The sequence below is a fragment of the Neoarius graeffei genome, chromosome 17, assembly GCF_027579695.1.
Source record: "Neoarius graeffei isolate fNeoGra1 chromosome 17, fNeoGra1.pri, whole genome shotgun sequence".
NCBI classification, from domain to species: Eukaryota; Metazoa; Chordata; class Actinopteri; order Siluriformes; family Ariidae; genus Neoarius; species Neoarius graeffei.
The window spans coordinates 6692364-6836542 of record NC_083585.1 but is presented as its reverse complement, the minus strand read 5'-3'; the positions used below and the strand labels follow the sequence as shown (position 1 = coordinate 6836542).

Below are 144179 nucleotides of genomic sequence, written 5' to 3'. Positions count from 1 at the left end.
CCCCCCCCCCCCCCCCCGGCTGGCAAACAACGGTTGTCCTCGTTTCCATCAAAGTGTAACACGATGCAGAGAGGAAGACTTTTAGCCAGAGTCAGGTCGCACCAGCTACACATACATACATACATACATACATACAGTCCAAGACTCAACCATACGTCTGCTGATTTGTTCCTCTAAATAGTGGCACAAAAGAACATAGACGCAGAAGAGTAACACCATCACATGCAAGTAATGCCAGTGTTTTGACTGCTGTTGTTGAAAATACAACCCTAATTCCAAAAATAGTTTGGGACACTGTAAACTGTAAATAAAAACAGAAGCCTAGACAAATCATGGATGACCTATATTTCATGGATACCCTATATTTCATTGAAAATTGTACAAAGACAACATATCAAATCAAATATTGAACCTGAGATTTTATTGTTTTTTGAATAAATATATGCTCATTTTGAATTTGGTGTCAGCAAAGTTGGGAGAGGGGCAACAAAAGACTGAAAAAGTTGTGTAATGCTCAAATTATTTGGTTAATTGGCAACAGGTCAGTCACATGATTGGGTATAAAAAATGAAAGACTGCATGGACAAACAGTGCAACAATGTAAGAATAACATTCCTCAATGTAAAATTGCAAAGAATTTGGGATCACATCATCTATGGTATATAATATCATTAAAAGATTGAGAGAATCTGCAGAAATCTCTGTATACAAGAGAAAAATCTGAAAACTGATATTGGATGCCTGTGATTTTCAGGCCTTCAGGTGACACTGCATTAAAAGCAGACATGTGTCTGTCATGGAAATCACCATATGGGCTCAGGAACACTTAAAAAAAAATCCATCCACTATCCATAGCCACTTATCCCGTGCAGGGTCGCGGGCAAGCTGGAGCCTATCCCAGCTGACTATGGACAAGAGGTGGGGTACACCCTGGACAAGTCACCAGATCATCACAAGGCTGACACATAGAGACAAACAACCATTCACACTTACAGTCAATTTAGAGCCACCAATTAGCCTAACCTGCACGTCTTTGGACTGTGGGGGAAACCAGAGCACCTGGAGGAAACCCAGGCAGACATGGGGAGAAAATGCAAACTCAGAGAGGCACCTGTCAGCCACTGGGCTCAAACCCAGACTCTTCTTGCTGTGAAATGACAGTGCTAACTACTACACCACAGTGCTGCCGTTTAAAAAAAAAAAAACACTGTCTGTAAAAACGGTTCATTACTGCATCCACAAATGCAAGTTAAAACAATCTATAAATAATATCCAGAAACACTTTTGTAGTAATCCCCCGATGTGGGTGGAGCACAGAAGCACGGCAGGCGAGAGTTCATGTTTACACACTCACTTTTATTGAGCTTTTCAGCTTTCTTTCTTTCTTTCTTTCACTCGCCCACACACACATTCATTCACACAAGTGCTGTGGTCCGGGCCGCCTTCTCTCCTCTCCCCCTCCCTTTATACTCCATCCCTGCAACAAACAAACACACACACACACACACACACACACACACACACACACACAAATTGACATCAGGTGTAATGACCTAGCGACTTACCTTCCCTGACTCCGCCCTCCATTCACAGACTGCTGCTTGGCCATGCCCCCGCTGCCACATACCCCCACCGCCCGACTCAGGCCAGGGAGCCGTCCGGCCTGCAGCTGACTCCCCCCCCCCCCCGATGGGACAGGAAGTCCGCCACCACCATCTGCGCCCCCGGCCTGTGGATCACCTCGAACTTGAATGGCTGGAGAGCGAGATACCAACGGGTGATCCGCGCATTGGCATCCTTCATGCGGTGGAGCCACTGGAGGGGCGCGTGGTCCGAACAGAGAGTGAAAGGGCGCCCCAGCAGGTAGTATCGGAGGGCAAGGACTGCCCACTTGATGGCAAGACACTCTTTTTCAATTGTGCTGTACTTGCTCTCGTGCATCAACAGCTTTCAGCTGATGTACAGCACTGGGCGCTCCTCACCCTCCACCTCCTGGGACAAAACGGCCCCCAGCCCTCTGTCCGATGCATCAGTCTGCAAAATAAAGGGGAGAGAGAAGTCAGGGGAGTGTAAAAGTGGCCCCCCACACAGTGCAGCTTTTACCTCCGAGAAGGCCTGTTGGCATTGCTCCGTCCACTGGACCGGATCTGGAGCCCCCTTTTTAGTGAGGTCAGTTAGCGGGCTGGTGACGTCCGAATAGTTAGGTATAAACCTATGATAATAGCCAGCCAGCCCCAAGAACCGCCTCACCCCCTTTTTGGTCTTGGGTCTCGGGCAGGCCGCAATCGTTGCAGTCTTGTTAATTTGGGGACGCACCTGCCCATGACCCCAGATACCGTACTTCCACCCGCCCAATCGCACACTTCTTCGGGTTAGCTGTGAGGCCCGCTCGCCTCAGCGACTTTAGAACAGCCCTCAGGTGTTCCAAGTGCTGCGGCTAATCATGACTGTAGATGATTATGTCATCTAGATAGGCGGCTGTGTAGGCAGCATGAGGGCGGAGGACCCTGTCCATAAGCCGCTGGAACGTAGCGGGCGCCCCAAACAACCCAAAGGGGAGCGTGACAAATTGGTGTAATCCAAACGGTGTGGAAAAGGCCATTTTCTCTCAGGATAGAGGAGTCAAGGGGATCTGCCAATATCCCTTGGTTAGATCCAGTGTCGAATAAAAGCGAGCAGCGCCTAACCGATCAAGCAACTCATCAATGCGAGGCATTGGGTACGCATCAAATTTAGACACCGCGTTGACCTTTCTATAGTCCACACAGAACCGGACCGACCCATCGGTCTTGGGAACCAGGACCACTGGGCTGCTCCAGTCGCTGTGGGACTCCTCGATTATGCCCATTTCGAGCATGGCCTTGAGTTCATCCTGAACCACCTTTTTCTTGTGTTCGGGCAAGCGGTAAGGGCGGCTACGCACTACCACCCCCAGGGGCGTTTCGATGTGGTGTTCTATGAGGTGGGTACGGCCCGGAAGGGGCGAGAACACGTCGGAAAATTCCTTCTGCAACCTGGCTACCTCCGTGAGTTGGGTCGGCGAGAGGTGGTCTCCACAAGGGACCGGAGTGGCCTGCGATGTTATCCTTTTTACCTCCGGCCCCAGCTCCGCCTTCTCTGGGACTACCGACACCAACGCCACGGGGACCCCCTCATTCCAGCATTTTAAAAGGTTGAGGTGGTAGACTTGCAGTGCCCCGCCCCTATCTGTTCGCTTTACCTTATAGTCGACGTCCCCGACTCGCCGTGTGACCTCAAAGGGCCCTTGCCACTTGGCGACTAATTTAGAACTCGACGTGGGCAATAATACGAGTACTTTTTCTCCCGGCATGAATTCTCTAAGGCACGTGCCCCTGTCATACGGTTGGCTTTGACGTTCTTGTGCCTGTCGTAAATTCTCCTGGGTTAATTGCGTGAGGGTGTGGAGTTTTGCGCGCAGGTCAAGAATGTACTGGATTTCATTTTTACTCTGTGAAGGTCCCTCCTCCCAATTTTCCCGCAGCACATTCAGAATGCCACGCGGCTTACACCCATATAATAATTCGAAGGGAGAGAACCCTGTGGAGGCTTGTGGGACCTCTCGTACTGCGAACAACAGGGGTTCGAGCCATTTATCCCAATTACACGCATCTTCACTAATGAATTTCCAGATTATGTTTTTGAGTGTCTGGTTGAATCGCTCTACTAATCCATCCGTTTGTGGGTGATCTACACTGGTGCGGATGGACTTAATCCCCAGTAACCCATACAGCTCGCGCAGTGTGCGTGACATAAACGAGGTGCCTTGGTCTGTCAGGATTTCTTTCGGAATCCCGACCCGGGAGATAATGCGGAAGAGCGCTTCCGCAATACTGTGTGCTGAGATATTGCGGAGAGGCACGGCCTCCGGATATCACATTGCATAGTCCACCAGAACTAAAATAAAGCGATATCCCCGTGTTGACCGATCTAATGGCCCGACGAGATCCATCCCAATTCGCTCAAACGGGGTCTTGATTAGAGGAAGAGGGTGCAATGGCGCTTTTGGAGTTGCCGCGGGATTTACTAATTGGCATTCATGGCACGCCGCACACCACCGACGGACATCCCTGTGAATCCCAGGCCAATAGAACCGGGCCATTATTCGGGCTAATGTTTTGTCTTGCCCCAAGTGTCCCGCCATGGGATTAAAGTGAGCCGCATGGAATACGAGTTCTCTACGGCTTTTTGGGATTAACAACTGGGTTACTCGTTCCTTGGTTTGAGTGTCCTGCGTCACTCGGTACAATCTATCTTTAATAATGGTAAAATAGGGGAAGGTTGGTGCCGCGCTTGGCTGAAGAGTTTGACCATCAATTACTCTCACTTGGTCAAACGCATGCCGCAGAGTCTCGTCTCACAACTGCTCTAACAGGAAATCCCCAAGAGAGTCCCCGAGAGAGGGAGGAGGAGCGGGCTGCTCCTCACTCTGTCGCGGTGTTGATGCGGACAGCTCTGCGACAGCTTCTCCAGCCAATGCCACACCAAGATCTTCCCGTGACCTACTAGGGCAGGACCCACTGCGTGTTAAATACTCCATTAATTCTTTAAATCCCAGCCAATCAGTACCCAAGATCAACGAGTGGGTAAGACGAGGATTAACCGCCACCTTCATCTTATGCGTTTGGCCCCGGAATAGAATGTGGACAGACACTAGAGGGTAATGGTGAACATCCCTGTGCACACACAACACCTTCACCGCTTGTGCTCCCCCCAATGCCTCACCTTGCACCAGGCGTTGGTGAATTGAGGTCTGATTACAACCGGAATCCACCAAAGCGTGATATGTATCCCCTTGAATACTCAACGGTACGCGATACGCTCCGGCCCGATCGGGGGCAGTTTCTGGCATGTCAGGGATCCGGATGACAGCCCCCACCTCCCTTGCAGGGCCCTGATTCGGGAGATGCTCCGATTCCCCGCCGCGCCAGCACACCGGCCCAGGCTTTCCGTCTGCATTGGTGTTATGGGTGTCACTCACCTGAGGGGGAGACAACACAGACACAGAAGAGGGAGAGGGGAGGACACTGCGGGTGCGACGGGCCGGCTGGGGAGGGGCCAGCCGCCGCCTTTGTGGCAGGGGAACAGGGTGGGGAGGGGGACCAGAGACAGGAGAGAGAGAGGGAGAGAGGGGGAAGAGAAGCGAAGGGAGGCACCTCGTCTGCCTGCCGTCAGAGCCACCTCCAGATGGTCCTCCGCCAGCTCGATGGCTCGTTCCAGCGACACCGGGCGGTGACACTGGACCCATTCCGCCGTTCCTTCCGGAAGTTGAGAGATAAACTGCTCCAGTGCCACCAGATCTATGATCTCCTTGGCGTTGCGGTCTTCCGCCCTCAGCCACCGCCGGCAGGCGTCCCGGAGTTGCAGGCCAAATGCAAATGGCCGGCCGACCCCCTCCAGTGTCAGCGTCCGGAAGCGCTGACGGTGTTGCTCCGGGGAGCGGCCGAGCCGCTACAGGATGGCTTTGCTCAGGTCCGCATAAACCAGCTGGCTGTCAGCAGGGAGCTGCTGCACTGCGAGCTGCGCCTCGCCAGACAGGAGCGGGAGGAGGCGCGCCGCACGCTGCTCCAGCGGCCACCCCCACGCCTCAGCTGTTTGCTCAAAGAGAGCGAGGAACACTTCCGGATCGTCCTGCGGTCCCATCTTCGTGAGGGTGGTGGCAGTGGCAGCCGGCGGCCCTGCTGACGTGAGTCGGTGCCGGAACACCTGGCGATCTTCCTGCTGGGCCAGCATCAAGGCTTCAAAGCGCTGCTGCTGCTCCTTCCGGAGGGTGATCAGCTCTTGATGCTGGTTCCGCTGGGCGGTAGCGAGGGCAAGGATGAGCTCTTTGAACGGGGAGGACTCCATGGGGCGTTTTCCTTCTGTGCGCCCGTCCCGGGTTTCAGCACCACTGTAGTAATCTCCGATGTGGGTGGAGCACAGAAGCACAGCAGGCGAGAGTTCATGTTTACACACTCACTTTTATTGTGCTTTTCAGCTTTCTTTCTTTCTTTCTTTCACTCGCCCACACACACACTCATTCACACAAGTGCTGTGGTCCAGGCCGCCTTCTCTCTTCTCCCCCTCCCTTTATACTCCATCCCTGCAACAAACACACACACACAAATTGACATCAGGTGTAATGACCTAGCCACTTACCTTCCCTGACTCCGCCCTCCATTCACAGACTGCTGCTTGGCCATGCCCCCACTGCCACAACTTTCTAAAGACCTTGTGTGGTGTAGTGGTTAGCACTGTTGCCTCATAGCAAGAAGGTTCTGGGTTTAAGCCCACCAGCTGATTGGGATCTTTCTATGTGGAGTTTGTATGTTCTCCCAGTGTCTGTGTGGGTTTCTTCCAGATGCTCTGGTTTCCTCCACAGTTCAAAGACATGCAGTTAGGTTAACATGGGGTGGCCTTGGGCTGAAGTGCCCAAGTGCCCTTGAGCAAGGCCCTTAACCCCCAACTGCTCCCTGGGTGCTGTAGCATGGCTGCCCACTGCTTTGTGTGTGTTTGCTGCTTCAGATGGGTTAAATGCAGAGAGGAATTTCATTGTGCTTAATTGTCTCTCATCTCATCTCATTATCTGTAGCCGCTTTATCCTTCTACAGGGTCGCAGGCAAGCTGGAGCCTATCCCAGCTGACTACGGGCGAAAGGCGGGGTACACCCTGGACAAGTCGCCAGGTCATCACAGGGCTGACACATAGACACAGACAACCATTCACACTCACATTCACACCTACGGTCAATTTAGAGTCACCAGTCAACCTAACCTGCATATCTTTGGACTGTGGGGGAAACCGGAGCACCCGGAGGAAACCCACGCGGACACGGGGAGAACATGCAAACTCCGCACAGAAAGGCCCTCGCCGGCCCCGGGGCTCGAACCCAGGACCTTCTTGCTGTGAGGCGACAGTGCTAACCACTACACCACCGTGCCGCCTGTGCTTAATTGTATGTGTGATAAATTAATTTCTTCTTCTTCTCTGGGCCCAAGCTCTTTTAGGATGCACTGAGGTAAAGTGGAAAATTGTCCCGAGGTCTGAAGAATCAAAAGTAGAAATTCTTTTTAGAAATCATGGACACCACATCCTCCAGGCTAAAGAGGAGATGGACCATCTGACTTGTTATCAGTGCACAGTTCAAAAGCCCACATCTGTGATGGTAGCAGGGTGCATTAGTGCACATAATGTGGGTAGCTTGTACATCTGGGGAGGCACCATTATTGCTGAATGATATATACACAGTCACTTCAAAGTGTAGCAGAGGTCCTCAACACTGCCTGTGATGACCAGGGACTCACCATCAGTAGATTAAAAATGGAAGTGATACACTGCCAATGTGATGACCCCCCTCCTATCACCACAGATAATCACAAACTTACTCGGGCACACAGCTTCACATACCTTGGTGGAGAACTTTCTGAAGATGCCTCTCTCAATGCCAAAATCAAAAGACGACTTACCAGGGGAGCAGCTGCTTTCCACTCACTAACCACCAGATGTTGGAACCATAAAGGCCTTTTGCTTGCCGCAAAAGTCACAGTATACAAAGCTCTGGTCCTACCATGCTTACTCTATGGTAGTGAAACGTAATGCACACTCGCACATCATGTGCACCTACTAGAAATGTTCCATCAAAGATCACTAAGACAAATCCTTAAGATCAAGTGGTGGCACAAGGTGACCAACACTGAAGTGCTGAGAAGGGCTAGCTTCACAACCATAGAGACCATGATCCACAGCAATTGCTTAAGGTGGCTCGGTCACGTTTGTAGGATGCCAGACTACCGACTGCCAAAGCAGCTCCTCTTCAGTGAATTAGCTCATGGAAATAGACCGTGTGGCTGACTAAAGAAAAGGTGGAAGGACTGTATTAAGGAGGACATCAAGATCTTTGACTTGGAGAATGAGTGGCATAACCTAACGGCCAACCATCCCACTTGGAGGCACCACATAGCCAATGGCAAGCTTCTGTGCAAGCAGAGACTTCAATGGTGAGCCAAGGATCGGCGCACCCGACAACACCAAAGGGTCCCCCATCATTACTATTGACGGAGACCATAAGAAGATATACACATTTTAGAGCAATATGCTGACATCCAGACAAAATCTTTTTCAGGGAAGGCCTTCCCTCTTTCAGCAAGACTATAACAAACCACTTTCTGCACATATTAAAAATGCATGCCTCTGTAGTAAAAGAGTCCAGGTGCTAAACTGGCTTGCCTGCAGTCCAGACCCGTCTCCCATTTAAAACATTTGGCACATTATGAAGTGCAAAATACAATAAAGGGGACCCTGAACTGCTGAGCAACTGAAATTTTATATCAGGCAAGAATAGGACAACATTCATCTTTCAAAACTACAGCAATTGGTCTCCTCAGTTCCCAAATGTTTACAGAGTGGTGTTAAAAGTAGAGGTGATGAAACACAGTGGTAAACATGCCCCAGTCCCAACTTTTTTGAAATGTGTTGCTGACATCAAATTCAAAATGAGTATACATTTTTCACACAACAATAACATTTTTCAGTTTGAACATTTGACATGTTGTCTTTGTACTATTTTCAATGAAATATAGGGTTTCCAAGATTTGCAAATCGTCATATTCTGTCTTTTATTTATGTTTTACACAGTGTTCCAAATTTATGGAACTGGGCTTGTATTTAGCTGACAACTGATCAGGGGTGGGTTTCCTGATAACATTGCCCTTTAGAGCTAAAGAGCAAGTTGAGAGACCCTCTTAAGCAATGAACATTGTCTCTGTATGTGGTTTTTCCCGAACTCACTCGTAAGAAGGAGTCTAAAGAGCAACATGATGAAGAGCTTCTTTGCGATGCATGTCCCCGATATAGGCATTCGTAGTTGCTAAAGGCAATTGTACTGTCGTTGCTGAAGGCATTAATAGTTGCTAAATATGGTCGATGTGGTGTATCTGAACATAAACATCGGAACATAAACAGTATATGAAGGGTTAATGGTTGACGCAGGTTACGTTATCAGTTTAGAATAGACCAATGAGATTGCGTGTGTGGGTCATGTGATGGGGGGGGGTCCTACAGGTTTGTGTTCAGTTCAATAAAGTGCTTGCAATGTCTGGACACAGATTGTTCCACGTTCTTTTAATTCTTCATAAATAGAAGCTACGACATGGTGTCAGAAGTACTGTGTTTATGACAAAAAGGAAAAGGCACAAGAAAAGATGGTCCACGGCAACAGAGACAGAGGTAGAGACATTGGTGGATGTTGTTATGTCCCAACCGGAGGAAAACGTTAACGTGCAGCAAAGGGGAGTGAGCATGACGGCTAGCACACCCACTGCAACATTCAACATTCAGCCACCTGAACCCTTCGATTTCAGCAAGCAGCTCGAATGGACAAAATGGATCCGGAGGTTCGAGAGGTTTCGCCAAGCGAGCAACTTGACTACGAACTCGGAGGAGAATCAGGTTAACACTAATATATTGTATGGGGGACGAAGCCGATGATGTATTGAGAGGGTTAAAGCTGAGTGACGCTGACGTGAAAAAGTATGACAAAGTAAAAGACGGATTCCGTGATTTCTTTATTGTGAAAAAGAACATTGTCTTCGAACGTGCATGCTTCAATATGCGGAAACAAGAAGCTAACGAGACTGTCGATGCATTCGTCACTGCCCTACATGCTTTAGCAGAGCATTGTAAATACAGAGACTTACATGATGAACTCATAAGAGATAGGATCGTAGTGGGGCTTGCAGACACCAAACTTCCGAACGCATGCAGATGGAGAAAAATTTGACTTTGCAAAAAGCCATAGATATGGCAAGACAGTCTGAGGAAATAAAAAAAACATCAGAGTGCACTTAGGAGTGAAGCCAGCAGTGTGATGCAGATGGAGGCTAGCTCCATAGACAGACTGATAAAGAAAGGACAGAAAAATGATAAGCAGAGATACACGAACCAGAAAAACAGTGGTGCAAGGCCGCGCCAGCACATGCAAAGCAAAGACAAAGGCATGCACAGCGCCCAGTGCTACAAATGTGGAGGGCCTTCTCACCCCAAAGCGGAGTGTCCCGCAAACGATGCAAAATGTCAGGGCTGTGGAAAAAAAGGCCATTATCAGCGTGTTTGTTGGAACAAGGCTGTAGTAGCATGCATCAAGGAAGAAGAGGAGAAAAGTTTCTTCCTGGGCTCTGTGTCATGTGAGAACACTATGTGGACAGCTGATGTGCAGATTAAAGGGAAAGTGCTTAAATTTAAACTTGACACTGGCGCAGACGTAACCGCCATTTCTGAAAGTGACGTGAAAGACTTGTTCGCTGGGGCACAAATGCCTGTTCTCCACAAGCCAGAGAAACCCTTGCTGGGTCCAGGAAAGATTCAGTTAGAGGTAGAAGGCTTTGCTAAAATGCAGCTTACTTACAAATCCAAGCAGACTGAGGAGAAAGTCTATGTGGTCAAAAACCTGAGCACACCTTTGCTCAGGCTACCAGCCATTACTGCCCTGGGCCTACTCATTTGAGTCGACAGCATCACAATGGACTCTTTAAAGGCAGCCTACCCAAAACTGTGCAAGGGCCTAGGTGACATCCAACGACCAAACCACATCAAGCTCAAGCCAAACACTGTGCCATTCTCTTTAAAAACACCACGGAGAATTCCCCTGCCTCTGATGGGAAAGGTGAAAGAGGAGCTCCAACGGATGGAAGAGATGGGGGTCATCAGGTGTGTCAAAGAGCCTACGGAGTGGTGCACTGGCATTGTTGTCATACCAAAGAAGAACAGCCAGCGACTACGTCTGTGTGTGGACTTCACTGGCTTGAACCAGTATGTGTGTCGCGAAAAGTATGTTCTGCCATCAGTTGACCAGAGTCTAGGAATGCTAGCTGGAGCCAGAGTATTCAGTAAACTAGATGCAAACATGGGATTCTGGCAGATTCCTTTAGCTGAGGAGTCAGCTAAATATACTACATTCATAACACTCTTCGGACGGTTCCACTTCCAGCGTCTTCCGTTTGGAATCAACTCTGCACCTGAACACTTCCAGTGTGTCATGGCAGAGGTCATAGACGGACTGGACGGTGTGGTCTGCCACATCGATGACCTGCTGGTGTGGGGAAAAGACCAAGAGCAGCACGACTCTCGTCTCCATGCCCTGCTGCAAAAGCTTGAGCAAGCAGGGGTGACCTTGAACATGGACAAGTGTGAGCTCTCCAGGAGTGAGGTGGTCTTCCTCAGGCACGTCATCACTGCGTCAGGCATCAGACCCGATCCAGAGAAGACAAAGGCCATCAGGGACATGAAAGAGCCTACAAACGTGAGCGAGTTAAGGAGCTTCCTGGGGATGGTAAACCAGGTGGGAAAATTCATACCCCAGCTGGCCAAGAAAGACAAAGCTCTTCGCGACCTTCTTTCAAAGAAGAACTGTTGGCTGTGGGGTGCTGACCAGGCGGCGGCATTCAAAGTGCTGAAAGAAGCACTATCTTCTCCACCGGTCCTGGCCATGTATGATGCGAGCAGGGACACAAAAGTATCGGTAGATGCTTCATCTTATGGACTGGGAGGTGTGCTCCTCCAGAGATGGGACAGCGAATGGAGGCCGCTCACTCTGACCCACTGAGCAGTGCTACGTGCAAGTCGAAAAGGAGGCCCTGGGTTTAACCTGGGCATGTGAACGCTTCCGGGACTTCTTGTTAGGTAAGCACTTCTGCCTAGAGACTGACCATAAGCCACTCCTTTCCCTACTAGGCGCACAAGCACTCGACCTGTTGCCACCAAGGATACAGCGCTTTCGAATGAGACTCATGCGCTACTCCTATGACATCGTGCATGTTCCTGGAAAGTCACTCTGGACTGCCGACATGTTATCACGTTCACCCATACAAGCGCAAATGACTGCAAATGACACAGAACTGATGGAGAGCACCAACATTTACGTGGACTGCATTGTCAACAACTTACCTGTCAGTCCCATGTTCATGGACACACTCAAAGCACAGCTGGAGGCTGACAGTGTATGCTCTCGTGTCATGAAAATGTGTGCAGATGGATGGCCAGAGCACGCAAAGCAGGAACCACTGTTGAAACACTTTTGGCCTGAGCGGGCTACACTCACAGTGCAAGATGGACTTTTGCTGAAAGACACACGTCTAGTCATTCCAGCAACAATGCGGAACGACGTGCTGGACAGACTGCATGAGGGCCATCAAGGCATCGTTAAGTGCAAAGCACGTGCCCGTCAATCTGTGTGGTGGCCTGGACTTGGACAGCAGATCACTGAGATGGTGCTGAGATGCAGAACGTGTCTGCAAGAGCGCCGCAACCACAGTGAGCCACTCTTGCCATCAGACTGCCCCGAGCGCCCATGGCAAAAGCTGGGGGCCGACCTCTTTGAACTGGGGGGGAAAGCATACTTACTTGTCGTCGATTACCTCTCCAGGTACGTCGAAATTGCTCTGTTAACACACACAAAGTGCAATGACGTAATCAACCATCTGAAGTCAATGTTTGCAAGGCACGGCATCCCGGAGTGCTTAATGTCTGACAACGGCCCTCAATTCTCTGGGCAAGCGTTCGCTTCCTTCACCACAGCTTATGGATTCAAACACCTTACCAGTAGCCCCAAATTCCCGCAAAGCAACGGCGAGGCTGAGCGAGCCATTCAAACCATTAAGAATCTTCTGAAAAGGCGACTGACCTGTACATGGCTCTTCTTGCATACAGGGCCACACCTCTTCAAAATGGATACAGCCCGGCCCAGTTACTCATGGGTCGACGTCTCCGCACCACGGTGCCGACTCATCCCTCTGAGCTACGCCCTGCACTGCCCGACCACAGCATGCTGGTCCAGAAAGAAAGGGAGAAGAGGATGTCAGATGCTGCAAACTACAACAGGCGACACGGTGCAAAACCACTCAGTTGTGTTTACCTCAGGTCAGGATGTGTGGATAACTGACAGCAAAACATCAGGGACAGTGATCCAGAATCACACATCACTGAGATCTTACCTTGTGGATGCGCTACATGGGGTGGTAAGACGCAACCGCCTGCATCTGATACCACTCCAGTCTCCATCACAGGATGAGGCTGGACAGCAGCTACAGGAGCCACTGCCGGTCCTAGAGCAGGGTCGCACACCACCTGCTTTGGGGTCTCCTGTTCCTGCTCCAGAGATTTCCACTCCCAGAACCAGGTCCAGGAGAGCCATCAAACAACCCACTAGACTGGACTTATGAGTGGGTGAAAAAAAGAGAAAAAAAAGATTTTGTCAAATGTTCATGCTGAAATGAAAATGTTGCTTCGAAATGTAACAGTTTTACAGAAGAGATATATAAATACAGAAAAGTTTAAGTTTGAAAATATGATTTAAGAAGTCAAGAAATAGAAACAGTAATAGAAGAATAAGGAGAATCAGTTTATTAGGCATTTGTGTTTAACCCTGTTTTCCTTTCACAGGTTTGAGTGGACTTTTCAGAAAATGTTACACTTGTTCTTAAAAAAAAAGGGGAGATGTGGTGTATCTGAACATAAACATCGGAACATAAACAGTATATGAAGGGTTAATGGTTGACGCAGGTTATGTTATCAGTTTAGAATAGACCAATGAGATTGCGTGTGTGGGTCATGTGATGGGGGGGTCCTACAGGTTTGTGTTCAGTTCAATAAAGTGCTTGCAATGTCTGGACACAGATTGTTCCACACTCTTTTAATTCTTCATAAATAGAAGATATGACAGTCGATAAGGTCACATGGCATTCGTTTTTAACCAAAATCTAAAGAAATATAAAGTGTTTAAAATAAGATAATATAAAAAGTATTACTGTGAGTGAGAATGGTTGTGTGTCTATGTGTCAGCCCTCAGTAACCTGGCAACTTGTCCAGGGTGTACCCTGCCTCTCGCCTATAGTCAGCTGGGATAGGCTCCAGCTTGCCTGTGACCCTGTAGAACAGGATAAGTGGCTACAGATAATGGATGGATAGTATCATCTGGAAGCATTACATATATAATGTGGTAATTAATTAATTAAACTATTTTACATTTTTGGTCAATATTTTTATTCCAAGCGTGTTTTTAATTAAATGAACAAACATTCACATGAAAGAATGAGCAAATAATAAGCTAAATAATTAAGTAAATGTTTTCTTCGTGATTGCTCATTTCGCTGTTACCCCCTGATCATGCAGTCAGGATTATTTCAACTGTTATCCACAATGCTAAGTGGGCAGTGTTCTCCCTTATAAGTGCGCATGCGTGTGCGAGAGAGAGGTTTTGTTCTGCGTGTAGTGTGTACCTAAGGATGTTGTATTGATGTCCTTATATATAAATTGACCTCCTTATCTATCTATCTATCTGGAGGTCAATTAAACCTCCTTCGGTACACACTACACACAGATCAAAATGTCTCTCTCTCTCTTTCACGCATACACAATGTTAGAGGTGAAGAAATGTCTCATTTACGACACTAAATTAGATAAATCACTCGCCTAATGGCGTTAAATTTGATAAAAATATGGTGATATCAATGTGGCATTCCAGTATCCATATGTAATTCCAAAACATATTGAAATATGTTCATAATGTTTTGTATATATTTATTTAACAATTAACTGGATGTACTTGCACCAGAAAGTGAAGAAAAATAATTTAACACGGGCAGCATATTCGACACCTGTTTCCCCCGCTGACTGTGAGCATCCCTCCGCAGCGCATACGCAGTCTGTGTATTTTGCTGTGAGCAAGTCGCTCTTTGTTTTGAACGGGTGGTCCGGGTCTGTCGTAAATTTCGAACAAATTAAAGGACTACTTGGGCTAGGATGCTGTTCGGGAAAACCACGTTAGCTTGACGATGGATCTTACAAGGTAATTTAAGACTCTCTTGGCCTTAAGAAGCTTTCGGGAAACCCACCCCAGTGTTGCAGAAAATGTGATGATGCATCACTGATCCATCTGTGTATTTAGGCTGCAGGTCAACAGAGATAAAACAAACAGTGATGATCAACTTTGTGCTGAATTGTATCCATTTCTACTTTTTGCCCTGATACTCTATGATTTTCAACATGACCTGCAAAACTTTATTCCAGCATACTCGTTTGTTCCATCATGTATAGTTCATACGAGCCCTGTCTAAAATAGAAGGCCGTGCATTTATCTCTGTGTCAGCAACATGAGTTGTAATTACCACTGGGTTCATTCTCAACTCTCTGGGTCCTTGGCTATGTCGTGTCAGCTGTATTAGCTACTAATGGTTGTGCTTCGTTTTCAGGAAAACGCTTACTACAGGTCGGCGTATGCCCCAGCGACTTACAAAACCAGGTGATGGGTGGTTGATATCATGGCATCAGATGGAGAAACACTGATAGGTGCTGTTAGGGGGTGACACTTCACTATTCTTGACATATTTTGGTGTTCCGAGTGCAGGCACGCCCTTTCGCACTCTTCCCACCTCACTGAAACTCTGTGACACCCCACTAGCCTCACCTACTCACTGCTCTCTTTCTCCTTCTCCTCCTTTGATGGCTTGTCTTCATCCTCCTCTGTTTCTCCTGGCAGTGGTGCGTGCTGACAGTGTGAAGCGTGTATCCACGTGGCTCTCTCCCCAACTTTAAGAGCTGTTTGCATTGTCAGCAGCACCTGATACAGTCCCAACCACTGTGGCCGTCTCCAGCTTTTCCTTCTCAGGTCTTTCACAACAATCCAATCGCCAGGCTTCAAATCATGTAGAGGTCTGGATGGTGGGACTGGAAGTGCCTCTTTCATCTGCTTGTGCGTGATGGAGAGAACAGAGAAAAGATCCATACAATAACACAACATTTCATGCACACACAACACAGTGAGGGCTTGTGGTTTAGGCCCTGAACCCACACCAGTATTGGGCAGCCTGCCAAACAGAATTTAAAAGGGGCTGAGATTGTTTTTTGCTCTTATGCACGTTCTCATGTGAAACAGCACAATAGGGAGGGCCTTTACCCAATTGAGGCCCATATCTTCACAACATTTGGCCAATTTGTTCTTCAATGTGCCATTCTCTCTCTACTGCACCAGCACTTGCTGGGTGATGGGCACAATGGTGTCTTGGGTCAAAGCCCATCACCTCACTTGCTTGTTTCAGTGCCTGATTAACAAACAAAGTACCGTTATCACTGCTAATTTTCTTTGGAACCCCCCCAATGTGGAATAATTTCAGTCAGCATGGCCTTTGCTACTGCACCTGCATCTTGTTTGGAGATTGGAAACATCTCTACCCACTTAGAGAACATGTCAACAATCACTAGGCAGTACTTTTTTTCCCTCAGCAGGTGAGAGCTCAATGAAAACCATTTGCAAATGATCAAACAGCATGTCTGGTGTTGGCTGCACCTTTCCCTACACTACCGTTCAAAAGTTTGGGGTCACCCAGACAATTTTGTGTTTTCCATGAAAAGTCACACTTTTATTTACCACCATAAGTTGTAAAATGAATAGAAAATATAGTCAAGACATTTTTCTGGCCATTTTGAGCATTTAATCGACCCCACAAATGTGATGCTCCAGAAACTCAATCTGCTCAAAGGAAGGTCAGTTTTATAGCTTCTCTAAAGAGAGAAACTGTTTTCAGCTGTGCTAACATGATTGTACAAGGGTTTTCTAATCATCCATTAGCCTTCTGAGGCAATGAGCAAACACATTGTACCATTAGAACACTGGAGTGATAGTTGCTGGAAATGGGCCTCTATACACCTATGTAGATATTGCACCAAAAACCAGACATTTGCAGCTAGAATAGTCATTTACCACATTAGCAATGTATAGAGTGTATTTCTGATTAGTTTAAAGTGATCTTCATTGAAAAGAACAGTGCTTTTCTTTCAAAAATAAGGAAATTTCAAAGTGACCCCAAACTTTTGAATGGTAGTGTATATTGTGTGCTATGCAAATAGGGCATTTTTCATAAAACTTTTGGGAGAAAATTGAAAACCACTTTGTGAACCAATACTTAGCTATATAGCTTATCATTCCCCCTTTTGATACATGGTCCCACCCATGTATCAATTTAGCAAACATGGGGAAATAACAACTAGGAAGGCAGGGCATTCCCACATGACCTGGCTTGGTATGAGGACCATACCACACCCCGTCACGTTTGATGCAACCGGCTTTTTTTTTTCCAGTGTGCTATCTCCTGTGGTGTGGCTGGTGACTGAAACTGCTCCAGCATAGCAAACCTGGAAAGAGGATTCTGAAACACAGTTAGGGTTAATGCAAGCGCAAATGGAGAACCCTTGGAAGCAGCTGCTTTGGCAGCTGTGTCAGTAGCAGCATTACCTATGGAGATAGGATCAGTAAAATTGATGTGGGCATCACACTTACAAATGGAAACCTGCTTAGGAAGCAAAATGGCATCTAACAGTTCTTTGATGAGTGTGTGATGTGCTATAGGTTTTCCTGTAGATGTTAGAAACCCACGATGTTTCCACAATGTACCAAAATCATGTAGTACTCCAAAAGCATACCTACTGTCTGTGTATATATTCACTGTCTTACCTTCAGCGAATTTACAGGCCTCTGTGAGTGCCACTAGTTCAACAGAAACAGCATATGGAACTAATAACGTCAGCTCTGAATATCCCACTATGTCTCGTGAGGCTACCACGGCCTTTTCAGTGGAGGCAACAGCTCTGAGACATAGCAGCAGTCCCGCTGTGACAGGGTCAAGTTTAGCAGAATATTATGCAACTGGTCGTAAATTACCTCCATGTTGTTGTAGTAACACTGACGTCACACATCATGATTTCTCATCAACCATCTTGATGAAAGGACAAGTAGGGTCTGGAATGCCCAGTGTGGGCATTGAACTAACTTAAGCTCAACAAACGCATCTTCCGTTTCAGCGGTCCATGTCACCTTATCATGAGGTTGTAGGCCTTTGCCATGTATCAGTGAACTGGGATGTATGGATGCTGTCAGTCCCCCACTCGCTTGCTCATTTGAGTTTTTGACAGTGTAGTGGCTGCTACTTTATGTCCCGGGGCTCCCTCATGCCTGTGTTGCAGACACAAGCAACATAAGGTGTAGAGCTTAGTGTGCATATTGAGGTAGTATAAGAAAGGAAATAAATAAATGTAAACTTTGTGTGTGTGAGAGACCCTGTAAATATTGTAAAGGCAATAGTGTATTATTGTCCACTGTGCAAAGATTGCAGTGTGAGAATCAGTCCAAGTTGTGGAGTCTGATGACATGTGGGAAGAAACTGTTGCAGAGTCTGGCTGTGAAGGCCCAAATGCTTTGGTACTGTTTTCCAGATGGCAGGAGGGTAAAGAGATTGCATGAGGGGTGTGTGGGGTCGGCCATGATGCTGGTGGCTTTCCAAATGCAGCATGTAGTGTAAGTGTCCATGATAGAGGGAAGAGAGACTCCAATGATCTTCTCAGCTGTCCTCACAATCCGTTATAGGGTCTTGCGATCTGAGATGGTGCAATTCCCAAACCAGACAATGATGCAACTGCTCAGAATGCTCTCAATAGTCCCTCTGTAGAATATTGTGAGAATGGGAGATGGGTTTTCCTCAGCCTCCATAGGAAGTAAAGGTGCTGCTGGGTTTTCTTGACTATGGAGCTGGTGTTGAGGGACCAGGTGAGGTTTTCCACCAGATGAAGACTGAGGAATTTGGTGCTCTTGACATTCTCCATGAGTGAGCCATCAATGTACAGTGGACAGTGGTCACTCCATGTTCTTCTGAAGTCAACAACCATCTCTTTTCTTTTGCCCACATTCAGAGACAGGTTGTTGACTCCACACCAGTCCAATAGCCATTGCAACTCCTCTCTGTATGCTGACTCATTGTTATGATGTGGTTCAAGCTGTGAGTTGCTGCACAGTCGTGAGTCAGCAGAATGAACAGCAGTGGACTGAACACACAGCCCTGGGGGGCACCAGTGCTTAGTATGGTGGTGCTGGAAGCACCATTCAAACACACACTTTCCCAACAGGCAAGCACAGACAAAACTAACAACATTCATCAAACCAGCAGCACCCACAACTGTTACACTAGAACGCATACACAACACCACACAATGGATGACACAGAACATGCAGATCCTTCACCAACACTACACAACACAACTTACCCACCTTTAACAAAACCACAAACCTCCCTACAACCACACAGCCTTCCAGATTGCCAGTGGCTGGGCCAGAAAAACATATGGAAATAAATTCACCAACTCCACTCTCCTCACAGTACATCAGTCCCTCTCCTCCCTGAACCCCAATTCAAACACAACATAAACCACTATAGACACTACAAACATCACAGACCCAAACCATTTTGCCCCCCTTTGCAACCCACAATAGAAGTAACTTTCCTAGAACATAGCCAGATACATCCTCAGATACTCACACAATAAACACCAACCAACAACATACATACAACACTATCTATACACCATACTACCACACACCACTCACCTGATCCAACACATGCACCACACATAGCACACACACCTATGGCTAACATGCAGGCTCTGCAGACAGAACATAAACCAATCAAACACACATTTGCACAACACCAGATACACACACCAGACAACAGGTCTACCTCCCCAGTAATTCCATACAATCCTCCTGGGCCCCATACATCCACCTTCTCCATTTCACTTCTACCTCCAAGAACACCCAGAACACACCAAGCACAGATACACTATACACACAACAGTTAACCAAACCCCAACAGCTGTTCACACAAAGAAACTCCCTCATGCACACACATCCATAATCACCTGGTTGTACATACCATTGACACTATTCTCCCATACTCACAGGTTCCACCAGAGGAGATGGCCACAAAACCCCCACAGCTAGAAAGTGCACTGATGAAACAGCATGATAGCAAAATCAATAAACTTATTAATTCTGCATCTGAGCTCTTTTCTTCAACCACTGTGGAGGCATCCCCTGAGCCATCTCCATCAACCCCCCACCCCTCACAACCTACTATGCCACAGCCTACACCTAGCCCTTCCCATGCACCCACCCAGCCAGCACACTTTCAACCCACATCAAACCCCAAAGAAAAATTAAAACATTGGTCCTTTGTAGCAGAAAGTCCTGTACTCTTTCTAGGGGTGTTAGGGTTTTGCTGGGAATCAAACCCCGATCGCTGGTATAGTGATCCAGCAAACCCCCACTAGGCCACCGGGGGAATGACTCAAGTGCAGAGGCATGAGGCGAAAGTAGAGTATCAAAAAACAGTTTACAATATATACACTAGATACAATCCAGGGCAAAAAAAACCCCAAAAAGTAGAATCCAAAGGTTCAAAGTCCAAAAAATGAGAAAAGAAGAGGCAAAATGCAAAACGCTCAGAAGATCCAAAAAGGTAGTACAAAGTCCAAAGAAAAGAAAAGGCAAAATGCAAAAATGCTCAGAAGATCCAAAAGGGTAAAACAAATCCAAAGAAAACAAAATACCAAAAAATACAAGAGCATAAGCAAGGTACATGGGACAGAGGAAACAAACCATAGGTAGCACAAAGACTCCGTGACTAGGGACCAAACTGAGGGAGTATATATACACAAAACTAAATGGGAAACAGGTGACACTAATGAGGACAAACAGGCAATCAACACAAACACAAAACACAGGAACAGTGGCAGCCTCTAGAGGCCAAAACAAACAAGACAAGATAAGGAAATAACAGCGGCCTCTAGAGGCCAAAAACAGTCCCAGTCCTAACAGGACCCCCCCCCCAAGAAGCATCTCCTGACGTTCCCAGGGCGATCCGGATGGGCCAAATGGAAGTCCCAACAAAGTTCCTTATCTAATACATCCCAAGCGGGGATCCAGCAGCGCTCCTCAGGGCCATAGCCCTCCCAGTCCACTAAATATTGGATCCCACCGCGGACCCGGCGGGAGTCAAGCAGGCGGCGCACAGTGAACACAGTCTGACCCTGGAGGATGCGGGGGGCGGGGGATTCCTAGGGGCAGGGGCATACGTGGACGACAGTACGGGCCGCAACAGGGAAACATGGAATGTGGGGTTGATCCTTTGCGTCCGTGGTAACTGGAGCCGGTAGGAGACAGAGTTCACCCTGCGCACAACTTTGAAGGGATCAACGTAGCGAGGAGCAAGCTTGTGATTCTCCACCCACAGCGGAAGGTCCTTGGTGGACAGCCAAACCCACTGCCCAGGGCGGAAAATGTGGGCAGGCCTTCTATGGTGGTTGGCCTGAGTCTGGTTTGACCTGGAAGTCTGGATGAGGGTTCTCCTGACCTTGCTCCAGGTCTTGCGACACCGTCTCACATATTGGTTGACCGAGGGCACCACAGCGTCCTCCTCCTGGTCTGGAAACAGAGGTGGCTGGAACCCGAATTGGCACTGGAACGGCGACAGCTTGGTGGCCGATGACTGCAGGGTGTTGTGGGCGTACTCTGCCCATGGCAGCCAGGTGCTCCATGATGTCAGGTTATCCATCACCAGGCCTTGCAGGGTGGTTTCCAGGTCCTGGTTGAGCCTCTCTGTCTGGCCATTGGACTGGGGGTGGAACCCAGAGGAGAGGCTGGCAGTGGCCCCGAGGAGCTTGCAGAAGCCGTGCCACACTCTGGAAGAGAACTGGGGCCCCCGGTCTGAGACAATGTCCTGTGGAAGACCAAAAACTCGGAAGACATAATTAAAAATAAGTTTGGCTGTTTCCAGAGCAGAAGGGAGTTTGCACAGTGGTATGAAGCGGCAGGCCTTCGAGAATCTGTTGACAATGACCAATATGACAGTGTTACCTTGTGAGTCAGGAAGACCCGTGATGAAGTCAACTGCCACATGGGACCAGGGATGCCGGGGAATGGGCAGGGGATGCAGGAGGCCCTGGGGACGCTGTCGTGGGTTCTTGGTTCTGGTGCAAACATCACAGGACAGGACGAATGACCTCACTTCCTTATCCATGCTCGGTCACCAGAAGCGTCTTTTCAAGAAGTCCAGGGTCCTCCGAGCTCCCGGGTGGGCGGTGAGAGGGGACGAGTGACCCCACTGGGGAACCTTGGCCCGGGCTTGATGTGGGACGTACAAGAGGCCTGGTGGCCCCGTCCCAGGACCGGGGTCCTGGCGTTGAGCCCGTTGGACGATCTCCTCGACACCCCAGCGGACAGGGGCCACAATCCGGGACACAGGGATGATAGGCCCAACTTCATTCTCCCTGTTGGTGGCAGAGAACAGCCTGGAAAGCATGTCAGGCTTAGTGTTCTTAGAGTCAGGGCGGTACGATAGGGTGAAGTTAAAACGACTGAAAAACAGGGCCCACTTAGCCTGTCGTGGGTTCAGTCTCTTGGCTTGCTGAAGGTACTCCAGGTTCTTGTGGTCCATCCACACCAGGAATGGATGTTGCGCTCCCTGCAGCCAGTGCCTCCACTCCTCAAGGGCCAGTTTGACCGCTAGCAGTTCTCGGTCCCCCACATCATACTGGGACTCCGCAGGGCTCAGGCGGTGGGAGAAGTATGCGCAGGGGTGCAACTTCCCCTCCGAGCGTTGAGAGAGAACCGCTCCGACACCACTGTCCAAGGCATCCACCTCAACGATGAATGGTTGAGAAGTGTCCGGGAGGACCAGAATGGGTGCCATGCAGAAGCGGTGCTTGAGGTCTTTAAACGCCTTTTCCGCCTGAGGAGACTAGACATAAGATCCACCAGTCCTTTTGGTGAGATCTGACATGGGTGCTGCTACAGAACTGAAGTTCCTGACGAACTTGCAGTAAAAATTAGCGAATCCTAAGAACTGCTGCACCTCCTTGATGGACTTGGGAGTGGGCCAGTCCCGGATGGCCAGGGCCTTGGCTGGGTCCATTTGGAGTTGTCCTGTCCATACAATAAATCCCAGGAAGGAGACCTTGGGGACATGAAACTCGCATTTCTGGGCCTTCGCAAACAGATTGTTCTGTAGCAGCCTCTGGAGAACCTGACAGACATGGTGGCGGTGCTCCTGCAAGGTCTTCGAAAATATTAAGATGTCATTGAGGTAGACGAAAACGTGCTGATTGATCATGTCCCTCAAGATGTCGTTGATGAGGGCCTGAAAAACAGCTGGTGCATTGGTGAGTCCGAAGGGCATCACCTGGTACTCATAGTGCCCTGACAGGGTGTTAAAGGCGGTCTTCCACTCATCTCCCTGTCGGATACGGATGAGGTGGTATGCATTCCGTAAGTCCAACTTGGTGAAGACGGTGGCGCCTTGGAGCAGGTCGAATGCTGTGGACATCAGTGGAAGGGGATAGCAGTTGCACACAGTGATCTTGTTCAGGCCCTTGTAGTCAATACATGGTCGGAGCCCCCCATCCTTCTTGCCGACAAAGAAGAAGCTGGCACCAGCAGGTGAGGTGGAGGGTCGAATGAACCCAGAGACCAGGGCGTCCTTGAGGTATTCCTCCATGGCCTTGCATTCTGGCTGAGAGAGGGAGAACAGTCTGCCCTGAGGAGGGGTAGTCCCAGGGAGCAAGTCGATGGCACAGTCGTAGGCATGGTGCGGAGGAAGAACAGCGGCCCTGCTTTTGCTAAATACTTCTTTCAAATCCCAGTATTCTGTGGGAACTTGAGATATCTCGGTGAGATCAGGAGGCTCGACAGGAGACACAGGAGAGCTAGACAGCAGACAAGAGGTATGGCATGCAGGACCCCATTCCACAACCTGGCTTGTTACCCAGTCTATACGAGGGTTGTGGTGGGTAAGCCAAGGAAGGCCTAGAATCACCGGGAACTCTGGTGAATGAATCAGATGCAGGGATATTTCTTCTTTGTGAGCTTGAGACTGGAGAAAGACTGGAGAAGTAACTTGGGTGACTCTTCCGTCACCTAAAGCTTGGCCATCGAGGGCAGACACAGACAGTGGGATTTCAAGAGGAGCAGTAGGGACATTGATACTTTGGGCGAAGTGGATATCCATAAAGTTTCCTGCCACCCCAGAGTCTAACAAAGCCTGACAAGAGTGGACGGACTCACCCCAGGAGATGGAGACCAGGATGTAGACTCCTTGGCCAGGGAGTTCGGGAGAGAGGGTAGGCCCCGTCACAACCCTCCCTCGGCTGGACGGGGCGGTCCTTTTCCCGAGAGCTCGGGACATGATGCTCAGAAATGGCCAGGCTTGCCACAGTAGATGCAGCACTTGTCCCTCCTTCTGCGCTCCCTTTCAGCTGCGGAGAGACGAGTACGGCCAACTTGCATGGGCTCTGGACAGTCACTGGAGGAGGTAGACGGGCTCCAGGTTGAGGTAGTGAGGCCGGGGAAGCTCTGGACTTGGCGGCACTCTCTAATCCTGTTGTCAAGATGAATAGCATGTGAGATCAGGGTTTCGAGGTCACTTGGGCATCCAATAGAGGCCAGGCCGTCTTTGATGGGGTCAGACAAACCATGGAGAAAGGCTGAAACCAGGGCAGCCTCGTTCCATCCGCTGACTGCTGCGAGCGTCCGGAATGCGATGGGGTAGTTTGCGACGCTTCCTCCTTGCCGGATGGACATGAGCTTTCTGGCTGCGTCTGTACTGATGTCCGCCTGATCAAAGACACGAAGTATCTCTTCTGTAAACAGCTTGAAATCAGAGCACTCGGGTCCCTGTCTCTACCAGATGGTCGTGGCCCGAGCTCGTGCCTTACCAGCTAACAAGGTTATCACAAAGGCGATCTTGTGGCGATCCGTAGTGTAGGTGGTAGGCTGGAGCTCAAAGGTGAGTTGGCACTGGGTAAGGAACTCCCGGCACTCACCGTCATACCTCTGTGGTGCAGGAAGGCTGGGTTTGTGAGGTGAAGGAGGCAGCGTGGCGGAAGGCACTGAAGCAGGAGCCGGATCACGATGAGGAGATGCGGGCAGAGGAGTCAGCTGTGCCAGGGTTTTCCCAATTTGCTGAAGCAGTACCTCGTGGCGAGCAAGGGCCTCACGTTGGCTTGCAAGTGTTCGTCCATGAGTGTCCATGGTAGCTCTGAAGTGTGTTAAAGAAGCCATAATTCCCTGAAGGTTAGCCGGGTAGACCGTTGAAGACGCCTCTGCTGAGTCGGTCATGACAGAGTCTTTCTGTTAGGGTTTTGCTGGGAATCGAACCCAGATCGCTGGTGTAGTGATCCAGCAAACCCCCACTAGGCCACCAGGGGGAATGACTCAAGTGCAGAGGCGTGAGGCGAAAGTAGAGTATCAAAAAACAGTTTATTTACAATATATACACTATATACAATCCAGGGCAAAAAAAACCCCAAAAAGTAGAATCCAAAGGTTCAAAGTCCAAAAAATGAGAAAAGAAGAGGCAAAATGCAAAACGCTCAGAAGATCCAAAAAGGTAGTATAAAGTCCAAAGAAAAGAAAAGGCAAAATGCAAAATGCTCAGAAGATCCAAAAGGGTAAAACAAATCCAAAGAAAACAAAATACCAAAAAATACAAGAGCATAAGCAAGGTACACGGGACAGAGGAAACAAACCTAGGTAGCACAAAGACTCTGTGACTAGGGACCAAACTGAGGGAGTATATATACACAAAACTAAATGGGAAACAGGTGACACTAATGAGGACAAACAGGCAATCAACACAAACACAAAACACAGGAACAGTGGCAGCCTCTAGAGGCCAAAACAAACAAGACAAATAAGGAAATAACAGCGGCCTCTAGAGGCCAAAAACAGTCCCAGTCCTAACAAGGGGATTCAATTTTAAACAGGATCCCCCCATTTCCCAACCTTAGAATCCAAACTGACAGCTACCCTGGTGCTACCGTTTACCGTTTCCTCAAATTACTGGAACAAACCGCCCCTCTCCCCAAGTGGAGTCAGTGGTCTTGTTGGTGGGGATTAACAATCTAATGACTCCAAAAACACAAGCACAAAACAGTTTTCAATCCTCTATAAACAGGCTTCCACAACATTCCTCAATGCTATCATACATATCCCACTGAGTAACTTTTCACCCATTCTTACACCAGTACAGAAACAACCTTACCCAGACGAATGCATACATTAGCAGACATTTCCCCCGTTTACCCACTTTTCCACCAGAAACATTTTACACCATATATGACAAAATACTTTGGACATCCACTACTGCACATACCATCTTTACACACTGGTGCAATTACCTAAGATTCTGCAAGTTGGCCTAGTGGTTAGTGTGTCCGCCTCTCGAGTGAGAGCTCGTGAGTTCTACTTGCGGTTGGGTCATACCAAAGACCATCATAAATATGGTACCTACTGCTGTCTGGCAAGGCATGCTGCAATACAGATGTGAGTGGGGAGTCAAACTCTTGTGGTTATCAGAGGACCAGCCCCCCAGCAATGGTAATAGGTGAGAGGCCGAAGGCTACAGAAACGGAGATTGGTGCTGCCTAATGCACCATATGGTGTGGGAAGGACTTTAGACTAGCAATTACCTAAATTTAACCTAGTCCCCACTATACCCCTGGATACCCCCAATCCACTTCCCCTCTGTACCCACCCTCCTCCCACAAGACAGCTTAATCATGACCCTTTCCCAAACGTCCCTCTTGGAGAAGGGGTTGACATTCATTCCACACACTTCACATATCCACCGGGGGGACCTGCAAAGGGACATCCACAATTACCATTGCAGACTTACCGTAAATTAATCAATTACTTCTCATCAGATAACTCCCATACCCCACCCCATTCACTTTCCCCTCTATCTGGGAACCAACCCAATCCCAGATAGATGGGAAACTCAGTGACCTATCCAACAGGACATGCACACACTTGTCCATTTCCTTGCCCCCCCCATAACCTTTCAATTTCTGAACAACAGGCCATCAACCAACTTCAACAAAACAAAAATATTCATAAAACCAGCAGATAAAGGCTCAAAAATCATAATTATGGACACCCATCACTATCTACAAGAAGCTAACAGCAGTGTTGGAGTACTCGAGATCGGTCTTGAGACCACTTTTTGAAGGTCTCGGTCTCGTCTCGGAATCGACTGCATTTTTACTCGGTCTTGTCTCGGTCTCGGACAAAGCGGACTCGGGATTTTATTTCAAGACTGGTCAAGACCACAACTGTGGGGATATCAATAAATCGCCTGTGCATTTTTGGATTTACTTGTTAATATCATTGCTGTGATTTTGCGTAAATCGTATTGCTTCAAGTACAACCAGTAACTTGACTCATTTATCATTTGAAATTGTTGTCACCATTAACGGCTGTCACCCCTCCCGCCCCCTTTCACATGCCCCCCCCCCCAAACGTGCATGTGAGTGACAGGAGAAAAGGCCGTGTGAAGATGTCAGCCAACTCGTCTGTAATAAAATTTGGTTACCTGAACCACAAAGAGTTTTTGTGCACAATTACAACCAAAAGAAAACACAGCGCAACATGTAAATTTTGTAAAGCAACGCTAACGGAGACGGCTGGGACCACATCCAACTTTTACCGGCACTTGGAGAGGAAGCATAAAGAAAGGTAAGCTAAGTGTAAATGAGATTTAGTGAATACTAGCTAAACACTTTTGCTAACCATGTGTATACAGTATGTTTCAGGACACCGGTTTCATTAGCTTGCCGGTTATTTACCCCCTAGCTAGGTGCGCAAGCATATTAGCACATTACCTCACTGCATCAAATAACTTAATGTTACAATGGATGTAACATTAAGTTAGCTAATGTAGTGTTAACTTTGTGTGAGAGTGAGGGGTCAGGACATGTGTCTTATTCCTACATTGTGTTTTTTCATGTGATAAAAATGATGAGACAGGTGATGTAAAGCTATGTAGCTAATGTGTATATAGTTATGTTACATCAACATCAACTCTGATGTAAACGATACACGCCCCGCTCCCTCTCCTGGGTGAGAGAGCAGGAGTCAGCAGTCTCCAGAGTGGAGACAGAGTAACATTAATGCTCCACTTCTATGAAGTTACACATTAAATATGCTTTGCCTGGCTATAAGCATACACCACATACTTAGAGTGCTAATTTGGGGGTTAAATACACAAACAAATATGTAACTTTATGTAGTCAAACACTAGAGCTTGTGTGTGTAAGTGAGTAAGTCTGGCTCGCTCAATCACTCAGATTTTCTCACACTGTGTGTTAGATGGGTGTTTAGAAAAATACACATCTGTCCCTTTTATCTCTTTTCCATGGATGTTTATTCACATTAAAAGTGATTGTTATTTCAGTGTTATGGTAAGAAAATTGACTGGTTTGGCCATATTGTACCATGTTAATCATATCGTTGTGTAACTATTTGAAAGCTTTGAAAGCTAACTATTTGAACAGATGAATCTTTTAACCACAATGTGTACTTCTTGGCTACCATGCTGGATCCACAGTTTGGCCTAAACTGGGTGGATCTGGATGTCACAAATGGAGGAAATGCAACATCAGTGAAGAAGATCAGAGATCAGCTGAAGAGGACACTGACAGGTTAGTATTATCCAGGGAAAGACATAGTAAAAAAAAGTCCTTACATAGTCAAAGTTGAATTATGGTTTTAATCCTGTCATTGTGTATTTGTTTGTGTTTTTCAGACACTTTGTTGTCAGAGGTGGAGAACATGATCGACAGTGAAGGAGATGCAACTGACTCTGGGGCCATGAATGTGGATTCATCCAGTGATTCGCCACCAGTCAAATGCCCACGCCTTCTGTCCCGCTACAAGGCTCACAAGAAGTGCAACTCAGCCCAGGATTCAAGTGTTATAACACAGATAAGCGAATACTTCGATGCCATCAATGACTCTGACACTGATAATGCACTCATCTTCTGGGCCAAAAACCATGACCGATTCCCACAACTCCACAAGTTGGCACTGAAGGTGCTGTCAGTCCCTGCCTCCTCAGCACCAGTGAAGAGGGTTTTTAGTAGAGGGGGCATCATAATGAGACCCCATCGTGCACGTTTAGGTCACAGAATGTTGCAGTCTCTGATATTTCTAAAATGCAACCAAACTCTACTTTAAAGTCCACATTTTTGTGGTCTTTCACAATGTCCATGTCATGTGTTTATCGTTCGTGGTGCGCATGGACTTAAATGTTTCAGCACTGCAGTTTGTTCTGGTTTGGCATATGATGTCATCATTTTTGAAACTGCTTGCACAAAAAAACTGTACTGTATTAGATGGATGGTAAATCATTCAGTACAGTGTTAAATAAAGATGGTTAAGTTGATTTCAGCTCCTTAGTGTTTGTATTTGTTTGCTTATAGAAAACAAAGGAAAATTCTCACACATGAAATTCATCTCTGCAGTGCCTTTTGATTATTTTATCAAGACATTTCATTATACAGACATATAGGGCAACAAAAGAGGTGAATGAACAGGAATCTTCATTTGTTTTCTGTGGGTGTTTTTATGGGAATGTGGATTACTTACAGGTCTATTTGAGGGGTGCCTATGGTTTGCATGTTCCACATTTTATCATACTGTAAGTGTGTCATGCAGTGTGGGACACTGGTCTGGTCTTGGTCTTGACTCGGTCTTGCCCTGCCTCGGTCTTGTCTCGGTCTCGACCCCTCAAAGTCTTGGTCTTGATACACTGTGGTCTTGGTCTTGGTCTCGGTTTAGGTGGTCTTGACTACAACAATGGCTAACAGACAGATGGCTAACAGCTATCCATCCATCCATTATCTGTAGCCACTTATCCTGTCCTACAGGGTCGCAAGCAAGCTGGAGCCTATCCCAGCTGACTATGGGTGAGAGGCAGGGTAAACCCTGGACAAGTCACCAGGTCATCGCAGGGCTAACACATAGACACCCATTCACACCTACGGTCAATTTAGAGCCACCAATTAGCCTAACCTGCATACCTTTGGACTGTGGGGGAAACCAGAGCACCTGGAGGAAACCCACAGGGACAGCATGCAAACTCCACACAGAAAGGCCCTCGCCGGCCGCAAACCCAGGACCTTCTTGCTGTGAGGTGACAGTGCTAACCACTACACCACCGTGCCACCCCTAACAGACAGCCATTCAATCAGAAATAATATCAACCCATCTCTCATTCCACAAAATTTGTAGTACAATATCAAATCCATCAATTAATCACTTCCCTTCACCAGCAACACCATCAATTCACAGGGAATATTCATGTAGTGGCACCAGTCAAAACAGCCAGAGGTTCAGGGGCCACCTTAAGCCCCTGAAAGTTTACAGGTTCTGCATGCTCGGAGATGCATTCTAGTGCATTTCCTGGGACTTGCAGGCCTCCCTGAAAGTCACTCCTTTTTTGGTAATATTAATGAGATTTTTTTTTTTTTGCTAAAAGTTGCTGTGATTGTTTTTGATTGAAGTCTTATTGTAATTAATATTCAACTATATTCATGACATATTTATGAATATCGTTGAATATATTCATAAATATGTCATGAATAAGCTGAAGGAGAACAGCATGAGGGAGGTCTGGGAAGGTGTGAAAACCATCACAGGCCACAATACAAAGACCAGAGTCGTTTAGGGGACAGTGGAGAGGGTGAATGAGTTGAATGACTTCTTCAATTGGTTCAACCAGCCCACGTCCCCCCACCCTCTCCCTCACTGCAGCCATCTCTCCTTCTTCCCTCAACCACACCTCCCCCCAGTCATCACAGCAGCCCCCTCCTCCCCCTCATCCCCCACCTCAACACAGACTCCTCCATGCATTACTGCAGACCAGGTCAGAGGTCAACTGAGGAAGCTTCACCCCAGGAAAGCATCAGGCCCGGACAAGGTGTGTCCCTGACTACCGAAGACCTGCGCTGCTGAACTGGGTGAACTACTCCAACGCATCTTCAACCTCAGCCTGCAGCTGGGGAGAGTGCCCACCCTCTGGAAGACATCATGTATCGTTCCAGTTCCCAAAAAGAATCGTCCCAGTGAGCTGAACGACTTCCAACCGGTGGCACTCACTTCACATCTGATGAAGACATTGGAGCAGCTCTTCCTCAGCCTCCTCAGACCCCAGGTACAACATGTCCAGGACTGTCTGCAGTTTGCATACCGGGCAGGTGTTGGTGTGGAACATGCCATCCTCTACCTGCTACACTGAGCCCACTCGCATCTGGATAAGGGAAATGGCACAGTGAGGATCCTCTTCTTGGATTTCTCGAGTGCCTTCAACACCATCCAGCCCCTACTGCTTCAGGACAAACTGAACAGGATGTGAGTGGACCCCTGCCTGGTCACCTGGATCTCCAGCTACCTCATTGACAGGCCGCAGTATGTCAGGCTGAAGGACATCACAACTGTCACTGTGATTAGCAGCACCAGAGCACCCCAGGGCATGGTACCGGCCCCTCTTCTCTTCACCCTGTACACTGTGGACTTCTGCTACAACTCGGAGCTGTGTCACATTCAGAAGTTTGCCGATGACATAGCCATTGTTGGGTGTATCAGTGACGACAGAGAGGAGGAGTATAGGAGACTGGTGAGGGACTTTGCTGTGTGGTGCAACAGTAACCGTCTGCAGCTCAACACCTCGAAGACCAAGGAGCTGGTCACTGACTTTGGGAGGTCCAGACCAAGGTCACGACCAGTTCTGATCGAGGGAGTCGAGGTGGAGACTGTGGATTTCTACAAGTGCCTCAGGCTGTGGCTGGACAGCAAGCTGGACTGGACTTGCAACACCAATCACTTATACAGGAAGGGACAGAGCAGGCTATACTTCCTGAGGAGGCTGCGGTCCTTTAACATCTGCAGGAAACTCCTGTGGATGTTCTATCAGCCTGTGGTCACCAGTGTCCTGTTTTACACTGTGGTGTGCTGGGGGGGCAGCACATCCAAGAAGGACACATCCAGGCTGGACAAACTGATCAGGCGGGCCGGTTCTGTGGTCAGCATGAAGCTGGACTCTCTGGTGACGGTGGCAGAGAAGGGGTCTATGGACAAACTATTGAACATCATGGACGATGCCAGTCACCCTCTGCACACCATCATTAGCAACCAGAGGAGCCTGTTCAGTGACAGAATGCGCCTTCCCAAGTGCAGGATGAACAGACTCAAAAACTCCTTTGTCCCTCACGCCATCAGACTGTACAACTCCTCTCTGGGGCGGAGGAGGGGTAACAGGAGGACAGAGGACGGGAAGGAGCAGTAGCCAAGCCTAACAATAAGCAATAACAGACATTGTGCAATATAAAGTGCAATATCTTTCCTGCTGCCCCCCCTTCGCCATATCTTATTCTTTTTATATTTGTATATGTAAATACTTAATTTATTTTAATTTATCTAGAAGTTTTCCTCTATTTCTTTTCTCTGTTTATCTGTAATGATGCTGCTGGAATCTTAATTTCCCTGAGGGAACCCTCCCAAAGGGATCACTAAGGTTTTATCTAATCTAATCTAATCTAATCTAATCTAATCTAATCTAATCTAATCTAATCTAATCTAATCTAATCTAATCTAATCTAATCTAATCTAATCTAATCTAATCTAATCTAATCTAATCTATTTATGGAATAAAAATAAAACAACCAGTTGATGTTCACCAAATGTCAGCTTTATTTTCAGCTTCAGCCATTCAATTACAACACAATGTAAAAAAAAAAATTTCCCGGGACTGGCAGATATTACGTGCAGGGCGTGCAAGTGTCTCTTAACATGGATGGCACTTTACAGCAAACACAGCATAAGGAAGAAGATAAACTGGACTAGCATGATCAGTGACAATCTCCACATAGAACTACTCCGGCACCTATGCACTGGGCGCTTACGTGGATGGGGAGTCGAGCATGTCCAAATGTAAAACATTCGCATGGCGGTGCGCTGTTGCCACTGTGTGGGGATAACAAGAGAAAATTAAACAAAAGTCCACATTTTCATCATTGACAAGTCTTTTTATTAGTGTGGCGGCAACTTTTACAGCCGTCTCAGCAATGTTGTGGGCATAGTGGTAAGGAAACATTGCGTATTGGCCTGATACGCTGAAAAGGCCTAGTTAGAGCCCTGAATTCAAGATAGATAATATTCCTATTTGGCCCACATCAACCCATCCCACACCTGTTTTACCTCCTTTCTAAAATTCATAAACCCCCAGAAACATGGACTCTTCCCCCTGTAGTTCCCCCTGGAAGACTTATTGTTTCTGGCTGTAATAGTACCACCTACAACGTATCAATATTCACTGGTCACTATCTCATCCCCCCTCTCCACCAAACACCCTTCCTGCATTAAAGACACCTACAACTTCCTGGACAGAATCCAACCCATGGCAGCCCCCATCCACACTCTCCTCTTCACCCTTGATGTAGACAGCATACACCAACATTCATACACCCATGGGCCTACAAGCCCTAAGCAACACATTCCATAAATAGCCAGACCCCACCAGACCAGATCATGTACTCTTTCATCTCATCTCATTATCTCTAGCCGCTTTATCCTGTTCTTAGAACCTGGAATAGGGTCGCAGGCAAGCTGGAGCCTATCCCAGCTGACTACGGGCGAAAGGCAGGGTACACCCTGGACAAGTCGCCAGGTCATCGCAGGGCTGGGAACAAGCTCATCTCATCTCATCTCATTATCTGTAGCCGCTTTATCCTTCTACAGGGTCGCAGGCAAGCTGGAGCCTATCCCAGCTGACTACGGGCGAAAGGCAGGGTACACCCTGGACAAGTCGCCAGGTCATCGCAGGGCTGGGAACAAGCTGCCTTATCCAAATGCCCACTACAACCCACTTTCTTTTTTTGTTTCCTAGATTACATTATTGGAGCTTGGCCATATTTCCTCCTGGATTTCTATAACTTTTTAGGCATTCTCAACTCTCACCATCCTTCTGTTCAACTTAAAGCCACCATCCAGCCTGAATTGGTCAATTTCTTAGACACAACAGTTTTCTTCACACCCATTTCCCCAACTCACAAGAAATGTAGCACTAAAGTTTTCTTCAAACCCATCAATACACATTGCCTTGTTCATAAATACAGTAACCATCCAAACATACATTAAAGGAATTATTAAATCACAAATCATCCAGTTCCATTGTATCGGCTCCTTTTCAGATGACTTTCACTACGCCATTTCCATACTTTTCAAATCTCTACACACCAGACATTATTCCAAATACTTCCTCCACTGCATTAAAAATCAAACACTGGCAAGGTTCGTTCCCACTCACTCACTCACCAATACACCTTCCCAAACCCCCTCTGATGCCCCTCGTCACCATTCTCTCAAGATATACCATTCCTACATAAACAACTTAGAACTTCAGCCACTTCTCTACAGAACACCAAACTTTCCATAACCACACTCTCATATCCACCTACAAACATAACAAAAACTTCAAACATCTTCTACAGTAGTTCATACCTCTTTCACCTGGCACCTCTCCTCCCAACCCAATAGAAGCAATACATTTCCAACCCCTACAATTTGTCACTTATCCACACACTCACCTTTCGGCCCCCTCCAATAAACTCAATCTGGATACCCCCAACCTGGTCTATGCAATTTTTCCAAATGGACTGAACAAGAAAGAAAATAAAAACATAATTACAATGTATAACCACTTTTTCCTGTAGAGTTGGAAACCACTCTTCTTCCTTCTTTTTTGCCACTTAGGAGTAACATTATACCTTTTCTAGCACCTAGTAAACTAGTTCTTAACAGGGCTGTTTACCTCCGTGGTTAAAATGGCTGTCTTTCCACCCAAAGTTCATTGATTCAATTCCAAGCTTGCACATGGAATTGTCCATAATTTAATTTCACAATATATCCTCCTTGAATTATTTTTTTTTTTTTTACCAGTGACCCTCTACTAGCCCCTTTTGTCCTAATTGCATGACATATTCTACTTTTGAACATTTATTGAAGCACTTATAAAACTTATAAAAGTTTGAGTGCATATCTATCTATCTATCTATCTATCTATCTATCTATCTATCTATCTATCTATCTATCTATCTATAGTGGAAACACTAACTCTCCAAGCAAAAAATGATTCAAAGTCCAAGAGGTTGCAGAAAGGTTTAAATTTTTATTAAATCAAATAATAAAAATTGTGTTCGGTCTGCAGAATGAACCAAGTCAAAATTACTAAGTTCTCATTTTATACTGTCTCAAAGAAAAAAAACCCAGTGTATACAAATAATTTCATTGGTTAACATGTCCCGTCATACCACTTCAACATTTTCTATTGGGCAGTACATCTCACACCTTTCATATTTTGCATCAACTGAGACAAATTTTCCAGTATGAATGGTCCATTCAGAAAGAATCAAAACACATGATAAGAGGTGGTACACAGCATTCAGAGTGTACAATACATGATTTAAAATGACTGGGGTTAAATCAGGTTAAAGACTAATACAGGCCGCAGGTGGAAGCCAGCACAACACTCGTGGCCTTGGCCAGTCTCCTGCATCATAAGATTACAATTTTTGAATAGGCCTGTGATTTAACAGAAAATAACCTTCACAGTATAAACTATCTAAATGTCTTTGCTGTATTTTACTGTAATTATGATCATTCATAAACCAATTTATTATTACTTTTAATATAATTAATTTCATTTATTCTTTGCTGAAAATTAACATACTCAGCTTTTAATTAATATTCAATCAGCATAAAAAGAAATCAGTGTATGTGAGGATGTATGAATCAGAAGACATTTGTGATTACTTAAGGTGTGTGTGTTCATGACTACCTATGTGCATATAAAATCACCAGTTTCTGTGGTGGTCTTATTCCTAATTCATTTTGCTAACATATTACATAACAAAAATAATCTTAATTTTTTTTATCTTCTATTTGGGTGGAGAATTGTTGATCTAGCAGCAGGGTAAGTCCAAGCAAAAAAGACCCAATATATAGAAAATTGGTTGCAGCAATATTTTTATTTTAATGGTGGAAGTTACTGATGAAAATATATTTAAATCTAAATTAGTTTTCAAAATTTCAGTTTTCTAGACCCAGAGTTTTTTTATTTATGCCATTTTGAAAAATTACTAAATTAGAACAAAATGTACCCCCTAAATCCTCGCCAGGGATTTTTGGGATTTTAAATGCATTTTTCTCAGCTTCTAGGCTACACAGAGGTTTGAAATTTGGTAAATTAATTCTCTCCATGTTGCTAATCTGGTAGGAAAACATAGAGCCATCTATCTAGAAAATCCTGGCCATAGATACTTCCTAAAAATTAAGAAAAACGCACTCGTGAATGGGGTTTAGGGCCCTAAAAATACTAGAAAACAAATGTATTCATCTCCTATCACTACCTGGTCTTATTATAAACTAGATTGCCTGGTCACTTATATAATGGGAGCTCTCTGATTAGAATATTTACAGAAATATGGCAGATTCAATTACATACCCCACAAAAAGTATCGTATCTTGAAGACCCTGAATGAAAATGAAACACATTGTATGTAGTGTCTTGTTATTTGTGCATCATTCTCTTTTTTCAATCACAAATCATCCATTTTTAATGCCCTCGAATGTGTTGTTTGTGTATTTAGATGAAAACAGAAAGGAAAGATCATCAAATAAAAAGTGATATAAATTGTATACATGTATTTTAAAATACTGGTGTATACATGATCTATGGAAAATTATAAATACTGATATAGTCTCTGTCAGAAATGCAACTGGAAACAGACAATACACCCAATATCAGTCATGACAAAAATATGAATAGGAGAGTGCTGCATCTGTGATCTTAAATTACTTTTTCATGGTCAAGTATATAGTTATTTGTGAACTGCAGTGTACATGTAACAGCAAAAACAAATTCAAGGGCATTAAAAATGGATGATTTGGGATTGAAAAAAGAGAATGATGCACAAATAACAAGATGACACTTCACATGTTTGTAGTGACTGAATTAATGAAACTATTTGCCAAGTTGCAGACCTGTGCTTCATTTCAATTCAGGGTCTTAAAGATATGATACTTTTTGTGGGGTATGCAATTGAATCTGCCATATTTCTGTAAATACTCTATCGAGAGAGCTCCCATTATATAAGTGACCAGGCAAGCTGGTTTATAATAAGACTAGGTAGTGATAGATGAATACATTTGTTTTCTAGTATTTTTTTAGGGCTCTAAACTCCACTCACGAGTGCGTTTTTCTTAAATTTTAGCATTTTTAGGAAGTACCTATGGCCAGGATTTTCTAGAGAGAAGGATCTATGTTTTCCTTCCAGATTAGCAATATATAGAGTTAATTTACCAAATTTCAAACCTCTGTGTAGCCTAGAAGCTGAGAAAAATGCATTTAAAACCCCCAAAATATCTGGCAAGGATTTAGGGGGTGCATTCTGGTCTAATTTCAGTAATTTTAAAAATGACCTAGTTCATGAAATACACAGAATAGGGCCCCGGAATTTTTTATCAGTTCATATTTCACCAGTATCTATTACCATAAGCTCTCACAAAGAAAATAAATCTGGTGCTGCAACCACCATCTGGTCATTTGGCATGGCCCTACCCAGCATTAAAAGTTTGTCTATATAGTGCCAGAAGGTCTCCTTCCATGCTAATTGGAATACTATCAATTTTGTTTGACACCATTTTCTAATTTTATGTTTTAAGGTGCATGTGTGGGTGGCACCGTGGTTAGCACTGTTGTCTCACAGCAAGAAGGTCCTGGGTTCAAGGCTGGCAAGAGCCTTTTTGTGTGGAGTTTGCATTTTCTCCCTGGGTTTCCCCCAAAGACATGCAGGTTAGGCTAACTGGTGGCTCTAAATTGAGTGTGAATGGTTGCTTGTCTCTATGTGTCAGCCCTGCAATGAGCTGGTGACTTGTCCAGGGTGTACCCTGCCTCCTGCCCAGAGTCAGCTGCGATAGGCTCCTGCAACCCTGTATAAGATAATTGGCTACAAATGATGGATGCATGCGTGACCAGGGTGCTAGTTTTTTTCTTTTCTCCTGAATTATTTTCTTTTAAGTGGAGCTACATTTATCTAAAGTAAAGCAGAATGTTGACTGTAAGCATTCAGTTGTCTGATCAAGTTCTGTGGGGACAAAGTTGATAACTCTGGGAGACTGCTGATAAAACTTTATGCAGTAGTTGATGTGAATGTACTTTTGATGTGATGGCATGCAAGGTGCATATATTATCGTTAAGACATTTCAAAAGAGATGAGGCAATGGTCTGAGGGAGCTTCAGGCTGTGGAAGCATGACTATATTTTCTATATTTAATACAAATGCAAGTACTAGATCGAGAGTGTGACCACTAGGAATCATACAAAAACCCGAACAAAAATAGGGTTAGGTCCTGTGACACTCATTAATGCCTACTGAATCTAGAATGGACATGAATGCTATTCTCAGAGTCTGACAGATAATCAAAATGAATAATGTCTCTAACAATTAATTTGTTGTCGAAATAAAGAACCAGGTTTGAGATGAAATCCACAAATTCAGAAAGATCTTCAGAATATAAAACCACAGGTCTGTAAATAATAATTAGCTGAATTGACTGGGTAGACTTATATTTTGGCTACATATGTTAAGATAAAGAACTTCAAACTTGGTGAATTTTTGTTCAGGTTTTTGTACGATTCCTAGATTATCATTATAAATAACTGTGATGCCTTCTCCTCTACCAGTGAGATGAGGCGGATGCATATAGCTGGACGAGTTTCGTTTAAGTGCTCCGTACCCATTTGGTTTGATCCACAGTTCTGTTAAACATAGTACAACCCCGATTCCAAAAAAGTTGGGACAAAGTCTCATCTCATCTCATTATCTCTAGCCGCTTTATCCTGTTCTACAGGGTCGCAGGCAAGGTGGAGCCTATCTCAGCTGACTACGGGCGAAAGGCGGGGTACACCCTGGACAAGTCGCCAGGTCATTACAGAGCTGACACATAGACACAGACAACCATTCACACTCACACCTACGGTCAATTTAGAGCCACCAGTTAACCTAACCTGCATGTCTTTGGACTGTGGGGGAAACCGGAGCACCCGGAGGAAACCCACACGGACACGGGGAGAACATGCAAACTCCACACAGAAAGGCCCTCGCCGGCCACGGGGCTCGAACCCGGACCTTCTTGCTGTGAGGCGACAGCGCTAACCACTACACCACCGTGCCGTTGGGACAAAGTACAAATTGTAAATAAAAACAGAATGCAATAATTTACAAATCTCAAAAACTGATATTGTATTCACAGTAGAAAATAGACAACATATCAAATGTCGAAAGTGAGACATTTTGAAATTTCATGCCAAATATTGGCTCATTTGAAATTTCATGACAGCAACACATCTCAAAAAAGTTGGGACAGGGGCAATAAGAGGCTGGAAAAGTTAAAGGTACAAAAAAGGAACAGCTGGAGGACCAAATTGCAACTCATTAGGTCAATTGGCAATAGATCATTAACATGACTGGGTATAAAAAGAGCATCTTGGAGTGGCAGCGGCTCTCAGAAGTAAAGATGGGAAGAGGATCATCAATCCCCCTAATTCTGCGCCGACAAATAGTGGAGCAATATCAGAAAGGAGTTCGACAGTGTAAAATTGCTAAGAGTTTGAACATATCATCATCTACAGTGCATAATATCATCAAAAGATTCAGAGAATCTGGAAGAATCTCTATGCGTAAGGGTCAAGGCCGGAAAACCATACTGGGTGCCCGTGATCTTCGGGCCCTTAGACGGCACTGCATCACATACAGGCATGCTTTCATGATTGGAAATCACAAAATGGGCTCAGGAATATTTCCAGAGAACATTATCTGTGAACACAATTCACCGTGCCAGCCGCCATTGCCAGCTAAAACTCTATAGTTCAAAGAAGAAGCCGTATCTAAACACGATCCAGAAGTGCAGACGTCTTCTCTGGGCCAAGGCTCATTTAAAATGGACTGTGGCAAAGTGGAAAACTATTCTGTGGTCAGACGAATCAAAATTTGAAGTTCTTTATGGAAATCAGGGATGCCGTGTCATTCGGACTAAAGAGGAGAAGGACGACCCAAGTTGTTATCAGCGCTCAGTTCAGAAGCCTGCATCTCTGATGGTATGGGGTTGCATTAGTGCATGTGGCATGGGCAGCTTACACATCTGGAAAGACACCATCAATGCTGAAAGGTATATCCAGGTTCTAGAGCAACATATGCTCCCATCCAGACGACGTCTCTTTCAGGGAAGACCTTGTGTTTTCCAACATGACAATGCCAAACCACATACTGCATCAATTACAGCATCATGGCTGCGTAGAAGAAGGGTCCGAGTACTGAACTGGCCAGCCTGCAGTCCAGATCTTTCACCCATAGAAAACATTTGGCGCATCATAAAACAGAAGATATGACAAAAAAGACCTAAAACAGTTGAGCAACGAGAATCCTACATTAGACAAGAATGGGTTAACATTCCTATCCCTAAACTTGAGCAACTTGTCTCATCAGTCCCCAGACGTTTACAGACTGTTGTAAAGAGAAAAGGGGATGTCTCACAGTGGTAAACATGGCCTTGTCCCAACTTTTTTGAAATGTGTTGTTGTCATGAAATTTAAAAATCACCTAATTTTTCTCTTTAAATCAGGCATCACCAAATGGCGGACCTCGGTCCGGATCCGGGCCCAGTGATGGTTCTGTCCGGACCCGTGACCAATGGTAAATTCACGAGATTAAGTAATTTTCATGAAGCATTATTTTGGACGGTCGTGGCTATTGACAGCAGGCGCTGCTACTCCAGTTAATATGACAATAGCTTCACTCAGTTGAGCCAATAAAATCGTTAGTTTGCCCAGCACGCCACAGCAGTGCAACAAGCAGAGAGGAAGAGAGTTAAGTTAAGAGACAACCGACCGAGACAACATGGCTTGCTCCAAAAGGCGGCGGAAAGTAGACAAGGAAAATCGTTGTTTAAAAGATGAATGGATGGAGAAATATATGTTCATTCTTCCGGCGAGCAGTTCAAAACCAGTGTGCCTCATATGCTTCGAAAACGTGGCATTAATTAAAAGCGGCAATGTGAAGCGCCACTACGAAACAAAGCACAGCTCTTTTGAGCAAAGTTGTCCCCTGAAGTCCGAGCTGAGGGCACGCAAAATAACCGATCTGCAAGCACAATATAACAGGTCTACCCGACTCATTACACATACATTTACAGCCCAGCAACGTGCAAACGAATGTTCCTTAAAAGTAGCGTGGATTTTGGGGCAACATAAACACATTGGAGTGTGTTCCCTGGTCTAATCAAAGTAGCACTGCACACCTTGACTATGTTTGGATCAACTTACAGCTGTGAGTCAGCTTTTTCCACTATGAACATTGTCAAAACCAAGTACCATTCTAGGCTCAACAATGAACACCTACATATCTGCATGAGAATGGCACTCCAACCAAGATTTAAATTACTGGCAGGTCAGCCACATGCCCGTTTTTCTCATTAAGAACAGTAAAAGAAGAATTAAAAGAGAAAAGTTCAAAGAAAAATTTTCTGTTTGCATTTCCCCCCCCAAAAAGCCACTTGTTTTCTGAAGATGTGGACTTTTTTTTCTTGAAAAGTAGGCCCTCATTTTTTTAGGCTGGGACCTCCTTATTTTAAGAACAAAAAAGAGAAAATGTTAAGTCAGTGCTCTGTTTGCACTTTTTAGTTAATATTTTCTGAGTTGACTTTTTTACTTGAAGTGTAGGCCTTCAATTCTTCAGGTTGGGACCTCTTTAATTTAAGAGAAAAAGGAGTTATTCCACTCTGTTTGCACTTTATTTACTTTATTCTGAGGTTTCTGTTTTCTTTAATCGGAAATAAAGGCCTTGAATTTATTTTCCTGGGACTACTTTTATTTATGGTAAAAGAGATAGTTGTGCACTCAGTTCATTTCCTGCATTGGAAATGAACAATAAATATTGTTGAAACCATATGAAAATGTGGACATAGGGGAAGGCTATAAGACACAAGCTGGACTTCGGTTCGGACCTTCCACTTGGACAAAATTTAATAACTGGACCTCAGTGACTTTTAATTGAATACCCCTGCTTTAAATGATAAATTTTCTCAGTTTAAAAATTTTATATGTCATCTACGTTCTATTCTGAATAAAATATGGAATTTTGAAACTTCCACATCATTGCATTCCGTTTTTATTTACAATTTGTACTTTGTCCCAACTTTTTTGGAATCAGGGTTGTACATTAAAACTCTTGATCAGTAATAATTCAATTAACAATTAGTCTAATCCTGCAGTATTACACTGATAATAGTGTTGCAGTTTAATGGTTCCTTGTATGGCGGTAATTAAGGACTACTTAAGATCAAAAGAAAACATTAATAGTCTTGTTTTAAACATCACGATAAGGTTACACATTTTAAAACGGTCATATAAACAAAGTTCAAAAGTACAGGTCATTTTCAGCCAAAACTGTAATAACAACCATATTTACTTGACAAATTTAATCATGCAATGTCTCCAAGTTAGTGCACTTGTAGATTTTAAATGTAACTGAATAAGTAAACATCTTTCCACACTGCGATCAGTGAAACGGCTTCTCTCCTGTGTGAATGCGCTGGTGTTTTTGGAGATTACTCCGATGAGTAAAACTCTTCCCACACTGTGTGCAGTTATACGGCTTCTCTCCTGTGTGAATGCGCTGGTGTCGTTGGAGATCACTCTGCTGAGTAAAACTCTTCCCACACTGTGTGCAGTGATGCGGCTTCTCTCCTGTGTGAATGCGCTGGTGTTTTTGGAGATTACTCTGCTGAGTAAAACTCTTCCCACACTGTGAGCAGTGATACGGCTTCTCTCCTGTATGAATGCGCTGGTGTCGTTGGAGATTACGCCGATAAGTAAAACATTTCCCACACTGTGAGCAGTGATGCAGCTTCTCTCCTGTGTGAATGCGCTGGTGTCGATGGAGATTACTCTGATGAGTAAAACTCTTCCCACACTGTGAGCAGTGATACGGCTTCTCTCCTGTGTGACTGCGCTGGTGTATTTGGAGATCACTCTGACGAGTAAAACACTTCCCACACTGTGAGCAGTGATGCAGCTTCTCTCCTGTGTGAATGCGCTGGTGTCGTTGGAGATTACTCCGATGAGTAAAACTCTTCCCACACTGTGAGCAGTTATACGGCTTCTCTCCTGTGTGACTGCACTGGTGCGTCTTGAGTGCATTCTGATGACCAAAACTCTTTCCACAGTCTGAACAGTGGTGAATTTCCTTCTGTGTATCATTATGAGAAGGGTCAGAACTGAGAGGATCAGATGATGTTGGCTGACTACTGGAGTCTTCAGAGGGGATCTGAAGTTCATATTTAATCTCTCCTGATTCCCGCAGTCTCACATACTCTTCATAGTGGCATCTCTGGATGTGTTTGTTGAGGTAAATTTGAGATGTATAAGAACGAGGGCATGTGGAGCAGGAAAAGACTTGCAGCAGAGTGTTCTTTATTTCTGGAGAAGTGAAAGGATAAAAATATCTGAAATTGAACATGAAATGCAACAAGATTATAAAATGTAACACTAACTCAATGTAAGGGAGCATTTTTACTGAATCTCAAACATTCAAGATTCTACATGAATGATGACTGAGACTAAAAAAAAAGTTTGAGGACTAAGATATAGCAGCCTCTAACTAGGAGTACTGGTACTGTAGATTAAATAAGGTACTGGAACAGCAGCTATGCACAGCATTGGCCATAGCCACGTGGGTCTGAGCGACCAACAGGGAGTTGTTGGTTTCTGTTTGATCTAATGTTAAGTCTAGGTAATGGCAAGCCTAGCCTTATTTACATCCAAGACATAAGAGTAGTAATTCAATTTAAAAATAAAAAAATTAAAAAATATAGGCGTATTTAAAAATAAATAAATAAATAAATAAATAAAAGACACATTGCAATGGTTCAAATGGCATTCAAGTAGTTCTGCAGTAGTATAGGAATTTCCTTACTGCAGTATTTGAAGAATGCCACGGTGTGGTTTGTAGTAATAAAGCAGCCAAACCTCCATGTGTTTAATTATTCATTCATCGGATGCTATTTGTCCCTTAGCATGTTGAAGTTCTTCAGCTACAAGAGTTTAAGGAGCTAAAAATAAACATAATTAAAAAGAAAAGTTCTCCATGGTATGACTCTTGTGGAATTACTGAATTCCATAAAAATACTAAAAAATTTTATTGCTTGTTAAATTGCTTGATAATATAACCATCACATATGCTCCTGAAATAAACAAATATGTTCCAATTGATTTGTATAATGCTTGATGGGTTTGACTGACATCTGCATTAGCTAATTAACAACTTCGCTTGGTTCAGGCATGCTGCATGTGTGTGTTCAACTAACTTCTCTCCAGCCAGCTGGTTGTATTGCACTGAAGGTATTTGTGGCTGTGGGGGCATGGCCTAGCATTAGTTTGTGAATAGAAGGTGGGGCTAGGGATGGTGAGTGGCAAAGTCAATGCACCTGTTGTCAATTAAATGTATGTGTTTGTTGCAGTGATGGAGGTTAGAAAAGGAGGGAGAAAGTGAAGAGAAGGGACTCCTCCCAACCAGAACATGTGTGTGTCTGTGTATGAGCAATGAGTGAGTGAATGAAGCTGAAAAGCAATGAAAATAGTAAAAATAAAGTGTGAGAGAACATCAGCTCCCGCCTGCCATGCTTCTATACTCCACTCACATCAAGGACATATTACAGTGGTGCTGGGAGTATGGAAGGGAACTACCACATGGGGTCCTCCCCATTTAAGGATCTCATCCATGCCCTTGCTACCACCCAGCAGAACCAGCATCAAGCACTGACCGCTCTCCGGAAGGAGCAAGAGCAATGCTTTGAAGCCTTGATGCTGGCCCAGCAGGAAGATCGCCAGGCGTTCCGGCATCTTCTCGCATCGCCAGGGGCCTCAAGTGAGCGTAAGTGATGGTCAAGCTCTTCAGCCAAATGTGACACCCTCCTTCCAGTATTTCACTATTATTAAGGATAGGCTGAATCGAGTGATCCAGGACACTCAAACCGGTGAAGAGATAGCACCATTGTTAATCCCCAAGAGCCTTAGGGAACTCGTGTTCCATGCGGCTCACTTTAATCCCATGGCCAGACACCTAGGATAGGATAAAACACTAGCCCAAATGATGGCCCGGTTCTACTGGCCAGAGAGTTGCGGGGACATTCGTTGGTGGTGTGCAGCATGCCGTGAATGCCAATTAGTAAATCCCGAGGCCATTTCAAAAGCGCCTTTGTGCCCACTCCCTCTAATCAAGACCCCCTTGAAGAGAATTAGTGTGGATTTCGTCAGTCCATTCGATCAGTCAGCACGAGGATATCATTTTATTTTAGTTCTGGTGGACTATGCAACGCGATATCTGGAAGCAGTGCCACTCCGCAATATCTCCACATGCAGTGTTGCAGAAGCACTCTCCCGGGTTGGGATTCGAAAAGAAATCCTGACGTGACCAAGGCACTACATTTATGTCACGCGCACTTCGCGAGCTATACGAGTTCTTGGGAATTAAATCTATCCACACAAGCATCCATCACCCACAAATGGACGATTATTACAGCAACTTAATTAAACCCTTAAAAATCTAATTCAGAAGTTTGTAAACAAAGATGCACATAATTGGGATAAATGGCTCGAGCCCCTCTTATTCACAGTACGAGAAGTCCCACAAGCTTCCATGGGGTATTCACCGTTTGAATTATATGGGCGAAAGGCGTGCGATATTTTGAATGTGCTGCAGGAAAATTGGGAGGAGGGACCTTCAACTAGCAAGAATGAAATTCAATACATTCTCGACTTGCACACAAAGCTCCACACCCTCACACACTTAACCCAGGAGAATTTATGGCAGGCACAAGAACGTCAAGCCCGGCTGTAAAACAGAGGTGCGTGCCTTAGGGAGTTCACTCTGGGAGACAAAGGACTCGTGTTATTACCCACGTCGAGCTCCAAATTAGTCACCAAGTGGCAAGGGCCCTTCGAGGTCACACAGCAAATCGGGGATGTCGACTATGAGGTGAAGCAAATGGATAGGGACAGGGCTCTGCAAATATACCACCTCAACCTCTTAAATCAATGGAAAGAGGGGGTCCCTGTGGTGTTGGCATCAGTAGTTCTGGAGAAGGCGGAGCTGGGGTCGGAGGTAAAAACAACGAAACCAACCCAGTCCCTTGTGGAGACAACCTCTCACAGAGGTTGCCAAGTTGCAAAAAGAGTTTTCTGACGTGTTCTCGCCCCTTCCTGGCCACACCCACCTCACAAAACATCACAGTGAGATGCCCCCAGGGGTGGTGGTGCGTAGCTGCCCTTACCCAAACACCAAAATATTATATATATATATATATATATACAATTTTTAAAAAAAGTTGGTTTGGGATCAACTCAAGGCCATGCTCAAGGAGTCCTACAGTGACTGGAGCAGCCCGATGGTCCTGGTACCCAAGACCGACAGGTCGGTCCGGTTCCGTGTAGACTATTAAAAGGTCAATGCAGTGTCTAAATTCAACACATACCCAATGTCACGCATTGAGGAGTTGCTTGATTAGTTAGGTGCTGCTCGCTTTTATTTGACATTGGATTTAATAAAGGGATATTGGCAGATCCCCTTGACTCCTCTATCCTGAGAGAAAACAGCCTTTTCCACACCATTTGGATTACACCAGTTTGTCATGCTTCCTTCTGGGTTATTTGGGGCTCCCGCTAGATTCCAGTGGCTCATGGACAAGATCTTCCATCTCCATACCACGTATGTGGCAGCATACCTCGATGACCTTATATACAGCAATGATTGGCCATGGCACCTTGAACACCTTAGGGCCCTAGAGTCGCTGAGGTGTGTGGGGCTCACAGCTAACCTGAAAACGTGTGCAATTGGGCGGGTGGAAGTACAGTATCTGGGTTTCCACTTGGGTCATGGGCAGGTGCGTCCCCGAATTAACAAGACTGCAGCAATTGCGGCCTGCCCGAGGCCCAAGACCAAAAAGGGGGTGAGACAGTTCCTGGGGCTGGCTGGCTACTATCATAAGTTCATACCCAATTATTTGGACGTCACCAACCCGCTAACTGAGCTCACTAAAAAGGGAGCACCAGATCTGATCTAGTGGATGGAGCAATGCCAATAGGCTTTCACCAAGGTAAAAGCTGCACTGTGTGGGGGGCCACTTTTACACTCCCCTGACTTCTCTCTCCCTTTTAATTTGCAGACAGATACATTGGACAGAGGGCTGGGGGCCATTTAGTTCTAGGAGGTGGAGGGCAAGGAATGTCCCATGCTGTACATCAGCCACAAGCCCTCAATGCGGGAAAGTATGGCACCATAGAAAAGGAGTGCCTGGCCATCAAGTAGGCAGTCCTCACCCTCCGATACTACCTGCTGGGGCACCCTTTCACCCTCTTCTCTGACCATGCGCCCTTCCAGTGGCTCCACTGCATGAAGGATGCCAATGCGTGGATCACCTGTTGGTATCTCGCCCTCCAGCCGTTTAAATTCAAGGTGGTCCACAGGCTGGGGGCGCAGATGGTGGTAGTAGACTTCCTATCCCATCCGGGGGGTTCGCTGCAGGCCAGATGGCTCCCCGGCCTGAGTTAGGTGGTGGGGGCATGTGGCAGCAGGGCTGTGGCCTAGTGTCAGTTTATAATGTGTCCTGTTCCCCTCAGTTTCTGTAATATGGAGAGGTCTGACAGCATTATCCGATATTGTGCATTTACTGTGACAGGGCATTTTTCCCCCCTGACTTCTCCCCAATTTTCTCCCTAATTTAGCCACGGCCAATTCCCACCCATCAGACTGCTCTCCAGTATCACATAACAGCTACCAACCAGGGAGGGCCATCACGTGCTTCCTCTGAGACAAGTAATACCAGTCAACCACATATTTTACTCATACAATGTCAGGGGGGAGAAAGCACACTCCGATGAAAGCCCAATCCACTCAATTCCTATTAAAATGTACTCTCACACACCCATGACTGGCCAGTGTAACTGACAGGGCAGGGAAGATGCAGCAAGTCATCCCTCCCAGAGAGCCCAGACAATTTTGCTCTCTTAGGCTCCCAACCACAGATGATTGTGGCATCATCAAGATTCAAAAGTGGCAAGATCTGGATGATGGGGCAACACTTTCCTGCTGTGCCACTCGGGATCCACAGGGCATGCATTTTACACTACTTTTGGTTCAATTGTGCATGATGAATAAAACTAACAGTATTTTGTGGTTTACTATATAGTCAGTTTTGCAATAGCAGGATGTGCAGTGGGGTGACTTCACATGTCTCAAAAGGAAGCTGATAGACTTCACCCTCTCTGGTTGGTCACGGTCATATGATCGAGAAAACCTACCTGGTTGGTGGAACAGGCCAAAATGAGTTCTCTGGGGAATGCTCTAGTTATTGCAGACTGCATTGTACAACAGCTTTCATCCCAGAAATATTGGTAGGCTCAGAAATGTGTCACTAGACAATACAGAAAATAACCTCTATAACCTCTTAGACAAAAGTAACACCTTGTTGTCTGGTTGTTCCTGTAGGTGCAGGACTGAGTTCTTTGGTGTACTCCTCTTCATACCACACCAAGAGCTCCTGTCCTGGGTTAATGGGTCGACAGCAACGATACAGAATCGCCCCTCGATACTGAAATGCCACAAGATTCTGTTCATCATCATTACGGGCACAATTCACATACCTAAAAGAGTGAGGCAACATTCCAGAAAAGGTAAAAATCAGATCAGAGTTGCAGACTTGGAGAAAGCATGGCGGAGATATCAGTGACATGAAGATAAAGCTCTTCCAACAAATGAGGAGCTGTATAATCAAATCACTAAAATGACCCAACAGCTGGTGTACTGCTCACCTCATCCAATTCACATGCGTCTCTCTTTTGGCATCGATGTATTCTTCACACTGCATGCTTCTGTATACCTGTAGAAAAATACCACATTTACATTTTCTTTACTAAATCAATCAATCAATCAATCAATCAATCAATCAATCAATCAATCAATCTATGGCTTTAAATGAGGTGTACAGAAACGAGAATGATGGCTCATGCCAATATTATTAAGACTCATGAAGACTGAATTAAAGGTTCTTGACTGTATTTTGAGTCACAAAACAGCCGACAAGCTCTAAGATGAATTTAGTAACTATAGGAAAATGCAGGCAAGGCTTTTCATCAGAATTTAGGCAAAGGAAAGGTTTCTCATGAAAGGCTTTATGTCTGACATGGCAAAGCTGTGCTGTGAATCAGACCTCTGATAAATATCTGTCCCTTGTGTTTTGGTCTCTAAACGGAAAGCTACAAAACTACACAACTTTAAAAAGTCAGTTCCGTCCCCAAATGGGTTTTATATAAAATATTTTGGATTTGTACAAGTGATATTTATTTGTCATAAGTGTTTGGGAGCTAATGTTGATTTAGTTCAGTGTAGCAGTGTTCATTTTTAATTTAAAGAATTTTAAATTTACTTTTAGTCTTAGTCGTGTCCTGAAAATTAGTTACAATTTAGTCTTTTTTTTGTCAAGATTTAATCAGTGGAACTCAATTTTAATTTTAGTCTAATTGTAGTCAAAGTTTTAGTAATAATTTTCTCAGATAGTTGCATGGTATTTGTAAAAGGTGCCCTCTAGTTTTAAGAGGGGTTGTCACAGCAGGAGTATTGCTGGATGATTCTCTCCCCCCGATAATTAGCATTCATCAAACTTTAGCTTAGTTAGGGAATGTTAACATCAGCGTGTCTGACTCTCATCTCCTTGCTTTAAAACAGTGCACGGTTAAATCTGTAGAGTTTTAGCTTATTTGAGTCAGAAAAGCTGCCAACACATCCGGTAGCATGTATTCGTCATTCAAAATACAAGTGCATGCTCTAACCAAAGTTCAAAATACAACCCCAATTCCAAAAAAGTTGGGACACTCTGTAAAACATCAGTAAAATCAGAATGCAATAATTTGCAAATCATGGAAACCCTATATTGCATTGAGAATAGTACAAAAGACAACATATCAAAATGTTGAAACTGAAAATTTTTTATTGTTTTTTGAAAAATATATGCTCATTTTGAATTTGATGTCAGCAACACATTTCAGAAAACTTGGGACAGGGACAACAAAAGACTGAAAAAGTTGTGAAATGCTAAAAAAAAAAAAAAAAAGTAATTTGGTTAATTGGCAACAGGTCAGTAAAATGATTGGGTATAAAAAGAGCATCCCAGAGAGGCGGAGTCTCTCAGAAGGAAAGATGGGGAGGGGTTCACCACTCTGTAAGACTGCTTGGGCAAACAGTACAATTTAAGAATAATGTTCCTCAATGTAAAATTGCAAAGAATTTGGGGATCACATCATCTATGGTACATAAAATCATTAAAAGATTCAGAGAATCTGGAGAAATTGCTGTATGCAAGAGACAAGGCTGAAAACTGACATTGGATGCCTGTGATCCTCAGGCCCTCAGGCAACACTGCATTAAAAGCAGACACATGTCTGTAGTGGAAATCACTGGATGGGCTCAGGAACACTTCAGAAAACCATCATCTGTGAAAACAGTTCATTTCTGCATCCACAAATGCAAGTTAAAACTAGATATAAACAATATCCAGAAACACAGCTACCTTCTCTGGGCCCGAGCTCTTTTACGATGGACTGAGGTGAAGTGGAAAATTGTCCCAAGGTCTGACAAATCGAAATCTGAAATTCTTTTTAGAAATCTTGGACATCACGTCCTCCAGGCCAAAAAGGAGAGGGACCATCCGGCATGTTATCAGTGCACAGTTCAAAAGCCAGCATCTGTGATGGTATGAGGGTGCATTAATGTACGTGCCATTGGGTAGCTTGCACATCTGGGAAGATATCATGAATGCTGAATGATATATACATGTTTCAGAGCAACATGCTGCCATCCAGACAAAATATTTTTCAGGGAAGGCCTTCCTTCTTTCAGCAAGACAATGCCAAACTGCTTTCTGCCCATATTAAAACTGCATGGTTCTGTAGTAAAAGAGTCCGGGTGCTAAACTTGCCTGCCTGCAATCCAGACCTGTCTCCCATTTAAAACATTTGGCGCATTATGAAGCTCAAAATATGACAAAGGAGACCCGAACTGCTGAGCAACTGAAATTGTGTATTGTGCAAAAATGGGACAACAGTTCTCTTTCAAAACTATAGCAATTGCTCTCCTCAGTTCCCAAACATTTACAGAGTGTTGTTAAAAGTAGAGGTGATGCAACACAGTGGTAAACTGTGTCAACCCTGTCCCAATTTTTTTGAAACATGTTGCTGACAAACTCAAAATGAGCACATATTTTTCAAAAAACAATAAAATTTCTCAGTTTCAACATCTGATCTGCTGTCTTTGTACTATTTTCAAAGAAATATAGGGTTTCCATGATTTGCAAATTATCACATTTTTGTTTTTATTTACAGTTTACACAGTGTCCCAACTTTTTTGGAATTGGGATTGTAGGTTTATTTTTGGCTAAACTGAAATTATTCTGCATGCTCTCTATTCAATATTTTATAAAAAATAAATAAACCAGTTGAACACAGGTAGCCACTTCAGCTTCCTTTCTATGAGGGCTAAAATGTATGCTCTATAGTCATTTTTTTTAACTGTTTATGAACTCCTTTAACCATGCTTTGTGGGTGTGACTTTTTTGCTGGGGCATTACAACCAGGTGTTTATGCTTAAATTAGTAAAGCACAAAATTGTTTTGCGCAAGTTCTTCATACAGCTAAACTCTTAATTTTGCTCTCAAAGTGCACCAGTTTGATACATTTAACTTTAAAATAAACAAAATTATCTTCCAGGGGAGCATGCCCCCAAGTGAGGTCCACTGACCATAGTTTCACAAAATCCTGAAGGAAACATGATTATTCTGTCTTTTAAAAAAAAATAAATAAATACTGTCAATAAAACATCTACCTGTTCTTTTGCAAGTTAAGGTAGCTGTGAAAGAAATCCATCTCAACTCAAAATGTAAAAGCAGGTGACTGTGATTGTGTGACATACTATATCCTAGAAGCATGTTGATGATGGGTAGTGAACTAATGTGGCAAGTATGTGTGGAAGGAGTTATCATGAGACAGAGATCTCCACTTTTGAATATGAATACATCTTTGTCACTGCACATTGTACAATGAAATTGGATGCCATCCTACCAGTGCAATATCTGCCTATAAATAAACAAATATACTATAGTATGTGTTGCGATATAAAACTCTAAAAAGACACACAAGACATGCACATTCCCTGCATTGCACAGTCCCTTTAAAAGCAGCATTTACTGCAGTTATGGCTCTTGGGTAGAAGCTGTTTTTCAGTCTGTAGACCCGTTGCACTGATGTCACATTTACATTAGCAACCGCTGCTACCCTATACCTGGGGGATAAGCAAACTTTGTTTACATACTGAAGCCAAGCGGAGATGTCTAGCGTCTGTTGCTGTTGTCTGAAGAAAACTACAGTGAAAAAAAGCTCTACTACTGGATTACTTGGATAATCTTAGTCAGAAAGAAGTGAAGGCTAGATATATGTGGAAATTAGAGTTTATTAGCGGTTATGATCCTTACAAAATTCCTCGAAACAACTGGAGCAACGGTGCAGATTTGTGGGCTAGCATTAGCTACATGTTGGAACATTCTTTTTCCTGAAGAGTCTCTACATGGAAAAACAGTTTAATTAATAAATAAATAAATAAATAAATAAATAAATAAATAAATAAATAATAAAAATAAAATAAAACTACAAAAGCAAGAAAACCTTCTTTGTGTACAGAATTTTTCCTGAAATCAGCTTTTGGGAACAGAACATTACAAAAGCCAAAGCATTTACTCTCAAAGGACTCCGACCTGAACTGTGGGCTGGATCTTATTCCCACCCCTCCATGTCTCAACAACCCCAAGGACATCTAGGAGTGCAAATAGCTCTATAACATCATTTATACAGTGATGCTTATTATTGTTAAAACAATAATCTGAAGTGCTATTATTTGTAAAATAAAATATCTTGCTCTAGACTTACAAACAATATTGTAAGATTTTATTTTAATTTTATCCAATAGTGGATACGGACAGTAACAATTTTATCCAAAACGATTTTTCCTGCCTCAGTTGATTTATTTCCATTTCACATGCATGCAGCTGTTGTAAAGTTCAGTGTGTTTGCATAGAACTCTTTTGAACTGTAGGTTCATTACTACACTCTGACCTCCACGTTGACATTTTGCACAGGACTGTGTTCCTCTGATAACAGAAAAAAAGCTTCAGTGCTCTCTGCTTTTAATCTTTTCTGTTCTTTCAGGATACATCTGGCATGTCGCTCCTTGTTGGATTTTTTTTTTTTAACCAAATTATGTCCGCGTTGTTCGGTGCCCAATCTGGGTTTTCCGTGTCAAATAAAGAAGCTGCTTCACCTGTAAGAACATCAAACACTTTCATGAAGAAGCTAACTTGAATTCAAGCAGGAAAAAAAATAAAACAAGAATCTTAAGCAAACTCTTCCATACTCACTTCTGACATTTTTAAAAATACATTTTAAATACAATCACGAATTTCTCTGGAGTTTTCAGGCTTAGCTCCTCTTGCCATATTCTGTTTAACCACTCAATTCTTCATTGTTCTTGAAGCATTTGATTCTCTTTGTTAACATTTTTGTCGATAGCAGGGAAGACGGTAATACCTTTTTATCCATTTCTCTATTTGAACAACCAAAAGCAGTGCAAAAATGAACCATACTGAAGACAGGTTAAGCCTTACTTACACGAAAGACGGTGTCCGTTTGACCCCCCAGGTGAAATTATCACGTGATGCGTGACGTCATGCACAAGGAGTCTATTAGTCCATCTCTTAATTGATCTGAACTGTCTGCCCAAGGGCAGCAGTTCAAACAGAGAATGTCTGGGGTGGGATGGATCTTTTATTCTACCCTGGGTTCTTTTGAGGCAGCAGGAACCGTAAAGCTCTTCCAGGCAGGGGACAGGGTATCTGATGATCTTCTGGGTGGTGGTGACAACCCTCTGGAGCACTTTCCTCTCTGCTGCTATGCAGCTGGCAAACGACACACTGATGCTGTAAGTACGTACAGTATGCTCTCTATGGAACAATGGTAGAAGGTCACAAGCAGTTTTTAAGTGAGGTGGTTCTTCCTGAGAATCCTCAGGAAGTAAAGTCTCTGCTGTGCCTTCTTTATCACTTGTGTAGTGTTGGTGCTCCAGGTCAGGTCCTCCTCTATGTGCACCCCAGGAAGTGGAAGTCCAAAACCCTCTCCACACATTCCCCACTGATGAGAATAGGCTGAATGTCAGTTGTCTTTTTCCTAAAGTCTATGATCAGCTCCTTGGTTTTGAGGACCACGCTGTTGTCTCTGCACCACCCAGACAGCTGCTCCACCTCATCCTGATAAGCAGACTCTTCCTACCCCCCAGAGATGAGCCCCACTATGGTAGTGTGTCATCCACAAATTTGATGTCATTACTGGAGTGGGCAGGGTGCAGTCGCAAGTGTGAGTGGGGGTGGGGTGGGGGGTCAGCACACAGAGACACATTAGGCATACCTAACAACCTGCATTTTCTCCCCCCCCCCCAAATCTGTCCCTCTGAGTTACATGGAGTCAACAGTAAATCTTTTGGTGGAGAGAATGGAGACCTCGACTGGCTATTGTAGCCTGCAGGGAATCAGCCGTCAGACATTCTGTCGCATGTCCCAGACCCGGTGAAATGTAACTGAATTGTCTTGGCCAGCCCTAAGGGTCCCATCTGCATCTCATCATTGCTGAGGAGTGTGCTCCCATCACCCAATCAAGCATCCAGCCAGAGCAGGTCATGATATTTTTTAACCATATTAGCATGCCATTGTTGTGTGTTATGCCTGATGTCAAGAGACTCGTCTCTGCGAGCCTACCACACAGATTTAATACTTGTGTCATTTTTAGGGCATACCTAACAACCTGTGTTTTCTTTCTCTCCCCCCCATCTGTCCCTCTGAGTTACATGTTGGCCCTGGGATTGAGATGCTGGCCTCTTCTGCCCCTCGGACCTGCTTGATCCATCCTGGTGCCCTGTGTCTGGTTGGAGTTTTATCCCATCGCTCCTGTGGAGGACGGCCCCATGAGGACAGTTGAGGGTTATACCTGGAGGATGCTCTGGACTCTTACAGTAATGCTTTTATGGCTGAGAACTACAGTTGACTTGCTAACTTTAGGACTGCAGTTGTCATGAACAGTTTTGCACTCAAGTTTCCATCAATGAAGAGTTATAACATCAACGAAACTGTCTTCATGTTAAAACTGTTAATGTTATAGTCATGCTGTCTGTTGTTGCCCAAATGAGGATGGGTTCCCTTTTGAGTCTGGTTCCTCTCGAGGTTTCTTCCTCATGTCGTCTGAGGGAGTTTTTCCTTGCCACCGTCGCCACAGGCTTGGTCATTGGGGATAGATTAGGGACAAAATTAGCTCATGTTTTAAGTCATTCAAATTCTGTAAAGCTGCTTTGCGACAATGTTTATTGTTAAAAGCGCTATACAAATAAACTTGACTTGACAGCCCTGTGGGGGCCTACTCTCACCCTCTGGGAGCGATCAGACAGGAAGTTCTTTATCCAGAGGCAGATGGATTGAGACAATCCCAGGTCTGTCAGGTTGGACACCAGTCTGTGAGGGAGAATGGTGTTGAATGCTGAGCTAAAGTTCACAAAGAGCAGACTAGCATAGCTCTCCTGCTGCTCAAGGTGAGTGATGGCAGTGTGGAGAGTTGTGGCTATGGCATCCTCTGGACCAGTTAACTCTGTAAGCATACTGGTGTCATGTCTAACATGGGTGGGAGGCTTGCTATGATGACAGTCTGGACAAGTTTCTCAAAGCACTTCATGATGACAGAAGTAAGTGCCACTGGACAGTGGTCATTCAGGCTGCTGGTGATGGTCTTTTTTTGGCAGTGGAACTATGGGAGAGGACTTCAGGCAGGGTGGGATGGTGGACTAAGATAGGGACTGGTTGACTTCTCATGTGATATCCTGTAGTCTGTACATAACATGGTTCTAGATGATGTTTTATTTTACTCCAAGACGCATGTCCATCAGAAATACTGGCCAGAGGTGATCAATTACTGCAGGAGTCTTGGTCAAGGTGGCCCATTGCTATTTAGCCCTTAATGCTCTCTAAACTTTAACAGCCCCATGAGCCTTTGCACTCTGGCAAGGCTCTGTGGAACTAGGAACAACTAGAGTGACTACCTTTTCTGGGTCACAACAACAATAATCCTCCTCCTTGGACCTAAAATTATTTTCAAAATCAAACTGAGAATGGGATTAAAGGCCATTTAGTTAATTTTTTTTTAATATTCTTAATAAGTGACTCCCTACAAACATTTTTAATTAAAAAGCAATCATTGTTGCATTAAAAAAAATACTATTTCATGAGCCTTCCTAAAAATGCATGGGGTTGCTCAAAATTCCACAGCATGCCAGGTATATACTGTACATATCAAATCAAGTTCAAATTATATTTTGCTTGCATTTCTGAATGCACCGGGTGGCATGGTGGTGTACTGGTTAGCACAGTCGCCTCACAGCAAGAAGGTTCTGGGTTCGAGCCCAGCGGCCGGCAGAGGCCTTTCTGTGTGGAGTTTGCATGTTCTCCCCATGTCTGCATGGGTTTCCTCCGGGTGCTCCGGTTTCCCCCACAGTTCAAAGACGTGCGGGACGTCCTTGGACTGAGGTGCCCTTGCGAGAGGCCCCTTGCTCCCCACACGCTGTTATGGCTGCCCACTGCTCTGGGTATGTGTGTTTTCACTGCTTCAGATGGGTTAAATGCAGAGAGGAATTTCACAAATGTGTGATGAATAAAGTTGTGCTTTTCTTTTCTTTGAATTCATGGAAATGAAACACATTGTGTAAAAAGTCATACCAAATGCAGACCCCAGCATCAAACCAGCTCGCATCGTGACAAATTTTGTGGCATCGAAAATCATCAGATCATTGGTGTGGTAACAAGGTTTATATTAACTTTAGCATTAATTATCGTTAACAGTATCTGTTCAAATCCTGTAGTGTCATGCTTCTCTGTTTATCCTCAACATTTAGAAAAGAAACAAGCTCTAAGTATGAATGAATAAGTTGTGTGTGTGCATGTGTGTGAGAAGCAGCTACCGTGTTGTCATGGATGCGGCAGACTCAGCTGCATTTGGGAAAACAGACTATTATGAAATGTTGATGGAAGCGATGATGATGACTAATATTTTGAGTAACACAGGAAGCTGACCATGCTTAGGTCGTCCCATAACTACTTCTATGTTAGTGACTACCTGGGCTTATGATTTTATGGGACTTTCATTAAATGATACAATAAAGAAATATTTGCTTGAGCATTATTCAGGTGTTACTAGTATTTCTATTATTAACCAGTGAATTTTTTTTCTCTCCGTGCTTCCACGGACGGTGGTCGCATTCTCTGCTCTCCCTCTCCCTCCTTTTTTTCCCTGCTTGTGCTTCTTTGTCTTGTCTCATCTGCTGTACTTTTTGAAGAGACTCTTCCCGCATTACTTTCTAAACTAAAAAAAAAAAAAAAGCATGGAATTGATAAACTGGTCTCCTAACGAAATTGACACAGTTTTCTCGACGAGAAGCCTAGGTTTGGGGGAACCCACCTGTCCTGCCGGAATGTTTGCGGCTGGTTACACGATGGATGCGTGGGAGCGGTGGCGAGTCGTGTGCCTGGCAATTCTTTCTGTGGAGGACATTGAAGATATCTACCTATTCGGAACCATGATGACAGGACTTTTGCTGATTGGATTAGGCATTGCCCTGGTATATCGAGGAAATCAGACAATGGTGACAGCTGTTCAAAGCCCCACAAAGCTGCCCGATATGATTGGAGTGGTGGGCAAAGCTGTTGGCACTCAGACTGTGGATTTTCAGAACTTGAACCACAATATGGTTGTTATCTTGGAGAAGCTTTCGGCTTTGCAAGGAATACATTTTTCGGAGACCAATTTGAACAGAATGGACAGATATGGACGAACGGTGTGGACGTGCAAAGACTGCATCTGGAAAGACCAAACAATTTATATCATCTTATCGACATTCGGCTCCGAGTCAGCGCTGGCTTCGGTTAAGGCCGTTGCTGAGGCAAGATTTCCCCCTGAAGGTCACTGCTGGGAGACGCTCTAGCATTCCTTCTCCAACTTTCCGCGGTTGCCATTTTCATCCCCAGTGTGATAAGCGGGTGCGTGACCAGCGCCTTCATGGCTGCAGGAGTGGACGGCTGCTTGCTTGTGCTGGGTTACCTCTACCTCCTCCCCTACCCCCCCCCTTACCCCCACCCCTGATTGCCCCCTCTTTCCCCCCTTTCCCCCCCTCAAGTCCCGTGTTTAAAGTGTACTTGTGTTAGTGTGTGCTTATGTGCAAAGATTTTTTAAATGTTCCCACACTGTACTCCTGACAGGAGCATAGTGGGGGGGGGGGGGGGGGGGGTTTCTTTTTTTTCCTTATCTCTCCTCATGTTGTGTTTCCTTTTCTTTTATCCCTGTCTTCCTGTCCTGTTCCCCCTCTGTAAGGACAGGTTGATGGTCAATTTCACTGGCAACAGTGATAATAAAGGGTTCATTCATTCATTCAATTTCCACCACACTGGCTAAAAGAATTGATGTAGGATTGCATTGTGATCAAACTTGTGATTTACACCACTACTCCACATATCATTGGCAAGAAGAAATTGATATTAATTGGAGCTACCTTCATCTAGTCATCATATTTTGTTACTTAAAAATATACAAATCTTTATCATAAATTTATGACAAACTCACAACCGAGGAGTCTCCACTGTTCTTGGCTTCCTCTCGGTTCACCAGCTCTCCCTGGCAGGGACCGAAGTGTGCACCTACTGGAACAGTCTCCCCTTTATTAAACACTCCCAGGCCTGCATCAGGAATACTGGACTTCTGGATTTCTAGCCCAGGAGGAAGAGTTTGTCTGGCTCGGTCAGGGACTCCCATGGGAACAGGAGTATCTGGGATGAAGAGGGGTGGTCCATGAACCTCACAATTGTTGAGGAAGAAGGATTTGCAAACTTCACAGTCTGGGAGTAGAGAAAACGCAGTAGGAAGAAATGAGGCCCAAATGTGTGTGTGCAATCTGTATTTATATCTAAGACCACATACAGTACATTAGTACTGGATTATCCTATGAAAGCTTGCCAGAAAGGTTCACTGAACATCTGGTTGAGACTCGAGGTGTTCAAGACTGAGATCTCTCAGGACACAAGGTGCACAAGGACGAAATGTTTTTACTTCCTTGTGGGTGAAAACAAGTGGTTAGAAGCTTGCAGGGCAAAATAAAACAAATGTTCATTAACATGACTGTGGCACTGCAAGATGTACAGTATTTACAGCATTCTTAGGACCTGCCTATTCAGGGTCAAGGATATTTTAAATTCGGCTACTTGCTTATCTTTTGGGAAACAGAATATCCCAAATTTGTTATGAAATCACATGCAGGTACCAGGGCTTTACATTAGCACCCACCAAATGCGGGTAAAATTCGGCTTTGGCAGGTAATAACTTTAGTCTCACTAGCCACTTTGGCGGGTGGTTTATTCTGTGGTATGACAATATATTTTAATTGTAGTTTTCTCTGAAGGCATCTGATATAATAAACGCACTGCAATGTAATATTACGCGCCTACAACTCCCATGAGCACCTGCATAAACATTCTGACAACATGTTAGAATTGTTTAGAACATTCCTTAACATCTCAGATAAAATCACTCACTACGTTTACATGCACATAGAGAGAATCGAATTTCTGCCGTTGCTCGACTGAAATCGAAGTTCAAAATGCCATGTATACACCTTAATTCGGCTGAAATTGAACCGAACTTGATTTCTCGGAATCGAGCTACACGACCTAGTTTATGCGATTTCTGCCGAGCTACTTTGTGCATGTATACCCTATCGAGCTAGTTGTCGAGCTACTTCCGGAAGTGACGAGTGACGAGACCACAAGCGGGAAACACAACAGCCTCAGTCGGCATGACAACAGTAGTAGCGAGCAGCAGAAGAGGTCAGGAGGAACAAACGAAGAAGAGAAAATGGCGATGTAGAGCTCTCTGAAGTGTGGGTGGAGCACAGAGGACGGCAGGACAAAGCTTCTGGTACTAATAGGCTTTTTATTGTCAGACTTTTCAGTTTAACAGCCTACTTTTATTCTTGAGAGAAAAACACACGCGCGCGCTGTGTTCTAGTCCCGGGATGAGCTCTCCCCTCTGCTCTCCCTCTGCCTCCTTAAATAGGGCGCGGTTACTGGGAAGACACACAAACACAGGTTAATTACCGTCAGGTGAAGTGATTCTGCCACTCACCTTCCCTGGCTCCGCCCTCCTGTCACAGACCGGCGCTTGACCACGCCCCCACTGCCACAGGCAAGCAGAAACGTGCACTTCTGGAGCAATGAGGAGACAGAGTTCATGCTCATTCAGCTTAAGGAGTTGAATATATTAAAATTCATGGACGGGAGAAAAACGCGCAATGGAGAACATGGAACTGATAACTTTGTTTACACTCTTGAATAGCTCTTCTTCATGACGACAACTGGAAGTGTACCAACACGATGGGGCGTGTTGCGCCACCTGTGGCTCGGGTGCACAATGCACCTCACACAATAGCCCGATTTCATTGTGTGCATGTAGGATTGGATTTCTCTGGCACCCTGCTGGGACCTTCAGCTCGATTACTGACAGCAGCTCGATTTGGATGTGCATGTAAACGTAGTCAATGATACGGTAACTTGCGGTTAATGAACGAAGCAACAAAATTGCTGACGACTGACAAGCGCACTATGTGGCGGCATATAGCTGGAGTTTCAAACCCTGCTGCTCAGGAAAAAAGGGGCAGAGATGATGAACAAGACGCTAATAGGAAGATAAGACAGTTCAATGACAAATGGAAGTTAGGGCGAGATTGGCTAGTTCATAGCAAAACCAAAAATACCATGTACTGCAAAGACTGTAGAAAGTCTGGCAAAGACAGGCACCAGTAATTTTAAACTCCAAACTATAAAAGGACCATGAAAAGTCAAATGCACACATCGGTACTACAACATCAAAACAGGTGAAGACGGCTGGTTCACTACAGGACAGCATTGCTTTCAGTCCCTGGCTGTCATGAAGTCGGCTGAGCTGGAGAGGATGGAGCTGCTGTTTAGAAATGTTCACGCGATTGGAAAGATCGCCCCAGCTATCAACTTATGGCCTGCTGGAAGCCTCAGGTCATGAAGACCATTTTTCATGGACCATTCAGACTCATCTGATGATGAATGTAATGAGGACATTTAATGTCTCTCTCTACACATGTTCTCTCACACACGCACACAAGTTAAGTTCATCCCCCTTGCCCCCGCCCCCCTCCACCCCCTTTTATTTTTGAAAAGTGGAGAACCCTGCCCAGTTTACATTTTAAAAGTTATTGCTATTTTACATGTTTGTCGTTATATATTAGATTTCTTCGTTCTGCACGCGTTTTTGTTATGTTCTGATTTCCCAAATCTTGATTGGGCTTTGTGGCATACGAACTGTAATTGCCATGAGACCCAGGAATGAAATCTACCATTAATACAGCAGTGTAGGTTTCTGAACTGATTTGGATGATGACAGAAATCACCACAGCACATTGCATACACAGATATTCTCATTGAAACTCAGCCCATTGAAGTGAAGCATCACACTTACTTGACGGGCAGATTGCGAAGATTTCATTGTTAAAATATTTTCAAATCGTTGCGGGGTTTTTTTCCCTAGTTCTTTTACTGTTTGTTTGAAGTTCCAGAGTTCGGTGCTTGATGGTTGTAGTGTTTGTTTGACTGAAAAAATCGTTTGGAAGAAGGTATGTTTTTTCTGTTGAAGAATTCATATTGTAATAGTAAATGATGGATAACAGTAATTTATTATTCTTTAAATGAGAAATACAATGTTAGGTCTTATTTACTCAGCACTGTATATACAGAATTTTTGTTTTATGCAAAAAACTCATTATACAGGTCTGGAAAAATTAGAGATGAGCATTTAGGAAAATACTAAAGCAAGACAGTATTTTGCTGAGATGGCAAATTGATAAATTTCAAATGGTGTATGCTTCAAAACTGATATAATTTGAATCTCTAAATGATGGCATATCATGGAGGAATAGATTCCATATGTCTAATTGTACAGATAATTGTTATACTTAGAGATGTTTGCAGTTTACATATGCATGTTGTTTGTGAAGAGAATGTTTTATATATGCTTTTTCCTCAAACTTAACATAATGTTTGCAATAGTTAGAATTCAAGATTTGCTGTTTGTCATTACTTGTCCTAATCCTAACTTAATAATTTTCAGATCCATTCTATATAGTTATAGAAAAATCTATTTCAGATGGAGCATGGAGAGCTAATGATTGGCTGTTAGAAATTGCGAAATTTGTTTTCGGCCGGGGGGGCTTCGCCCCTAGTCTCCCCAACCAGGGCGTTGCCCTGGACCCAAATGGGGGCCTGTGCAGCCCCCATAACCCCCAGCCTAATCTGTTACTTTTCACATTTCATCTGTTGTTTTCCATACTAATGAAAACCCTTAATAACTGTGCACCCAGTCAGTAAATAAAAAAATAAATAAATAAATAAATAAATAAATAAAGAGTCCAACGCACATCTCTATTTGAGCTTGCTGACAATTCTGGCATTTATAGATCTAGGCATTTTTCCAATGACATACATTTAGGATTCATATTTAATTTAAAAAATAATAATAAAATAAACCCTAGTGGCAATTTAAGCATAACCAATTTGTTGAAGAACAAACCAGTGGACCCAGAGGAAACCCACACTGATGGGGGAGAACTTGTAAAACTTCACACAGACAGCAACCCAAGGTTAGAATCGAATCCAGGACCCTGGAGCTGCGCCACTATTATGCCCCTAAATCCGTGTACAGATATTTGGACACCTGTCCATCACACCCATATGTGCTTATTGAACATTCCATTCCAGGGGCATAACGAGGGGCATACTCTCTGTCCCCTATTAAATCAGTCAGTTGGGGTCTTTTGTGAGCTCATGCATGTGGGGAAGAGAGCACATGGCACTTTCCTCCAGGTGTGTTTTGCTATCCTGTGACACAGCATGAGCTGGATTTGGAAAAGAGGAGGTTGATGGCTTTACATGTCTTGGAGGAAGTACATGTTAGCCTTCACTCACATGGTTAGAGAGACCTGGCTGGTGGGTGGATACTAGCAGGTGATCACATTGGAGAGAAAATGGGTGGAAGGGGAAGAGGAAAAAACAAAACAACAAAAAAAAACTATCCTCTTCTAATGTGGTGAAGACATTAGGACACGTTTATTTAACATTTATGGAAGGAGATCCAGGTATCAGTCAGTAAATTTCCCCAAGATGGAAGAGTCTTCAGGACAGAGGACTTTGTGCTTTCTGGTTTCTCAGTCACACAACATCCCACTTTTTTTTTGTCTCAGAATAAAACACAGGAGTGGCTGGAGAGAATGGCAGACATTCTGTAACATTAAATGTAAACAGAAACAAAAAACATGCTGTGTGTCATTCAGTAATAAATTAAAAACTGTAATTGTAGGCAAATCACTGTGGTATGAGGGGAATAATACACTTTGGGCTGTGCTGTTATGTGAAAATAAAATCACCCGCCATAGATTTTTTTAATCACGCATGACCCATCATGTGTTATTCCACACTTTTTGTTTAGGTTAACTCATTGGTTTATAACGACTAATGTATTTTAAGGAAATAAATTTATTATTTAGTTTCTCTCACTCCTTGCTACCATATTACACTCTACAAACAAAGTTCATATTTTATCAATAAAAATATCAATTTTAATTCTATTTTGTCACAATTAGTTGATTAAATAATCTGAGACTTGGGCTACATCCCAAATGTACTGCATTGCAATTTTAGTGCATCAGATAGTGTGTAGGGTAGAATAAACAGTGAGAGTTACTGAGCACCAGAGTGACCTGATGTCTTACAGAGGTAGTCTTTATTGTCAGGATCTTCAACTTTAACAGAGAGACCTTCAGGTGGGTTGTCGAGATCGTCTCCATAGTTGTAGATATTCAGCTCCAGGGTCTCCTCTTTCTTCACACGGACTTCTGACGTCCCTCCAGCCATGGACGTTTCTGTTTTCATGTCCTCACACAGCTAGAGATCAAACAACAAATCTGTTAGGGCAGGATGGTATCCATCCCACTCAGGAAGGTGCTGCTCTCATTTCTCGCAGCATAGCTCATAGTCTCAGAACAGGCCTAGTTAATCTGTGACAATCCAGAGCCAAGGCCATGGAGCAGACGAACAGGCTAAACTGACTGCCCACTAGCTGCACAGAGTTGTCACTCAGGTTCCACTATATCGAGACTGTGTCTGTTCCCTGAGCTTAAAAGAAAAAAATATAGAAATACTCAGAGTTTGTTCTAATAATCTAATTAATATAAAATTAGATCATACTGACTGTACAGCCGCTGCCAGCACCTTTGACCTAAAAGGTAAGACTTTTAAATATTTTCTCTCTTATGTCTGAAGCACGAACTGTTAATGAACTTCTTACCGATCAGCAGTTTAACGTACTGTGTTTAAACAGAAACATGGATTAAACCAAATTAGTCTGTACCGAAACGGTCCAGTACAAATACGTGTAGCATTACGCCCCTACAAGAGGGTAAACTGGAACACAGCAGGAGACAGACATAAAAAGCTGTTGCCTCCAATCAGCCACACTTGGTCCTTTCCTGGCCAGGTATTTATCATCCCCCAGACACAATACCCTCCAGGCCTGTGGAGGGTGCGCACACTAGCACGAAGGGTAAATCCTGGCTCCAACACGCATCACTGCTCACAGTGCAGGGCTCGACATTAAGGATTGCCCAATTGCCCAGGGTAAGTGGGATATGTCCCTGACATGCCCGACTGGGCAAGTTGGAATGAGCATATATTACGAACTAGCACCACAAAAATTTGGCTTTTTGAGCTTTTATTTCAGTTCCTAAAAGTGTCCCTCACTACATATCCGCCATTGTGTCTTAGCTGTTTTCTTAGTCTTGGTTTCATTTACTGCTTTGCAAGTTATTTTATATACCCCCACTGTTGTAGTATGGTATGCGTACTGTTTATAAACCCCTTGTGCATGACATCACGCATCACATGATAATTCAGCTGGGGTCAGACACCGTCTTTCATGCAAGCAAGGCTTAATCTGTCTTCAATATGGTTAATTTTTGCTTGTTCAAACAGAGATAGATACAAAGGCATTACCGCCTCCCCGCTATCAAGAAAAAAGTGTGAACAAATAGAAGCAAATGCTTCAAGCACAATGACGAAATGAGTGGTTAAAGAATATGACAAGAGGAGCGAAGTCTGAAAACTCCAGAGAAATTCACGATTGTACTTAAAACTTATTTTACAAAAACAAAGTTGGAAGTGAGGATGGAAGACTTTGCTTAAGAATCTAGTGTCTTTTTTTTTTCTGTTTGCATTCGAGTTAGCTCCTTCATGAAAGTGTTTGATTTTCTTACAGATGAAGCAGCTTCCTTTTTCAACCCAGAAAACCCAGATTGGTTTCAAACAACTCGGGCATTAAAAACAAAACAAAACACCACCACAACTCAACAAAGAGCGACATGCACGATAAATCCTGAAAGAACAGAAGAGACTAAGAGTAGAGAGCGAGCTGAAGCTTTGTTTCTGTTATCAGAGGCGTTCTCTACCTCTAGGTTTAAAAAAGCAAAAACCCCAACCCTGTGCTGCGTCATGACAGACCAGCTGCACTGATTCAGTTACAGGTTGCCAGGTCTGTAAATAAAAAAACACCCATAACCTACACACTAAATTTTAAACTCAAACATTATCCGGTCATGACACACCGTGGGGTTTTGTTTTGGGTTTTTGTTTTTTAAACCTAGAGGTGGATAATAAACAAACAAACAAAAAAAACAACCACGATATATAAATATTCTCAAACACAGTACTGTTCAAAAGTCTTGGCACCCTGTTTTCATCATGCAAACTTTGTTATAGATTTCTATTTTATAATTTCTACAATTATCGAGTAATGAATCTACAGTCTGAGAGAGTTCTACACAAAGACACACTGAACTTTACAACAGCTGCATGCATGTGAAATGGAAATAAAATCAACTAAGGCAGGAAAAACTGTTTTGGATAAAATTGTTATTGTCCGTTATAAGTTAAAATTAACCAATAACCAAACTTCAACTCAGTGTGTGCTCTTCATTTTATGTTGCAATTCACAACTGTTCTATGGTTTTCCTTATTTAAAACAAACAAACAAAAAAAAAATGCAAAAAAAGGGGTCAAGTGGAAATTAGCCCCCACTTGCCCCCCCCCAGGGCAAGTGGGTTTAAAAGTTAACGTTGAGCCCTGCAGTATGGAAAGTGTTTTACTCAGCAGAGTGATCAACAATACCAGTGCATTCACACTGGAGAGAAACCGTTTCACTGCCCACTGTGGGGGAAGAATTTTACAATGCAGAATTCTCTCCAAATACACCAGAGTATTCACACAGGAGAGAAGCCGCATCACTGCTCACAGTGGGGAAAGACGTTTACTTATTGAGTTACATTTCAGACCCACGAGTGCACTAACTCAGACATTGCATGATTTAAAAGTTGTCAAATTAAATATGGTGAATGTTTTTGCTGGAAAGGACCTGGACTTTGAACTTTATTGTTCCTATTATAGGACTACATATTTTAAAATAATCTTATAGTGATATTTAAAACAAGACTGTTAATCTTTCCTTTTCATCTTATGTAGTTAAGTAGTCATTAATTACCACCATACAAGTAATGATGTAACTGTAACACTATCATCAGTGTAGTACTGCAGCATGAGACTAATTGTTTATGGAATTATTACTGACCAGAAGTTTAATGTACTATGTTTAATGGAAATGTGGATCAAACCAAATGAGTATGGAGCATTTAAATTAGGGGTGGGTATTGCCAAGGACCTCACGATACAATACGCATCACGATACTTGAGTCACGATACGATACGCATCACGATACTGGAGTCACGATACGATATTGCGATATATTGCGATATTCTACATAGTTCACTGAAAAATGTAAACTGCATTATGCATCTTAAAATCCGAGTTGTATGTACATCAGATGATAGTGATAATTCATGGGACAAACTGAGTCAAAACAATGTAATTCAAATTATCCATACCATTTTATTGTAACTATACAAGCGCAAGTTACAACATATTTGCAGGAACAACACACTGTCTGGAACACACTGAAAAGTGCAGTGTGCATCTTAGGCCGAATCCCATTTCACCCCTTGGACCAACCCCTTGGCCCTTCCCCTCCATTTTGCGCGTTCACGTGAAGGGGTAGGGGTATCCCAATCCCAGTTAACGCGGAGGGGTAGGGGAAGGGGTAGGGCTTCTGTACCCCTCCAAACGGAGATTTTCCTGGAGCTGACTCCGAACGAAGGGGTTTGAGTGATTTCCCACAATGCCATGCGGATTTCAGCGAGATTTCATGCGGATTTCAGAAAGATGGCGGTTCCCGCGGCGAAAGATTGTCATAAATGTATTTTCTCCATTATTTACGTGTTTTAAGTTGTTATCCAGAGGAAACACGCCGCTTGATTCGCTTTCGAGCTGAGGATGAGCAGCGATTTCTGAAATCCAAGCTGCTGCTAAAAAGCTTTGGGAGTGAGTATTGTTTTCGGTTGCTTGACTGCGTATGTTTTGTTCTGTTATTCTCGCTTTTATTGTTTACATGAGTGTTCTGACACCTCATTCTGTCGGATGTGGTGCACGAAGCGCCAAAGATATCCCATTCAGTGGTGTTAGTTAACAAATCACACCCTGCCAGCAGAGATTTCTGGTTCTGCCTCTGGCTCTGACTGTAGCGGCTGGTCGCAGCCAATGACGCATTTGGTCGCGTTTTGCTAACGTAAACGCTGACGGAGGTACGCGATGACGTATGCGATCGTTGAAGGGCTATCCCAATACGTAGGGGTTGAATTTCAAGCCCTATCCCTTGTAGCTCAGTTTCAAGGGGAAGGGCCAAGGGGAAGGGGGAGGGGGAGGGGTAGAAATTAGAATTGGGATTGGGCCTTAGTCTCCCTGAGCACAATGATGAAAAAAAGTGCAGTGTGGGTCAGTGTCCACACACTGAAACTGAATTGAAACCTCAGTGAATCATGTTTCTTCTGAACTTTGAGTAAATACTCAAAATAAAATGCAGTGTCTCACACAAACTAAAATTGAAAATGCAAAATAAAGTGCAGCTTCTTGCCTTTGGTCTTAAATGACAAAATTAAGTTCACAGTTACAGTAAGTCACACATCACTGAAGTAGATGGGAGGACTTTGGCGCTGTCCAGTGTAGTTTGCTTCAGGTCGGGTTTCGGTGGCTCCGGCTGAGCTAATGTCGGGGTGGTGTCGTGCTAAGTAAGTTCGCAAGTTTGTTGTGTTACCTGAATATCTAATTGGAGCGAAACAGGTTTTGCAAAGTGCGTACTCTTTGTCCAGCTCACTGTTTTTTTTTCTCCTTTCCTTTGGAATCCAAAGTGCCTCCAAACATCTGCCTTAAAGTTCGGCGGCGTCTCTAGGTTTACGTTAACAGCCATGCTTGCTTGTTTTTTTTCCCCCCCTTACTGCAACCACCGGGTAAAAAAGAGAAGACGAAGAGTGCCTTGCAGTGAGGTAGCGGCACAGCGACACCTTGCGGAGCGGAGGTGCGGAAGTCGTACTGGATTTACAACCCGTCTGAAACATGATTTATTATTTGAAAAAATATCGATATTTCAAATTGAGTATCGATATTGAATCGGAAGACAAAGTATCGCGATATATCGCCGTATCGATATTTTTGCCCACCCCTAATTTAAATGTAGCTATGCTTCATCCTCAGCTATATGTATCAGCCTCATCTAACTGGTCGAGGAGAAGGCGTCAGTTATTTATAATGATATTCTAGACATGATACAAAAACCTGAACAAAAATTCAATGCGTTTGAAGTTCTTTATACTGACATATGTAGCCAAAATACAAGTCTACCCAGCCAATTCAGCCAATTACAACCCCAACTGCAAAAAAAAAAAAGTTGTGACACTATCGAATATAAATAAAACGAGAATGTGAAGATTTGCAAATGATGGAAAGCCTATTTCATTGAAAATAGTACAAAGCCAATATGAATTTGTTGCAACTGAGAAATTTATTGTTTTTTGAAAAATGTATATTTGATTTTGAATTTGATGTCAGCAACACATTTCAGAAAGGTTGGGACAGGGGCAACAAAAAACTGAAAAGTTGTGTAATGCGAAAAAAAAAATTTGGTTAATTGGCAACAGGTCAGTAAGATGATTGGGTATCAAAAGGCCATCCCAGAGAGGCGGAGTCTCTCAGAAGTAAAGATGGGAAGGGGTTCACCACTCTGTGAAAGACTACGTGGGTAAACAGTGCAACAATTTAAGAATAACGTTCCTCAATGTAAAATTGCAAAGAATTTGTGGATCACATCATCTATGGTACATATCATTAAAAGATTCAAAGAATCTGGAGAAATCTCTGTATGCAAGAGACAAGACTGAAAACTGACATTGGATGCCTGTGATCTTCAGGCCCTCAGGCTAGGTGTTTTCTAGAGACTCGTTGACCCATCTTTTCAATGCCCAATACTAGAAGTCGACGGGTAATTTTCTGCAATGACAGGCTTTAAAATTCCCATTCAGGTATCCTTTGGAGCACGTTGTGCATGCGCTTAGGACCCAGTCATTATGGGAACCACCTGATACTGATCTGAGCGCAATCAGCATACTGTTTTCACAGAGGCTTTGTGAAGTATTCTGTCAGGTATGCGGTGATAGATGGGTCTAAGCGCAGGAAGAGTGTTTATTAGCAGGCATGATGTTCACAAAAACGAAACTGAAAGCAGAGTCATAAACATGGCTACAAACAAACATGACAGTGATAATACTTCACAAAAGTCTCTGTCTTTATAGACCCCTTGCATATGACATCACGTGACAATTTCACCTGGGGGTCAGACAGACACCATCTGTTGTGTAAACAAGGCTTAATCGGTCTTCAACATGGTTCATTTCTGCACTGTTTTTGGTTGCTCAAATAGGAGAAATAGATAAAAGGTATTAGTCTCCCCACTATCAAGAAAAATGTTACAGAAGCACATGCTTCAAGAACAACAAAGAAATGAGTGGTTAAAGAGAATACGATGAGAGGAGCTAAGCCTGAAAACTCCAGAAAAATCTGCGATTGTATTTAAAAAAAAAAAAGTCGGAAGGGAGTATGGAAGAGTTTGCTTAAGAATAATCATTTTATTTCTACTCACATTCAAGTTTGCTTCTTCATGAAAACGTTTGATTTTCATACAGGTGAAGCAGCTTCCTTATTTCACATGGAAAACCCAGACTGGGTGCAAACAACTCGGACATAAATCAGTAAATAAACAAACAAACATAAATGAAAGAAAAAAAAGAAAAAAAAGTGTGGCACAATATATCCTGAAAGAACAAAAAAGATAAGAAGACCTTTATATACCACAGTGGGGAAATTTCCTGTTTGCAGCAGCACAGTGGATAGCAGCAGAAGAGGAACAAATCAAGCCACAAGTTAAAAAAAAAAATTCACATATTATATAAAACACACACACAGAGTGGTGCTTGAAAGTTTGTGAACCTTTTAGAAATTTCTATATTTCTGCATAAATAGGACTTAAAACATCAGATTTGCACACAAGTCCTAAAAGTAGATAAAGAAAACCCAGTTAAACAAAGGAGGCAAAAATATTATACTTGGTCATTTATTTATTGAGAAAAATGATCCAATATTACATATCTGAGTTGCAAAACTATGTGAACCTCTAGGATTAGCAGCTAATTTGAAGGTGAAATTAGAGTCAGGTGTTTTCAATCAATGGGATGGCAATCAGGTGTGAGTGGGCACCCTGTTTTATTTAAAAAAACAGGGATCTATCAAAGTCTGATCTTCACAACACGTTTGTGGAAGTGCATCATGGCACGAACAAAAGAGATTTCTGAGGACCTCAGAAAAAGCGTTGCTGATGCTCATCAGGCTGGAAAAGGTTACAAAACCATCTCGAAAGAGTTTGGACTCCACCAATCTATAGTCAGACAGATAGTGTACAAATGGAGGAAATTCAAGACCATTGTTACCCTCTCTCCAGGAGTGGTCGACCAACAAAGATCACTCCAAGAGCAAGGCGTGTAATAGTCGGCAAGGTCACAAAGGACCCCAGGGTAACTTCTAAGCAACTGAAGGCCTCTCTCACTAATGTTAATGAGTCTACCATCAGGAGAACACTGAACAACAATGGTGTGCATGGCAGGGTTGCAAGGAGAAAGCCATTGCTCTCCCCCCCAAAAAAAAGAAACCCAAAAAACATTGCTGCTCATCTGCAGTTTGCTAAAGATCATGTGGACAAGCCAGAAAGCTACTGGAAAAATGTTTTGTGGGTGGACGAGACCAAAATAGAACTCTTCAGATTAAATGAGAAGCCTTATGTTTGGAGAAAGGCAAATACTGCATTCCAGCATAAGAACCTTATCCCATCTGTGAAACATGGTGGTGGTAGTATCATGGTTTGGGCCTGTTTTGCTGCATCTGGGCCAGGACAGCTTGCCATCATTGATGGAACAATGAATTCTGAATTATGCCAGCGAATTCTAAAGGAAAATGTCAGGACATCTGTCCATGAACTGAATCTCAAGAGAAAGTGGGTCATGCAGCAAGACAACGACCCTAATCACACAAGTGGTTCCACCAAAGAATGGTTAAAGAAGAATAAAGTGAATATTTTGGAATGGCCAAGTCAAAGTCCTGACCTTAATCCAATTGAAATGTTGTGGAAGGACCTGAAGCGAGCAGTTCATGTGAGGAAGCCCACCCACATCCCAGAGTTGAAGCTGTTCTGTACGGAGGAAAGGGCTAAAATTCCTCCAGGCCGGTGTGCAGGACTGATCAACAGTTACCGGAAACGTTTAGTTGCAGTTACTGCTGCACAAGGAGGTCACACCAGATACTGAAAGCAAAGGTTCACACACTTTTGCCACTCACAGATATGCAATATTGGATCATTTTCCTCAATAAATAAATGACCAAGTACAGGTAGTCATCGACTTACGACCGATTGACTTTACGACCGTCTGGTTATGACTGGCAAGTGTTTCCCAGCTGAGCGAGCTGAGCGTCCGACAGTTTCTGCCCCAGCTCCCGGCAGTGCCTCTCGCCACGTACAACAGTTTTCGCCTCAGCTCCAGGCACATGCGCAGTTTCTCTCACGCCCCCTCATGCACTCCGTCATACAGTTTCCGCCCCAGCTCCTGGTTTATGAAACGAGCAAATGCTCCCGCCAGCCCGAGCGCTGCAACAGCTGATGATGACGTAGACGACCCACAGCCAAGCACCAGTGATGCCAGCAAATCCGTGACAGCCAGCACAACACGGTCAATAAATTTTGTATTTTGCTGTGTTTTCATTTGTATTTTGGTTTTGCTTGTATTTTGGTATGTTTCAAACTAAAATGTTTTCTATTTTTCACACATGAATTTTGTATTTTTTGTTTTGCACATATTAAACGAATTGTACTGTACACAGTGTAGTATGCAGTGTTTGACTTAAACCAAATAATGAGCCAAGGTAATGAAATAAGAAAATGTTGATAAAATAAGACTAAGATGATTACAATATCATTGTGCACATCTCTGAAGACCTGTCCTGGAACAACAACACCGCATCACTAGCCAGAAAAGCCCAACAGCGTCTGTACTTCCTCCGCAAACTGAGGAGAGCAAGAGTCCCAGCCCCCATCATGCACACATTCTACAGAGGCACCATCAAAAACATCCTGACCAGCTGCATCACCGTGTGGTATGGCGCCTGCACCGTGTCCTGCTGCAAGAGTCTGCAGCGCATCGTGAGAGCAGCTGAGAAGATCATTGGTGTCTCTCTCCCTTCTCTTATGGATATCTATAACTCCCGCCTCACCCACAAAGCCATCAGGATTGCAGGTGACCCCACCCACCCATCTCACAGCCTCTTCAGCCTGCTGCCGTCAGGGAGGAGACTGCGGAGTCTCCAGGCCAAAACCAGCAGGCTCAAGAACAGTTTCTTTCACCAGGCGGTCAGGAGGCTCAACTCCCTCCCTGTTCTGCCCCTCCTCCCCCCGCCACAGATTCTGCTCGCACACACCCCTTCAGCATCTGACATGTCATCCTCACAGTTTCCCCCCAACACACACACATATACATACATCTCATCGTTCATTAACACACTGAACTCAGGGACCGCACATCTCACTTTACCTCGCCCATTTGCACTATTCCGCACTACCTCACCTTAACAGCTGCTAGTTTGTTTATTCTGCTTATTTCATATTTCATGTTTACCTGCTATACCTCAAGTGCCCTTGACTGTTTGGTTATTGTACCAATTTGTGTGTGTGCATGTATGAGTGTTTAGTCTTGTTAATATCTAGAGTGTTTATACTGTTTATATTGTCTGTTTGAGCATTTAGTCTGTCTTGTTGTTATCTAGTGTTTATACTGTTTATTTATACTAGGGCTGCAACAACTAATCGATTAAATCGATTAAAATCAATTATTAAAATAGTTGGCAACTAATTTAATAGTCGATTAGTTGGGTCTATGTTATCATATGCTAGCTCACTTTTTTTTTTAAAGTGTTCCACAAGACATCTTGCAGCCCCAATAGCTTTGTCAATGCTTGAGTGCTTCAATGCAGAATTGATCACCAGTTGCAAGGTGTGACCAGTGCAGAGGACAGAGGACCACCCATGCTTCTCCTCCAGTGTTTTTGCCACAGCCACAATATTGGCGCCATTGTCATGCACAATGGCGCCAATATTGTGGCTGTGGCAAAAACACTGGAGGAGAAGCATGGGTGGTCCTCTGTCCTCTGCACTGGTCACACCTTGCAACTGGTGATCAATTCTGCATTGAAGCACTCAAGCATTGACAAAGCTATTGGGGCTGCAAGATGTCTTGTGGAACACTTTAAAAAAAAAAGTGAGCTAGCATCCAACAAGCGGAGACAAAAACAGCAACAAATGGGTACACCTGAACACAAGCTGGTTCAGGATATAAGCACGAGATGGAACAGCACATACTATATGGTTAGCCGACTGCTTGAGCAAAGGTGGCCTGTAACTGCAACACTGTCCGACTCAACTGTCACACAGAGGGACAAACGGTACCTTGACTTAAAAGCTGACCAGTGGAGCCTGCTTGAAGAGCTTTCCACAGCCCTTAAACCATTTGAATGTGCCACTGTGTTTATGAGTGGGGACAAATATACCACAATCTCTACAGTACCTCCACTTGTGCAGGGGCTAGTGAAGTCCACCCAGAGTGCTGCATTTGAGTCAGCAGCAGTACAGGCTTTCCAAGTGACTGCTACAGAGCAGCTTCAACAGCGATGGAAAAATGACATTACTTTCTCAGAGACAGCACCAAGCACGGTGATCCTCTCCTCTGCACTGGACCCGAGGTTCAGAAAACTTAAGTTTCTGACTCCTGAACAAGTCTTTAACGTGCAAAACAAAATACAAACACATGCACTCGGAGTAAGTCGGGAGATAGAACCTCAGCAGCAGCATGAGAATGTCCATGACCAAGCCAGTGCCACCTCCACCATTACTAAAGCTGCTTCAGGACCTACAACTCTTGATTCACTGCTTGATTCTGGAACCAGCAGTGAGGAAGATCAGAGAGAGGGGGAAGCTGAGGATCTCAACAGCCAAGTGAGGAACGAAGTCCTCACATACTTTGGAGAGAAGCCCCTTGCCAAGGAAGAAAATCCATTACACTGGTGGAAGGCTAACGAGAACAGATATCCCACCTTGGCTAGGTTAGCTAAGTCCTACTTGTGCATCCCTTGCACCTCAACACCATCAGAGCGCCTCTTCTCTGCAGCAGGCAACATAGCTTCCAAGAGGAGAGCCAGTCTCAGCCCAGAGCATGTGGACATGTTAACATTTTTGCATTGCAATGCAAAGTTCATTGTGAGTGAGTGCAAGTGACTGTATTCTTGCAGAACCCTTCCTCCATAGTTCTACCTCCGTGGCCTGTTGTTGTTGAGCCATTTGATGAATAGGAAAAGCCTGTTAAAATCTTTGAGTTTTATTAAGTTTATTTATTTAATTGTTGATCAGCTCATTTCAAGGTGGAGACAGGTTTTTGTTTCAGAACATGTAAAGAAATGCTCTCTGCACTGTATAAAAACAGATGGTCTTTGTTTTTCATTACAGTTATTTAAACTGTTCACCATCTTAAAATTCAAGACTTCAGTAGGATTTTGTTTGACAAAACAATATAAAGAAATGGTGGTTGCACTATATAAAAAAAAGATTTTATGTTTGTGATTTTATTTTCTTTACATTAATTCAGCTGCTACAAAATTTTTATTTTTATTTATTTTTTTGTACTCAATGTAGCATACATTTAATTTTTTCATGAGTTGGAAACAACTTTTGAACAAAGACAGTTTGGCTAATTAAATAAAATGCTGGAAATCAAATTTTGCTTTTTTTCCTTTTTATCCGATTAACAATCGATTAATCGAAAAAATAATCGACAGATTAATGGATTATCAAAATAATCGTTAGTTGCAGCCCTAATTTATACTGTTTATATTGTCTGAGTGTTTAGTCTGTCTTGTTCTTATCTAGTGTTTATACTGTTTATTTATTCTGTTTATATTGTCTGAGTGTTTAGTCTATGTCTAGTTCCTATCTAGAGTGTTTATACTGTTTATATTGTTTGTTTTTTTCAATTATTCTATTTTTATTTATTGCATTGCCAGTTTGCACCATGGGTCAGAGAGGACTGATATTTCATCTGTGCTGTATGTCAAGCATGTATAGCATATTTGACAATAAAGTTGACTTGACTTGAATATACTTACATTCATTTAACATAGGCCGACTTACGACCAGATCGGTTTACGACCGGTCAGTCATAACCAAACGCAGTTATAAGTCGACGACTACCTGTATAATAATTTTGTCTCATTTGTTTAACTGGGTTCTCTTTATCTACTTTTAGGACTTGTGTGAAAATCTGCTGTTTTAGGTCATATTTATGCAGAAATCTAGAAAATTCTAAAGGGTTCACAAACTTCAAGCACCACTGTGTGCGTTTATTTTTATTTACATATGCCTAAGATAAATATTAAAATTAGAGCAATTATGAAGTAGATGAAACACTTATTGCTGTAGGTGCATTTGGGTAATTGAGTGATCAATCTCATTAAATCTGAAGGTTAATAATTAAAATTGAATCAGTCTCATTTGAATCGTTTTCAGTGAATCATTTCATTGAATCAGTCTCATATCATTAAATCACTCATGGAATCAGTCTTATTAATCAGTCTCATTAATTAATACCATTAATTTTGGTGCTTAATAATAAATTACCAAACAGCTAAATTATGGTATATTCCAATTATTATGATCACTTACCATATTACATAAATCATATGCACCTTTTAGAATTCTTTGGAGATTGGGGACTTCAAAGATATTGGAACACAAATAAACACACAGTTTCAATAATAAATGAATTTATTATAGCAAAGATAAAAATGGATAATGGCAGTTGAAATATATACAAACAGTGAGATGTGTGTGTGTGTGTGTGTGTGTGTGGAGTGAGAGAGTGAAAGGCCCTATGGCCTGAGCAGAAGGCTATCGTGGGATGCTAGCTAGGTATGTTCGTGTGTGTCCATGTGGTGTAGGGATCACCACGTGGGATTTGAGGTGAACAAAGGAATTAGCCTTGTGTGGCTAAGCTAAGACAAAGGGAAGCTAGCTAAGGTGGGTTTGTGAGACATGTGGCCATGTGTGGAGGCCTAGATTAGCCTTGTGTTTAGCTAAGACAAAGGAATGCTAGCTAAGGTGTGTTTGTGTGTGGGGAGAGAGAGAGGCCTTGTGTGTATCCTACAAAAAGGATTAGCTCTGGTAGCTAACTCCACGTGCGTTTGGGGGGGGAGGGGAGTTGACCACGTGGTAAGGCCTATGGCCTAGCAAAAGAAAGAAGCTAGCGTGGGATGCTAACTGAGGTGTATTTCTGAGGCCAGGTGAGGCCTGTGACCACGTGTTTGTGTGTGTGTCAGGCCTGGTGACCACGTGTTCATGTAGGCCTAGATTAACCTCGTGTGGCTAAGCTAAGACAAAGGGATGCTGGCTAAGGTGGGTTTGAGAGTGGGGGAGGACCGTCACGTGTTAAGACAATACACTTAGCTTTGGATGCTAATGGGACAAAAGAAATTAGCCGTAGGCTAATTTCACTAGCTTATAACAGTACTGAATCCACTGAAACCTTGATAAGGTCAAAATGTGTGATAAAGAAATTAAAGTGTTAGTCAGGAATAAAGAGAAGCATGCACAGCCTATCTATTAAAACAACTGAGAGATTAAAACAAAACAATAAATCAATTCAACACGCTGCGTGTTTACAGTGTAATAAACCGTTCCTGAGGTTAAATTCACACTACTTCAATAAAAGCTAATTCCTAAGACTAGGTTTTGCCCAAATGCCAAGTCTTACTCAGTATCTTGCCTCTAGCAAGATTATGAAGAGATGTTCCGAGACTTTTGGAGTTTCGCCGTTGTGGAGCACGTGAGTCGCTTCCGTGAGGCGCAGAGAATTTCTTGGTCCGATGCGTGGTCGCTCGTGATGAAAAGTCTCTGATTAAATACTGTGCACAGCTTTTGAGTTAAAAAGGATCCAGTCGCTTCTTAACTTTAAAATAACCGAATCGGCTGCAGTAGTACGTACTTATAAGAAACAAATGAAAAACTGGTTGTAACTCAAGCTGAGTTTGAAATCGCGGGATCTTAGAGTCTACCGTGGCCAAAGGTAAACAAAGAAAAGCGCGAAATTCTGATTCTTGAGGAAAAGAAATGACGTCTGTTCTTGGGTTTGCTCGGCGGAGCAAATCTCTGTGTCTGGATGGCTTGAAATCCAGATGAGAGAGGAGGAAGCGGAAACGTGTTCCGTTACTTATGCCTTCATGGTGGATGTGACGGTGATCCCGCCCCCGCGTGACACAGGTCAACGTGGAAGCTGGTGATGGGAAATGTAGTCCTTAAAGGGACTGTTGTGGTTCTTAGACGGACTGTACCTACATTGCACATATCAGGTGGTCATAACTGCAAAAGATAAAACAGAAAACAAAGCAACAACTACTGACAGACATACAGATGTAAGTCTACTGTGAGCAGTGCTGGTTGTACAGTCTAACAGCTGCAGGAAGGAATGATCTGCGGTAACGCTCCTTTACACACTTCAGGTGGAGCAACTTCCTGCTGAAGGAGCTCTGCAGTTCAGCGAGTAAGTCCTGTAGGGGGGTGGGAGTCGTTCTCCATCATAGAGAACAGCTTAGCCATCATCCTCCCACCCACTACCACCACTGGTTCCAGGGGGCATCCCAGCACAGAGCTGGCCCTCCTGATCGGTTTGCCCAGTTTCTTCCTGTCAGCTGTGGAGATGCTGCTCTCCCAGCAAACCACGCCATGAAAGATGGCTGACGCCACCACAGTGTCAAAAAAAGTTCTTCAGGAGTATCCCTTGCACTCCAAAAGACCCAAGTCTCTGCAGCAGATAGAGCCTGCTCTGACGTTTCCTGTACAGTGCTGTGGTGTTATCCGTCCAGTCCAGTTTATTGTTCAGATGAACACCCAGGAACTTAAGATGTCACCAGCTCAATGTCCTTCTCCTGGATGCTCACTGGTGTTTGGGGGTGTGTGTGTGTGGGGGGGGGGGTTACAGTGCCTGCAAAAATCCACCATCAGCTCCTTAGTTTTCCCCATGTTGATCTGGTTTCGCTGGCACCAGTCCACTGTACTCCCCGTCGTCCCCATCTGTGACAAGGCCAATGATAGCAGAGTTATCAGAGAACTTCTGCAGGTGACAGGTGGGTGAATTATAAGAGAAGCCTGCAGTGTAGAGGGTGAACAGGTACGGGGCCAGAACTTTGTTTCTGTTATCAGAGGAACCTAGTCCTGTGCAAAATGTCACCATGGAGCCAGAGTGTAGTAACAAACCTACAGTTCTAAAGAGTCTCTCACACACACACACACCTTCAGCGCCCTTTGCTCGTAATCTGATCTCTGGAGATTTCAACCATGTTTCCCTATCCTCCACTCTGCCCACCTTCACCCAGTACGTCACATGCAGCACCAGAGACAATAAGACTCTTGACCTGCTATATGCAAACACCAAGGAGGCATACAAGTCATCCCCCCCCCCGGGAAGATCTGATCATAATCTGGTTTTCCTCCAGCTGGTGTACAAGCCTTTTGTGCACAGGCAACCAACTGTGTCCCGTACCATGTCGAGATGGTCCGACGAGGCATATGAAGTTCTGAAGGACTGTTTCAATACAACGGTGTGGGAGTTATTCAAAGATTCACATGGGGAGGACATCAATGGCCTTACAGACTGCATTACAGTCTATATTAACTTTTGTGTGGACAACACTGTACCTACTAGGACTGTACAGTGTTTCTCCAACAACAAACCATGGATTAACCCAGAAATAAAGGCTCTTCTCAAGGAGAAGCGGAGGGCTTTCAGGTCTGGAGACGAGGAGGAGCTGAAGGTTGTGCAGAAGGAGCTGAGGAGGAGGATTAGAGAGGGAAAGAAGAGCTACAGGAGGAAAATGGAGGAGCAGCTGCAGCAGAACAACACCAGAGGAGTTTGGAGAGGACTAAAGACCATTTCTGGTCAGCTTTGTTTCTGTTATCAGAGGAACCTAGTCCTGTGCAAAATGTCACCATGGAGCCAGAGTGTAGTAATGAACCTACAGTTCTAGAGAGTTACTTACACACACACACACACACACACACACACACACACACACACACACACACACACACACACCTTTACAACAGCTGCATGCAAAACAGAAATAAACTAAGGCAGAAAAAACTATTTTGGATAAAAATGTTACTGTCCGTTACACACATCAACTTGTGTGACTCAGTTGTGCCTTTTGAATAGAGAATAAGTGAAGTGGGAACTAAACAATAATAGTTTATTGAAATTATTATTGCAAAGGTGATTATAGTTACTATATGACTATAGCTACAACTGGAATATGCTGATTCTGTTACCGTTTGTAATTACTGTACCATCCACCATTAGATAAAATTAAAATAAAATCTTACAACATTGAAAGTCGAGAACAAGATATTTTATTTTACAAATAACACTTCAGATATTGTTTTAACAACAATAAATATCACTGTATAAATTACAGTGTGCAAACAGCTCTGTAACTAGATGTCCTTGGAGTTGCTGAGGAGCAATTCCAGCGTTATGGACGTGACACTTGAACTCAAAATGGCAACAAATGACCCAGTGCATGTTTTATTGTCTCCCAGTATTTAAACAGGTGTTGCATATTTTAAGGCTGTACCATACTGGAGAAGTGATAGAACAAGAACAATTCCCATAGTACATCTAGGGCATGCCAGAAAATGCCAATAAAAGATGCGTTATGGATGTGACAGAAAAAGTATCACTTTTCTTGGGTGACTGTACATTTTTATCAAACTCTGTGAAATTGTAAACCTAATGTCGAAATGGAGATATCCATTTGATAGAGGGGTCCAAGGTGAATATTAAAAAATCTTTGTTTAAAATATTTTGTATTTCATGCAGAGTTTCGGAAGGAAAAGTCAGCGTTATGGATGTGACGAAATTCCGTTATGGATGTGACGCGTCTGAAATAGACATGGCATATGTTTAGAAAATCAGCAATTTAAGCACCATAACCCTTTGAAAAACTCTCTAAATATCAGCTAAAACTATCAAAGTTCTTAAATAATATTTAGGATGGCTATTGTTTTGCTGTTTTGTGGATTTTAGCATACATTTCTGTGGCTTGTGGCAATAATATAGAATTGTACATGATCAAAGTTGATTTTAGCTTGGGGTTTACATTATAAGAAAGACAGACTGACAGTGACATATTAGGTTGGTTACAAATTGGTTCAACTTATTCACATCTGTAAAATACAGGCCTAGGTGATATCTCTGGGAGTGGTTTTGATGTATTACATGTTGCTTTATTTTTGCATGGTGAGGTTGACATTTACATGGAATTGCCCTGAGACAGGTTATTCCTGGCCCTCCATCTAGCCCACAGTTCAGGTCGGAGTTCTTCGAGAGTAAATGCTTTGGCTTTCACAGCATTCTGTTCCCAAAAGCTGATGTTGGGAAAACCTTCTTTGGGGAATGAATTGTTCTTGCTTTTGTAGTTTTTTTAAACTGTTCTTCCACGTCAGGACACACTTTTTTTTTTTGGGGGGGGGAGCTGTATTTCTACATGCCCAGTCATTTCAAGGAATTTTGTATGGATCATAACTGCTAAAAACTCTAATTTCCATGTATATCTATCCTTCACTTCTTTCTGACCAAAACTGTTCAAGTAATCCGGTAGTCAAGCTTTTTTAGCTCTAGTTTTCTTCAGACAACAACAACAGATGCCAGACACCTTTGTTTGGCTTCAATATGTGAACAAAGTTTACTTGGTCCCCAGGTATAACGTAGCAATTGCTGCTAATGTAGATGTGACGTCAGTGCAAGGACTCTATATGCATGCACTGATTGTACTAAAAATCAGTATCAGGTGTTTCCCATAATGACTGGATCCCAAGCATGTGCACAACGCGCTCTGAAGGATCCCTGAATGTAAATGCACTTGAGTCTCAGTGAAGGTTAGGCTCTGCAGAGCTGCTGTGTTACTCACATTAACTTCATCCACATTCCTTACATATCTTTATAGCACTCCCCTTCGTTGTTTTTTTTTCCCCTTTCCCAGTTCAGTCTCTGATCTTTTTTTGAACAGCTCTTTTACTATCATTATTTTTATGGAGATTATTTCAATTTTTCTTTACAGAAAATCATATAATCGGACACTGTCCGGAAAAATAAGCCTTTGACCATGAAATATGACCAACCCTGATTTAAGAGTACTTAAGAAAAAACACTGTATGGGCTCAAGAACACTTCAGAAAAACATCTGTGAAAAGAGTTCCTTATTGCATCCACAAATGCAAGTTAAAAATAGAGCGTCAGCAATGCAGTAGCTCACACGGCCATACTATGAGAAAACAGACTTGTTTATAATTAGCTAAGCTGCTCTTCATGAGAACAATTAGATCTTCCAAACAAAATCACAATCAAAATCCATTGAAAACTCAGGGAGGAGTAGCAACATTTGAATTGTGGACGGACGGATGCTACACGACGGTAATAGCTCATTGCCCTATGGCTGGTGAACTAACCATATTATCCAGAAACACCGCCACCTTCTTTGGACCCCAAGCTCTTTTACCATGGACTGAGGCGAAGTAGAAAACTGTCCCGAGGTCTGACAAATCAAAAGTAGTAATTCTTTTTAGAAATCATGGACACCACGTCCTCCAGGCTAAAGACGAGAGGGACCATGCGGCTTATCAGTGCACAGATCAAAAGGCAGCATCTGTGATGGTATTAGTGCACATGATATGGATAGCTTGTACATCTGGGAAGGCATTAATGCTGAATGATATATACACGTTTCAGAGCAATATGCTGCCATCCAGACAAAATCTTTTTCAGAGAAGGCCTTCCTTCTTTCAGAAAGACAATGCCAAACCGCTTTCTGCACAAATTAAAACTGCATGGCTCCATACTAAGAGCCCAGGTGCTAAACCGGCCTACCTGCAGTCCATACCCGTCACCCATTTAAAATATTTGCCGCATTACAACATGCAAAATACGAAAAATGAGACCCCAAACTGTTAAGCAACTGAAATTGTATATCAGGCAAGAACGAGACAACATTTCTCTTTCAAAATTACAGCAATTGGTCTCCTCAGTTCCCAGATTTTAGAGTGTTGTTAAAAGTAGAGGTAATGCAATACAGTGGTAAACATGCCCCTCTCCTAACTTTTTTTGAAACGTGTTGCTGACATCAAACTCAAAATGAGCATATATATATATATATATATATAATATATATATATATATATATATATATATATTTTTTTTTTTTTTTAATTCTCAGTTTCAACATTTGATATGTTGTCTTTGTACTATTTTCAATGAAACATAGGGTTTCCATAATTTGCAAAATTATCATATTCTGTTTTTATTTACAGTTTACACAGCATCCTGACTTTTTTGGAATTGGGGTTGTATTATTTACAGACCTGTGATCTATATTCTGAATTTGCAGATTTAATCTCAAACCTAGTTGTTTCTTTAGACAAAGAATTAATTATTGGACATTTTAATATTCACTTCGATAACCTGGAAGGCTCTCTGAAAAACACCATTCATGTCCATTCTAGATTCAGTAGGGGTGAATCAGAACGTCATAGGACCTACTCATAATGGTGGTCATACTCTCGATCGAATACTTGCACTTCCATTAAATACAGAAAATATAGTCACACTTCTACAGTCTGAAGCTACTGCAGACCATTATCTCATCTGATTCAAAATGTGTCTGAGCAATAATATATGCATCTTGCCACACCATCACATCAAAAGTACATTCACACCAACTACTGCATAAAGTTTTATCAGTAATCTCCCAGAGTTATCAACTTTGATTGGATCGCCATCAGACCCCACAGAACTTGATCAGGCAACTGACTGCTTTGAGTCAATGTTCCACTATACTTTAGATAATGTAGCTCCACTTAAAAGAAAATAATTCAGGAGAAAAAAACTAGCACCCTAGTATAATGATCACACATGCACCTTAAAACATAAACTTAGAAAATGATGTCAAATAAAGTTGATTCCAATTAAACTGTGGGTGGTAAAAGAGAGCAACTGGACTTGCTTGAAGATGTTTCACCTCTCATCCGAAAGGCTTCTTCAGTTCTGTCTGACTAATAGGGAGTATCAGGTATTTATCCTCTCATGGATGAAAAGCAATCCTAAGGTGTCGTTGAGTCATCCTGTTGGTGTGGGTTACTGGGGGCTGGGTGTGAACGGCATAGAATGTTGTTGGGGTGACCAATGGTTGTTGGTTCTCTCTGTCCTCCTGTGAGTCACTGAAAACAGCTGGGTTTTGGTGTGCATTCAGTTGTCTGGGAAATGTGCCAAGGATTGCATTGTAGGTGGCTGATAAATGGTGGCTTAGACCACCACCTCTGTTCAGTGATGGCCATTCCAGGTAAAAATGGCTTCTTTAACTCCTCGCTCATACCAATGATCCTCTCTGGCTAAAATGTGTACATTGCAATCCTGAAATGAGTGTCCTTTGTTGTTGAGATGAAGACAGACAGCAGAGTCCTGGCCTGAGGAACTGGCTCTCCTGTGTTGAGCCATGCGCCTGTGAAGCGGTTGTTCCCCCCCCAAATATACGAGTCCGTGCATTCCTCACCGCACTGAATTGCATACACTACATTGTCCTATTTGTGTCTGGCTATTCTGTCCTTAGGGTGGACCAGTTTCTGCTTCAGGGTGTTACTGGGTCTGAAATGTACCACAGGCCTAGAAATTCATATATTTTTTCACCAGCCAGCCAGACTAGTTACCTTCCAAAGTAACTCGCCAAACAGAAAATCAACTAGCCAAAATTTGTTCATGTATGAATTTTACTTCTGTCAAAAATAATGCAAAAGAGAGTAGTTACCATTGTTCATGACTAATGTGCATTTATTTCAAGACCCGAGTATTTTGATATTGTTGTTAAATACATAAAATGAGAACAACACAGAGCACCATAATATAACATCAACAAATAATAATATATTGGAAAACTTGGCAACTTGGTGTATGAGTATTGAAAACAAATATACTTACTATCATGACTATAGCACCCAAAATATATGTCCAACATGCTCTCTGTATTTAACCATTTATGAGAGAGAAAGCATTAGGAGCTTCATATTGACTAGGAATCAACTTGAAAAAAAAATAATTATTCCATAAAAATCGTATCGCAGCCAAGGCCTACCCTGCTCCCACGTTTGCTTACAAGTCCTTTGTCGTTTCTCCTCTTCAGACCAAGGTCGCTTTGTCCCCGTCTCTGGCGGTTTCTGTACACCTTTCAGAAAAATCCACATCGCAACGTAGCTTTGGCAGATGTAGATGTAAACAACAACAAAAACGTGTTTAAATGGGCGATAATGTAGCCACATCTATCGAATTTGATAATGTGATGTAGCAGCGGGGGCATGGCCAAGCATCGGTCTGTGAATGGAAGGCGGAGTCAGGGAAGGTAAGTGGTGGAATCATTGCACCTGATGGGGATTAACCTGTGTTTGTGCATCTTCCCCAGTGACTGCACCCTTTAAAAGGAGAGGAGAGCAGAGAAAGGGAGCTCTCTCTCCCCAACCAGAACACGTGTGTGCACGCGCAGCTGGGAAGTGATAAAAGGCTGAAAAGCTAGCAATAAATAGTTCATTGACAACTCAGTTCTGGCCTGCCGTGCTTCTGTGCTCCACCCACCTGGTCCAATACTACACGTGATTACCACGATATTCAACGACAGTGTTTCCCCACACATTGACGAGACTATGGCGGCCCGCCATAGTCTCATTTGGGCCGCCATAGTCTCATTTGGGCCGCCATAGTCTCAGTCCACGCCCGCCTGCGCGCGCACACGCACGTACGGCGACACTGACGCACCCGGCCTGACATTGCGTGCGTTGCCTATCTGAGACAGCGTGAGGAGACAACTCTGATAAGCTACATCCTGTCTGCATCTACATGTTAAGGTAAGTTTATACAACTTTATTTAGCCTTTGACACAATTGAGAAGGTGACATTTAGGCTACGCTATTGTGCTTTATAGGCGTATGGAGAGCGCATTGATGGATGATGTTAAGTGTATTGTTTCAGTAAAATTACTTTGTCCATTTCGTACTGGCAAACCTACCTTTTCTGTAAGGCAACAGTAGGCTATTTTGAGGCAATATTAGTTAGCCCTATGTATTTATCTAATTCGTCAAATTAACTTTATCATCCTACCAGGATCAGGTCGTTTCCAAATTCACCGGCGAAGTGCTTCCCGCTTGACAATGTATGTGCGCAGTCTATCCAAGTGATGGAGACGTGAAGTGACAGCAGTGATGAACTAATCTAGGTCTGCATGTACATGTTAAAAGTGAAAAGCAGTCTATTCTAACAGAGAGCGAACTTCGATGCCACTTTTGAGAATAAGTGCTAGTAGCCTTAACGCGATTTGTTACTGGTGAGATGGAAGACATTAAATTATTTTTAGCCTTTTCTAATAGGCTACCTTCTAAAGGTGAAGCTATTAGGCCACATAATTAAGGGAATGTAATGTTAGTTACCTACTTAATTAAATTAACTTCTTGACTCGAATTTGATCGTTTTCAAATTTACTGATGAAGAGTGTTTCTCCACTAACGTAGGCCTTAATGCAACGCGTTGAATGTCAGGTGATGTCAGCCTTATTGTAGACGCTACAGCTGTAACAGAAAATCTCCGATCCTTATTAAACTGATGCTAAATTTGTTTTGTTAATTTAGATCATGAGCATTTTGAATTATTTCAAAAAGAGGGATCGAAATTCACCTCAGGATGAAGAGGTAGTGATTGAGGTAGGCCTAACATCAACTGCTTGCTGTCTTTGTCAGGATGTCAAATTGGTATAACACTCCTCACAAGTGAGTGCGATGAATGGGGGCAGATATACCCATTACTCAGCCACTTAGCAGCGATTGCCCTTGTTGTGCCGGTGTCGAGCGTGAATTGTGAAAGAGACTTTCCACAATGAACAGGGTAAGGACATCTGCAGGCAAACCAGTGATGTGAATTTCAATTTACATTTACCCATTGTTTTTATGCTCAAATCCCACCCAAGTTCAATCTCACTTTCATTTAATGAAATATTTCAGAGTGAGCTCTACAATCACATGACTCATTGTAGTAACAAGTTGTTTGCCATTTTAGGTCAAAACAGACCTTCGTAACAGACTGCAAGGAGAGCACCTGGCCACCTGCTTGAGGATTTCCATTAACGGGCCACAACCAGAAGATATAAATTATGAAAGGGCACTCGAACTCTTTCTCAAAGCCAAGAAAAATCAAATGCACAAATGCAGGGTGTGGTCTTTGTAAATAGGGCAGGCATTTGTCAGGGTCACTTTTGACATACAGCAGAGCTAGAAGTCCTTGTTTTGTAGGACTTTTTGTAGGAGTTCAGGGTGTGAAGTATTGTAGGATTTTTGGTTTGGTTGCTATCTGTAATATGTTCTTCTTGTAGGACTGCCCGCTGTAGCAACATGCTAAAATAAAATACAAGGTGCATAACCAATACCAATGAATTTGTTCTTTGTTAGTCTTAGTTTAGTACTATTAGTAGGCTAAACAACCCCCGCGCACCCCTGCAATTCAACCGGACACGCACGCCACGCGCTAAACAACCCCCCGCGCACCCCTGCAATTCAACTGGACACGCACGCCACGCCCCCCCCCCCATGGGCTGCCCCCATAGTCTCCAAAATTTCTGTGGGAAACACTGAATAAGATGCGTTATATGCATGCACAGTAGTGAAAAAACTGACAGTCTGACTCGTACACGATATGATTCGGAATTCTATTTTCCGTCCTGCCGATAAACACATCGATTAACACAGACACGGCATGCGCTTAATATGTGGCGGCTTTAGTTGACGGTGTGTCTGAATCTTCGCTTCATATTTTCAACTAGCCAGCCAGGCTGGCTCGTGACAGGAATTACCCGCCAAATGACAAATTAAGTCGCCTCGGGTGACCGGACCACCGCGAATTTCGAGCCCTGTACCAGAATGTGTTTGTAGAAGATCCTCCTGAGTTTCTCAGATAGACCAGAAATGTAGGGAATGACAATGTTCTTGTATTTGTTCCTGTTATCCTCCTTGTCCATTATGTTCCTTTTTCTGCTCTTGAAGAAAGCCCAGTCGGGATACCCGCAGTTCTGAAGTGCTTTCTTGATGTGATTTTGATCCTTCTCTTTTCCCTCTACCGTTGTAGGAATGTTCTGAGCCCTGTGTTGCAAGGTCCTAATGACCCCCAATTTGTGTTCCAGTGGGTGGTGAGAGTCGAAGAGTAGGTACTGATCTGTGTGTGTGGGTTTCTGGTAGACCTTGATGCTAAGGCTTCTGTCTTGTCTAACGTGTACATCACAATCCAAGAAGGCTAGATTATTCCCACTGACGTCCTCCCGAGTGAAACTGATGATATCCACTGCATTGATGTGCTTAGAGAAGACTTCCACCTCATGGGTTTTGATTTTAACCCAGGTGTCATCCACATATCTGAACCAGTGGCTGGGAGCAACTCCTGAAAAAGTGGTCAAAGCTTTATGTTCCACTTCCTCCATGTATAGATTGGCCACAATAGGGGACACCGGTGAGCCCATGGCGCATCCATGCTTCTGTCTGTAGAAACTTTCATTAAACTGGAAATAGGTGGTGGTCAGGCAGAGGTCAAGCAGGGTGCAAATCTGGTCTGTGGTGAGGTTCATTCTATCCAGTAAGGTGCTGTCTTGAAGGAGTCATTTTCTAACAGATTCGACTGCTTCTGTAGTGAGAATGCAGGTGAATAGAGAAGTGACATCATAGAAAATCATGGTTTCATCTGAGTCTAGTTTGAGATTTGCACCCTGCTTGACCTCTGCCTGAGCACCACCTATTTCAAGTTTAATGAAAGTGAACGGCCATCACTGAACAGAGGTGGTGGTCTACAGTGCCTTGAAAAAGTATTCATACCCCTTGAACTTTTTCACATTTTTCCACCTTACAACCACGAACTTAAAAGTTTTTTATTGAGATTTTATGTGATAGACCAACACAGAGTAGCACATAATTGTGAAGTGAAACGAAAATGATAAATGGTCTTCAAAATTTTAAGCAAATAAAAATCTGAAAAATGTGATGTGCATTAGTATTCAGCTCCCCTACGTCAATACTTTGTAGAGCCACCTTTTGCTGCAATTACAGCTGCAAGTCTTTTGTGGTATGTCTCTACCAGCTTTGCACATCTAGACACTCAAATTTTTGCCCATTCTTCTTTGCAAAATAGCTCAAGCTCAGCCAGATTGGATGGAGAGCGTCTGTGAACAGCAATTTTCAAGTCTTGCCACAGATGCTCAATGGGATTTAGGTATTTAGGTCTGGACTTTGACTGGGCCATTCTAACACATGAATATTCTTTGATCTAAACCATTCCATTGTAGCTCTGGCTGTATGTTTAGGGTCATTGTCTTGCTGGAAGGTAAATCTCCTTCCCAGTCTCAAGTCTTTTGCAGCCTCCAAAAGGTTTTCTTCCAGGACTGCCCTGTATTTAGCTCCATCCATCTTCCCATCAACTCTGACCAGCTTCCCTGTCCCTGCTGAAGAAAAGCATCCCCATAGCATGATGCTGCCACCACCATGTTTCACAGTGGGGATGGTGTGTGCAGGGTGATGAGCAGTGTTAGTTTTCTGCCACACACAGCGCTTTGCATTTAGGCCAAAAAGTTCAACTTTGGTCTCATCTTACCAAAGCACCTTCTTCCACATGTTTGCTGTGTCCCCTACATGGCTTCTTATGCCTGTCTTTCAACAATGGCTTTCTTCTTGCCACTCTTCCAAAAAGGCCAGATTTGTGGAGTGTACGACTTATAGTTGTCCTGTGCACAGATTCTCCCACCTGAGCTGTGGATTTCTGCAGCTCCTCCAGAGTGATCATGGGCCTCTTGGCTGCTTCTCTGACCAGTGCTCTCCTTGCTCGCTCTGTCAGTTTAGGTGGACGGCCATGTCTTGGTAGGTTTGCAGTTGTGCCATACTTTTTCCATTTTTGAATGATGGATTGAACAGTGCTTCTTGAGATGTTCAGAGCTTGGGATTTTTTTTTTTTTTTATAACCTAACCCTGCTTTACACTTCTCCAGAACTTTATCCCTGACCTGTCTGGTGAGTTCTTTGGTCTTCATGATGCTGTTTGTTCTTCAGTGTTCTCTAACAAACCACTGAGGCCTTCACAGAACAAGTGTATTTATGCTGAGAGTAAATTACACACAGCAGGACTCTATTAACTAATTAAATGACTTCTGAAGGCAACTGATTGCACTGGATTGTATATAGAGGTATCAGAGTACAGGGGGCTGAATACTAATGCACACCACATTTTTCAGATTTTTATTTGTTTAAAATTTTGAAGACCATTTATCATTTTCATTTCACTTCACAATTATGTGCTACTCTGTGTTGGTCTATCACATAAAATCTCAATAAAAAACTTTTAAGTTCGTGGTTGTAAGGTGGAAAAATGTGAAAAAAGTTCAAGGGGTATGAATACTTTTGCAAGGCACTGTAAGACACCATTTATCAGCCAGCTACAATGCAGTCCTTGGCACACTTCCCAGACAACTGAATGCACACCAAAACCCAGCTGTTTTCAGGGACTCACAGGAGGACAGGGAAAACCAACAACAATTGATCACCCCAATCAGTGCGTTTACATGCACATCCAAATCGAGCTACTGTCGGTAATCGAGCTAAGGGTCCCAGCAGGGGTGCCAGAGAAATCCAATCCTACATGCACACAAGGAAATCGAGCTATTGTGTGAGGTGCATTGTGCACCCGAGCCACAGGTGGCGCTACACGCCCCATTGTGTTGGTACACTTCCAGTTGTCGTCATGAAGAAGAGCTATTCAAGAGTATAAACAAAGCTCAATGTTCACAAGTTCCGTGCTCAAGCTGTTAGGCTTGCTCTAACAGACTGTATGGCTACAAACTGTCCTGCGCAGACCACTGTTTTGTAAGACAACTTATTTTGCACAATTGTATATTTTTCTAAAGTCCATTTTTTGCTTACAATTTAACTTGTCTTAATAAACACACAAAAAGTTAAATTGTTTTGTTTTTATTGGCATTCTTCAGATGTTGGACATATATATATACACACACAAATACAGTGACTTGTTTATGTACACAATTTACAGGTATGCAACAGCTGTACAGATGTATTTGGTGATACAGTAAGTGAGCTAAAATTTAACAGTGCAAACAATGCCACAAAAAGAAAAGATTCATGCCGTTGTCATGCCGACCGAGGCTGTTGTGTTTCCCGCTTGTGGTCTCGTCACTTCCGGAAGGGGCAGTGCTGAAGTAAGTAGCTCGACTACGTAGCTCGATAGGATATACATGCACCAAGTAGCTCGGCTAAAATCGAATAATCTAGGTCGTGTAGCTCGATTACGAGAAATCAAGTTCAGTTCGATTTCAGCCTAGCTAAGGTGTTTCCATGGCATTTAGAACTTCGATTTCAGTCGAGCAACGGCAGAAATTCGATTTTCTCTGTGCATGTAAACGGGTTGTTGACGTGACATAGCAATTATGCTGTCCAACGATCTAAAATGTATTTTAATTCATTCTTTCAAAATTTAAAATGTTGTAAATGGTTAAACTTCTATCTATTTAATAAAACAAAGTAACTTTAAGAAATCCATACTTAAAATAAAAAACTAAAAAATTGAGCGAAACGTTGAAATTGTCCTATGGTGTGACTGTCCCAAGCTCAATTTAACAGGTAGTAACTTAAATAATTAAATAATAAGGTCAGGCCTTTCTATAAAAACCCTGGCATAATTGTGAAAGTGTCTATTTTAGTAAGTGTTAATGCATTTTTCTATACATACTTTTCAAAAAATGTAGGGATTTGTGAAATGTCACTCAAAACGACGTCCTATGGTGTAACACCGAATTCCTATTTTTACACGGGCAATTTCATAGACAACTATATCTTGTTGAAGCCCCGCCTTGAAATGTATGTTTCTGAAGACCCCAAAGAAGCCCATGACATGTTCACATGGTAAGTTTTTCTGTCAGACTTGATCAAATATTCAATAATGTTTTCACATCAGTGAAAGTGTTAAGTTTTGTTGTCCTTTGGTGTGACACCCTTAAATTACATTTTTTGATAAAAAATTGTGTTTTTATTAACCTTGTTGTGGAGAAATATGCAAATGTATTTCACTAAATGCTAACAGAGAACTAAGCTAGCAATGACAGGGGTTTCAACTGAAGCTAAATGTCCTTTGGTGTGATAGAAAATATCCTATGGTGTGACAGATTGGACTGTCACGCCAAAGGACAAATGTGTCACACAAAAGGACTGCATCTCTGAAAATGTACTTTGAAAACAAGTAATTTTAGTTAATTTATAGTTGAATTTTGTATTTATAGTTTATCTTATTTATTCTTTTCATTGTTTATTGACCATTGGCATACAGGCATTGTTTTTATGGATATATGATGGATATTTGCTGTTGATTACAGAGACTGTCTAGTGTTCTTTAATTAAAAGCTTTATTGATGAGATTTCATAACAATATTGATGAATTGTGACCTTTTTTAGAACAGTAAGATTTGAGGGCGAGATGAGTGGGAGAGAAAGGACGAGAAAGTATAGAGACCGAATCAACAGTGATCCACAGAGAAGGGAGGCAATCCTTGCAGAGTGACGGAGAAAGTAAAGGAAACTATTGCAGCACAACACATGATTTACATACATTTTAGAATTCCTTCATGACAGTTTTTGAGGTCATACTGAATGAAAACCAATCAATGTGTTAGGACGGGCAGGTAATACAGGTCATGGCCTTATAATTTTCTCATATAATGACTAATATTACGTGTTTTTCCCCAAAATAATGCTAAAACATTTTGCAATAATACAAATATGTGAGATATTAATAGGGATATCATGTTTGAACACAAGTTCCTGATTATTATCTGTTACATTAATATTAATCTACGTATTTTACAAATCTATTTTCTACTTTCTTTTAAAACAGATATCAACAAAGGAAGGCTGAAGGAAAACTGTGTGCCTTTGATATCAAATCAGTACCAAAAAGGAAGCAAGAACATTTGCGAAAGATATGGAAGGAATCCAAAAAAAGATGCAGAACCAGGGAAGAAGCATTGAATGCTATTCTGGACACCACCCCACAGTCTCCTGAAAGCATACTGGTGAAGCCAGTGGTGGAACCAGAACGTCCTCCAGAAGAACCAGGGGTGGAACCATAACATTCTCCAGAAGAGCCCTATTGTTTATTAAAATGAAAACCTGATCAGATATTAAAATAAACAAGTTCAAAATCTATTATCTCTCCAAGTCTTGTATTTGTTTTTCTCTCTGTCCTTTAGCGTGACTTGGATGTCCTATGGTGGGACATTTTTAAAACCTACATAATTTTGTTTAATGTTATCAATGTCTTTATAAAACATTATATATTGTATGTGGGGACACAAAATAGTCACCTCTGAAAATTTAGTACAGTTTCCAACAAAATTGTACAATTGACAAGAAAGTTATCTGAGCATTTCCAGGAAAAGTCTCATCAGTCCCATCTGTAAGTAGGAAAAATGTCTTTAATGGTGATTTCATGTGAAATAAAAACTTAGAAATGCATAACAAGGGTGTGAATATGAACATAAAACTTTCTCAAGCCATCTCTGTATTAATAAATATATACATTTCTGTATTCTTTGCATGTCACACCAAAGGACATATTTGCCATGCATTGAATTACAAATGTAAAAAAAAAAATAGGTAATTAGTTGTCTTAAGATTGTGACCACTTGTATTTTTTGAAAGATCGGTTCTCATACTACATAAATATGTAATTTTTATCTTTATTAATGATGTTTCACAAAAAAAACTTTTTGGGGGGTCTATCTGTCATCTACCCAAACGCAATGAATGACTCTCTAAGCCATTCACACCCAGCCCCCAGTGACCCACAAAAACAGGATGACTCAATGACACCTTAGGATTGCTTTTCATCCATGAGAGAATAAATACCTGATACTCCCTATTAGTCAGACAGAACTGAAGAAGCCTCTCAGATGAGAGGTGAAACATCTTCAAGAATCTTCAAGCAAGTCCAGTTGCTCTCTTTTACCACCCACAGTTTACTATGACCTGGATGACTGAGAATCTTCACAGACTTGATTCCAATTAGCATGGGAGGAGTGTATCTTGAACTATATTTGTTTACATCGTAAATTGCAAATTTTCGATCATAGTGTACTAATATAAAAAATACATTCTGATTCACAAGAGTTGGGTATTTTATAGAAAAAAAAGCCCCTGAGTTTTCAGAATATGCACAATACTGCTTGTTGTGTCAAAAGTAATCTTTTTTTTCTGAATGTTCACACTGAAACCGCTGGGCACAGCCACATTGGATTTTGGTCGAAAACCAATGATGTGCCACTCATGTGACTCTAGAATCTAGCACGCTTTCTATTGGGCGAAACTGGCCGAAATCGATACCAGAGGTCAGGAACAATCATGACCCCTGGTGGGCCTTTTCGCAGTAATTTCAGTTCAAACCAGAAGCCAGCCAGAAACAACCAAAGTTCTAGTCACGGTAAACAGGTATCCTTCTATGGAAAACAAAAACAGTGGATTCTGGGGGATGGAGAAAAACCCCCCAGAAGGTTCAGAGATGTTAATAACATGGTTCTGAAAAAGTTACATTTGATTAGAAACAAGTAATACGTAGCACTTTTGAGCGCCACCCTCTGCATAGTAATGTACAGTGGGGCAAAAAAAGCATTGTCAGTCACCAATTGTGCAAGTTCTCCCACTTAAAAAGATGAGAGATGCCTGTAATTTTCATCATAGGTATACCTCAACTATGAGAGACAAAATGAGAAAAAAAAATCCAGAAAATCACATTGTCTGATTTTTAAAGAATTTATTTGCACATTATGGTGGAAAATAAGTATTTGGTCAATAACAAAAGTTCATCTCAATACTTTGTTATATACCCTTTGTTGGCAATGACAGAGGTCAAACATTTTCTGTAAGTCTTCACAAGGTTTTCACACACTGTTGCTGGTATTTTGGCCCATTCCTCCATGCAGATCTCCTCTAGAGCAGGGATGTTTTGGGGCTGTCGCTGGGCAACACGGACTTTCAACTCCCTCAAAAGATTTTCTATAGGGTTGAGATCTGGAGACTGGCTAGGCCACTCCAGGACCTTGAAATGCTTCTTACGAAGCCACTCCTTCGTTGCCTGGTAGAGGTCGACCGATCTATCGGCCGGTCGATTTAATCGGCCGATTTTTGCCATTTTTTAATGAATCGGCATCGGCCGATTTTCTTATTTGGTTGCGCCGATTTAAAGTCAGGCACGACAGCTACGTAGAACGCGGCGTGCAAAAAACCCAAGCCAACAAACGTTTCAGGAGTCAGCAGAGATAGCCTACAGGTAAGGCTTCAATTCTTACATTTCAATGTCCTAAAGTCGTATATTTGCTCTCATGATAGTTGTAATCTGTGATGTGTTGCTTCATTTAGCGAAAGGAAAAACGAATAGCATTTCAAATACATCGGAGTTGTAGAATTCCTCTCGAAACGAAACGCTGCGATGCGTAGCCTTGTGGCCGCGAGTGCGTCGGGAATGCGTCGACTATGTAAGCCCCCTTAACGCTGGTGACCGCTATGTTCCGATCTAAACTGTAGTAACGGACAATCTAAGTGAAAAGTTAACAAAAAGAGGACGCAAAACTAACCTGTGAACGTATTATAACATTGCCATCCCATGTCCATTCGTTTTCGCGATGTATACGTTTGATTTGATTGTGAACCAGAGACCGATGCTAGACCTCTGCAGTTCCTATTTCCGGTTTCCTGCACAGCATGCTGGGAGACGGAGTTTTATATTGTTGAAATGGAAAGGTGTGAAAGTTCAAGGCATGGAAGTTCCACAGTGAAACTGTATAACTTGAACATGTATTTTGCCGTTTTGAAGTAACTATCTGAAGTTGTCACATCATGGAAGTCTTCTTGCACTCTGTTAGTCTATTGATTATTCATTTTAATACGTTTAAGTCATTAATTTGTTAATTCTTATTACAATGAGTACAGTCATTTTTATATAATACATAATATTTATACTATATATTGTGTTATTTATAATGAATAAAATAAATGTTATGAATAATAAAATCAATAATTTCTTTCATTAACATATAGTAACATAGTAACATTGAAGGCACTATTAAATGCTAACCTTGAATGTTTGTTCTGTTTAGGAATTGCTGTCTGATGGCTGAAGGAAAACAAACCCAGTATGGCTGAAAAGAAAACAAACCCAGTATGGCAGCATTTTACGGACACAGAGCCAGCTACAAGTAAGGTGATCTGCAACCTCTGTAAGGGACTTGTGAGCTTGGGATCTGGAAAGGGCAAACACAAAAACACTACAAACCTCTGGAATCACCTGAGAGTGCATCATCTCCAGGCATACAGTGATGCCCAGCAGGTGGAAATACCTGATCTCAGCTGCAGCGCACACATCATACAGCTTGTGGTGAATGATGGCATCAACAGTCAGCGAGTAGTGCTGGACATTAATGCCAAATTAAAGAACATTGCCAAACATTTCAAAACACTCTGTTCTTGCAAAGCAGAAGCTTAAAAAAATTCAACACGAACTTGGCCTCCCTGAGCACAGCATCCTCCAGTCTGAACCCACTCGCTGGAACTCCACGCTTCATATGATGCAGAGAATGGTGGAGCAGAAAAGAGCTCTGAACATCTACGCTGGAGAGTATGGGAAAATTGCCACTCTATCCTCTGATCAATGGGACATAGTTTCCAATTTAATTGATACATTGGAGCCTATAGAGGAAGTCACCCTTGAGGTGAGCAAGTCAGAGGCTTCCATCTCCTGCGTAATTCCGAGCATTGCTGTGCTGAAGATGATTCTTCAGACAGAGGGGCCAAACACAATTGGGATCAAAACTCTGCGGGAGCCAATGCTGCAAAGCTTACAGAGAAGATTCCAAAAGATGGAGGACACACAATGTTTAGTGCTCGCAACACTCCTGGACCCTCGCTATAAGGGCGATGTCTTTTCAGAGGACACACTTGACAAAGCGAAAAGGTGGATAAAAAGGAGGGGCATGCTGTTGTGTCTGAACAGCTGAAGATGGCCATGAGTGCAGAAGAAGGACCACACTCGAAACAGAAAAGGGTGGAAGTTGAGGAAGTACCTGGTCCCTCCAGTGTCCTTGACCAAATGTATGCCAATATCTTGGGACCTCATGGAACTCCTACTCAGGAGAGTGATGAAGACCACCTTCTATCTGACCAGCTGCAGCAGTACCTCCGGGAGCCATTGATAAATAGGCAGACTGGTAAACCGCTAGAATGGTGGAAGCAAAATGCATCCCGTCTACACCTTCTTGCACCACTAGCAAGAAAATTCCTTTGTCCACTCCCTTCCTCAGTTCCCAGCGAGAGGGTGTTTAGTGAGATTGGGAACATTTATGACAAAAGGAGCAGCCTCAAAGGCGAACATGCCGAACAGCTGTGTTTCCTGCATGACAACCTGCGTTTCTTGAACTGGCAGTATTGAGAAGAGTAAAACATGCCAAACTGTGAAATAATGTAAACATTAGTGTGCTTCAAGTTTAACTATTTTTTTATGTTGCTAGTACGTCCTGTGTTACTAGTGTGTTTGCAGCACTAATATATTTTTATTTCATATTTATTTTTATGTTGATTATATATTGAATATTTCAGACTCAGAGTTCAGTAGTATTTCATTAGTAGCCTTTGACTTAACTGGAATTTATTTTATATTTATTTCATATGTTGATTTTTTCAGAGGGTTCAATTTTCAATAAATCGTGTTAAGTTTATAAGTGTTGTGCGTCCTCTTACTAGTATGATATTTTAGCATGCCAATTAAGGACAACACGATAGCATATCGGCCCTAAAAATCGGCCCCCCCAAAAAAATCGGCAGCTCATATCGGCCATCAGCTGACTCTGACCTCTAAATATCGGTATCGGCTTTAGAAAAACCCATATCGGTCGACCTCTATTGCCCAGGCGGTGTGTTTGGGATCAGTCATGCTGAAAGACCCAGCCACGTTTCATTTTCAATGCCCTTGCTAACGGAAGGAGGTTTTCACTCAAAATCTCACGATGCATGGCCACATTCATTCTTTCCTTTACACGGATCAGTCGTCCTGGTCCCTTTGCAGAAAAACAGCCCCAAAGCATGATGTTTCCACCCCCATGCTTCACAGTAGGTATGGTGTTCTTTGGATGCAACTCAGCATTCTTTCTCCTCCAAACACAACAAGTTGAGTTTTTACCAAAAAGTTCTATTTTGGTTTCATCTGACCATATGACATTCTCCCAATCCTCTTCTGGATCATCCAAATGCTCTCTAGCAAACTTCAGACGGGCCTGGACATGTACTGGCTTAAGCAGGGGGACACGTCTGGCACTGCAGGATTTGAGTCCCTGGCAGCGTAGTGTGTTACTGATGGTAGCCTTTGTTACTTTGGTCCCAGCTCTCTGCAGGTCATTCACTAGGTCCCCCCGTGTGGTTCTGGGATTTTTGCTCACCGTTCTTGTGATCATTTTGACCTCACGGGGTGAGATCTTGCGTGGAGCCCCAAATCGAGGGAGATTATCAGTGGTCTTGTATGTCTTCCATTTTCTAATAACTGCTCCCACAGTTGATTTCTTCACACCAAGCTGCTTACCTATTGCAGATTCAGTCTTCCCAGCCTGGTGCAGGTCTACAATTTTGTTTCTGGTGTCCTTTGACAGCTCTTTGGTCTTGGCCATAGTGGAGTTTGGAGTGTGACTGTTTGAGGTTGTGGACAGGTGTCTTTTATACCGATAACGAGTTCAAACAGGTGCCATTAATACAGGTAACGAGTGGAGGACAGAGAAGCCTCTTAAAGAAGTTGTTACAGGTCTGTGAGAGCCAGAACTCTTGCTTGTTTGTAGGTGACCAAATACTTATTTTACCGAGGAATTTACCAATTAATTCATTAAAAATCCTACAATGTGATTTCCTGGATTCTTTCCCCCCATTCTGTCTCTCATAGTTGAAGTGTACCTATGATGAAAATTACAGGCCTCACTAATCTTTTTAAGTGGGAGAACTTGCACAATTGGTGGCTGACTAAATACTTTTTTGCCCCACTGTATGTGGAACTGTGCTGCCACCTTTTGCCTTGTTGTGTCATCACATGCAATAAGGGGCGTTTGTATGCCAATGAGGCAAGTTGAAATTAATTTGAGTAGTTTACACCAACTCACTATGCAAATAATGCAATTAAATTTCAAAATAAATAAATTCTGGAGCAAAAGGTTATTTTTAAACTCTGAGCAATTAATAGATGAAGAGTTCAGATGCAAAACTCCCTAAATCCATTTGACCACTTTTTGAGAAAAAGGCCATTTTTTATCAGGCCTTCATATTTAAATATAGAAAGCTAGTTTTATTTGAAATCACAAGGTTATTAGTTAGTGAAAAATATATGTTAATCTCACAAATGTTACTTCAGCCAAATTACTATTTTTTAGCAATTATTTTTTTATTTAGCGTCAAAACCAGCTAAATCCATATGTGGTTTGTGTGCAAAAACCTCTAAATCCATTTTTTCCTTACAGACATAGGTAAGTGTTACAAAATCACCAAAGATACAATTGAAAATATTGAAAATTATGATACCACACATACGGCATTGTTGTGATGGTGATGGTGGTGTGGTTGGCTCACTCATAGCTAATTTAATATGGGACCTATGATCATGAGCAAATTGCACCATATTTTTCGGTAATACCTAATAATACCAACACCTCTCAGGAATCCTTGTTTTATCTTCCTTCAGAACGGAGTATTTGATGGTCACGTCTCTCTGCTGTCTCTTGTCTTCATCATCAACTTGTTCCCTCCTCCGTTGAACCGGCATAATCTCCAAGTGGGACAGAAGTATAGCGTCCTGTTCAACTTTATCTTTAGATGTGTATAGCTGATTTTTAAAGTATGCCAGGTCATTCTGAGTTAAGCTTGCCGCAGCGCACATCAACCTGTTGCGATTGCAGGCTATTCCATTTTCAGTATTTTCACCACTATATCGGTTCATTTTCACTTTATAGCAAACATGATTTTCAACAACGCGACGTTTTCTCCGCCCATTCACTGTCTGGAGGACAGGTTCATCCATGCCATCGTAATCCATGTTGGTATTATCTGGCATTTTGCGAAATCTCCCTCTGAATAAAGTTGCAGCTTCCTTGATGAGACTTTGTTTACTAGCGTTAAAGCACGTGAGTCCAAGTGACGTTCTGATTGGTTGTTGAATATAGAGGCTTTTGTTGCTAAATCGAAGCGGCGTTTAGAGGGGTTTGATATTAAACCGATTTTTTAGACAAGACGGGGAGTGGTTTTTATTTTATTTTTTTACAAAAATATTTCATTTACATATACTAGATGTAACCAGGATTCACACAACATCCTTAACTCATTTTTCACGGAGATGGCGTTTAGAGGGTTTTGCATCTGAACTCTTCAGATGTGTTTTGTTCTATTATTCTACTTTTATGAGTGTTTAGTCTATGTCCAGTTCTTATCTAGAGTAGTTATACTGTTTGTATTGTTTATTTCAATTATTCTATTTTTTTATTTATTGCATTGCCTGTTTGCACTGTGGGCCAGAGAGGACTGTAATTTCATCTGTGCTGTATGTCGAGTATGTATAGCATATTTGACAAATTTGACTTGACTTTGGGCACAAGAATTGTGCCTGAAGGTGCTTTATTTTACTTTCTCAAAATGGATGGATATTGCTGGACGCAGCCAATTAAGGCTTACGGGGGAAAAAAATAAATAAATAAATAAATAAATTTCCAAAAATGGAACATTTCAAACAGCTGTAACATATGTTCTATTTAACCTAGGAGAAAAATAAAACCAGTTTTGAATTCAGAACTTCATATTCTTTCTTTTGATATGCCACACTCCTTGATCACAACTAGATTTTAAAATGGCCCTAGCCTCAACACCAGGCACTGCCCAAATGCCCAATGTGCCTGACCAAGACATTCGGGCAGAAATATTTTAGCGAGTTAGGCCCATTTGGGCACATCAATGGTTGGCTTCTTTAAGCACAAAAATTATTTTCGAGCAAGTACATTACAAAACACAAGACATATTAACCAGCATCCTCGCCTCCCCTATGATCATCATTTTAGTTTTTACCTTCCTGATTTGTAACGGCAATTCTGATTGGCTCGCTTCAGGCGCACATGTTCTTAAAGGAGATATGCAGAAACTTTATTTTTAAATACATTTCTGAGTGTATAGTATCTCCATCCTCGACTCTTGTATGCTGCATAAATGGGAATTTTTTTAAAAAATTATATATTACACACACACACACTTTTTTTTTTTTTAGTTAAATCAACCGCAAAGTTGGCATTCGAGCTGCCCCGCTGATCCAGCCAGCCCTGAATGCGTGACGTCACAGCAGTAACTGGTTTTAAGGCTGAGGCCTTTTACAGCTATAGACCAAAGTCATATAAATAAAAATTTATGGTGAAAGTAAGAAATACCGTTACCGACTTGCTCAACTAAGACTGATTTAACTTCATTGATTGTGGGTCGACTCTCATTAAAACAGGATAGGTGTTATAACTTGTGCAACATATATGTACATGCATGCATTTTCACTGATAAAACATAAAAGGCTAATTCAATAAACAGATGAACTGAGACAATCACATTCTGAAACAAATTAAATGAATCTTATACTGGTAACTTAAAGGTCATAAGCAACGGTCGGAGATGAAACGTAGAATATCAACTTTATTGTCTAGAATGACCCAAAAAGCGAATTCCATCTTCCTAGTGTCCAATTTGCACCCTAAAATTGAATAAAATGGTTAAAATAAACTGTTTTGCCCAATTTCCAAAGGTTTGTTTACATCTCACTTACGCACAATTTCACCACCAGAGGACCGTCATCGTGACGTTATTTAAGCCAATCAGACTGGGAGCAGTTCTGTGTTTACTTGCAAACCGAGCACAAGTGTACAGACTTTGGTCGTGAGAAGTTGTGTAAAATGTCTGAAAGCGATAGCAATTTTGAAATGGAACTCTCCAAATTGAATATCGAGAGGTGAAACCATATATGTATGAACCTATGGCTGCTGCAAAGCAACCGGTGAATGTGGCTCACTGGTTTGACCGCGCGGCCTTGGAATCAGACAGCGACTCGGCCGACTCTGATCGCAGTGACCCCGGACCTCAATAAGACTCGTGCCCAAATGATTTATCCTGGTAACTATGATAAATTCCTACTTTTGTCGTAATACTAAATAAGAGCCCTTTTGAAGAATAATTAAACCGCCCTCCCTAGTGGATATAGGTAACGATTACTGGACAGCGCGCCGGTAGGCCACATTAGCCTGCCATCCGCGGCATTATACTATTCATAGCCGACTCTAAGCAAGGAAATATCCCTTTGTCTCATTTCCACAATGATTGTACAAGATCCCTCAGGATTCTTGTCAATTGCAAGCAAAAGTAAAAATGTTTACCTCCAATGTTCTCCGTTTTGCTTGAGCGTTGCTACACCATTTCTTCTTTGATTGCTTGATTTTGTTTCACGTGCACAATCCACTCTCTCTGCCTCTTCTCGTCTTCCAGAAGAAAACAACCCTCTGGCTTTACACACACAATCCACACACTCTGCCTCGTCTCCGCTTTCAGAAAAAGCCAACTCACTTGCCCCGCCTCTTCTCCCTTTTCGGAAAAAGCCAATCCTCTCACTCTGCCTCTTCTCCTCTCTTGGAAGAAGCTAAAAACTTATTCCTGAACCGGTCCCGTTGTTACAGTTCACTGCATAACAATAAGGCATGGTTTTTCTTTGGAAATTCCTGAACGCACATCTGCACTCAAGCCGAACGGCAATGTAAGTAAACGGAAGTGGACACAACTCAAGCGGTTTGTTTGGCTTAAATGATGTCATGCGCCGAGTGGTCACGAAAATAGCCGATAGAAATTCGCCACAATCCACGCTAACTTATTTTAATTATTACTTAATACTTCTTGGGACCAGAAGAAAATTACAGAGGGTTTTTTTTTAACATATAAAGTTTCAAATATGCATAAAATTAAAACCGTTGCCTATGAGCTTTAAACACACAATACAAGTTACATGTATTAATCTAAATGCAGGTAAACAATGAGTGCTGTTTTTGTTGTTTTGTATCCAAATGAGAGTCGCATCTTACCCGTCTGCGTTCTCGCTTCTTGAAGGCCGACCTTGTGGCCGATTGTTTTGAAACAATCCGACTTTCAGTTGTTCGTTCAGTTCTTCGTTCATTCACTTCTCCACGTAAGGGTGAGATATTGCTGCTGAGGCAAGTATATCCAGTGGAGAAATCAGACGGCTGTTCCACTCATTCTCCATTTTCTCTGTATTGAGTACTCCGCCATTATTTCTCGGCTCAAGCAATTACTAAAATCCAGGACGGGACGTCACCAGTTTTAGCAACAATCGCAGGGAGGTCACTGCCTGAGTGATAAGGTCCCGTCCCAGGTTTTATCAACAACCCTTGGCTCACGCTCCGGGAGAACTGGTGCAACTGAACTCACTTTCCTTTTCTTGTAGTTTTCTTTTCCTTTAATTGTTGGTACTGCACCCTCTTTCAATACGGGCTTATAGCCAATGCTCCTCAACAGATCAGAGGTCTCGTACGAGTCATGAGTAAAACGTGCAGATGAGAGGATAAATACCTGATACTCCCTATTAGTCAGACAGAACTGAAGAAGTCTTTTGGATGAGAGGTGAAACATCAAGAATCTTCAAGCAAGTCCAGTTACTCTCTTTTACCACCCACAGAATGAATGAATAACTTTATTTAAACACGATAAGTTGATCAGCAGAGCTGGTCGGGTCGTGCATGTACAGATACAAATAATTACAAATACAAAAGGCTAAAATATACACAATCTTTTGAAAAAAAAAAAACCCCAAAACCTAATCTGTTGATTATCTGTTAATCACCTTCACATTAAGTTAATTAATAGGATGCATAACTAGTGTCTTTGTATTTAGTTACAGCTACAATATGATCAAATTTTAGTCTACTAGTGTCAAATTTAGGCAGTAAATTTTTCTTTCAGAGGAAAAATGCTTCTTTGTTAGAGTGTAAGGATCTAATCCCACTGAGTGGTTTCTATATCCCCTTCTTTTGAGTGTACTTCTTGGTTTTAACAACCTGCATGTTTGCTGAACACAAACATGGCAATAAGTTTCTGGGTTAATCGATCAGACTCCACTTTTGGATCATTAATTCCTTTTGACTGAGAAATCCAGCCACTAGGGGTGCATAAGCATACTCTTGGTGCTGGTCTCAAGCCCGGATAAATTGGAGAGGGTTGCGTCAGGAAGGGCATCTGGCGTAAAACTGCGCCAAATCTAACATGCGGATTGAAAAGAGAAATACCATACCAGATCGGTCGGGGCCCGGGGTTAACAATGACCACCCCCGGTACTGTTGGTCAACAGGGTGCTGGCGGAAAGTATGCTACCGTTGCGTCAAAATGGAGAAGGGTGGGAGGCATATTAGGAGAGAGCGTGAAAGATGGAAGGGAAGGAGCTTAGAATTGAGGGTAGGAACACTGAATGTAGGAACATTGACTGGCAGAGCAAGAGTGTTAGCAGGTATGATGGATACAAGGAAGTCGGACATTTTGTGTGTGCAGGAGATGAGGTGGAAAGGAAGCAAGGCCAAGAACATTGGAGGTGGACTTGATCAGGCAACTGAATGCTTAGAGTCAACATTCCACCATACCTTAGATAATGTAGCTCCTCTTAAAAGGAAAATGGCCAGAGACAAAAAATTAGCACCATGGTATAATGATGACACTCACACACTAAAGCAGACCACTCGAAAATTGGAACGTAAATGGCGTCAAACAAACCTGGTAGTGTTCAAATTAGCGTGGAAGGAGAGCTTCCTGAAGTATAGAAAAGCTCTTAGTGCTGCTAGATCAACATATCTCTCCTCCCTAAGAGAAGATAACAAAAACTAGACAGGGACACTCTAACGAGTGCAAACCCCGCCTTTTCCCTATTAAAATACATTGGGCGAAAATTTCGAAGTTCTGCCATGACCTTGACCTTTGACCTCCAAAATTTAATGGTTTCCTTCCTGGGTGATTGGCAACACATGTACAAAATTTGGTCCAAATCGATCCATTGGTTCTTGAGATATCTTGCAGACACACAGACAGACAGACAGACAGACAGACAGACAGACAGACACACACACACACACAGACTGACGCAGGTGAAAATAATAACCCCTCCGACTACTGTCGGCGGGGTTAATAAATTTAATGTCACTATGTGATGCAGAAAAACTAGTTCATGCTTTCGTTACCTCCAGATTGGAGAATTGTAATGCCTTACTGTCTGGATGTTCCAATAAGTGCATAAACAAGCTCCAGTTAGTTCAAAATGCAGCAGCAAGAGTCCTTACTAGAACTAGAAAATATGACCACATCACCCCTGTCTTATCCACACTGCATTGGCTCCCAATCAAATTTCGTACTGATTATAAAGTACTACTATTGACCTTTAAAGCACTGAATGGTCTCGCACCACAGTACCTGAGTGAACTTCTGCTCCTCTATGACCCGCCATGCCTACTTAGATCAAAAGGTGCAGGCTATCTGCTGGTACCTCGTATAGTGAAGGCTACATCAGGGGGCAGAGCCTTTTCTTTCAAAGCCCCACAGTTATGGAACAGCCTTCCAAAGTAGTGTTCGGGAGTCAGACACAGTCTCAGTGTTTAAGTCTAGGCTGAAAACATATGTTTAGTCAGGCCTTTTGTTAATGGTGTTATGAGGTAAAGGTGTAGATCTGGAGGGTCCTCAGACAGAGTGTTTTGGTAAACTGGGATGTATGGATGCTGTCAGTCCCCACTCGCTTGCTCACTCAAGTTTGTTGACGGTGTAGTGGCTGCTGCTTTATGTCCCGGGGCTCCCTCATGCCTGTGTTACCTTCTGGCTCTCCCCTATAGTTATGCTGTCATAGTTAGTTGCCAGAGTCCCTGCTTGTACTCAGTGCAATATGTATACTGTTCCTATTTATTCAGGTGACATTGGGCATACCTAACAACCTGTGTTTTCTCTCTCTTCTCCCCCCCAAATCTGTCCCTCTGAGTGACATGTCGGTCCTGAGATCGAGATGCTGACCTCTTCTGCTCCTCGGACCTGCCTGAGCCATCCTGGTGCCGTGTCTGGTTGGAGTCTCATCGCATCGCTCCTGTGGAGGGCGGCCCCATGTGGACAGCTGGGGGTCGCGTCTGGAGGACACTCCGGACTCTTGCAGTGGTGCTTTTGTGGCTGGGGCTTGCGGTTGACTTGCTGACTTTGGGACTGCGGTTGTCGTGAACGGTTTTGCGCTCGGGTTTCTGTCAGTGAGGGGTTTATCGCATCAACGGAGCTGACTTTGTTAGGACTGTTAATGTTATAGTCATGTTGTCTGTTGTTGCCCGGATGGGGATGGGTTCCCTTTTGAGTCTGGTTCCTCTCAAGGTTTCTTCCCTATGTCGTCTGAGGGAGTTTTTCCTTGCCACCGTTGCCACAGGTGTGCTTGTTGGGGATAGATTAGGGATAAAATTAGCTCATATTTCAAGTCATTCAAATTCTGTAAAGCTGCTTTGCGACAATGTTTATTGTTAAAAGCGCTATACAAATAAACTTGACTTGGTGGATGGAAGTTGTTTTATTATGGAGTTGATGGAAAGAGAAATGGTGTTGGTATTGTTTTGAGGGGAGAGTTGGTCAACAGTGTGATTGACGTGAAGACAGAGTGATAAGCATGAAGTTGGAGATTCAAGGAGTGGCAATCAATGTTGTGTATGCGTACGCCCCACAGGTTGGATGTGAGAATGAGGAGAGTGAGTCTTTCTGGGAAAAGATGGATGAAGTGGTAGAAAGTATACAGAAGGAGGAGCACGTGCTGATAGGAGCAGATTTCAACAGACATGTTGGCAAGGGAAACAGAGGAGATGAGGGTGTGATGGGCAGATATAGTGTAAGAGAGAGAAATGTGGAAGGGCAAATGGTGGTTGATTTTTCAAAGAGGATGAATTTGGCAATAGTCAATACATACTTCAGGAATTAAGAGCAGCACAGGGTGACATTTAAGAGTGGAGGAAGATCTGCACAGGTGGACTACATACTCTGCAGAAGGGGTAACCTTCTGATTGGAGACTGTGATGGCGGGGGAGAGTGTAGCTAGAGAACATCGAGTGGTCATGTGCAGGATGAGCTTACTAGAACTAGAAGGTATGACCACATCTCTCCTGTCTTATCCAAACTGCATTGGCTCCCAATCAAATTTCATATTGACTATAAAATACTACTATTTACCAAATGGTCTCACACCACAGTACCTGAGCGAACTTCTGGTCCTTTATGACCCACCATTCCTACTTAGATCAAAACGTGCAGGCTATCTGCTGGTACCTCATATAGGGTCAATCCATGTGAAATCACCAGAGGCCTCGCCATTGACCATCTCAGATTTGCTTCATACTTTCTGGAAATATTGTCAGTGTGGCAAATAAATAGTGTACAACATTTTAGGCTTGTACCTTCATTAGTTTCTGAGATATAGGGGCTTTAAAAAAAAAGGGGTGTGGCCCCAACGTCACTGTTAAAACACATGCTACAGAAAACGGACCTAACTTCCATAAGTCATTACTTTTAAACTATTAATGCAAGATGCATTAATTTTTCAAGGATTGTTCTTCAATGCCAGATGCCTTTAAATACTAAAATAGAACGTTCACAGTTCAATATTTGCCAAGTTATGACTTGCTGAAAATCATAAATATATATATGTGTGCTTTGGAGCAACTTTGACGCCCCATATCTCCACATTAAAGCACACCAGATCTTTCAAATTTTCTTATTTATTACTCATGTTATAGTACTCTTTAGGCAACTAGGTATGTGTTCAAAAGAAATCAAACTTTCTGATTTATTAGGCTTTAAAAAAAAAAAAAAAAAATCCTGTGCCTATTATTCAAATGCATATTACAAATTTATGACAAGGTCTACCATAAAAACAATTATACGACTGGAAAGAGATTGTTTTGATTAGCAAAGGCACAAAATATGAAGTTGGTACCCTTAACCAAACTATAAATATTAAGGTTTCAAGTACAGCATGTTTTACGATAGACGGAAATACTGTTTTAAGGCATATTACAATACAATTACAAATCTACATTGTAGGAAAAATAACCTTAAAAATACTTTATTTGAAGAGCTTAAACAGTGTATTGATTTGCTTTTCCACATCAGATGGAAGTTTATACTGCCTGCCAATTGATGCACGTGGGGCATCAATGATTTTCATGACATGCACCAGAGGGACCCAACAGTTATCCTCTCTCCTGGGCCAGCTGCAAGTCTGAGAGGGACCATGAGGATGCAAATGTTACTTCCTCCTCTGATAATGCACGAATGTTGCCTTTCCATCACTGTCTGTCATACAAACATCCAACATATTTACCAGGAATTGTATCTGCCAGAGAGATTGATGATTTGAACAGGGGTTTTATGCATTACTTGTAGCCGATTCCCACTCATATCCACAATGAAGCTAGGACCACCAGACACCCTGCTGACCTGCAGCTGGTTGGACATGATTGGAACGAATGAGTGGTTGTCTCCTGTTCCAGGAATAGTAGCCGACCTTGAAAATCTAGTCTCCAATGCTTTTCCACTCTCCATAACTTCCCCTGTACCAACCCAGATTAAATGGATGTTCTTGATATGTTTTTCTGCCCACAAAAACAGATTAGATGGGGTTAGTATGTGATCATTCGTGACTGCCTGTAAGCTAGCTCGAGCTGCTGACCGCTTTACAGTGCCTCCAATACCATCACAGGGTGATTTACCATGAGAAGTGGCAAAGAAATGCCATTCTGCCAAAAGTCCAAAATCGTCTGCATGCTTTATTAGATTTGTGAAATTTTTTATAGCTTTTGTATTGGGCTGCTGATCGGTCACAGAAGTAAATGACCTTTTTCAGCTGGGGATGTAAATGGCATACATATGGTAAAACCTTTTTTAAGAACGCATGCACGGCCACTGTATCATGCTTAAGGCAGTCACTTATTATGCAGATAGAGATGTATTTCGTTAATTTTGTACCATCTTCATTCTCTGCTCTAATGTACACTGCAAATGGATGAAGAGTGCATTGGCTGTTGTCCCAGTGGTATCCCTGGGCAGAATCCTGTACACAAAATGAATAGTTTTCGGCAAAATCCAAAAGCATAATACATTCATCCGCTGACAGATTTTCCTTCAAATATCCACTCTGGTGTTTGGCAATGAAATGTTTTGCTAGTTTGTCTGCTAGTAGATTATATGCCTTAAAACAGCATTTCCGTCTATCGTAAAACATGCCGTACTTGATACCTTAATATTTATAGTTTGGTTTAGGGTACTGTGGCGCACATAAGTAGGTGACCACAGGTTTTATGTATTTGTTTATTTACTACGTTTGTATTTTTGTCTTTATTCATCTAGAATGGCACTATGCCCAGTAGGATTTTTATTTTCAATTATTACTCTAGAACAGCCTAGTGCCTAGTAGGAACATAAATGCATGACACAGGAGGAGCAGTTGCATCCGGGGTGTTAAAAGCGGCGGACCACCGCTCTCCCCTCAGATGCACTTTGGATGAAGAACTGGAAAGCAGCAGCCTGTGTCATTTCCTTATTTTATTCACCTGTTTACAGGTTTGTACTGGGTAAATCCCTCCCGCCTATGTTATGATGTTTGTAATTGATAAAAATTCAAAAATAACAAAAACAAATATAAAAGTTATTACTTTTTTAGTTAAAAAAAAAAAGTCTGCCATCGTATGAAGTGGCTAGCTGAGGTAAACGTTCAGCTGCCGTCTCACGAGCTATCTGTGGCGGCAAACTGAAGCGCTTCAGATGGCTAGCTGCCGTCTTTTAGCTAATTGGATCCTTTGAGGTCCTATTGACATTCACATAGCTAACTGCTAACATAGCGTTGGGAGCTCCGGACACTATTTTTAGATACAGTTATTTCACGAAGTTTAATGAGTATAAATAAGTTCACCCACTGTTGTTGTGAAATGGATATTTTATGATGTTTGAGTATAAGAAATACAGTTTTGATATAACAGTTATTTTATAGTAATGAACTGAATGTGTGCTATTCTTAGATTTTTGCTATTTTGTGGAATTCTATTAAAGTATGAATGTTTAGTGAGGTGGTTTGTTAGCCAGCTACAGGTAGCCCTTACGTAAATATACTGGAATTTCCATGTTCTTGCACTATTCAGTCATAGTGGTCATAGTGATTACAAATAAATAAAGAGATGCACTTTGGATGAAGAACTGGAGAGCAGCAGCCTGTGCCATTTCCTTATTTTATTCACCTGTTTACAGGTACTATATTATTGTGGTACCACTTTTGGGACCCATAATAGTACCACCTTCATATTTTGTGCCTTTGCTAATCAAAACAAGCTCTTTCCAGTGGTATAATTGTTTTTATGGTAGACCTTGTCATACATTTGTAATATGCATTTGAATTATAGGCACAAAATGTTTTTTTTTTATTTTTAAAGCCTAATAAAATCAGAAAGTTTGATTTCTTTTGAACACATACCTAGTTGCCTAAAGAGTACTATAACATGAGTAATAAATAAGAAAATTTGAAAGATCTGGTGTGCTTTAATGTGGAGATATGGGGCATCAAATTGCTCCAAAGCACATTTTATGATTTTCAGCAAGCCATTAACTTGGCAAATATTGAACTGTATTTTAGTGTTTAAAGGCGTCTGGCATTGAAGAACAATCCTTGAAAAGTTCATGTATTTTGCATGAATAGTTTAAAAGTAATGACTTATGGAAGTTAGGTCAGTTTTCTGTAGCACGCGTTTCAACAGTGAAATTGGGGCCACGCCCTTTTTTCAAGCCCCTATATCTCAGAAACTAATGAAGGTACAAGCCTAAAATGTTGTACACTATTTATTGGGCACACTGACAATATTTCCAGAAAGTATGACGTAAATCTGAGATGGTCAGTGGCACACATTTTTCTAAATCTGGTGATTTGGGGTGGAATTACCCAATAGTGAAGGCTACATCAGGGGGCGGAGATTTTTCTTACAAAAGGCTACAGTTATGGAACAGCCTTCCAAGTAGTGTTCGGGACTCAGACAGTCTCAGTGTTTAAGTCTCGGATGAAAACGTATCTGTTTAGTCAAGCCTTCTGTTAACAATTATGATGAGATAAAGGAGTAGATCTGGAGGGTCCTCAGGCATAGTGTGCTTTGGTAAACTGAGGTGGGGTTTACATTAGACCGTATCAGCGGATCATCAGATTAACGTTTTTAAAACGATTAGCGTGCAAACAGCAACACCAATACACGATTCGCATGCACACAGCAACACCAATACACGGATACGCTTGGCTCCGCAGGCATCCTGCGCTCCAAATCACTCCGCCCTGAACAGCGAGTGCCCTCTGGAGGGTGCGCACTCTGGCCCTGCGCAGCTCACAGAGCGCGCGAGTATAGCGCACGAGCAGTGATTCGGGACTGAGCCGCTGTGTGTGTGATCCCAGTGCATATCACTTACCACTTGCAAGTGGAAGGATGGCAAGCCTAAAGACAATCATAACTACACAATGGGCAGTATTTGCATCAGTATTTGCAGTATTTTCATACTTTTATACTCTTTAATGAAAGGTGATACAAGGCAGAAGTCCGCGCCGTTTTTCAGCAGTCGCGTCACATGACCAACGCCAGCGAATCGGGAAGGTGGATGTCACAGTGACGTTGTCCAATGACGATGCCAGCTAGAGCTCAGCACAGCGTATCCGCGTATTCTCAATGTTTACACAGCACCGGACCAGACACGATCTGGATTGAATACGTGGACCCTGGCGGATTCCCATTTCCCGGCGCTTCCAGGTGTTTTAATGTAAACGGACAGTGCATCCGCGAAGAAAATGAGACAGATACGGTCTAATGTAAACTTGGCCTGAGATGTACGGATGCTGTCACCCCACCCCACTCTCACACGTTCACTCGGGTTTGTTGACGGGTTAATGGCTGCTGCACTATGTCCCAGGGCTCCCTCGTGTCCGTGTTACTGGCTCTCCCTTTTAGTTATGCTGTTATAGTTGGTCTTGATGGAGTCCCTGCTCACACTCACAACACAATCAGTCCCCCCAGGATTTCGCGGGCCTTTTTTGTGATTGTTGCGGGCTAAAATGTCTGATGTTGCGGGGGGTGTTTCCAAAAAATTGCGATGAAAGTTGCGGTGTTTTTTAGGTTTTGTTGCGATTACATTGCGGGAGGAAGTGAAAGTTGCGAGAAATTGTTGCGATTTTCTCTTTTTGTGATTAAAATTGAGTGATATGTTAAATATTAAGTTATTACTGAAAAACTATTGATTAAAAAAACAAGACACACTGAGAAATGGTCCTATAAACATCTTTACCAATATAAAAGATTACCAGGACTACAAAAATGCAGAAAAATAGGCTTTACTTATCCAAATGCACCTGTTGGTTCAAAAGTTAAAGTGCATAGAACCTCACAGCACAACATGAAGTTACCTTAAAATAGAATATAAATGCCTCAGCTTTCATGTAAGAAAAAAAACTATTAATACTTGTACTGTGTGCAGGCAGTCTCTCCTGAAGACTAAATTAAACAATAATTATAAACTAATAAAATAAATGGCTCAGGCTTCATAGAAGAAAAAAAAACATTTGAACAGAATCTCACAGTATGATGGTGAAGCTGCCTAAACAATGGAACAGTGGTTGCATTAGACTTTTTCATTGTCCGTCATTTTGACGGACAGGGTCGTAAAAATTCCGTCATTGTCCGTTATTATCTGTCATTTTATTTTAACTTTTAAATGACAATGTATATAGGCTATAAATGTTATATATTTAATAATTTGTGTTTTCATGGACTCATTTTCATTTAAAAATTAATTCACAGAACAAGCTTGTATTATTTAATCATTTATTTATGTATTTATGATGCAAAAAGATGAACAGAGATTCTGACGTTCGGTCATTTGTGAACCCATTTTCCCCTCCGCTAAAAACATTGCGGCTGTTGTGCCTTAACGGGCATATGAACAATGTTATTTTACAACGTAGCAAGACAATTGCAGTTAAAATATGAACAGTCCACTACAACGATTTAAGTGACAATCTAATTTGACCTGTTTGCATGAGCTCAAACCTTCCTTCTGGCCTGCATGGATTTAAATTGGGAGCTCGCTTGTGCATAATCAAAGTCGTCAATGCAGACTGCTGCCGAGGCAATTGTCATTAAATTTTGCGTCTTTGCCTTGGACAGACGACTTCTCATTGACGTTTTAATTTTATTCTGAAGGCTGAACACAAGCTCTGTTGCAACACTGGAGACTGGAATAACCAGTGCCACTTCAGCCAAAGTTCTGAAGTCGGGAAACATTTCTCCCAGGGAAGTGATCAGAAGCCGGCAAGAGCCTCTGAAAGTTGGATTTCCTGACCCTGCTAGTACTCTCTTCATAGGGAGGAAATCCTGCAGCATGCGGTCTTTCTGCACCAGTGGTGCAGCTGCACCCCGCGGTGACCCGTAGTGGGCTGACACGGAAGGTCTTAAATAAAACGAACTTATGTTTAAATGTTAGTTTGTCTACCCGTGCTCTCATTAAAATGATAGTTTAGCAGATATTCGAGCAGTGATGTTCCTAAGGTTGCTGGGGAAGAATACAATAAATCGACATTTGTTTCATTTTAAAAACAAGAAAACAACTAGCCTAAATGAGCGCTATTGCATTAAGACGTACAGGCAGGGAAACGACACAAACAACCCAATGCATCTCTTTTTTTTAATAGCAAAAATGACGTGTCTTCTGCAGAGAAGGGAAACATTAATACATCTCACTGTGCTAGTGGTTAGAAAAGTCAGAGCGCGGTCAGGAGCGCGATGGGGGGGGAACAGCCTTGTGCAGTGGCTACAATGTATACATGAGTGGCCTATGCACTGAACATCAAGACTGCCGCAACGTCGGCTCAGATTGAAAGTGACGGCAGTGAAGACTATGTATACTGTATGTAAGAAAACTCTGCCACAACTTGCCAATCATTTCAATTGTGTGTTTCATTATGTTTTATTATTGTTATTATTAGGCTATTATTGTTATTGGTAATGGTAACGGTAAACATCCATCAAAATGACCGACGGCCTTCAGATTTTTCCGTCATAGCTAAAAAAAAATCTGTCAATGACGGACAATTGTCGGTTAACGCGACCTACGCAATGGAAAATAAAATACCATTTTGGCAAAAATGTTGGCATCCATTAATTTCTTGTATTAAGTAAAAAAATAAAGTGCACACAGTCCTTCACTGTAAACATAACACACTTTCAGTAACAGAATTTAAGCCTATATAAACACTGACTTGCACATGCTGCTTCTCTTGAACGGAAACATGGAAGTAAGCAGTGTTGCCAGATACTGCTGACGTTTTCCAGTCCAAAATATGTTCAAAACCCGCCAAAATGCACTTGAACCCGCCCAATCTGGCAACACTGGAAGTAAGGCGGAAGGTAGTTTGTCGACGTCACCTCAAGATGACGCCAACGATCGGTCAAATTTACGGGAAAGTTGTGGTGATTGCAATTATATCCAACACCGCCCTGAATTCGCGGGGATTGGTTGAATTTGCATTGATGTTGCAAATCGCAGCGAAATCCTGGAGGGTCTGCACAATGTACATGCTTTTCTTAACCATTAGGTGACAATGGGCAAACCTAACAATCTGAGCTTCTCACTTTCTCTCTGTTGAGTTACAGGTCACTCCTGAGATACCAGTGATGCTGACCTCTCCTGCTCTTTGGACCTGCCTGATCCATCCTGATGCCTTACTCCTGGATGAAGTTATCACTTCTCTCCTGTGGAGGATGGCCCCATATGGACAGTCTAAACATACACTTTAGGACTGCAGTTATCATGAACAGCTTTGCACTCAAGTCTCCATCAATGAACAGCTGATAATGTCAACAAAATAGACCTAATGTTAAAACTAATGAATTTCCTGGTTATACAATTGCATTTTTTGACCATATAGGGCACACTTATAGAAGCGAGTTATTTATAATCATGCAATCTGTCATCACCCAAATAAGGATGGGTTCTTTTTTGAGGTTTCTTCATGTCATCTCAGGCAGTTTTTCCTTGCCACCGTCACCTCAGGCTTGCTCATTAGGGATACATTTATCCTGTGGCTATTCAGAACTTGAACCGCAACATGGATAACATCATGGAGAAGCTTTCGGCTTTGCAGAGGAAAATGGATTCGAGAGACCAGAATGGACAATCAGAGTAGTCATGTAAAGGAATGCGTCTGCTCGACCCAAGACCAAACAAGCCCAATCTTATCTGCTTTCGGCTCCCTCAGACAGCACTGGCCTTGGCCAAGGCCGTTGCTGGGGAAACAATTCCCCCTGGAGGTCACTACTGTTAGACTCTCTCATATTCCTCCCCCCTCTTCCCGCAGTCGCTGCTTCACCCCCAGTGTGACAAGTGGGTGCGTGACCAGCGTCATCATAGCTGCAGGAGCGGATGGCTGCTTGCTTGCACTGGGTTACCTCTACCTCCTCCCCTCCCCCCCGATCGCCCCCCTCCCCCAAGTTTTCATGTTGTCAAGTGTATTTGTGTTATTTTGTGCTTATGTGCTGAGGTTTTTTTTTTTAATGTTCCCACACTGTACTCCTCACAGGAGCATAGTGTGGGGTTTGCTTTTTTTCTCCTCCCCTCTCCTCACATTACTCTGTATTTTTTCTTTTCATCCCTGTCTTCCAGTCCTGTCTACTCCCCCTCTGTCGATTGTGTGTGTGTGTGTGTGTGTGTGTGTAAGGACAGGTTGATGGTCAATTTCGCTGGTACTTGTGACTAGTGATAATAAAGGGTTCATTCATCATCATTTATTAAGGCCCTGTCCACATGGCAACGGATTCAGGTGAATCCGATAAAATTTATCATCGTTTCGGCCTGGCGTCCACATGGCACCGGCGTTTTGGGTGCCCCAAAATATTTTTTGAGAACGGTTTCCAGAGTGGAAAAATCTGGCAACGGCGCCGTTGCGAAGTCACCTGGATGAGTAGAACGGATTTGTTTACGATGACATCACAACCACATCACTAGAACAAGCAGCACTCTCGCGCACATCATTCGTAACAACAGCAACAATGGCGGACCCCATAGTAGTAGTAGTTTCAGTGCTGCAGTCGCTGCTAAGTTTAGCAGACGAGTCGGTTTTTCCTTGCGTAGTCACAGCCATCTTCTTCTTGTTGTTGTGTGTTTGTTCCTGTGAGTGCTTCACGCCAGGTAGAAGAAGGGGTTTATGCGCATGTGTCCTACTTCTTCTATTGTTGCGCATGTGTCCTCCTACTTCTATTGTTCTGGTGTCTCCGATGGGACCATCTTACAGCGCACGTAGAGGTGTGGCATGTGTATTGCATCGTTTTCAGCAAGCGTTGCGTTATGTACCTGATATTTTACTGATCCGTTGCCCATGTGGACACGATATTTTTTTTTTTACCCGCTAAAAAAAAAATCTCGTTGCCTTTGTCATGTGGATGTAGCCTAAGTCATATATTTAAAAGCTGTATTTTTCTGTCAAGCTGGTTTGCGACAATGCCTATTGTTAAAAGCATTATACAAATTGGCCTAAAAAAACCTGCACTAAATTCACAACTTCCTATGCAGAGGTAGTAACAATGCTGCCCAAACTCCACATGAACTCAGCTAAATCATGATCAGTTATGACACGATTAGGATGACCCTCAGGGAACAATCTACACTTCTTAGGAGGTGTAACTTTTTTGTGAACAGAAGACAGCATGGCAGATGAAGAATAGCAGGGAGCAGACCAACATCCTGATAGAAGCATCAAAGCAGTGGAGATACAAATCACTTCTGGTCACAACTTTAAGAATAAAGCCAGAGCGAAAACAGGATGCAGAGCTGTGTGAGTTGGGCCTTTAGCCCCGAGTTAAAATAAGAGGTTTCATTGTTGTCAGAGCTAATTGTTAGACACAGTTCTCTCTCTCTCCAGGGATCAGAGGCTTAGAGCTCAACACCATACGATTCTTCCAACAAGACCTCCCGGTTCGGGAAACCATGCCTAAAACAGTCCCCTATGATTTCATCCATTTTCATTGTGTAAAGCTTTCTGCTCAACACACTGCAGAGGGGGTGATTTTGCCTGATTAACTTAATTATTATTATTATTATTATTATAGCATTTAAAAAAATAAAATACCTTGATTTCTGTGAGAAATCAAGTCAGAATTTCGAGAAATAATAAAGTTGGAATTGCGAGGAAGTCGCAATTTAGAGAAAGAAAAAAAAACAACCGCCACCCGTGATGGAAATTAACTTGAAGTGAAGATTATTTAAACACTTTAAACATACAACTAAACAGGTTAGCCAAACTACAAATCTCTCCTTGGATAAACAGTGCACTATCTAGGGTGCACATGGCATTATTTCATACTGAACGTAGTTCCTAAAACAGTAAAGTGGAGATATATTTGGGATGCGACCACACACCTTCAGTTTAACTTACCTCAGGGTTTTAAAGCAGAACAAGGTTTTAAATCCTCAGAGCCAGACACAATAACGTGTTTTTATTTTTATAAATCGAGGGACTAAAGCGGCTCAGGCGAGCAGCGGTTTTTTTCTTCTCCAGTGTTTTCTAGCGGTTGGAGAAGCAGCTACTGGACACGTTACCGCCACCACCTGGACTGGAGTGGAATTTCAGTCCCGCTCCCGCAAAGAATTATGATTTTCAGTCCCGCTCCCGCCCGCAAATCCCGCATGATGCAGACTTTCGCGTTATTCTCACGAAAGTTCTTGTCATTGGCTTGGGGAATTAAACATGCTGAGCTTAGCTGAGCTCTCCACTGACCGATCCTTCACCTAGCGCACGTAGCGAGGGTGCGCGTTGCCAGGCGGCATGCGCAGCTGAGGCTTTACAGAGATACCCAACACACCGACCAAAATCTACAGTGGATATTAAGAATATTGTACATTGCACATAGCTTATATGTCACTCCTCACATTTACATTCTAGGAAATACAAGTATAGGCATCTAAGAAATTAATATAATTTAAAGACACAGCGTGATGGTGCCCCGCCCCCTACTTTGAGTGGATTTGAGCATAAATATCTACAGCTCACGTTCACATTTGTTATTATTTACCTTGTTTCTGAATTCGGAATGTTGAAACGGCAACAGGCCTAATAATAATTATTATTTAAGTAGGCTAATCATTTAAGTATGCGCTCTCCCGTGGTGCGTCTCCTATGAATAATTAGTGTGAAAGGAGAGATCGCACTCTTGAACTACTTCTTTTAGTTACATTTCTTTTCAGTTGTTTTTAGCAGCAGAAGGAGACAAACGTTTCGGCTGTTGCCTTCGTCAGTGTCTCTAATAATAATAATAATAATAATAATAATAATAATAATAATAATAATAATAAACAATAAAAAAGACAGGCGAGCACGTAATTCCAAGTGGAAATTTGGTTTATTTATTGTTCAGCCATACAAAACATTAGGCTAACCCAGTTTAGATTTGTAAAGCATTTCTAACTAGAATATCCTATAGAATACCCTATAAGCATAGCATATATAAATGTTATAACAAAACACAGTCCTAGCCTACGAACAGTGTTGACAGTAGGCTATGTGTGACCCCCGGAGGGTGGATCGAAGGGTCTTGGCTAAAATGTTTGACTACTCCACCTGTGGCCTTGCACCACAAGAGATAGTTGTACCACAGTATTTCCCCAAACCAGGTCTTAGACAAGAGGGCTCTCCCATACCGGTAAGTAGTGAATACAGAGACGTGAGCATAGTTCGAATTACGGGGGGTACTGGGGGGTATTATACCCCCCAATGAAGACCCAGTACCCCCCCCCCAAAGAGACAAAAATATAAGTTTTTGGGGGGTCCGATATTTTTTTCTGATATTGTGAAAAGGAATATATAATTCAAACCAACTCCCATTCGGCATTCTTATTGTAGGAACATTTTAATGTAAATCGATTTCAGACAGACACCCCTATTGTGGACCGTACCATTTTTAGTCACCGCAGCGCTAGAACGCGCTAGAAGCAACAGCTTCTAGTCCACACCGTATTCAGTGGATTCATCAGATACAGTCCATGGGTTTGCAGCAATTTATACAGTCTATGGTTTGCAGCAGAAGACGTGCATTGGTAATGTTAGTTGCTAACCAACTTTTAGCCTGTTGAAAATGTTATTTTACAACTTTCATTTATTAAAGTGATTTGTTCTTCTTTCAGCTCATGTCACGTCTTTATACGTTGAATTACTTACCCACTGAGGCCAGAAGGCTACAGTGGACGGACGTTAACGTTAGTTACCAACGTTAGTTAGCAAGATAAGCTAAGTCTCTATTTAAATCAAGCTTATTACAGTGTGGTATAGAAACGATTCTCATTTCAAAGGAGAAGAACTCCATATGTTTCCATTCTCATTTTATCATGAATAAATTGTGCCCTTCTGAAATTCATTTGGCACATAGGCCCACACTGTAAAAAAATGAACTCTGATTTTCGTGGAATTTTAGTAAATTTAATAAAGAAAAACTGTTAATTTCACAAAAAATATCAATATACTCTATTTTGAACAAAAGTTGATTAAACTTACTTGAATAAAATAAAATTAGACAGGGATTCATTTATTTAACTAAATTAACACATTTTAAAGAGGCTTGTCTACTTCATAGAAGCTGTATTGAATCGAGCTCATTTTTAAAGAGTAGGATGAAAATGCATTGCATTGCGTGTGAGGAATCATACTCATTTTTAAGAAGTAGAAGCTACTATTTCCGGTCTGTGCAGTTCACTTTCCGCCAAATCCATGCGCGGGCATTCGCTCTTTCTGAAGGAGACACGTTGGTGGCAGGTCGCACATTTAGCGAGACGTTTGGACGTCTGTTTTGCTTCTTGAATCTTCCGAGGTAAGTTGTAAGATACTTTTGGCATGATGTGTAACATGTAAACTGCCGTACTTTGCCTTCCAAGATATTAATGGCATTTTGGCTGGTAGGGGTGGATATTGATAAACGACTAGCTGTCGTGGTTGTCAGTTGATAAAGTTAGTGTGAGGAACAATGGCGTGATTTTACCGTTTACGTGTGTAATCATTTGATTTTCATAGAGGCAAGGGTCATGTCAGAAAAACGGAGTGATGTTTACTGGTGCTTCATTTTACACCGTCGTTTCATTGTGAACTAGCTATGCTAGTCTAGGTGGACTAGCCACAGACATGTTTTAAAGCATGCTGGGTTTATTTAAAATGGTATAATAGTGTTGCAAAAACACAAATGGTGTGTGCTTTAAGAATATTTGACCGCTAACTTGTATGGTAAATCAATAGTAGTTAGCAGACTAGTGCAATCCGGTGAGATGAGACGAGACTCATCGGTGAGTTCTCCGATGAGAACTTTAACTTGCTTCAACTGCTCATGGACGCGGCAATGAACTACAAAAGTCAAACATGTGAATTTCCAGAAATGCGTCTTCTAATCGCACTATGCATGGCCGCACATTAAAAGCAATGGACGTGGATTAAAATGCACACGTAAAAAACGCTATAGGCTACGTTTTTTATCTTCTTTATTTCAAGTGTTCCAACTGCTGGTGCCAAGGACGAGTCCTTGCCGTTCTGGAGCCATGTAAGGGCTCAGCATGCTCTCGCGGCACACAGCGCCTGCGAGCTCGTCGCAGATAGTTTATGTCCTAAAAAGGGGATTTTAGGCATGCGCCTTATCATCGTTGTAACGCTAGGGACAACGAGAGGGTTGTTCAAACTGCCTAGGCATCAGTGACTAGGCAATACAGCCAGCCAGATTGTTGCTTTGCAGTTCACTCAATTCATTATTTAAAAACAAAACAAAACACACACACAAAAGACAAGGCATTGACATGCATATTTAGAGATACCAACTCCTTGTTATGAAATATTGCAACACAATATTTCAAATGTGCTACATAGATACGTATAATGAACGAGAGATGAAACTACATCACAGTCATCTGCATTACACCAAGTATTAAATTAAGACCTGATTTTTCTTAAAGGGTCCACCCACACTAATTGTTAACCAATATGCTTGACCTGCGCACGGGGATACATTTCCTTCGATGTGAGCTGCACAATTCAATCACAGATCATATAGCGAGGTGAAAATTTATTGCCTGTCTTTTTTTGTGGACGTGTATGCACATTCCCAGACGTGACTTAGGATGTTCACGAAGGCTACAGTATGCCTCAATGTAAGGTTTTTGTTCTAAAACAGGGGTGTATCCCTTTGACAACAGACTCTAATGCCGCTTTTCCACTACCAACGCGGCTGAGTCGGGCTGAGCCATGCCGTGCTGAGTCGAGCTGAGCGGGGCTGTTGGAGTTGCATTTCGACTACAACCGCGCTGAACCGTGCTGGCTGGAAGTGGGTGGACACATTGGGTGGAGTTAGCGAAAGTGGGTGGACGTCAGGTGATGTCGTTAAGCAGCGCAAACAGTGACATCAGTGATCTTTTAAGCGGTAGTCTCACGACCCGAATAGTAAACAATAAACATGGAGGACATGGAGTCGTTAGCGTTGCTGGTCTTGGTTCTGTGGCTTGTTGTCACCGACAACGCCAACAGATACTGGCAAGAGCGTATAGATGAGGCGAGGCGCATAAGGCTTCATAATTCTCGTAATTCTCCTTCTTCCGGGTTTGCGGTGTTTACAGATCCCAGCGCGCTCGCGGGGCGTGTGTGGGCATGTGAGGACACTCCTCCTCACCAATCAGTGCACAGGGGAGTGTCTGCTCACGCCCCCAGCCTCACCCGGCTCGCTTTGGCTCGCTTCAGCCCCACTCCAAAACCGTGCGAGTTTTAGGGGCTAAGCAGGGCTGAAGCGAGCTGAGTCGTGCTGTTTTTTGGTAGTCGAAATGCGAGCCATGTCGGTTGGGTGGGTTAAACTCTGTTCATAGGACAGGCCTCTATAATCTAAACATGCAGTGATGATCGTATTTTTTGTTTGTTTGTTTGTTTGTTTCAGATCAATGAAGAATTCCGCCGGCTGACAACAAAAACTCTGGAGCCGAAGTTCATGGCCATGCTGGATAACTACACACCAAGGCTCCTGGGTCTCTTCCAGAGCAAAGGAGGGGCCTTAGGGGAAAGACTCAAGGCTAATATGAGCCGTCTTTTTGAGGTAATGCATTTACTGATGCTTAAACCAATTGATTCATTGTTAGTCCAACATGCATCGCAGTCATACTCATTTCTCCAAAACGTATGAGTTTATAAGTGTGATATATTCACTTGTAAACAAAGTAAACAAAGTTTTTGGAGATTCAACACAGGATGGAAAGGAATGTTGTGACAAATTGAGTATTCTGCTCTGAGTGTTTCAGTGGTCCTTATACAAAGAATTATGTGACTATCTTTGCAGGATCCCAACAACATTGACCTCAGGAGAGAAGTGGTCATCTTATCCCTGATTGACTACCTGGGAGAAGAAAAAAAGGCACTGATAAAAGAATACCACGTAAGTGACCTAACATACATTCACAAAGTTTATTACACATCCTCAGTTCGGAATACTTAAGTTTGCACTGGGTAATACCTTTTTTTCTATAGCACACCACCCAAGTAGATCCAGTTTTTCGAGCTCACACCTCTCACAGATACAGACAAATTGAAAAACAAACGCAAAGCTTTGAAAGTGCAGTGTGTAATATTTTTAGTAGTTTATTTCCAGAATTAATGCCACCCATTCACAAATGCTACTGAAAAATGTTAATGTTTTATCACTTAGTCTCAAATCAATGACTTGAAGGTGAATGCAGCCACTGAACTAGTTCATTGAACCTATTTGAGACAGTTCTGCGTTGAGCTCCTTTTTATTATCTGCACTCAACAGAATAACTAGTTAGAAATGCAAGTCCCTCTACTGTGTTGTGGACCTGTTTGAGTTTTATCTGAGTTGCTCTGGGTTTTCTTTTCAGTAGAAGTATTGCACATCATATTGCTTAATTCTGAGAATAACACTTTGTTTTGTTTGTTTGTTTGTTTTTTGTAGTCAGAAGACCTGGCCCAAGAAGACCAGCAAGTGATGAAAATCTGTGTTGTCGCAGATGAGGTTGGCATTGTCCTGGAAGGTGCAAGGGTGATGCGTGGCTTGGGAAACATAGCAAGTGCATGCTCTGCTCTTCTTGGCCTTACCTATGCTCTGAATCTGAGCTATCCCAAGGAACTTAAACATACGTTTGAGACCTTTCAAAAAATCTTTCTTGAAGTGGAGGAGGGGAAGCTTTCAGGGAAACTACATTCCCTGAAAAACAAACTGAAGTAATTGAAGAGTTCAAATGCAAAACCCTCTAAAAGCCATTACAAAATTTAAATAGCATTTTCTCATTCAGATTTATAGAAATTAAAACTTAATTTATAGAAACACAGCATGTTTTTGGAATCCCACCAAAAAGGCACTTGGGAGTTTTGCATCTGAAATCTTCAATTGTTTCAACAGCATATACATCAGCATGTTAGGGTTCAATCCAGCGAACCATGGCTAAATAAATTTGAGACTCATTTCCCTGTTTTTTGAATTTGATGCCAATATCCACATTTAAGCCATTTTACACTTCAGTGTAACTTCAGTTGTTCATTGTTGACGCTATGCTGCTTTCCTGCAACAAAACACTGATCACCGCCAGTAAACACACACACACACACACACACCATAACGTGTTTGGGGAATGTAAAAAATTAGAGACCAATTCTGTTTGAAAATTAGAGAAAAAACAGAATGATTTAACCCCCACCAGCAAAACAGAAATGCGCCCACACACACGATCAAGAGATGAAAGCGATGGGTAACGATGCTGATGAGTGTGGTGTGATAGAACATATTTGATCAATTTATGCCACAGGGAGAGAGCTGCACAACTCTGTACAACTTCTTTTTCAGTTCAGGTTTCAGTTTCAGCTTCAAAATGTCCCTGGTACTGTTAATGTTCTTACAAGACGAGGCCTTGGATTTTTTTTCCCCTTTTGTTTGGCATATTGGACCATAGGGGACCAGTGCTAAATAAATTGGTGACACATTTCCTTTTTTTCATACCTAGGTATTTCCTTTTTTTCATACCTACCTACAAATGTGCCATTTTACACGGCTATGTACAACTTTTTTTTTCCAAGAACTTTTCACTTCAGTTTTCAGTTTCGCATTTAACCTGCTACTGTTAAGACATTATTATTCTTACAAGCCAAGGCCTTGGCTATGTTTTCTTCTGTCAGGCATATTGTAACTCTAGCGATCCAGTGCTAAATATATTGGTGACACATTTCCTTTTTTTTTTTAATTAATGAGAAGAAATAAGAAAAATAAGATAAAATAAGAAATTCAGTTGGTCCATGTTAAGTTTGTTTCACAGTTAACCAACTACCGTTTAGCTTTGATGGTACACCAAGCAAATGTTGGTTCTGTACAACTTCAATTTTAAAATAATGTTCAGTTGTACTTTCACTTGAAAGTAAAATAAAAGGCATAAAATGCATAACAGCGTGGTCTCCTTTCTTATGTTTATCTAGCAATTCTGATATTGAAATGAAACAAAATTAAGCAATATTAATTACATTACTGGGTAAGATACCTTAAATATAAAGTACATTTAAGCAAATACATAATAAAATTCTACCTACATATAAGTTGTTACACCTACTCATTGTTTTTAATCTAACTTAAAAAAATTAAGAACTCATTTTTAGTGGGTAAATCTATTTGATCACTTTTTTAAAGTAAATTTACTTAAAATTCAAGAAAGTAATATCTACTCATTTATAATGCGTGTAAATAGCTGCCTCACTTTTAAGTAGATTGGGTGATTCATTTTTTACAGTGCATCCTGTGTGTGTGATTAGGCACAAGAAGTTCTGATGTAGGCCAAGCTAAGCCTATGTAAAATTACAATCAGAACCTCTGGGGGCAACATAAAAAGAGCCAGGTAGTAGGCTAGCCTAGGCAAAATAGCCTAGTACATAAGCTAGTATTTGAATTTGTTTTCTATTGTTTTTACTTACATTCCTTTTGTATTATTTTTAAGATATTCATAGTTTCATCTGAGTACCCTGTTTGAGTTTATTCACAGAGACAGTAGGCCAAACATGAGGAAAAGAAAAGGGCCAGACATCAGGCATTTTTTTGGTGCTAAAAGAGTAAGTAGTAAATATTAGCACTAAGATCTACAGACAATTACAGTACAAGTATAGGTGCATTTAGGTTTTATACACTGTTCATATGAATAAAGAAAATGGGTTCCCAGCAGACAGGAGAGGCACAGCAGGACGAAAGAGAGCAAGACATTCAGCAGGACTGTTCTGCATGTGTGTATATACACTGTATGTGACTCATTTGTAGTGTTGATACCCAGTTTGTTCTGACAAAGAAGGTTATCAGGTTGCACTGCTGTTTTTCTTCTGTGGTAGTACCGTATGGTTTGTCATGCTTCTTAATGACATTAAAAATTATTGTTCAGAGTTATTGTGTTGAGTTATTGACACGGACTTCCATAGACAAGACGGGACGGGACCGGGGGGCGATTGATATGATAGTGGACCATGATGGTACCCCCCAATTATGATGCGGTAATTCGCACTCTGGACGTGAGGTTTCAGTCTAAATGTCAATATTTATTGACAAATTGACAATAAAACAATATTAAAATGCACTTTGATTAAATAAAACAGACAAGGCAAGTTATGACAGCAGTAAAGAAAAAAAAAAGAAATATGACACACGAGGGGAAAGTAAGGGCTGCCACCTAGATTAACAATACTATACATTAGCAATTTAGACTAAAGCAGCTTCAAAGGTTGGTTACCTGCCCTGGAAAGGTGAGGCTGACACCAAACGTGCTCTGGGTTTCCTGTGCCTACCTACACACACCTGGGAAGATACTCAACCGCACACACAACACAGATACTGCAAAAAAAATGATCACAGCAAACAGTGAGGTGCTCATTACCACTACCAATGGGTGAAGTGCACAAAGAGGAAAACTCAGATCCGGCGACCTGCCCCATGGAACCGCCCAGGCTATAGAAAGATCAAAAGAATAAGGTAAAACCAACAGTTCAAATCAAACAGCAGCTGACAATAGCCAAATCAGTTACTAATGGTGGCAGCCAGTACTTCCCTCACAGCCAACAACATTAGACCAACACGTCACAGCAGCAGCAAACACACACACAAAAAAAATCCAAAGTAATACAAAAAAGTCAAATACTAAGGACAATAACTAAACTCACACACACACAAAGTTAGGCTAGGCAAAGCAGTAGTGGCATCCCTCTCCCCATACCTCAGACTCAAGCACAAACAATGGCATCAGACATCCCAAGCAGTCACAATGTTCACAGTGTACTACCGGAACTTTTGTCAAGACCACAAACGGCAGAATGCTCCCAGCGTCCTCTGGACCAAACCTTCGGTAGTTCAACACTACCCGGAAGCGTTAAATGGTCTATTGCAGATCACATCCAATAAAAGCAGCGAGAACCAAAGCAAAAGAGCTAAAAACCGGGGCTTGTGTGTGACCTATCAATGAATGCAGTTTTGCCCTACCAGTGAGTGCAGTTTTATAGATGTAATGCTAATCATAAATGAACAGCTACACCTGCTACCTGGGGGTGTGTCAGTTAGATGCAGACCTACAGTGGCTGCAGAAGGACAACCTACCGAAAGGTACCAGTTACATTTGCATCATCAAAAACAACAACAAAAAATCGACAGTATAGGCTACTGTAGCCATTATAGGGCTATGGCTGCACATTTCTAAGGCTACATCCACACAACAACGGCAACGAGGTTTTTTTTAGCGGGTAAAAAAAAATTATCGTGTCCACATGGGCAATGGATCAGTAAAATATCAGGTCCATATGGTAACGCAACGCTTGCTGAAAACAATGCAATACACATGCCACACCTCTACGTGCGCTGTAAGACGGTCCCATCGGAGACACCAGAACAATAGAAGAAGTAGGACGCATGCGCATGTAACGGGTTTATTTTTTTCCACTTGCCATTGTGTGTAGTGGTGGGGAAAGTCTCCGCTGGCCCTTTAAGAGCGCAGGTAGTTATGGGAACGAGGCGCTGGCCTCTTTCAGTTCGTTTTGGAAATGTAAGCGCCAATGCCACTGGACGTTTGCAGCCCATCCTCAGCAGTGTATTTGTGTCTCATTTCTTCAGAATAAAAAGACTGGTGAACAACACAGTGCAACGTCTGTTACACGCATAAACCCCTTCTTCTATTCGGCGTGAAGTACTCACAGGAACAAACACACAACAACAAGAAGATGGCTGCGACTACGCGAGGAAATCGTGCCTTCTGTGTGTACAAATTAGTTTTATTAGTGTGCATAGTTTTATATAACTTAATTTTCTTATTGTGTGAACATTTTGAAAAGCATTTTTATATAATTTATATAACTTTTTATATTGTGTGTGAACATTTTGAAAAGCAGTCTTATCCAATAAAAAAATAAATTCAAGAAATGGTTCAGTTACTTGTTTATTTAAAAGAAAAGCTGTATACAAAAGTGAATGCAATGCAGTGGTTCATACAAAACAAAGGGTCTTCTGACCCTTTTCCCCTCTGCCTCCATTATAGTCAGGTAACTGTTGCTTTGTGTGGAAGGCTGTACTTTCTGTTCATCAAAGCAGGTGTAAATTGTCTGTCTGGCAGGTCAGTCAGGTTAATGTGTAAACAATTTCAATTTCTGTTGTTACGAATGATGCGCGCGAGAGTGCTGCTTGTTCTAGTCATGTGGTTGTGACATCATCATAAACAAATCCGTTCTACTCATCCAGACGACTTCGCAACGGCTCCGTTGCCAGATTTTTTCACTCTGGAACCCGTTCTCAAAAGATTTCGTTTTGGGGCACCCAAAACGCCGGTGCCGTGTGGACGCCAGGCCGAAACGATAAAAATTTTTATCAAATTCACCTGAATCCGTTGCCGTGTGGACAGGGCCTAAAACTATTTGGGCTTGAGCCTCCGTGCAAGTGTTAAACTCAATATAACATAGCTGACCTTCAGGGCCGTAACCAGGATTTTTCAAATACCGAGGTCAAACATTGCGATACATCTTATTTGCCAAAAAAAAAAAAGTGTCCTAATATGGTGACTTTTCATACATTTTGGAAACGAGTCAAAATCACAAGCCCAACAAGATGAACATGTAGGTGAACATGTTTATTTTAACAATTTCAAAACTGCACGATCACAAAAGTATTTTGTGTGAGAGAGAGAGAGTGTGAGTGAGTGAGTGAGAATGAGAGTGTGAGTGAGTGAGTTGGTGTGAGTGAGTGAGAATGAGTGAGTGAGAGTGACAACGCAGTCTAGCCGAGCCTGAATGGACTTAAATTGCTTTTTAAAAAATATCTGCCCTTTTCAATAGCAAAATACTAGACGGTTATTGGACAAAACCGACTAAAACGCTCCATTCGGAGACTGAGCCTCACTGGAGATGGGAGTCAATAAGAGGGGCGGGACAAGACTTCGAGAGGAGGCTCATCTCCAGCTGGTGATCGGAGGAGGAGCTGTGAACGCGGCTGGGCTGCTCATGATTGACAGAAAGCAGTCAGAGGTGGTACATCATGTTGTAAATAAAATGTGAACATAAGTTTGCTACCCGTTTTCATTTCCGTTCGAAAATACAACCAATGATCAAAACAATAGTGTCTTGTGTTCACGTTAGCCTATAGTCTGGTAAGTTAGCAAAATAGCTCAAGTCTCGTCAGCACCCAATAACTTCATAAACAACAGGTCACGACTGTCCAGCCTTTTCTGATCTGAAACGCACCAAATCAAATCGAGACGAGAGAGAATAAAAGAGTTTGTGCCGCCTGGAAAACGAAAATCCTATCTAGCTAAGTGGCTTCGACTGTTGTTGCTTGAAATGCTAATTAAAATTGCACTGTTAATGATCATAAGCATTCCGGCACATAACTGTCAGTGACTGGCAAAATTAACTCACCTTCTTCCCTCTTTCTTTTTCTCTCACTTGTTGACTTTCCAAAGCTGAGTTTGGTTTGTTTTAGTGTAGTAGACTTCTTCATCTTATGCCAATTTTCAGATTCCATGACTAATTGACAAACTGACTGGCTGCGGAGTCGGACCTTGATGAGAACACTTCTCAACTCTTGTGTATCCCGTGGTGCTTAGCTGACTATCGCGAGGCTGCTTAATATGAAATGTTTCCAATGTCGGATATTTCAGCTTCGTTTAAAAATGATTATGTGGACTTTATTTTTAGACAAACAAATGAGAACAGGGGGATGCAAGCTGAATTTAGAATTTTCCACCGATCAAAGTCAGAACAATTTTCATCATATATTAATTTCACATTTCTGAGTGAAAAAAAAAAAATACCGTGGGAAAAAAATGCCGAGGACATGAGCTCGGTGTCCTCAATGGTAGTTACGGCCCTGCTGACCTTGTTTGAATATGAATAAGAAAAATGAGAAAAAAACGTCAGTAGGCTATAGCATGTCTAATTGAAATAATGGTAGGTTTAATCAAACGCAGGTAAACGAAACAACTAGGCCTATTGCTTAGGCTATCGGGTTCTTTGAACAGCCATGGAGAAACAGCAAATTGTTCACTGTTGAAGGCTTCAACATGCTGCGCCTTTCCTCCAGTATGCGACCACATATGCTGAACGCGCACTTGGATGGTGCGCTGGAACCTGGAATGGCCAGTACATGCCGTGCCAGTTTGGCAAGTGTGGGAAAGTCATAGCAGTGCTTTTTCCACCACAGCAGGATATCTTTAGATTGGTGTGATTCGGATCCAATGAGTTTCACTTTCAGATAATCATCAATCTCGGAGTCTAAAGACTTCGATTCAGCACCCGTAGCACCGACATCCTCCCATTCCTCAAAGTCACGAAAAGTGACCTTTTTAGGTGGAGGTGGCTCCGCGCTTTCATCAGTTTGGACATCAAACCCCAACTCCTCGGTCATCTCTTTCACAGCTTCTGTCACGTAGCCTATTGTCTTTCATTTGCATTGATCATCCTAAGATGACGCAGCTTTGGAGTAAAGAAAGTTGCTACTTTATACAGCATGTCAATTCCGTTTGGGACAAGGTGACTTGGTGACAGCAGTGCGTCTAGGCATTGCGCACACGCAGATGCGATGACACTGAGTAGGGGGTCAGCCTTGGCCACTTCACAATGCTCCCTTAACTTCACGGACCATGGCAGAACAAGTGCAGCACTTAATGCTGTATTGTCAGACTCCAGGTCATTCGTTGCGTCTTTGAAGGGTTTCAGAAATGCCACCAGGTATGCAAGGATCTGTTTATTGATGCAGCTTATTTTGTCATATTGGTTATTTTCAAGTAGAACTGTTGTGACCTCGTCATACTGCTGTGAGATAGAATCCAGCATGTCCACAGTCGAATTCCATCTTGTCTCCACTGACTGAGAAACTTTGTCAGCTTGACTTGCAGGCCAGAATGTTTAAAATAGCTGACCAGCTTCTTTGCGTCGCTGATCAGCTGGCCTGCTTCAGGGACTTCGCTCATCACAGTAGGAGACAGGGCATGCGAGAGAACTGAATTCAGTACATGGGCACTGCAGTTTAGCCTTGTGAATCCTCGTAAGGAGGCTACCATATTCGCTCCTCTATCTGTCACAAACACAATCTTTTTCCCCAAGACTGAACAATCGATTCCGAAGGCTCTTAAATTCTGAAATAATAAAGCACGGATATTTTCTCCTGTCTTTGAGGTTCCTTCATCAAATGGGGCAGAAAATAGCACTCTAGACTGTAAGTTGTAGTCTGAATTGATGTAATGCAGGGTGGCTGAGAGGAAAGAGGTTTTGCGATATGTTTCAGTCCAGACATCCATTGTCACAGCACACCCGTATTTCCCAATCGTCTCGTTTATGTCATCAACAACAGCTCTTCTAAATTTGAGTGCCCCATCATCTACATGACGTGACAGTTGTTGGATGGGGCAGAATATCTCGCACATCGAATTTGCCTATTGTGGCTGCCATGTCAACTAAGTGTTGGGCTAACTGAACTAATCCCTGACCAGCGATGCTGTCATATGGGCGGAGGTCCGCAGCAACAAAATCAACGCATTTCTCCACGGTCTTTGCCTTCAACGCATCTGTCACTTTTGCATTGTTTCCTCTGAACTCCAACATTTGTTGTCCTTTTAAGACAGTACATGCATGGCGATTCAGGCCTGATGTACCTGATTTATGGCCATTGTATGTCAGAACCTTTTGGCACTTATCACAACAAGCAAAGGGCAGCTGATTTCCCTCTGCATCGTACACGAGTGAGAACGATTTCCAAATGTCCTATTTCAGGACTCTTGACTTAACGGAATATGTACCTCTTTTTAAAGCAGCACTTACTTCTGAAGCACTGTGAGCTTCACTAGAGGAGCTCTGCTCTTCTGCCATGATCGGAGATCTCAAACACGGAAGAGCGGAAAAGAATCGGAAACGTATGCGTGATTAGACCACATCCACAAATTTAGGCATCTTAAAATGTTTTTATTAATGCCAAATAAAATATCCAGCACAAATTATATATGATAGACATAAATTAATAATTTATAAATTTTATTTTAAACACGTTTTTAGTTAGCGGGACTGCAGCTTATCACCTCCCCCTCCCGCAATGAGCTTTCAAAATTTGTCCCGCGCCGCACTGCTTTGCATCGGGTCCCGCGGGACTCCCACAGGAGTGCAGGGCTCTAACGCCTATCCCAACCCTCACACACTTCTATTCATAACAATTAAAATGTCATTTTAAAAAAGTGTAATATTACATGCCTGGATCTGTTTGATTGTTCTGAACATGTCTGTGCTGCTTTTTTCCCTCTGGAAGTTAAAATTCTCTGTGGCTGGTTTGCTTCCAGTGGAACTGGTGCATAGCACAAAGTGGCCAGAATAATAAAGACTCCTCTGAGGCACAGAAAGCCAGCATCCAGTGTTGCCAGATACTGCTGACGTTTTCCAGCCCAAAATATGTTCAAAATTTGCAAAAATGCAATTAAAACCGCCCAAAATGTACTTGATGCCTATCTTGTAAAGTAAAAATATGCAGCTAAAGTCCAGTATACTATTTGTAAATCGAACAACAATGCAAACAACTTCTAAATGGCAGCATGAGCCCGTCAGTGCTGGAGGTGAAAAATCTGCTGTCTGGTACTCGGCTCCGTGTGGTTGAATCAGATTATAACTCTGCAATCATCTGCTGTGTTCTGTATCCTACATGCACCAGTAGGTGATGCACATGCATAATATTATGTCGGCTATGTTAGGCTACGATGCATATCTAACATCTGCATTGCTGAGTTAATTTATTTTTTATTTGTCTTTTATTTATTTATCTTTTTATTTATCCTGTTTGTTTTATTAATTTTATAGGCCTAGTTATTCTGCTTCATTTATTTTTGTCTACATCCATGTATTTTCTTCTTCTGTTATCCTGATTTTTGTGGATTTGTTAGATTGTACCTGTTTTACATACTTCAATTAAAAAAAAAAAGTTAGGCTACGATGCATGGCTGAATGTAACATGAGAAGAGAAAATGGAGAATGGATTGCGTCATTCTTATTTATTAGTTTATGAGTTGAGTTTCTGCACTACATTACACACATTCATATTAGTCTTACAGTTACATTGACTTTTTTTGTTTAAATAATACTTAATGAGATTAATGTTTATTGTTAATGATTAATTTAGGCCAATGCTCATTTTTGGTTGTTTAAAATACCTAAGGGGTACTGGGTAAACTAGGTCTATGACTTGCCTCAGTTGACCAAAGATAGTTGTTTTTCCTGATTTCCTTCGCATATTCAAGAACATCATTCGGCTTAGGTGTTTACATTCTCTCCCATCTCTGCTTTCTAGTGGTAGTGAAACTATATCAACATCTGATAAAAGCCCGCCCAATTTTTGTCAACCAGCCCAAGCCATTTTTTGCCTGCAAAGTAGAATTCAAAACCGCCCAATCTGGCAACACTGCCAGCATCTATTTGAACTGCTGCTCACACAGCATAGCACCCCTGCTGTCTACCTACTTCCATATGTATGAGCTCACAGACATTTGGCTAGTGTTACTTGTGATTAACACCCCTCCCTTCCTGACTTTTGACTACATCAGGATTTGAACTCCATCTCCAGATGACAGGGTGAATGCTTTTCTGCTGCACTAATTAAGCACACCTGCCCAATCAGCTTTCTGTCAAAACCTTGTTGATGTCTACAAAAAAAAGTCTGTCCAAGGTGATATTTCATGAAATAAATAGGTATGCTGTATGTATATTTATTACCCTGTAGGTATACTTTTAGGGCGGTGTGGTGGTTAGTGCTGTTGCCTCACAGCAAGAAGGTTTTGGGTTCAAGTCCAGTGGCTGGTGGGAGGGGCCTTTCTGTGTGAAGGTCGCATGTTCTCTTTGTGTCTGTGTGGGTCTCTTCTGGGTGTTCTGGTTTCCTCCAAAGATATGCAATTAGGTTAACTGGCTACTCTAAATTGCTCATAGGTGTGCATGAGTCTACAGAAAGGAACTGGCCACTGAACTGCTACAATTTTAGCTAAGTCAACCAAACATGGCTTGGCTGAAACCTGGATCAGGTTCAGCAGTTGACTTCAGAAAACCCAAAATAAATTAAAACCTGTGCATCAAATTATTGGGTTTTTTCTCTGTTAAAGATGTATGTTGTAACATTATTATTCCACAGAATAAATCCTTGAAAGGACAATATTGCCATCACCTTCATGTCAGTGGCGGCTGGTAGTCTTTCAAACAGGGGAGGCTGGTCTGTTATGATATTTCCAGATTTTAAAAGAAAAAACATCAATTTTGCCCATACTCTTGCCTCTGATCTGGCTGATTGTTGGCAGCATCACAAACTGTGAAATAACAGGTTCTTTTGGCCCATTAGCCTACTGTCCAATATATATGATGGTGGTGTTGGGGGGGAGGGGTATATTTTAACATTTTATATTTTAAAATTGTGGCATGTTGTTTAAAAATTGATCATTATTGAAAGCAGCTCTTTGTCAGGAACCTCAGCAGTAGAGCTGGGTGCCACACATTTCATTCAATGACACTTTCCCTATATTTTACTTATTTTGACTGAGAAATGTTTTATTGACAATTTTGATAACCCTTCACTTTTAATCCAGGTCTGTAGTGTGAAATGTTCTCGGCTGTGTTTTTGTTTAAAAATGTTTTCCAAATTGTAGCTGTGTTTAATTCATATCCAGAAAAATATATATTCCAATATAATATACTCAGCATAAACATTTTAAATAGATTCTATATTTTTGGTCCATCCATGACATATTACTAAAGTAACCTATTTACTGTTGTTGATGTGGGTCATTTGCTGTTAGCCAATTCACTTTCTCGTACCAGGAGAGCTGAAAGGAACGAGTATTATTCCCTACCTTTTTCACCAAGTCAATTTGAGGCGTTGGTCTACCCTGCTCTTTAATTTTAATTTTTTCCTCGAAAGGAAGACTGGCAAATGGCTTCGCCAAAATTAAATCAGCAATGCTTGGCATCCATGCGCAGCTTTCTTGCTAGCTGACTAGCCCCCTCAAGTTCAAGTTCAGTCACTCAAATAAATGAAATTTCTGGAACTAAGATAGCAAACTTGACAACACTATATTTACAATGAAAATATATACAAACTAAAAAAGCTGGTAGAAACTGTATGTAATGAATGAAATCGAAATGTAAGCTGATCTCTTACAATACACCACACCACTTGCAAATCTGCATGGGACTGAACTGAAATTCACCGCTGCCTGTCTATAGTTGAAACGAGCTGTCAATCAAAGAAAATATCTGGCTGCTTTCACCAATCACCAGTCTCCTCGCAGAAACTGCCATGTCCCTCCCATGTGAGGCTGGGAGTCCGTAGGCGGGCATTTTCGCAGTATTTGTCCAATAACCGCCTTGCATTTTGAGATTGAAAAGCGCATAGCTCCCAAATGCCATTGAAGTCCACTGAGGCTGGGAGTCCGTGAGACTCCGTGGGCGGGCATTTTCACAGTATTTGTCCAATAATCGTCTTGCATTTTGAGATTGAAAAGCACAGAGCTCCCAAATGCCATTGAAGTCCACTGAGGCTGCACTGCATCGCGCTGTCACGAGGGGGAAAAACTCACGCACACATTAAAGTTATAAGGGAATGATTTTGCACTGTAGTGGGTTGAGCACATATATTTCTATGATTCTGGATCTGAAATAGCAATGTTACAAGGTCGGCTATAACATAAGCCTAGCGCAATTAATCCTACACGATGTTCATCATTTTTAGAGGAGGCTGAGCCTTCCTCGTTGTCTTAGAGCAATCGCCCGTGCTTCATGTCCACCCAGCTGTTCACCCAGTTTTTTTTTTTATTTTCTAGCAAATAAATCATAGCTATGACACAAAACCAGTTTTTAATAGCTGAACTTTCTGGCTTCATGGAACATAATTCAAAATCATGAAATGAAATGAAATTAATGGCATTTTCCCCCAGATAAAGTAGAGGGGGAAATTATGGAATCACTCAATGTTGAGGGGAAAAAATGTCAGAATCTGAGCACCTCAGGGGGGAGCTCTGTTACAGCTGCACCAGAATCCACAATGGACTCCACTTCCCACGAATACCTACAGCCTACTACAGTGGCCCACAAAGTCTACAACAACAACTACTTCTTCGAGGTTTTACGGCAGCTGGCATCCACAATGTTGCATGACTGCCATCTACAGATTTTTTTTATATTCTTATCACTTCATTTTCAAGCCGTCTTTTGAGTCCAGTTGTTCTTGAAAATGTAAATAACCATTTCTTCCCCTTCACAGTGTCTCCATATTTTAATATACTTTTAATACTGTCCTCTACCTGGCCTATTTTCTGGAGCTCTGTCATCACTTATTGCCTTTTATACCAAAATTTTTAGCATGATGTGAAAATATGCTCAACTATCTCAACTTCATGGCATTGATCACAGAGACTCATTAGATGTTTTCCTATTATGTTAAAGGCGTCACGCAGTGGCAATAAAAGTTGCATTATTCTGCACCAGAATGCTTTCGAGATTCGAAATAAATTGACCGTCGATTTTTCAAAAGCTTCCCACGGTTGTAATCGGTCCTTATTTGATCATGCCCATCACTTGAAATTTTCCGCGTTCGCAGCGCCCCCTCTCGGTCAATGGAACAGCTGCGTGACGTCATACCAGTAACCACTCGGTGCAGTTGCAATGACGGACACACCAGAAAATAGGAGCGATGCTGAGGAAATTAGCTTTGATTTTACCGATACAGAAGAAGAAAATGGCCCACAAGTAGAGATTTTGACAGCTGAATGTCCTGGTGGTATCCAGCCTTACAGATTTGAACCTGAGCGCTCATCTTCAGAAGAAAATGAGGACAGTTCTGACGACGACAGAAACGAAGACGAGAATGAAGACCGGCGACTTGAAGACTTGTTTTGGTTGGTTTCTCTGACTAAATCACTACTTGTGTGTATTTTTAAAGACCATTTCACTTGAATTAGAATGCTGTGTGATTAATCTATGATTATGTGTAATACTGATAGCTGTAGGGGGTGAAAGTATAGCTAGAAAGATTGAATTCTAGCAACTTGACAGCTTGCGATCTCGCGAAATGCAGTGGGCCTTCTGATACAGTAGACCCCTTGATATTCCAGTTTTCATCATTTTCCTTTTATTGCGGTTGATTTTAACTTGATATTCAGTATGTTATAGGCTGGGAGTATTGAGCTTTGTATTGTATTGTTTAGTAAACGTACAATTGTCAGTAATAAGTGATAATTATTAGTTAAAGGCAGCTCTGTGGCATAAATCTTTCAATTAATCTTCTGTCATCCATTTGCTAAAATTATGTGCCACATATGTTATCAAGACAACACTTCATGTGACAAAGAAAGATATGACAAATACATAAATGTATGAAAATCATTTTGTACAATTAATGATTGATACATAGAAACACTTAAAACATGTGTGTGGCAGCGGGGGCGTGGTCAAGCGCCGGTCTGTGACAGGAGGGCGGAGCCAGGGAAGGCGAGTGGCAGAAATCACTACACCTGACGGTAATTAACCTGTGTTTTGTGTGTATTCCCAGTAACCGCGCCCTATTTAAGGAGGCAGAGGGAGAGCAGAGAAGAGCTCATCCCGGGACAAGAACACAGTGTGTGTTTCGCTATCAGATTAAAACTGGCGGTTATACTGAAAAGTCTGGCAATAAAAAGCCTATTTGCATCTGAAGCGTTGTCCTGCCGTCCTCTGTGCTCCACCCACACTTCAGAGAGCTCTACAGTGGTGCCAAAACCCGGGACAAGGTGGAGCACCAACCTCGCAGCCCCATGGAATCCTCCCCGTTCGCGGACCTGGTCCACGCCCTCGCCACGGCTCAGCAAAGCCAGCACCAGGCGCTCGTCACGCTCCGAAAGGAGCAAGAGCGGCGCTTCGAAGCCCTGGTGCTGGCCCAGCAGGAAGATCGCGAGGCGCTCCGGCATCTCCTCGCGTCGGCGGGGTCCACCAGCGCCCCGGCCGCGGGCCCGTCTCCCCTCACCGTGACCAAGATGGGCCCGCAGGACGACCCAGAGGCGTTTCTCACATTGTTCGAGCAGGTCGCCAAAGCCTCGGGGTGGCCGATGGAGCAGCGCGCGCGCGGCGCGCTATAACTCCCCGCCAACCGCCGGCTGGCCTACGCGGACCTTCACCGGGCCGTCCTCCGCGGCGGTTGGCGGGGAGTTATAGCGCGGCCAGCTGCGCCTCTCCCGTCAGGAGGGGGAGGAGGCGCGCCGCGCGCTGCTCCATCGGCCACCCCGAGGCTTCGGCGACCTGCTCGAACAATGTGAGAAACGCCTCTGGGTCGTCCTGCGGGCCCATCTTGGTCATGGTGAGGGGAGACGGGCCCGCGGCCGGGACGCTGGTGGACCCCGCCGACGCGAGGAGATGCCGGAGCGCCTCGCGATCTTCCTGCTGGGCCAGCACCAGGGCTTCGAAGCGCCGCTCTTGCTCCTTTCGGAGCGTGACGAGCGCCTGGTGCTGGCTTTGCTGAGCCGTGGCGAGGGCGTGGACCAGGTCCGCGAACGGGGAGGATTCCATGGGGCTGCGAGGTTGGTGCTCCACCTTGTCCCGGGTTTTGGCACCACTGTAGAGCTCTCTGAAGTGTGGGTGGAGCACAGAGGACGGCAGGACAACGCTTCAGATGCAAATAAACTTTTTTTATTGCCAGACTTTTCAGTATAACCACCAGTTTTAACCTGACAGCGAAACACACACACTGTGTTCTTGTCCCGGGATGAGCTCTGCCTCCTTAAATAGGGCGCGGTTACTGGGAAAACACACAAAACACAGGTTAATTACCGTCAGGTGTAGTGATTTCTGCCACTCGCCTTCCCTGGCTCCGCCCTCCTGTCACAGACCGGCACTTGACCACGCCCCCGCTGCCACAATGTGTTTTTAAAAAAATAATTTTTTTTCTATCAATACCTAGCCATGACCTTGAAATCAGATCCATTGATAACAAGTCACAAATAGTGTTCAGTGTTCGTTGTTACAGCCAAACACAATACACCGATTAGGCATTTTGTATCACAGAATATTAATACATCATTTCATAGTGTTTTGAGTGTTCAAAACTATCCACAAACTGAATAAATCCACAAAATCCGCAATGTAAACAACTCTGGTAAACGCACGCTATAGAGAAAACACGGTGACAGGCCAGCATCACCCAAGGGAGGTTACTGGTATGACGTCACACACAAGTTGACCTAGTTAACGGCTGGCTGCCTAAATTTGGCTGTGCGCGTCAACTTTAAATGCTTGTAGCGGGCGCATCGTGACACTGAGATCGCGGGAAACAGAGGGGCTTGAATAACCCACCAAACCCGACATTTTGACACATGATATAGCCTGATTGCTGAAATTACCGCACGATGCCTTTAAGTCTACTGTTAAGATTACTGTGTCCAATTCACAATCTGCTTATTATTATTTGCTCTTTCTGGTTTGATCCCCTACTTTTCAACATATCTACTTTATTTTGGATTGAATGCAAATGTCTCCATTTTGTTTCATTATCCCATAACCGTTGACACTGTTGGTTTACCTTTCTCCTCACTGTGCTTTCCCCTATGATTTTGATAATTTGATGCCAAATTCAACAGTTTTTTTTATTGCTTCTTTTGCTAGTTTGTCCACTCTCTCATTCTCCTGGAAGCCTGAATGTGCTGGGACTGAAATGAATGTGATATTTTCCCCTTGATTAGTCATTCTTGAATTGGTAAACAAGATTTCATAAAGCAGATCTTGATGACTCCTGGCTGAACCTGTCTTAATGCTTGTAAGTGCTGACATGGAATCACTACATATTAATATATTTCTGCAGTCTACCTGATCAGTCCATTCTAATGCTAACAGTATGGCAAACCGTTCCACTGGATATACACTCAAACAATCAGAAGTTCTCTTACTCATTTCCACCTGGTAACTGGGCACAGCAACTGCAGAACGTGTTGCATCTGTTTGCAAATCTTTTGATCCATCTGCAAAAATCTGAATACTGTCATTATATATAGATATTCCGAGATGGCGCCGTGCACCTGCCAGAGCAACTCCCAGTGTCGTATGTGTGTTTGTGTGCATCTTTAAATCTTTGAGTTTATTGATTGCGTACAATGTCAAGAATGCGTCTGTAGCAGCTTTTAAACTTATCGATCTACATTATCCTTGGATCACTTCTGATGGCTCAAAGTCATGCCTGCAATCCTGCCATCATTGTATACACCCATGACTAGTTGATCGCCCTGAAGCATCCAAGTTTATCGGCCAGGGAAAGACCCCCAATTCCCAAGGAACTATACAGAAGACGGAGAGGATGCAGAGCTGGTGTTAAACAAAGGATTAAGAGAAGGAGGTTTAAACCCTGTATCCCAGCTGTTATTATGAGAAATGTGAGGTCCCTGGCTAATAAAGTGGATGAACTGGCTGCGTTAGCAAGGGCCCAGAGGGAGTACTAGGAGTGCAGTATCATGTGTTTTCACTGAAACATGATTATACGAACAGATACCGGACTTGAACATAACCATCCCTGGCTTTTTTACAGTTTGAGTCGACGGAGACACTGTGGCGACCGGTAAGAGGACAGGTGGGGGACTTGCCATTCTCGTGAACTCCAGGTGGTGTAACTCAGTACACATTTCAGTTAAACACCATATTTGCAACCCGAACATTGAGCTACAGTGGATCTAAAAAGTGTACACAGCCCATAAAAATGACAGGTTTTTCTGATGTAAAAAAAAAAAATCTCCTTCTCACCCCCGGCGGGGGTGGTGGGGGTGGTATCCATGTCATCCTCAAGCTCGGGTCCTCTACCAGAGGCCTGGGAGTTTGAGGGTTCTGCGCAGTATCTTCGATGTTCCTAGGACTGCGCTCTTCTGGACTGAGGCTTCAGATGTTGTTCCTGGGATTTGCTGGAGCCACTCTCCCAGTTTGGGGGTTACTGCCCCAAGTGCCCCCACTATCACGGGGACTACGCAACCCTTGACCTTCCACATCCGTTCCAGCTGCTCTTTCAACCCTTGATACTTCTCAAGTTTCTCATGTTCCTTCTTCCTGATGTTGGCGTCAGCTGGGATCGCCACATCTATCACCACCACCCTCTTCTGCTCTTTGTCCACAACCACTATGTCCGGTTGGTTAGCCAGGATCTGTTTGTCAGTCTGGAAGCTGAAGTCCCACAGAACCTTGGCCCTGTTGTTCTCAGCCACCTTCTGTGGTACTTCTATTCCATACTGGTTGCAGATGTTCCTGTATACTATCCCAGCCACTTGGTTGTGCCTCTCCGTGTACGCTGATCCAGCTAGCATCTTACACCCTGCTACTATGTGCTGGACTGTTTCAGGGGCTTCTTTGCACAGTCTGCATCTTGGGTCTGATCTACTCTGGTAGATCCTGGCCTCTATGGCTCTTGTGCTTATGGTCTGTTCTTGTGCTGCCATGATTAGTGCCTCTGTGCTGTCTGTCAGTCCTGCATTATCCAGCCACTGGTAGGATTTCTTGATATCAGCCACTTCCTCTATCTGACGGTGGTACATGCCATGTAGGGGTTTGTCCCTCCAGGTTGTCTGTTCCTCCTCCTCTGCACTCTCATCAGGGTTCTGCTGCCTGAGACATGCACTTAGCAGTTCATCCTTTGGGGCCATCTTTCTGATGTATTCTCGGATTTTCGATGTTTCATCCTGGACCGTGGTCTTGATGCTCACTAGCCCTCGGCCTCCCTCTTTCCGCTGAGTGTATAGTCTCAGGGTGCTGGACTTGGGGTGGAACCCTCCATGCATGGTGAGGAGCTTTCAAGTCTTGATATCTGTGGCTTCTATCTTCCTTTGGCCAGTTTATGATACCAGCGGGGTATCTGATGACTGGTAGTGCGTACATGTTGATGGCTCGGACCTTGTTCTTACCATTCAGCTGACTTTTCAGGACCTGCCTTACTCTCTGGAGGTATTTGGCTGTGGTTGACTTCCATGTGGCCTCTTCATGGTTTCCATTAGCCTGTGGGATGGCAAGGTACGTGTAGCTGTCTTGGATATCACCTATGTTGCCCTCTGGTAGGTCAATCCCCTCATCTTGCCTCTCTTTGAGACCACCGGCCACACTTGTCCAATCCGAATGACATCCCTATGTCATCGCTGTAGATCCGGGTGGTGTGGATCAGCGAGTCTATTTCTCGCTCTTCCTGGCATACAGCTTGATGTCATCCATGTAGAGCAGGTGGCTGATTGTTGCCCCACTACGGAATCGGTACCCGTAGCCGCGTCCATCGATGTCTTGTTCCAGTAGCCCATTTCTCATCAGTTTGCCCTGGTTCCCTAGCAACTGACGCAGACCTTGTTGACCCGGGCGATGTCTGAGCCGGTATGACTATCAGTTATGTCTTCACTCATTCCTGAGGTAGGCTGATATATCATGAGGGGTCTCGCCTAAGGACCCTTACTGGATGATTATAAAATTAAAAAAAAAAAAAAAAAAAATATATATATATATATATATATATATATATATATATATATATATATATATATGTGTGTGTGTGTGTGTGTGTGTGTGTATCTACACACACACACACACACACACACACACACACACACAGTGGTGCTTGAAAGTTTGTGAACCCTTTAGAATTTTCTATATTTCTGCATAAATATGACTTAAAATATCATCAGATTTGCACACAAGTCCTAAAAGTACATAAAGAGAACCCAGTTAAACAGATGAGACAAAAATATTATACTTGGTCATTTATTTATGGAGGAAAATGGTCCAAGATTACATATCTGTGAGTAGCAAAAGTATGTGAACCTCTAAGATTAGCATTATTTATTTATTTTTTTAACCAGTGAATTCTAAAGGAAAATGTCAGGACATCTGTCCATGAACTGAATCTCAAGAGAAGGTGGTTCACAGAGCAAGACAACGACCCTAATCACACAAGTTGTTTTACCAAAGAATGGCTAAAGAAGAATAAAGTTAATGTTTTGGAATGGCCAAGTCAAAGTCCTGACCTTAAAGTGCATATCCTGGATCAATTTCATTTTTTTTATATATATATGAAAGTATGTCCCTTTACACACTCATCCAGAAAGGTAATTTTGCACAAGGACATCTGTCTCATCTCATCTCATCTCATCATCTCTAGCCGCTTTATCCTGTTCCACAGGGTTGCAGGCAAGCTGGAGCCTATCCCAGCTGACTACGGGCGAAAGGCAGGGTACACCCTGGACAAGTCACCAGGTCATCACAGGGCTGACACATAGACATAGACAACCATTCACACTCACATTCACACCTATGGTCAATTTAGAGTCACTAGTTAACCTAACCTGCATGTCTTTGGACTGTGGGGGAAAACGGAGCACCCGGAGGAAACCCACGTGGACATGGGGAGAACATGCAAACTCCACACAGAAAGGCCCTTGCCGGCCACAGGGCTTGAACCCGGACCTTCTTGCTGTGAGGCGACAGCGCTAACCACTACATCACCGTGCCGCCAGGACATCTGTCTACAGCAGAAAAAAATAAAATAACAAAACACGTCTGGAAAAATCCCAAGGGAGTCTGGAGCCAGATTTGTGACGTTACCTGCGGAACCGCCAGCAGGCTGAGAGAGCCTGCATGGTTTCAGTGCACAGCCTGTGTAGACCAAGTTTAGCAGCTAATGATTTTGCATTGAAATATGAAATTGTCACCTGAGCGCAATGTTATTTCACCTTTGGATGAAGAATATAATGAGATGTCAGAATTATTTCTTACCCTGGCAACAGTCAACTTGTGAATTGCTGATTTTCTTGGTCTTTTTCTTGGCTCTGCTTGGTCCTCGGCTTCCAGGTGCCTCGCACGAAGTGCTCCCATTTCTCTCTCATTGTCCGGTCTTTTGGAAAACAAGGAGTACTTATCCCATCAAGATTGGTGTTGCTACACCCTCCTATGATACATCTGTTAACCATTTTAATAATTACGTGATAATGTTGAAGAAATTTGCAGAAAACCACCAGGTCATTTTTGCATAAACAAACCAGTGCTGACGTAGGATTCAGAAGGAGGCATCCCACACGCAACGTCACGAAAATCAATGTTTGCTGGGAAATTCAAATGCCAAGTTTTTTCAGAGGTGGATGAATTCACCTCAAATGGCTTGATTTCAACTGAATTTTTCTGGTATTGCGCAAGGTAAAAAAATTGCACAAAATGCAAAATGTGACAGATATTTGACCAAAGTTTAATATAAAATAGGAGAATTACATTGATCTTGCTCCTGAATTTACCTGTGATATGCACTTTAATCCAATCGAAATGTTGTGGAAGGACCTGAAGCGAGCAGTTCATGTGAGGAAACCCACCAACATCCCAGAGTTGAAGCTGTTCTGTATGGAGGAATGGGCTAAAATTCCTCCAAGCTGGTGTGCAGGACTGATCAACAGTTACTGGAAATGTTTAGTTGCAGTTATTGCTGCACAAGAGGGTCACACCAGAAACTGAAAGCAAAGGTTCACATGCTTTTGCCACTCATAGATATGTAATATTGGATCATTTTCCTCAATAAATAAATGACCAAGTATAATATTTTTGTCTCATTTCTTTAACTGGGTTCTCTTTATAAACTTTTAGGACTTGTGTGAAAATCTGATGATGTTTTAGGTCATATTTATGCAGAAATATAGAATATTCTAAAGGGTTCACAAACTTTCAAACACCATTGCACATTGGAAAGGTTGACCTGTTTTAAAGGA

The 144179-nt window shown here is 42.8% G+C and overlaps 2 protein-coding genes across 2 annotated transcripts; one reads left to right on the top strand and one right to left on the bottom strand.

The window, feature by feature from the left end:
* Positions 1-39131: 39131 nt before the first annotated feature.
* LOC132901327 (zinc finger protein OZF-like) lies at positions 39132-117468 on the bottom strand. The gene is made up of 5 exons (XM_060943643.1): positions 117358-117468; positions 63787-63958; positions 48627-48694; positions 48280-48458; positions 39132-43238 (listed from the first exon to the last, which is right to left on the bottom strand). The coding sequence occupies exons 2-5, from the start codon at positions 63859-63861 to the stop codon at positions 42319-42321; spliced, it is 1242 nt and encodes a 413-aa protein (XP_060799626.1). The 5' UTR covers positions 63862-63958; positions 117358-117468; the 3' UTR covers positions 39132-42318.
* Positions 117469-118522: 1054 nt separating this feature from the next.
* Positions 118523-123172, top strand: LOC132864572 (uncharacterized). The gene is made up of 4 exons (XM_060898002.1): positions 118523-118621; positions 121874-122029; positions 122270-122365; positions 122900-123172. The coding sequence occupies exons 1-4, from the start codon at positions 118523-118525 to the stop codon at positions 123170-123172; spliced, it is 624 nt and encodes a 207-aa protein (XP_060753985.1).
* The last annotated feature ends 21007 nt before the right edge of the window (positions 123173-144179 follow it).

Bases quoted from the DNA above. Each gene is read 5' to 3' on its own strand.
- LOC132864572 (XM_060898002.1), top strand. From the start codon at position 118,523: ATGTTTGACTACTCCACCTGTGGCCTTGCACCACAAGAGATAGTTGTA. The intron at 122,030-122,269 runs GTAATGCATTTA...CTATCTTTGCAG, and splicing joins ATATGAGCCGTCTTTTTGAG to GATCCCAACAACATTGACCT. The intron at 122,366-122,899 runs GTAAGTGACCTA...TGTTTTTTGTAG, and splicing joins CACTGATAAAAGAATACCAC to TCAGAAGACCTGGCCCAAGA.
- LOC132901327 (XM_060943643.1), bottom strand. From the start codon at position 63,861: ATGGAGACGATCTCGACAACCCACCTGAAGGTCTCTCTGTTAAAGTTG. The intron at 48,459-48,626 runs GTGAGCAGTACA...TCACTCTTTTAG, and splicing joins ACGCATGTGAATTGGATGAG to GTATGTGAATTGTGCCCGTA. The intron at 43,239-48,279 runs GTGTTACTTTTG...TCACTTCTCCAG, and splicing joins AGGAACAACCAGACAACAAG to AAATAAAGAACACTCTGCTG.